This window comes from Hyaena hyaena, unplaced genomic scaffold (assembly GCF_003009895.1).
Source record: "Hyaena hyaena isolate Hyena2069 unplaced genomic scaffold, ASM300989v1 scaffold_164, whole genome shotgun sequence".
NCBI lineage: Eukaryota > Metazoa > Chordata > Mammalia > Carnivora > Hyaenidae > Hyaena > Hyaena hyaena.
This window is the reverse complement of record NW_024080796.1, coordinates 2814241-2958419: the sequence shown is the minus strand read 5'-3', so window position 1 is coordinate 2958419 and position 144179 is coordinate 2814241. Positions and strand designations below refer to the sequence as shown.

Here is a 144179-nt window from a genome sequence, read left to right as displayed (position 1 = left end):
TACACTGTTTTGCCCACTCCCTATTTCAACATTCTTGAGAGGGAAGGTGATAAAGTGATTGCCTAGTAACACAAAGATAATGAATTTCACATGAAAAGAACTTTCTTGATAAAAAATTTTTGAAAGAATTTGTATTATCAAAAGGTAAGAGGATTAGATGGTATTGGCCTATCTTCTTACTGTAAATTGTTAAGAGTTAGAACATATTAACAGCTCTTTGTAGGCACTAGACAGCAACTAGAGCAGAGCTCAAACATTGAGAGGAAGAGAGAACACAAAGTCAACGCTATGTTCTCCCTGGCTCTCACTGAGAGCATCTTCCACGCCTCAGTTCAAGGAAATAGAGTCCAAGTAAAGAGCAGTGATTCTTGTTAACACGAAGATATAGGTCACTGTTTGGGGTTGTCAAGGCAGGTGACATTTGAGGGGAAGGTACTGGAGATGAAAACAGCAGAGTAAAAACTCTAAAAATCTGTGTTAAAATTTCCCTTATTGTCTTTGGCTGACCCCTAAGATACATACCGACAAAAGGAGACCAAAATTCTAAGAAGACCAGCAGAGAACACCACATGGCTCCGAGGAGACAGAAGTTGAAATTTGGGCTAAACAAGTATGTAGAGACCTTGGTGAACAATCTAGTCTTTGGGTTCCAAGCCCAGAAAATGTCACACCCTAGAAGTAGGTGCAAAACAAAATCCCTGCTGTAAAAAAGCCTTAAATCGAGTTTCCCAATGATCAGAATTAACAGCCAATAACTTAACTGTCTGAACAAAATTCAAGACTCTTTAGAGGAAAACATCATAGTGTAGAGTCTGACAATATATCATCCAAATGTGATTAAGGAGAAAAAAGCTAATAAAAGAGATTTGAAAATTAATGAGATCCAGAGATGACTCACATGCAGAAGTTAGTACATAACATAATTAATATGTAAAGAAAATAGGGGAAATGGACAAATTAGATTTTAAAATGAAATGTTTAAACACAGAATTAGAATTTTTAAAAAATGTAATGGGCATTCTAGAACTGCAACTTGTAATATCTGAAATATATCTGAAATGAAAAACTTCTTAGGTAAGTTTAACAGCAGGCTCTCCCAGAAGACAAGATTGGTGAATGCAAAGACAGTTCAATAGGATATATCAAAACTGAAGCACAGAGAGAAAAAAGATGGAAACAATAGAACATGCAGACCTTCTCTAAAAGTCTAACACCTGTAATTGAAGTTCCAAAAGGAGATACAAGAGAATGAGACAGAAGGAATACCTGAGAAATATTGGTAGAGCATTTGTCACATCTGATGAGAGATATCAACCTGCAAATTCTAGCTCACTAACTCTAACACAGGACAAATACAAACAAAATCATGTCTAAGCACTCTATAATCAATTGCTGAAGACCATATACCAAAAAAAAAAAAAAAAAAAAAAAATCTTAAAAGTAACTAGAAATTGAGGCATTGCACTTTGAAAGGCCCTATAAGACTGACTTTCCCCAACTTCTCCTATTTCCTTCCTGTCTCCTCATGTGCCATACAGGCCAGCATGTCCCTCTTCTTTCATGAGCAAATAATTCTGCTCATGAAAAATTATTTGTCCTTATAGTCCCCCAGTGTAAAAGATTTTGTCAGAGACAGACAGAAAGAGGACAAGAGCAAAAAAATACTTCTGGGCCAGACAGTTTCAATCCAGATTACTGCAGTTCCCACAAAAGCAAGCATCGCATCTACTTTATCCATGACAATTTATCTAGTGCCCAGGATAGTGTGTGTCATATGGGAGTGATTCACCCAAACTCTGAATTATGAATGAATGATGAAATATTGAAATCTAAATTTAACTGAAATATGGAAGCAAATTTTAGTATAAATCATGAATATATTATTAAATTTTATTTTAACATTAAAAGCATTGTTTAAACACTATATAAACACTATCAAGCAATATTTATAAATATTATAAATCAATTCTGAAAGGCTTGTTTGAGAAAGAAATCAAGATTCCTAATAAATTGCACCTGATATGAAATGTATTGCTTTAGTTACTTGCAGATATTATAAAAATCAGTTTTTAAAAACTCAGGTTTTTATAATTTATCCTTCTAGACAATCAAATTGCAAGCGAGCCAAGTTGTTTTCTTGATATCTTGTCATACACTGGAATTTGCTTTAAAATGTTCTTTTATCTTAAGCCAAATCACTCGGTGAGGCACATTCTTTAAAGTTAAAAAATGGGGAGGAGGGAGGTGGAATGCAAAACAATTTTAAATTGAAGTTCTACTCATGGCACTATAATATTTGATCTTTCCCTCAAACAGTAGAAGTTGAAAAAACATCATTAGAAAACATAATTTGGAAGCTTAATCTTGGAATAAAGTTGAACACAAGTGGCATAAATACCAGAGAAAAGAAGATATTTCACCATCTCATGCTAATAATATCTAGTAGCAGTAGTATAATCAGGGGTCTTTCTTCAAGTAATTCCTATTATATGCACTATATTTGGAACTACTATAGAGAATACATTGGTCCAAATTTCCGATTGTGAAGCCATAGTGTAATCTTTTAGAATCAGCCCAGAATTCCCTTTTATTTAAAGCTAAGATTGGGTGCCTCGGTGGCTCAGTCAGTTAAGTGTCCGACTTCGGCTCAGGTCATGATCTTACGAGTTCAAGCCCCATGTCAGGCTTTTTGCTGACAGCTCAGACCCTGAGGCCTGCTTCAGATTCTGTGTCTATCTCTCTGTTCCTCCCCAATTTGCACTCTGTCTTTCTCTCAAAAATAAATAAAGATTAGCAAAAAAAAATTTTAGATAAAAAAATAAAAAATAATAAAGCTAAGATGGCATCCCTCCCCCTAACCAACTATGTAGTCAATCAGTTTTTTTAAAAAGTTGAAAACTTTTACAGTAAAAGACTGTTATCTTATTATTATATTACTTCTCTGATAATTTATTTTAAACCAGATATTTGTTTTTAAAGACACTTAAGGTGCCTCTGTGTACCTTAAGTAGCACAGCAATATACACAGGAAATGAGTGGTATGAAAGTTTGACTTTCTCACAATTTCACCATTTTGATGCTCCCTCTGGGCCAAAGTATTATTTCTGGTATGTTGATTTATTTTGTTTATAAATCTCTTACTATGTGGTATGGTGTCCACAATGCCATACATGGTACCAAGGTAAATGAGACACATTTCTGCCCTCAGAGCTCAGAGTCTACTTGAGGAAAAGATAAATTATAATGTTTTTTTGGTTTTGATGTAGTGTCATGCTCTGATAGAGGCAATTATAGATAAAGTCCCTGACCCACACAGCAGGATGGGTGTGAGAGCGACCCAGAGCTTTATGGCAGACCATGCACACTGGGAGTTCATCCTGAAGGCTGAGCAAAAGCCAGCTCAGAGTGGATGTTTGGAGGATGAAAATAAAGCAACTATTTCGAGAAGAAGCAAGCAAAAAAAAAAAAAAAGTGCAGAATGAGAATGGCAGACCCGCCGTCACATTGTATGAGTTGGGAGGAAAGGATGGTATATATAGGCAAAGCTGGTTTGGCATAGAATTTTGTCATTGTCAGCTGTAAAGAGCTATCCCTGAAATGATATAGACTCATAAGCCTACACTGGCCAAGAAAACTGAAAGTCTAGTATAATATGATTATAGTGCAAATATTTTTAGGATTAACAAAATTTTCAGGTGCACTGGACATTTTTTCTAATCTATCTTCTTGAAAAAAGCTGGGATAGAGTTTTTGTCCTCAAATCATGCTACATCTCCCTTGCATCTAGTTATGCCTTATAACTACATCTCATCCCAGAGGAAAGGGATTCCAAGTACCTTACTCACTACAGTAAACTGAGATACAGAGATGAATGATCATAAGCGTATAGACGGAAGTATTTGGCATCAGTATTTCCCTACAGTCATTAGGATTATATCTCTTGCGAGCCAAGGAGACATCAACGTCCTCTGTAATTTTCCTAAGTGATCAAGGTAGAGCTCCATTTGGGTGTGGCTAATAACAGAAGACTACACAGCTCCCACAGACTCTCCCCATGTCCCAAACCACCTTATTTTAGGGACACATATGTATGCTTGAATTTAATGGAAAGCTGTTTTATTACTAAACATTGCAGAGAAGATCAACACTGCTTTCTTGAAATAGTAAGAAACACTACAGTCTATCAGTCATTTTTATTCATATCCCTTCGAAACTAATTTGACAATCAATTTACTCAATAATAAAAAAAAAAAAAAAAAAAAGAAAAGAAAAAAAAAAAAAAAAAGCCAGAATAAATAACTAACAGAAGGGCGCCGGATAAGAGTCGGAATAAGAAACATTTTATACTTTAAGATGATCAAGCTCAACTATTTCATGCTAGTCACCACTGCTGGGGGTTAGGATAGTTTATTTCCTTTCTCTGGAAGTTCCTCTACCATAATCACGAGCTTCAAGTAAAACCAGTTCTTAGTAACATTTTACATCTATAATTAACTTCATCTAACAGAAAAATGACAGTTACACTTTCAGAATTGGTCATGTCTCCTTTCTAGCTTGAAAAGTTGTTGTTTTAAACAAAATTAGGAAGGGGATAGGATAGATTTGAAGTCTAACATATTCGGCATTTTTATTCAAATGTTCTTGAAATTTTGAAGCTAGGTGTCATGAAGACCTATTTACATTCAAACGGTCATGGCTGTGCCTGGAAGGGTACTAGACAGTTGATTAGTGAAACTCAAAATATAAGATTAAATACCAGAAAGTATTTAATCAATATCCTTTGTTTATAAGTGAAAAAACGAAGACCAGAAAGTATATGTGACATTCCTAAAGGTGTCAAAATGTTGGATGATTCAATAATCTAATCTTTGAGGTAGTGCGCTCTGATAAACACACAATAGACAAGCACTAGTTTGCTAATAGTGGTGGTTAGAAGCAATATTTAGTAATGAGTTTACTCATTCATCATTTCCTTTTTAATTCTTCAGAAGGGTCCAAACACATACACAGGCAATTTACAAAGGAGATTAACAGACATAGAAAATAAGTCTTAAATTATATGAAGGCAATCATACCAAAAGTTTCTCACTGCTTTTGGAACCAATATCACCTAAATCAATTCTGTTCCTGTCATTCTTTCAGTGTTTATAGGAGTTACATTACATTGTAGTATCTTTTACTTTAGTGAATTAATTTTATATCTTCCCCCAGAGACTGAAAAGATTCCAGTGCCTTTCTTTCAGTATCTCACAGGACTCCATACAGGAGAGTAGAGGTATTAAATAATCAAAATAATGTGAAAAATATTGTATGTATGTATCTTTTTTTAAGAAAAACCATTGTTTTTAATATAAATATTTTTGCCATCAGAGCAAACATGTATCGCTACTATAATCCTATCTCAAACTTAATTTGGGAGTGAGGTACTTTTAGCAATAAGTATAATATATCTGGTTATTGCTAGCTGATTTGATTGAACTTATGTTAAGAAATATACAAAATCCTGTATGTGAGTGGTAGTAATGTCAGTATCAGACATCATTAGCGTGTTATAAATTTTCATAGAAAAGAAACTTCAGTTTCCATTGTAGGCAGTCAATTATCTTTCATGAGTCCTTATGAAGCCAATAAAACCTATGACTCCACTCCTGAGAATTCACATAACAAGATTCAGTTTAATCAATCCAAAAAAAAATTAACTTTGATAACCAAGGAAACATAAAAACCAGTCTTTTCAAATAGACAGATGAATACATGAATTTATAATTTTACTTAGCAATTCAAAATGAAAGGTCAGATCATGTTCCTGGACCAGAAAGAGGAAAGACAATTGTTAGACAGTAATTTAATAAGTGAATGAATGGGCAACTCATCTCGCGGTCATGGAAACTGACTTCTCTGTGACTGTACTGAAAACAGATTCATTTGAAGAAGGAAAAGTTCTCATTTTATTCATACAGCCGGGCTCTCATACAAGAAAAAAATTGAGACATAAACAAGTTTTGCTGCTAACATTTTCAATATTTGCTATAAAGAAAATGATACCTGTGATGTCTAGCAATGGTGAACATTTGGTTAAATACCATATAGTCTGGTTATTTATCAAAGTGGCAAATAGGCCTACATTCAATTACACAGCATTTTAAAACAAAGAACGCAAGCTATGTTTCTGAATCTGCTGATATGAGAAGCAAATTTGTATGACAATGTGTTTATCTATAAAACAAAGCCTTCTGATTATATGTACAAAGACAAAAGGTGAGAGGTAGATTTGAACAGGCAGTAAGAAAAAGCGTAGAAAAAGCAGTAATCTTCCCAAATTTTAATGGCATCTAAACACTTTAATATTTTAAAATATTTAATTCTATATTAAAATATATAATGTTTTAAAATATGGCTCCTTAGATATATAAGTATAAATATCACTTTATATAAGTACATATATTACTTATAAATATAATTTAATTATCAATTAATTTTATACGACATAAAATTATAAATAAATTTACATAAATAATATATTTTTAATAAATAAATAATACACACACATATATTTACTGGTAATAAAGGTAGAAACTGATAAGTGCCATAGCTAAGCATGAAATTCTGAAGAATAAGAAGGAGGAGGAGGAGGAGGGGACTGAGAAAGAGAAAGAGAAGAGGAAGTTTAAGCTTATTTAAGTTATGAAATATGGGAAAGATAAGTAGAAAGCATGATTATACATCTATTTTAAGCTATTTAAGAGCTGATAGGAACAAAGTTCCTCCAAAAACAGCAGTGATCAAAACCTCTGTGCTGCCCATGAAAGATTTCTACTTCTGCTCATGAGGAAGTAACGACTACCCAACTGATGTTCCCAAGGTAAGCAATTGTAAAATAGGATAAAATACATGGGGAATCTCTTTTCAGATAATGGACAATAGGCATAAGGCTGTGATCCCTCAGAGAGGAAAATCAATGAGATGAACTTAGGAATGAGCAAGACTTTGAGACTGGGAGTACTTTCCTGACTGATCTACATGGAAGGGAGACTTCATGAAGACCCCATGGGTCTCAATAAGCTGGTAACACCTAATCAGGCTTTGATGTTGCCAAATTGGCTGAAATTTGTGGGGCAGTCTACCAGCGAGAAGAGAGCTCCAGAAAAAAGGAAAGAAAGAAAGAAATCTTCTAATGACTCCTTTTAAGATTTTAGCCAAATACTAATATGCACATGCATAAGACAATGATAAGTGAGGTCTTCCAGAAAAGAGCTGCTAGGAACTTATAAGATGAATGGATTCTAGAGCTATACAGGGAGACATAGAAATTCTGACCAGCCAGAATGGAGAAATCTCATCAAATACACATAAGGCTAAAGTAATGGCCCCTCTAGAAGCACCCTTAAAATGTTTAAAAACAAACCAAAGATTGGTGAATCTGAGGAGAGAGTAACCGAAATCTGAAAAAATAGATACAAAAAGAATTTAAAAAATAGAGCCTCAGTGACCTGGGAGATATCAGCAAAGAGTCTAATAGACGTATAATTCAAATCCCAGAAAGAGAAGAGAGCGTGGGGGGCGAAAAACATATTTGGAAACACAGAGGGTGAAAAATTCCCCAATTTGATGAAGAACAGTAACAGAGAGATCCAAAAATCTCAATAAACTCTGAACAGAATAAAGACTACGAAAACCCCAGCTAGGTGCATTACTGACAAATTGTTGAGAGCAAAGAATAAAGAGAAAATAAATAAAACAGCCAGAGAAAAATATTAGATACAGGAAAACAATTATATGAATCATAAAGACTTCTTATCCAAAAAATTGAAGACCAAAAGACAATAGAGTGACATTTTTTGAAGTATTAAAAGATGAGAAAAATGGTAGCAGGAGGCAATCCTGTATTGTAAATCCAGTGAATACATTTCATCTACTAAAGAAGGTAGTATTAATAGAGAAGAATTAAGAGAATTTGCTGACAGCGAAACAATAAATCCTAAAGGAAAATTTTCTCAATGCATGGTATTAACAGTGAATACAAACTTGAATATGGAGGGAAAATGAAGAGTCCCAAAAGTGGTAAATATGAGTATAAATATAAAAGACTATATTTGTCTTCTTTTAATTTTTTAGTTTTACAAAGACAAACGACTATTTAAAGCAATGATAAATATCAATTGTGGGGATTATAATGTATGTATATATAACACAATAGTAAAGTGGTAAGTTCACTTTTAAAAAGTTCTTCCATTTTTTGTAAAGGGTTTAAATATCGTTTCTAAGGGCTACATTCTGAAGACTTTGAATCAAACACTAAAATATAATGATACAAATATATAGATATAAACAAAGAGATATCTAAACAACCAATGGAGGAGTTAAGATGAAATAAAAAATGATTAATCTAAAATAAGACAAGACAGGAAGATCTGAGGATAAAAAAAAAAAAAAAAAAAAAAAAAACACAGACAGGGACACCTGCAGGGCTCAGTCAGTTAAACATCTGACTTTGGCTCAGCTCATGATCTCACAGTTCATAAGTTCAAGGTCCGCGTCGGGCTCTGTGCTGACAGCTCAGAGCTTAGAGCCTGTCTTCAGATTCTGTGTCTCCCTCTCTCTGTCCCTCCCCTGGTCTCTCTCTCTCTCTCTCTCTCTCTCTCTCTCAAAAATAAATAAAACATTAAAAACTTTTTAAACATACAAATGACAAAAATTTTAAAAATACAAAATGGTATTAAATCCAACCATATCAAGAATTATGTTATATGTAATGGTCTAAACTCTTCAACTGAAAAAGGAGAAGTTGTCAGACTGAACCAAAAGCAAGCTTCAACTAAATGTTATCTCTAAGAAACATACTTTAAATATAAAGACACTGACAGGCTGAAAACAAATAGATGGGAACAAGACACACTGCAAAGAGTCAGCATGAGAAGTCTGGAGTGGCTACACTAATAGCAGATGAACTAGACAAAGTTATTGGGGCGCCTGGATGGCTCACTTGGTTAAGCATCCAACTTCTGATTTCAGCTCGGGTCATGATCTCATGTTTTGTGGGTTCAAGCCCCGCATCAGACTCTCTGCTATCTGTGCAGGGCCTGCTTCAGATCCTCTGTCCCCTTCTCTCTCTACCCCTCCCCTGCTCACATGTTGCCTCTCTCTCCCTCAGAAACAAATAAAAAAACTATTTTTCAGAAAAAGTTATTTAATAATGATAAAAGACCAATTCAACAGAAATCATAATAATTTATAATATATAAATTTATAAAAATAATTTATAAATAAATTTATAATGTATGTGTGCCTAATATAACAGCACTTTGAAGTACACGAAGCACAATACATTGACAGAATTAAAGAAAGAGAAGTCTCCAGAAATAGTTCGATGCCAACCCTTCTCTTTCAGCGATGGATAAAACAATTAATTATATAAAACCAAGTAGTAAAGAAAAAGAAAAAAGACTTAAACACCATAACCAATTTGACCTAATTTACACTTATCGCTATATACAACTGAACCTTATATATGTATATACTCTTCAAGTGCATATGAAATATTTACCAAGATGAACCATATGTTTTACGATAGAATAAATTTAAATACATTTTACAGACTGATAGTTTATGGAGTACTTCTTTAAACACAACAGAATTTGGGGCGCCTGGATGGCTCAGTCAGTTAAGCATTCGACTTCAGCTCAGGTCACGACCTCACTGTTTGTGGGTTCGAGCCCTGCATTGGACTCTGTGCTGACAGCTCAGAGCCTGGAGCCTGCTTCGGATTCTTGTCTCCCTCTCTCTCTGTGCCTCCCCCACTCAGCCTCTGTCTCTCTCAGTCTCTCTCAAAAATAAGCAAACACTAAAAAAATTTTTTAATAAAATAAACACAACAGAATTAAATTAGAATTCCATAAAAATAAGATCTCTCAATATCCTTTGAGCTTAAATTACTTACCTGGGAGGTAGGAGAAAAGACATAAAAAGCTGAAATCAATAAAGTAAAAATCAAGCACGCAACATAAAAATTAAAGCCAAATTGTTTCTTTGGAAAGAACCATAAAATTGGAAAATTCCTACCGAGGGAGTATCATGGTAGGGGAAGGGAGAAGAAAAGTAAAGGGGGGTGGGGTCGGGAGAGATTGAGAGAGAGAGAGAAAGGAGGAGGAGCAACAGCAAGAGCAGGATCAGGATGGGGGGCGGGGCAGAGACCACAATTTACCAAAATTACAAATGAGAGAGAAAATAGCTACAGATGCCACAGATATTAACAGGATAATAAGGGCTGCCTGAGTGGCTCAGTAGGCTAAGCTTCAGACCCTTTATCTTGGCTCAGGCAGTGATCTTGTGAGATGAAGTCCAGCATCAGGCTCCACACTAAGAGTGGCACTTGTTTGGGATTCTCTCTCTCTCTCTCTCTCTCTCTGCCCCTCCCTTGCTTGCTCACTCTCTCTCTCTCAGAAAAATGAATGAATGAATGAATGAATAATAAGGGCACATCATGGATAACTTTATGCCAATAAATTCAGCAACTTAGATCAAATGCTTGAAGGACATTTTGTCCTTCAAGATTGCTTGAAGGACAAAGCTTAATTAAAATTAAGAAAATATGAAATGGAAAATCTGAGTAGACTTATTCTTACTAAGGTAACCGTAATAACAAAAAAAAAAAATCCATGAGGAAAACACCACACTTAGATGATTTCCCTAGTGAATTATATTAAATATTTAAGAAAGAAATAATACCAGTTTTACAGATGCCCTTAAGCAAAAGGGAAGAGGATGGAATACCGCCCAGACTGTCTGGGCCAGCATAATTCTGATACCAAAAACCTGACAAAGCTTTTACAAAGAAGAGAAAACTGTAGACCGATATGCGTCATTACATACACACAAAAATCCTTAACAAATTTAGGATATTGAATTTGGCGACATATAAAAAGAATAAAATGTAATGGCCAAATGGTGTTTATCCTAGGAATGCAAGTTGGCTTAACATTTGAAAATCACTGTAAGTCAGCACAATGAGAGGTTTAAGGAAAAGTCATATGCTTATCTCATCTGATACAGAAAGCATTTGACAAAATTACATGTCAGTCATGATAAAAGTTCACAGCAAATAGGAATAGAATGGAATTTCCTTGCTCTGATAAGGGTATTTATAAAAGAGAGACAGAGAGAGAGCAAACCCTACAGCTTGCTTAATGGTACAACACCGAATTTTTTTTCCTTAACATAAGGAACAAGGCAGGGATATCAGTTTTCATCATTGCTATTTAATAGTATACAGAAGATTTTACACAGTGCAACAAAACAAGAAAACACCAACTACATAAAAATTAGGAAAGTAAAATATTTGAAGATAACATGATTGTTTAAGGGGAAATATTTGAGATCATTCATGAAGCAACTACTAAGAGAATTTGGTAAGTTCTCCATACAAAGCCAATATGCAAAATCAATTTATTTCTATACACTTGCACCTTACAATTAAAAATAAAATTTAAAAATTCTGTTCACAATAACATCAAAATAAAATACTTAGAGATAAATTTAGCAAAATATCTAAAGACCTGTATACTGAAAATATACAAAGACCCAGGTAGATAAAAGTTATATTAAATTCATGGATTGAAACACTCAATATTATTCATGTATTAATAATTCTCCCTATATTGACATATATATTAGAAAACAGTCTAATTATAATTCCAGCAGAATTTCACTAAAATTAACAAGCTATTTCTAAAATGGAAATGGAAATGTGAAGAGCCTACATGAGTCAAAGGAGTTTGACCAAATCATTAGAAAACACTAACATATTGCAAAACTCACTATTGAGCTACAGTAATTAACATGTGTGGTGCTGGCATTAGTAGGATTGGCAAGTAGATTGATCAAACAGAAGAGAAGGCTTAGAAATAAACAAACTTACACAGTCAATTGACTTGAAAGGTGATGTAACTATTCAGTAAGCAAATAAACATCTTTTCAATGAAAGCACAGAAACAACTGACGATCCATGTGGAAAAGAATTCATCTCGACGTTTATATGAAAAATCAACACAAAATGGACATATGGAAATGCTAAACTTACATACTAAAATATGAAATCTAAATCTATAAAAAAAATTGGGGAAAATATATATTTGCAACCTAGGACAAAGCAAACACTGCTTAGACAGAATGCAGAAAGCAATAAAAGAAGCATTAGATTTCTATTCATCAAGACAGGCTTGGAAAATCAATTAGCCAGCCACCAACTCAGAGAACACATTCACAGTACATGTATCTGACAAAGGTGTATATCCAGAATATATAAAAAATGACTACAACTCAATGTGGAAGAGGGGATAAGCTAAATGGGTAAGGGGCATTAAGGAATCTACTCTTGAAATCATTGTTGCACTATATGCTAACTAATTTGGATGCAAATTTTTAAAAAAATGAATTTAAAAAAGTGAACTTAGACTTTTAAAAAAGGACAATCTCATTTGAAAATGAGGAGGAAACTGGGACACTTCACTAAGAAAGAGATAAGAATGACATAGAAGCACAAGAAAAAAACTCAACACATTAACCAAGGAAATGCGAAATAAACCTCGAAGAGTTTGACAATGACCAAAATTTAAAAGACTGACAACATAATGATATGAAACAAATGGAATTGTCATAAGTATTGGTGGGAAGATAAAATTGTATAAAATAGTACACTTTTGGGAAAGTCTTGGCAGTTTCTTTCATTTCCCATTATTTACCCTGTAAACTAGCAATAGAAAGAAAGAAAGAAAGAAAGAAAGAAAGAAAGAAAGAAAGAAAGTAAGGAAGGAAGGAAGGAAGGAAGGAAGGAAGGAAGGAAGGAAGGAAGGAAGGAAGTAAGAAAGAAAGAAAGAAAGAAAGAAAGAAAGAAAGAAAGAAAGAAAGAAAGAAAGAAAGAAAGAAAGAAAGGAAAGGGGAGGGGAGGAGAGGGAAGGGGAGAGAAGGGGAGAGATGGGAAGGAAAGAAACAAAATGGATATCCACAAACTTATACACAAATGCTTATATCAGTTTGACTTCTAGGTAAATATTAGAAATAATCCAAGTGCTCAACAAGAGAACAGATGGACAAATTACGGTGTATTCATACAATGGAATATTACTCAGCAATAAAATGGAATAAACTACTTACAATGCAACAAAATGAGTAAGTCTCAGACATTGCGCTAGGTATACAAATTGGGACACAAGAAAGTATCGACTATGTGATTCTATTTGTAAGAAAGTTAGCCTAGGCAAACTCATCTATGGTGGGAAACAAATCAGAATCGTGATTGCCTGGGGCGCCTGGGTGGCTTAGTTGGTTAAGCGTCCGACTTTCGCTTAGGTCATGATCTCGCGGTTCGTGGGTTCGAGCCCCGCGTCGGGCTCTGTGCTGACTGCCGGCTCAGAGCCTGGAGCCTGTTTCAGTCTGTGACTCCCTCTCTCTCTGACCCTCCCCTGCTCACGCTGTCTCTCTCTCTCTCTCCTAGAAATAAATAAAACATTAAAAAAAAAAAGTATATTTAAAAAAAAAAAAGAATCGTGATTGCCTGACGTAGCGAAGGTACAGGAAAGGTCCTCAGGGAACACTGGGAAATGAAAATACTCATTATCTTCATTGGTGTGTTGGTTGTACAGATGAATGCATTCTGCAAACTCAAATTGTACACTTAATATCTGAACTTTCACTCAATGTAAAACTTACCTTTACAACAACTAAAGCCACACTATAATCAGTTTGATATTTTATGGTAGAAAGAACCTTGCCCTGTGATCTAGAAAAGCTAAAAATGAGTCCAAACTCTACCTAGCAACCTTAGAAGATTATTTTAACTTCTCAGTGCTTCAGGTACCTATTTTAAACAATAAGACATCAATATCTCCACTTTATTTGGTCAATATTTAAGAACCTACTACATATCAGCAGTCCGATAAGTGATTCTACTACTTCATAGGCTTACTATAAAGTTCAAACAAGAATATGAAAGCAATTTATAAATGATAAGAAAATATACAAATGTTATGATTTGTTATCGGGTCAGGTAATGGAAACCACCTAACAGAAAAGAAAAAAAAAAAAAAAGGAAAAACAGACATATTTAGGGCTTCAAATTGGAGACGCATCCTGTATATAGAAGAAACTAATTTCTTTTTTAACATGAGAAAATATGAGAGACCCTAGATGAGAAGGAATATTTTAAAAGGAAAACTACACACAGCCCTTTCGGTTTATGATCACAGAAAGGACTCTTATTTGTGCAATTAAAGCTGGTTCCCAAGGGAAATAGCAAACCTAAAATCAAGAGCTTAAAGATCAAGAATTTAAGTCCTTGAAGTAGAACAGTTGACCCAGAATGAATCAGAAGGAAATGTTCTAAACAGAAAATGGAGGTAAAATGAGGATTATAATAGATCGGTTCAATTCTCACTCATTTTAACTTCCATATGTACAATACATTAAAATATGACATTCTTTAAACAGGAATAGTCACTGATTTAAAAAATTGTTTGAAGTTAGGTAATAAATGATTTAAATCTATAGCTCATAGAAGATAAAGAGTCCATTACTTTGAAAGCAGAAGTAGCTATTTCCATTTAGCTCTGAACTGTAATTGGAATATCAACTTGGGAAACTAAGATGCCAGAAACAAGCCCCACACCATGCTTAAGGTGTCTTAATAAATTCACCCAAACTTGGCTCTGTGGGATCGAAACTAAGTTTGTGAAATACTTTCATCACTCAAGTTAATTTAGTAAATTTTATTTTAATGAAGAGTCTTTTCCTTTTTAATCCCAATGTTGAGAAATATATTGAATACTTTTGATATCATAAAAGGCAGTGGAGGACAGAATCTATTTCAGAATGGAGAGTGGAATTATGGAGGTACTGCTCCCCTCCCTGGCCTCTGCTTGCTTTCTTCATACAGTAAATAGTGCTAAATTAGATGCATGTGATAAACCCTACAAAAAGGTACATCATTTATACTTATATACATTTAACTTATGTTTCAATCTTGTTTTCCAAAAGGGTGGCAGTGCCGGTCGCGAGATAGCCTATGAATTTGGGAAACCAAGAATCATTGAATAAAGATCCCGACAAAAGGATCAGCCAACGTATTAAGTTAAAATAAATTATTAGAGGGTACCCAAAGTAAATGGGACAATATCTCAAAGAATGTCTTACAGGGCAAGGTGTTTTGGAGAATTCCATATTGGCAAGGTAACACAGCTCCCAAAAAAAAAGACTGACAAAAAGAATTTTAATATGCCTTTACACATTTTCAGAATAAGGACAAGGCGTAGCTATGTGTTCAGCCAATAAGGAAATGCAAGTATAGGTTCTCCCTTCAAGACAAAACAAAACAAAGCTGCAAACATACTGATGGCACGGAGAGCTTCCTGGCACCCGTGGAAATTCTTGAGAGATATTGTCTTGCCTTATGGGCTAATTAAGATCCATTCAAATAGGGGATCAACCATTATTAGGTTTGTTACATGTTTTTCAGAACTAGTCCATCGGTGCATGGATAAAAGTAGGGAGTGTATGGAATCATCAGTGATGGTGCTAGTAAGTAGATTAAAGAAAATTTAGACTTCTATAACCTTAATATTAATAATCTATTTACGGATGGTCTACAACTCATATACATTTCACGTGCTTTATTTTCTTTCCTACTCACACTAGTCATCAAGGAATATTTTTATACCTTTATTTAAAGAAAAGAAATAGGCATTTAGGCTTTCAGTAACTTACCCAGAATGATAATGTAAGGCCACAGGTCTAAACGTCTAAACCAAACTGACTCCATGACAGGCTTTAAGTTTCCCCTCTGAACTAGAAGGCCTGAGTTTTTGCTTCCCTGAAACTATCAGGTAGTTACACTTTGCCCAAGGCAGGAGTAACCACCCTTGCATCACCCTATCTTGAAATTCCAGCGACCACCCTCCACATTGTTAAGGGAGAGGCCTGGAGATAGAAACTAGAGATAGGACCCTGTTACCTAATGTTAAAGTTAACCTGTTAGTCGCCGAACAAGACCCCAGGCTCGCTCTGTGATTGGTTGAATCTAAAGGTACTCTAAATGTTGTAATTGGATCCCGCCAAAAGTAACGAATACTCTAGACAATGTGTATGGTCAAACCCGCTGTCATTGATGTTGAATTATTATGATTGGATCACTGTTCCCATGTCACAACTTCTGTAACTCCCCCGTCTCAAATCCCATAAAAACCCTACTCTGCCCTTGTTCGAGGCTCTCAGCACAGACCCATATGCTGGTGAAGTCTGTGAGCCTGAGCCTAAGCCCGTAATAAAGCCCTTTGCCTTTGCATGCGTGACTCGGTCTCCCTGGTGGTCTCTGGTCGGTGAGGATACTGCGATCTGGGTATAACAATATAACTTCTAAAGGCAGAGGCAAGATTTGACTTTAAGTCATCTAAACTTTGACTCACGGTTTGTTGTGCTTTTTACTACATCCACAACTGAATTCATTTTTTTTAACCTATAGTGTTTTTGATTTACCCCTTTCCCACGTCATAAACAATGTGGGATTTTTTGCATGTAGCCAGATAATTAACAGCCTCTTCTACTTGCTTGTAAACATTGATTCATATGTATATTGCCTTATCTTTCTAATCAAGACAGTCTCAGCCTAAGGTTAAAAAAGAGTCCTAAAACCCCCAAAAGCTGGTTACTATGGAGATCAGATGACTGAATACATTCTAGACTAATAGGTATACCAACATAAAGAGGCTTTCCAAATGCTAAGTTGAAACAAGAAAAGTTTTAGTCTGTTGCCATTCTTTTTTTTAAAATGTTTATTTATTTTTGAGAAGGAGAGAGAGAAAGAGAGAGACACAGAGACAGAACGTGAATGGGGGAAGAACAGAGAGAGATAGAGACACAGAATCTGAAGCAGGCTCCAGGCTCTGAGCTGTCAGCACAGAGCCAGACGTGGGACTCAAACTCACTGAGAGATCATGACCCGAGCTGAAGTCAGATACTTAACTAACTGAGCCTCCCAAGCACCCCTAGTCTGTTGCCATTCTGAATGACTGGCACAAGTGAGAATAAGTGGAAATTCAATGTTTTGAATAATGAGATTTAGCTGGGTCAGTATCTCAGAGCTGGATGTGAAATAGGGCCTCAAGGAGTTTGCAGATACTTTGTTACTTTCCGTCTATATTGCGTTTATTAGACAATATCAAGATATTGGCATTACATTTGCTTAAACAGTGAGTAGTTATATTATAAGCTTAAACAGTGAGTAGTTACTCTACCTTTGTTTTCCTTTAAGTGGATTTTTTTTTTCAGTTCAACATCATGGACACTGAGTGTCAGATCATTTCTCAGAGGCAAATACCCCTGTCCTTGCTTAGATTAGAATGGTTTTTGGATCAACCTAATATGCTTTGGTCCTCAGCTGTCGTAGTTCCATTTTCGAAAAGGCAACCAACCCCCCCCCCCACCCAAAAATATAGGGAGGTATATACTGAACCAATCTCCTTCTAAAGAATTTTAGAAATAAGTGAAAACAGAAACTGTTTAAGGAAGACAAACATGGGCAAAAATTAATTCAGGGCTCTATCCCTTCCTTCCCCCCTCACATCTTTCCTCTTACTCAACTGAAATGTTTTGATATACTGGCTGTTTACATGCTTCCTAATCCTCCCTGCACAGAAAACAATCTAACTTGCTTTGGCATGCAAGTCTCTGTCATTTTTCCCAAAAATAATTAACAAGGGAAGAGGCATTTGGAACAGGAGGGCAAAAGGGGACATTTTTTGGACAGAGGGAAAAGGTTGTTGGTGCCCTTCAAATCATACAACATAAATACATAACAGGATGAGCCCAGTTCTGAACAGAAAGGAAAACTTCTACTTGTGATCTTAAACTTTGCAGCTTATGTTTGAATGTTAGACATCTAACTACTTGGCTGACATTTAAACATATGGCTAACACATGCCAAATTTGTTTAAAGTTGTGTCCAAAAGTTCAAATGGGGAAGACTATAAAAGTCCTTATTCATGTTTTCTTATTACATTCTCCCGAAGGTAAATGAGTGCCAGCAAGTCTGTGTGAGTGGCGGAGCAGGGGTGGGGAGGAGAGACTTGAAGGAAATTTACAGGAAGGGGAGACAATCCTTCTTTGTTTTCTCTCCTTTCTCAGCAAATGGGAAAACGAGGCAGAGCACTGAAAGTCTTGCAGCAAAGCAAGTCTTTGTGACCAGTAGAATATACGTTTTACATGAAAGCTAGAAAAAAAAGTCACAGTTTATCCAGAGAACTGTAAAACTACCACAGTTTTATGAATGGAGTAGTATAATAGCATGGATTTTAAAAAAACAAAGAAGCAAATATGTAGAAGCATGTCAAGGTTCATTTAAAGTTTTACAATTATATTTAGCCTATGTAGTAGCAAGTTTTCAGCAGTAGAAAAAATATTGGAAAATGAAAATACGTCATCTTAATCACATTATAGTTTGTGTTCTTACTGGCACCTAACACTTTTTTAAAAGGCATGTATCCATTATTTACAGCTCTCAGAATAATCCAAGAAAGTGAGTTTTGATGATCATCTCCATCTCACAGATAAAGAAGCAGATGCACTGAGAAGCTAAATATTTTGGTCAAGCCAGCAGTGCTAGAAAATGGTGGAGCCAGGAGTCAAACAAAGGCAATTTGGCTCCAGAATTCATACCCTTAGTCATAATATCATGTTGATGCTTTGGGCTGAAGAAGGCGTTACTCATCAAGTCTGCCACTATTCCTTTGAGAGTGTAGGAAACAAGGTTCATCCTTAGAAATCTAAGGATAATTTAAAACTTTTTCAATGTTTATTTATTTTTGGGGAGAGAGAGCAGGGGAAGGGCAGAGAGGGAGACAGAATCCAAAGCAGGTTCCAGGCTCTGAGCTGTCAACACAGAGCCAGGTGCAGGGCTCCAACTCACAGACCATGAGAACATGACCTGAGTCGAAGTCAGAGGCTCAACAGGCTGAGCCACCCAGGTTCCTCTAAGGATTATTTTAAATGTTTCTTATACCCATCTATCCATCTATCTCCACTCAGTTATTAGAGGTAAAAATACCTAAAAAAACAAGATGCCACATGTGATATGCTATAAAAGAGCTATAGTTTATCAGCAAAGGGAAGTAGGTAATTTCATGTGAGGTACAGAATGGGCTCTCCAGCATCATTACAGAAACACACAACAGTAGGTTGATGGTAAGCAAGCAGTGACTAATGAAAATGTGGTCCTCAGCTTTCTACCATTACCAGAAAAGGGCAAGCCCAGAAAGAAGTACTAACTAGTACTATAAACATTCGGCAACAAAAATTAGAGGAGATATGCTCTTAAAGTACACTAAAAAAGCATCTTCGGAATGACTTTTGTATTCATAAATAAGATTACATCAAAAGGGCAAGTACATTTATCGATGTGTTTTTCTTAAAAGGGACCTGAAATTGAATACAAACCTTTCCTCCAACTGACAAATCTACTTAGTTTGTGACCATAGCTGACATTCCTGTGCCAATACCTTTGTTCCTGTCATTCCCATATGACAATATTCTTGCCAAACCCATAAAATATTCCTCAAGGATTTTCCTTCAAGCCATTCCTTTCTCTTGAAGCCTTCTCTGAGCTTACCTCTTATCTTTGAAAATTGTGACACTGACTACTTATACTTCCCTGTGCTCTGTAGATTGTCTGTATTTTATGTGTTATCTTGTTATCTAAAGAAGAAATTTGTAGTGGTCCAATATTTTTACTTACTCGAACCCTGAAATTATAAGTTTATAAATAAGAGATACTCAGCATGCTTGAATCATTTTATATTTCTAAAATTACTATGCAATAGTTTAAAAGGTGAAAGAAAATATCAAGATTGATTCTAAATTCATAGCTAGAAACCCAGATGATGATGTTTGTTGCATCAAAGTCGATTAGAAGGATAATTTTACCAATCACAGGAACACATTGGTACCCTTGCCAAGATACATTTAAAATATTCTCTCTCACAATAGTCCAGACTCAAAGGGAATTCACATCACTCTATGTTACAATTTTTGAACTCAAATATTTACTTTTTAAATCAGCACAACAAGAAAGCTATATGACATTTAATTAACACAACCTATTAGCCACTTCTTTTTTAAAAAAATTTTTAATGTTTATTTTTGAGAAAGAGAGAGACAGAGTGTGAGCAGGGGAGGGGCAGACAAGAGGGGGAGACACAGAATCTGAAGCAGGCATCAGGCTCCAAGCTGTCAGCCCAGAATTCGACATGGGGCTCGAACTCACAAACCATAAGCTCATGACCTAATCCAAAGTTGGACGCTTAACTGACTGAGCCACCAAGACACCACAACTTATTAGCCATTTCTTTACTTATTTTGCAGGCAGCCTTAGGAGTCATGAAGCTGGCCAACAGAGGTTCTATGGAGACTTTCAAAGACTCTACCTCAAAGCATTGCATGTGGCCATCTTTACAGATTCTGAGCTTCCTAAGCAACATTCCTCTCCAAGGGGCAGAGTCACAAATATTCAGCTCATTCCATAAGCAGGAAGAATTTGTTAATTCTGCCAGAGCCTGTGAGTTTTAACACCTGCAGTCAAATTAGGTTTGGTTTACGTTCTACCATAAAGTAAAAATATTTGGGTAGCTTGCAAAATACATTAAGCCTAGGAAATATTATTTAGGCTACAAGGCTCTAACAGCTATTGCCTGAGGGGATAAAAATGAGAAATGGAGGTAGGGCAAAAGACAGGAGCCTAGTTAGATTAGTGGAAAACCTCGGTATGTAATACCTAAAGCCCAATCACCCAGTGCTTCTTAATCATATTAACAAACATAATGTGAAAAAGAAACTATGTAAGTGGCCTTTCTCTGAATATTTTAAATATTGCATTGTATAAGAACATTGCCTCCACTATACAATCGGGAATAATACATCCTAGAATTACGAGAGTAAACAAAATGATATGAGCGCCAGAATTATAGTAAATGCTTGAAAAAGTTAAAATGCCTTATAAGTCTTTCAATGAACACAACTTTTTAATAGGGGTCTAGAACTGACCTATTTTACTGTCTTCTACTCCGATGAAAGGTGTTGGTGTGGCAGCTTAGCACTTTCAGATGTGACTGGTTCAGATATTACTCATCAAATACTCATCAACATCAAGATAAAGCTGATATTTGGTTAATCATGGTTATGTTCTCAATATTTAACGCATATTAGTATATTTAACCCTCAGAACAAAGCAGAAGATATCCCCACTTTTAAGAGGGGGAAACTGAGGCATAGATGATAGAAGCATTCAGTGAACTTCTCTAGGTTACACAGATAGCAAGGCTAAGAATTGAAGCAATATAATTCCAAAACGTTTGTCCCCTTTAATTACTAAGCTATCCTACCTCTGGTACTTAGGGAGCTGTAGGTAATAATTATGGCAACATTTTACCTTTGACTTATAACTGAGGATAATGACGTAAAGGCATTTTTATTCATTCCCCTTTCTTAAAATGGCTGCAAATGTCAAGATACAGCAGCACTAAAATATAAACCTTAAAAACGATGTACCAAGTAAGTCTGAAAATAAAATAATGGAGTAACTCAAACTGGTCAGGGTTCTAATCCTACGGGGTTGGTTTTTTTGTGTTTTTTTCGGGGGGCCAAACTTACCAGTGTAGTCTTGGGAAAATGATTCTACCTTTTGTCGGAGGCCGCGCCGGCTCCGACAGGTCCAGGGGTCCCTGAAGGATGGACGGTGTCGGCGAAAGAGAGTGAGAGAGCCCCGAGATTCTTTCTGATCACCAGGCAGGCATCTCTGTCCTGTCGGTTTTGGTGTCTTTATTTAAAGGTTCAACAACCATATGAGGTCAGAGGAAAGGAATTTCTTACAATGAGAGGTCTTTTGTGATATCAACTGCAGAATTATCCCAGTCGTAGTGAATTTATGACCAAGGAAATAACAGGATGCTCTTCGTGAAAGACAGGATAACATATAGGTTACATTGTGTATAGATAAGCTAGGAGTCATTCTGTCTGGCTCTCAAGAGGATGAATGATTCTGAATTGGTTAATTTGTGGAAACTACCAAGGGGGCTCTATATGTATCAGTCTTTGCGTCTGGGTTTATGTTTTAGCTACTCTTCTCTATCCTCATCCCAGCTGCCAGTGTAAGGGAGGGTGTCTGTGGAATGTAGGCCCTGAGGAAGGGACTGCCATACATCACCAATTAGTAAGTTATGTTCGGTACTTGTCTGTACCTTAACTATAAATTAGGCTCTTCTGACATGGGACCGGGCTCAATAGTAACTCTTGTGTTCTTAACCCCCTATATTATCTAAGTCTTGGATCTGCAAGGCCCATGGGAAGAACCTTTTGACAATGATCCACAGAGCTCTTATCTAAAATCTCTTTTGTAAAGGCAGGAATATGCTTTTCCTATGAGGTATCTGTGTTCAGAATATGGGTCTCATATGGAATATTGTGAGGCCTGGTCAGTACCAGCAGGCTTATATCCAACATGAGCCAGTAGTAGCAGAAGGAGATACCAGTTTTCACGTCTCATGGCAGGAGCTGTGCAAACACAGCCATGTCCTTGCTGTGACTGCCATCCAGAGAGGCCGGTGCGGCTCCCGGCAACCTTTAGCTTTTGCTTCCTTAATAAGATGAGCACACAACAACTATGGTGGGCATTAAGCAAGCACCTGAGTCTATGCCCTTTACTCCTCCTGGAACGTGCAAAGTCTATAGATTAGTAATGCTGGTTCTTCCCCTCTTCCATGAGGACACCAAGGTGAAGCAATGGGAGAAGACAAAAGAAGCCTTAATTAAAAGAGCATCCCGATTACTGAGAAGCTGGCTTCCTTGCCTGTTTCGGGTGAAGTAGGAGAACTTATTGTTCAGCTTCCAATTTTATTTGGGCCTCGACTCTGGCTGCATGTTAGAAATTCCAAGGACTTTTGAGAAACATTGATGCTAGGAGCCCCAAGCCAGTCCAACTAATTTTTTAATATTTATTTATTTTTGAGAGAAAGAGACAGAGACAGGGCATGAACAGGGAAGGGGCGGAGAGAGACACACACACACATAATCTGAAGCAGATTCCAGGCTCTGAGCTGTCAGCACAGAGCCCAACACGGGGCTCAAACTCACTCACTGACTGTGAGATCATGACCTGAGCTGAAGTCAGATGCTTAACTGATTGAGCCACCCAGGTGCCCCCAAAGTCAGAGCAGGGCTGAGCATCATTAATTATTTTAAATGCCCCAGGTGATTGTGATTCAGAATCAAGCCCCACTTCCCCGTAGACTCTTCAGCTGGGCCCAGTGCAGTGCCTGTGGGTGTGGTCATATTGGTGGCCGCTACAGGTACAACAGCTCAAATCAGGGTCATTTAACAGACAGGGAAGCTTTGCAGAGAAAGTAATGCTAAGACGCACCTTCCCATAGGAAAGAATAGGTACAATTATATTAGAGCTAATAGGACTCAAAATGTCAGCTTTATTTATGGTCAATCGGGTGCTCATTTCTCTACTAAAGTGCAGTGTCCTTTGGCCAGACTGACTTTAACAACGTGAAAGGCTATTTATTCCCTAACCCCAAACAGAAGACATCAAAAGTACTCAGAGCCGATTTGATTTACTTATCCAATGGGAGGCTAAGAAGCTGCAATGGAGAAAGCAGAAACTTAGTTGGACCTTCCAGATAAAGTCCTTATCTTTCTTTTTCCTCGAGGGGACCAGAAAACAAGATAAGCCTTTGACTGAGTGATGCCATTTTCCTAGTTTTAAAGGAAAGTCCACTAGAAACTAGGAAAAAGGCATGACCCAATAAATGCACAGACTCTCATTATTATCCTCCACCTGAAGAGAACAGCAAGTCCTCTTATGAAGGATGCGAAGTACAGGTTAACACTCTCTCCTATTTCCCAAGTGTGATAGAATATTAAAATCTCCTCCTTTCTTGACCAAAACAGCAATATAGGGTCATGGAGTGTCATCAAGATTCCACAAATTTTGTTCTATCATAGCCAGTGGACCGTATAGCCAAGCATCTGGTCAACCAACAGTGTGAATGGCCCTCATGGCTGTCTTTCATGGTGCCGTGCCACGCAACGTTCAATGCCCTGAAATATTCTCTTAAAATTCATGGCATGGCCACTCAGTGGTTGCCCCAAATGCTTTGATATGGGTCAGAACAGAACGCTCACTCAAAGTTGTGCTGTCTATACAAAAAGTGAATTTTATTCTATTTCTCATTTCAAATTATGCTCGGCAACTTTATCCATTGTAACTCATTCAGGATTATACGTGATACCCAAACGACAACATAAATACAATCTCCAAATGATACCTTGTGAAAATTACTAATATATGGATCTTCCAAATATGAAGCTGCCAGAGAGAATTAAAGTTTTAGATGGAATGGCCTTCTCAGGAACTAAGACATTCAAGTTCAAAATCAATTTTCACTTCAGCTCAACCCAGAGGATATTCATTCAATCTAGGTTTCTTCAGCACCTGCTGCATCCTGTGCTGTCTCCCACTGGTGCCTCCTGAATTGTTATTTCAACTTTAAAACGTGTGTGGACCTCTTTGTGGTCCTACTATAAAAGATATAGACTGTCATATCCTGGTCTCATGTCCATAAAACTTGTAAAACAAATTTTTGTCCCTGTGGCCAAAATCCTAGGAACAAAATTATTCCATAACTCAAGACTACCTATACCTGTAAAAGTAAGGCAAAAGCTTGGTATTATCTTGGAAAGATGGATAGACAGGAAGTATAAGAGGTAAAGGAGAGAAATATATCTTGCCTTCAGGGATTAGGATGCCATTCACTTTCCGAACAGTAGTCTGAAGCTCGCAATCTGTGAGATGAAACTCAATTCCAAGAAATCTCCCACTGAGCTGTAAATTTTCATAATATGTTTCCCCATCCTGGGGGGAAAATGTCGATCATATGCGCTGCTTTATTGCTGTCAGAGCATGTGAGATACTCCAGTTTCTGTGAGCCTTCTTTTTGCCCCTTGATCCCACATATTTTAAAAAGTCTTAATTTCCATTTTCCCTTTGAGCTTTATGTACTCAGCACTCTAGACATGGAATTTGTGTAAATTATTTCTCATGTAACTACTGGTGCTTCTTACAAGTAAAGCTCCTCTGGTTTTTAACATGCAACTTCCCAAAGCAACATTTACTGTCTTTTCTTAGCAGACTTTTTATCTATTTTTACCTCCCAGGGAGACTGCAAGGTACTGCAGCCCTCTGGTATCTGCTACCTATGAATTCTGCTAGGCGGCAGTTTCCCCCATTGACCCCACATCCACACCAGCTGGAGAACTACTCTCCACCAATTTTTGAAATGAAGTCGCTGGTGATGCTTCCAATGCCCATGTCCTCAGAGGTGCAGTGAGGTTCAGTGCTTTCCCTCACCTTCTGAAGTTCCTTCCTTCCTTCCTTCCTTCCTTCCTTCCTTCCTTCCTTTCTTACATTTATTCGTTTTTGAGAGACAGAGACAGAGACAGAGTGAAAGTGGGGGAGGGGCAGAGAGAAAAGGAGACACAGAATCTGAAGCAGGCTCCAGGCTCTGAGCTGTCACCACAGAGCCCGACATGGGGCTCAAACCCATGAACCATGAGGTCGTGACCTGAGCTGAAGTTGTACACTTAACTGACTGAGCCACTCAGGCACCCCTGAAGTCTCTCTCTTTTTTTTTTAAATGTTTATTTTATTCTTGAGAGACAGAGAGAGCGTGGGCAGAGGAGAGGCAAAGAGAGAGAGGGGACAGAAGAGCCAAAGTGGGTTCTGTGTTGACAGCAGAGAGCCCAGCATGGGGCTTGAACCCACAAACTGTGAGATCATGACCTGAGCCAGAGTCAGACTGTCAACTGACTGAATCACCCAGGCACCCCCACCTTCTGAAGTTTCTAGATACATGAAAAACAAACAAACAAACAAACAAACAAATAAAAACGAATCTAAACAAATGAAAAAAGGGGCAATTATTAACTCCAGGAGAAATTAAAATTTTTACAAGAAAAAATGTAATCATAATACCCCAAGTGCCCCAGTGAACAATATGAGCATAGTTCTAATAATCTAAAACTAATACTGATTTAACCAAAATGTGTCAAAGAAATACATTGGGTTGATGGGGAAGTGAAAGTGAATTGGAGCGGCGTATACAATAAAGGACTAAATCGTCTTCCCATGTAGGAACCCATCACACAATATCCTAACTTGAAAGAAATCAAGAAATAGGCATTAAGCATACTGCTCAGAAATATGGAAGTTATTATTTTTTTAATTTTTTTTGAAAGACAGCAGTGGAAGGACAGAGGGGGAGGGACAGAGAGACTCTTTAGCAGGGTCCATGCTTAGCCTGAGGCTGGTCTGGATCTCACAACTGTGAGATCATGACCTGATCTGAAATCAAGAGTCAGATGCTTAACCAACTAAGCCCCCCAGGAGACCCAGAAATATGGAAGTAAATACTACTAGCAGTAGCTAAAAACGTTGAAAAACGTTTTTCTCTGGGAAGTAGGACTTAAGGACAGGAAGGTAGATCATGTGACTGCTGTGTGCTGGTGTGTGTGTTTACTATGAGCCCTTGGGCTAATTTCTGAATTTCTAAGCCATGTACAGGGACTAAAATAAAAATTAAAAACTTAATGTATAATAGTACACATACCAAACTGAAGGAGCCCATTTTTCCAATTTCTGTTTTTGTCAAGCCACATTACACTGGTTGCATAAATACATGGGAAGTGAAGCGCTGAGGGTTTGTTGGCTAAGACCACACCCACAAATAGCTAACATAGCATATATCATAATTCTACACAAAATAAGGACAGACAGATGACTTGGATTCCACCCCTCCCTCATTTTTTCATCTCTTCTATATGTAATTTCTATCTTTTTTCTTTTAGAATTCTTCCATTTTTTTAAATGTTTATTTATTTTTGAGAAGGGAGACAGAGCATGAGCAGGGGAGGGGCAGAGAGAGGGAAGCACAGAATCCAAAGTAACCTCAAGGCTCTGAACCGTCAGCACAGAGCTCACGTGGGCCAGAACCCAAGAACTTTGAGACTGTGACCTGAGCCAAAATTGGTCACAACCAACTTAACTGACTGAGCCACCCAAGGCACCCCTGTAGTTTCTATTTTTTAAAGAGTTTTTATTTTAATGTTTACTTATTTTTGAGAGAGAAAGAGACAGAGTGCGCCAGGGAGAGAGGAACAGAGATAGGGAGACTCAGAATGCGAAGCCGACTCTAGGCTCTGAGCTGTCAGCCCAGAGTGCAATGTGAGGCTCGGACTCACAAGATCATAACCTGAGCTGAAGTCAGATGCTCAACGAACTGAAGCACCCAAGTGCCCCTCTGATTTCTTTAAAAAAAAATTTTTAAATGTTTATTTATTTTTGAGAGAGAGAGACAGAGCATGAGCAGGGGAGGGGCAGAGAGAGAGGGAGACACAGAATCCAAAGCAGGCTCCAGACTCTGAGCTGTCAGCACAGAGCCCAATGCAAGGCTTGAACTCACGGACAGCGAGATCATGACCTGAGCTGAAGTCGGATGCTTAACCAACTGAGCCACCCAGGTGTCCCTGTAATTTCTAATTCTTAAGCAGAGGAAAACTCTATACACTTTTCCATTTCCATGACACAAAGAAATAAGAACTATCTGGAAAACTCTGTACACTTCGAGGAAGCTTTATCTGTTTGGGCTTCATAGTGACTTGAAGTTAAAATGTGTTGGTGAGGGCAAGCAAAAGAGATCAAGATGGGTAGGTGAACACTCCATGGAGGAAGATATTTTTGGATTTGAGCAAATGGAAATATGAAACATCATGTTGGAGACAGAGGCAGAAGGAGGAGTTCCCATATGCACATCCAACTGACAAACCCTGCTGAGCCTGATGAGGACTTTACACAAGCAAAAAAAAAAAAAAAAAAAAAATTATATATATATATATATATATATATATATATATATATATTAGACTTCTGTGTTCCAATTTAAAAGAGAGAAAGAGAAGACAATTTCCACCTCTGGATGCAGGAAATAGCATTACACCTGCTTCATAGACAACTTTGCTTTGTGGAAAACGGCAATGTCATTTGAGCCACTGCCTTTAGCTGCTGGCCTATTTCAGGCCCCATCAGTCTATGTGACTCCTATGACTTCTACTTAATGTGCAGAATTCTTGCTGAATTCTTGTATCTACCCTTTAAGATTTACTGATACTGACATGGTATTTTGATGTGCTCTGTAATTAAAACCTAGACCATGAGACTTGAAGAAAAATAACAGGATTGAAAAAATAAGACATAAGAAAAGTCTAACAGAATTCTATTTTTTGAATCTAAGTGGAGAGTTGAGAAATAAATGCATTGTGTATTTCAATATGTAAGAAATTATCCTAAGGGGATAGCAATCACAAATGTTTTCGTTTCATTGAATAAATACAAGAAACAATTGTAACTTGCTTCAGTTATAAATTGAATATGCAACTATTTGTTGCTTTCATTTTATCCTGAAATACTCAAACAATGACCAAGCCTCATAGTAAGCTTGCCAACATTATTTTCCAGCCTCCAATTATCTGGCCTGTTGAGGCTAGCTCTGGCCTGGTTTCCAGTGGTAACTTCTGCCTAGAGCATTGGCTTTTCTCTGTATTGCACTGCCTTTTGGTAGCTGGTCCCCTTCATGCTCTCCCTGTGAATATAAAATGCTAGCTATCTGAATATCTCCTAACAATATTAATACAATTCTGTACTTTATTCATATATACATATGGTATGCATATAATACTTTCAAATACAGTTCCTTAAATTAACTCTAAAAGTATTCAATGAAGTTGAAGATTTCTTTCAGTTTTTAGCACTGAAGTTATACATCACTGAGGATTTACAGTCCTAGTACTGTATTCCAAGATCAAACAGAATAAGTATTTCCTTTGTAAGGTTTTCCTGCCAAATTAATACGTGGTTATACTCACTTGTTTTCAATAATCAACAACACCCAAAGATTATTTTTCTTTATTTCTTAGTTATTTTATGATGTGAAATATTTCCATGATTCCAAGTTCAAAGCTCAGTGAGGTAACTCAAAGAATTCTTGCATTAACTCTACACTCACCTTCATTGTTTCCTTTTGCAAGGAAAGATTCCAAATAATTTACTCTTGTCTCTTTTCTTTTTTTTTAATTTTTTAATGTTTTATTTATTTCTGAGAGACAGAGAGAGGCAGCATGAGCAGGAGAGGGTCAGAGAGAGAGGGAGACACAGAATCCGAAGCAGGCTCCAGGCTCTGAGCTAGCTGTCAGCACAGAGCCCAGTGCGGGGCTCGAACCCACGAACTGTAAGATCATGACCTGACCCAAAGTCGGATGCTTAACCGACTGAGCCACCCAGGAGCCCCTCCTCTCTCTCTTTCTAATACAAAAGCTAGCATTCTACTATGCTCTTCCATACTTTGGTGGGGTTTTTTTTGTTGTTGTTGTTGTTTTTTGTTTGTTTGTTTTTACTTAACAATATGTTTTGGAGATGACTGTACTTTAATGCATAGAGATCCTTCCAATACCTTTATTCCTTTGGTGGGATTGCGCTACAGTTATACCCCCACTTGCCTGTGAGTCGTTTTGAATCTTTCAGTATTACAAATAAGGCCACAATGAATAATCTTATATATATGGCACTTTTTATTTTTGCAAATTTGTGTTTGATGGATTCCAAAAGTAAGATTCCTAAGTCAAAGGAGAAATTTTAGTGGCAATTTTACTAACTGTGGTCAAATTCTCCTCTATAAGAGCTGTTCTGTTTTGCCCTTCACTAGCAAAGTGTGAGAGTGCCTGTCTTCTGAGTCACACCAACACAATGGACCGTGAAACTGATGGTAAGAAACAGTATGCCACTGGGGTTCTCATCTGTATTCCTCTTATTATGAGAAAGATTGAGCAACACTTTTTCATAGTCATCATTCATCAGGGTCATTGTCATTCTTTTTTGAGAGCTGTCTGTATTTTTGTCCAGTTTTAAAAGTTAAAAACTTATTGGGGTGCCTGGGTGGCTTAGTCGGTTAAGCGTCCGACTTTCACTTAGGTCATGATCTCGCGGTTCGTGGGTTCGAGCCCCGCGTCGGGCTCTGTGCTGACTGCCAGCTCAGAGCCTGGAGCCTGTTTCAGAGTCTGTCACTCCCTCTCTCTCTGACCCTCCACTGCTCACGCTGTCTCTCTCTCTCCTAGAAATAAATAAAACATTAAAAAAATAAAAAGTTAAAAACTTATTGATATTTAGGAGGTTGTTACATATTAGGGTTATTAGTCCTTTTCTGTGGTAAAAATCACAACAGGCTGTTTCCAGTGTGTCCTTCTAGGATTTGCCATGAAGAAGTTTGGTTTTGTTTTAATATGATCAAATGTATCAACACGTATCGCTTTTGAATTTTGAGTCAGAATTAAGAAATTTCTCCCTATACCTTGTCGAGAAGAGAAATTCATATATGATTTCTTCTAGACGTGGTTCAGTTCCATTTGTATGGTGCTAATCTTTTTGGAATACTTCTTAGTTTGTAATATAGGATCTGGATGAAATTTTGCCATTTTCCAAATGGCTAACTAGTTGTTCCAAAACCTGTTATTTGAAAAGCTGTCTTTCCATCCATCATTTTGAGTTTCCAAATTTATCATATGCAGAATCACTATATTCATGGTCTATTTTTAAATGGCTTTATCCTATTTCATTAGTTTTCCTATTTATTCAATAATATCACACTCCCTTAATTATAGAGGCTTTATGTTTTAACATGTAATGGAACTATTATAAATACTAGAGTGGGTGTCTCCTGAGGGGATAGAGAAATGGAATTGTGTTTGGGAGCTGGTAAAGGAAAAAACAGTAAGTATCACAAGAAAAGCATTAAGTCTTGGAATGCCTACCATAATGAGCCTAAAACCGAGGAATATAATCAGTCTATTTGCCTAAAGGAAGAAGACAGTATTATTTAGTGCATTTTGGGAGGAAAGGCTGTGGTTGTCGCCAATAAACGCATAAAATAAGAAACACTGACTTTATTATTCACTTTCCACATAGGAGAATATTCTGACAGACTGATCAAATGTCCCATCCACCTTGCAGTAGGCACCGTTTTGGTAGATTATGGCCAGAGACCTCATTGGTAACTATTAGTAACCATATCCATTTATCTGGGTTGGGGCATGTACTTCACCCATCATAAATGCAATTCCCCTGTGGAGGCTGAATCATCAAATTATCAGAATTGGGTCATAGTAAGCATTTAGATCATATAAGTAACCCCTCTGTTCTGAAACCGTTCCTCCCGGTAACATCATCATTAGTTTGCCTATAGGAACATATACACTGATCAGAACAAGGAAATAACTGTTCTATCTGACTGCTTTTTTAGTGTAAATTAAGAACATTGATATTATAGTTAACTTTTTATAATACAGTGTCTGAACATACAAAGTTGAGGATGAGAACCTAGATCCTGGCAGACTCATCAAAATGGGATTGCTTTTTATGTTTGCTTATTTTTGAAAATTAGATATTTGGGTTTTTAAAAATGTTTCCGAGTCCCATTTCAATTCTTATGAGAAGTTTGAACTTGAATGATTAAAAATGGAATTTCCCAATAAATTTTCGTTGTTGAGGGAGTCTTCCAATAACAAAGGAATTTTATTACCTGGACTATTGTCTGAAGTGATTCTAAATTGGTGTAAGATAAGCAATCAAGTTGCGTGATGCATGAACATGCAAAACAAACCATGGCTTCCACCGCTACCTCACCAAATACCTTATAAAAACAAAGAATGGTATTTGATCAACTGCCTTCTTTCTTTTAATGCCTTCTCAGAGTTGATGTTTTAATCACACATTTAACCATTTATATTTTTAGTCCAGGCAGGAAAAATTTATATGGTTCTTTATCATTTGAGTTACTCACAAACTAAGAAGTCTCTGAGTTCAAATCATTTTTCCCTTTTCCAAGAGAGAACCTTCTAGACAATGTGTGACTTGCCCTCTCAAAGAGAGGGAGAACCAAAGGACATCTAAACCCTTGTTACCCAGAGAGTAGTGCATCAGCTCCCCACCCCAGGTCTACTGAATTAGAATCTCCATTTTAAGGGGCACCTGGGTGGCTCAGTTGGTTGAGCATCTGACTTTGGCTCAGGTCATGATCTCACGGTGTGTGGGTTCGAGCCCCGCATTGACTCTGTGCTGACAGCTCAGAGACTGGAGCCTGTTTCGGATTCTGTGTCTCCTTTCTCTCTGAGCCCTCCCCTGCTCACGTTGTCTCTCTCAGAAATAAATTTTTTAAAAAAAATTAAAAAATTTTAGAATCTCCATTTTAACAAAAGCCTGAGTGAATCACATGCATTTTAAAGTTTGAAAAGCATTGGTTTCCCCCAATCTGGACAATCATCAAAATCACAGTAGAGCACTTTTGAAAACATTTAGTGGTGGATCTTGCCCATGGAAATTCTGATCCTCTTAGTTTGGGGTGGGTCTAAATCTGTTTTTAAAACCCCCAAAACTTGGTCAAATTCAAGAACTGCTGTAGAAAATGTTTTCATCAGTAGTGCCCAGAGATTAATTCCAAGTGTAAATAGCTGTTTGGTCACATCCAGGAAATTGCTCTGCCCTAACGTGAGAGATGCCAGCACAGCTCTGAAGCACCTAACAATGTATCCTTGTGGGGTAAATATTTTGTCCTACAGAAAACATCTGCAGATATGAAGTGATTTATTCAAAATCACATTGTTAGTTCTTCTCAGACCACGGACTGAACATAAACATCTTACTCCAAAGTATGGGAATCCTTCCACTGTGCAAGAACTCTTCTTTCCTACATCTTTTACAACCATGGAGCCTAGATTAAAATTTTCACCTTACATTTAGTGGAGCCCTAATTGTGCTTGCCCTCTGGTGTCGGGACAAGAGTGTGAGGAGATGGGCAGAAGACCCCACGTCTACAAGTCTTGTGGTGGAAGAGGGTGCATTGGGCTAATAGAAACCCCAGTTACATCGTTTCTGTTTCCTAGTAAAGCTATAAAGTACACAATTTACTAAGCTCCAGACTCTAAATTTGAATATTATTTTCAAAATGTATGGGGAAATAAAATCTTATAACCTCACGCCCTGCCACAACTTCTATGTTGTGTTATAGCATATAGTGATGTTATAGCATCACTTCCAGATTTTGCATTACACGTTTTGACACATCAACAAGTTCTAAAGCTTGAGCTCCGAGACTTCCTCAGAATCTCTCCCCATCCACAGACTGTGGTGACCTGAGTCACTGGATTCACACCGGTGCAGGAAGACAGCAGCAGAGGCGGGGCAGGGGAAGTCTGGAGGCTCATGGAGAGAACTTCTTGTTTGCAGTCAAATCTTGGACTTAGAGCATGTCTTTCATCACAGGGACATCAGCCTAATTTCTGCAGAGACGTTCTCCCTCTTCAGTTCTACATGGCCTTCTGTTTTATTTTGATCTTTAAGGTAATTAGAGAGAGTGACATCAGCAGTGATTTTGATTAGCCTTCCATGTCTGCATTTCAAAAACTACGTCATTTTAACCAAAAAGGAGTTGTCTTGCTTCAATATTTCCCCACTCCTCAGGCAACCGTCCTACATATTTTTCAGGGGAAAACGAGTCAGGAGAGTGGTTTTGGAGCTGCTGGCAGAGAAACATGGGCTGGGCCTGACTTTCCACCCCAGCTCTCCCACTTCGTCCAGAACAACTCAGATCTATGTTTCATTTACGTTGCACGTCCACGTTCAAATTTAAAAAAACAGGTTTCTGTGATTTTAAACATCTTGGGGACGGGTTTGGCAATGGGGTTTTGATGTAGTGCATGCTAAGTAAGAGTAGGAGCTCAGAAGTGCAGAGAAAACGGGTGGCCTGGACGAGCAACAAATGCCAGAAATTTCCACGTTGCCATTGGTGACAGCCAAAATTAGAGGTTGTCGGCATCACTGCTTTTCCCAAGGGTGACATCTGCAGATGTATTTTCCCCATAGGTGTTTTTGCATTTTTAGGTGTTTATTTCTAGCTGTAGAGTGGAATCATTGGTTTCCTCCGAAAATGGTTTTTAGTCTCTGCACGCGTGAGAAAATGTATGGTAGGAGTCTTTCCAGGATCCCTAAAATCACCTCTCCTTCAGAGAAGTAAGACAGTCTGGGCTTTGTAGAAAACAAATGTTTGTTATAGATTCGAAGTGTCTGGAACTCTTTGATCCTAGTGAGAAGCAGAGTTCTGGGAACTCAACAAAATTTTAGCCATCTAACCAAACATTGTGTAAAAGATATAATATACCACGACCAAGTACCATTTATTCTATGTACATGTGCTGGTTCAATAGTCAACATTTAACCAATCTAATTCACATAACAACCACTAAAGAAGGAAAATCATATTATATCAATTAACACAGAAAAGGATTTGATATCATTTAACTTTCATCCATAATACAAACTCCCAGCACATCAGGAATAGAGGAAGGATTTTCTAATCTCAGAAAGAACATCTACAAATAACTTACAGCTAACATCATATTGAATAGTGAAAGAATTTCCTACAGCTTTCCCTGTAAGATCAGAAATTAAGGCTAGGCTCTCCATTCTCACCCCTTTTCTCTAACACAGACCAGGAAGTTTTGGCTACTGTAATAATATGGCAAGAAAGAGAAACAAAAGGCATACAAATTGGAAAGAAAAAAAGACTACATCATATTTGTAAATGATATCATGTATATATAGAAAATTCTAAGGAATCAATAAAACAAAGCCTTGTAGGACAGTTTAGTAGGGTGACAGGATCCAAGATTGGCACACAAAAATCAACTGTTTTTCTATATATTGACCAGGAACAAGTAGAAACTGGAATAAAGCATGCAATACCATTTATAGTTGCTCAAAAAAGTGAAATGGGCAGATATTAATGTAACAAAACATAGTGAATCTGTTTGGAAAAATTATAAAATGCTGAGGGAAAAAAACCCAAAGACTTATACACTTGGAGAGATTATACCATGATTATGGACTGCAAAATTCCACATAGCAAATATATCAATTCCCCCCAAATTTATTTATCTGCTTATCAAAATGCCTATCAAAATTTCAGACAGTTTCATGTTGACACAGACAAACTTATTCTAAATTTATATTTTAAAACGATTTTGAAAATTAAAACTAAAGTAGGGGAATCACTTTTCCTAATGTTCAGGCTTCCTACAGAGCTGAAATAATCAAGAGAGTATAATACTAACAGAAAGATATGAACAAAGATCACTGGAATAGAATAGAGAGAAATTAAAACTTACGTTCCCAGATAAACCTGTGCGCAAATGGCCATAGCAGCTGCGTTCATAATAACAAGACACTAGCAAGATTCTAGAAGTCATTCAACCGCTGAATGGTTAAACAAACTGATACATCCACACCATATTACTTAGAAATGAAGAGGAATGAACTATTGAAACATGCAATTTGAATAAATTTCCAGAGAATTATGCTGATTTAAAACGATCCAATTCCAAAAGGTTCATACTATTTGATTACATTTGTATAACATTCTTAAAGTGACAAGATTATAGAAATGAGGAACAGACCAGTGGCTGCCAGGGGTTAAGAAAGAGGGAGGAGGGAGGTTAATTTCAACAAACCTTTCAACAAAGGTTAATTAAAAATTTTGAAAAGAGGTCTTCTGATATTACCTCTGATGCTGAGAAAACTCAGTCAATTACCATACTATGCTTTTCTATCCCAGAATAAGAATTTTCTATGCCTACTCTTTGAGTACTTCTCTCCCACTCTTGACCTTTGCTGGAGACACTGTGATGCAGACTGTCAGCACTCGCCTACACTCCTTATGATTGTATCACTGGAGTGGAAATCCAACCAATTTTCAACTGGCCGAAGGCTTTCTCTGCAGGCTGGAACCCGCATAAACCTGACAACAAGTGCTGAGGGATCAGTTTCCCCTTTACACTAATCTCTGCAGCATCCCCTAACTGATAGCCCTTGGATGAGCAAACTATGAAGTGCCTTTTCTACAACAGCTCCCAGGGAGTTCCCCAGTAGAATCAAGATCCAGGAGGAAACAGTGGTAATTGGCTTGTCATGCATCCATTATTACGTGGCTGCTCCCTCCACCCCCCATTTCTCAAATTCCCACCCTCCAGCTGGTTTTTTTTTCTTGGAAATGCCACCTCCCAATCAAACTTCTTACATTGGAATCCCAAACAAGACACTCAACTTTACAATTCTGGCAGTGAATGTTGGTGGGCTTGGGATGGTCCCGTTTTCTCTCTGCTTCCTGCGCTTCACTTTTCTGTACTTACCTGGATCTTGAAAGCTTGAAAGTACCTGAGATCCGAGGTCTTATTCTTTTCCCACTCTACCTGCTTTCAATTATACCTATCCAAACATTCCTGGTTCTGGTACAATTATCACTCTTTATTAACTCCCTGAACTCAGCCAAGATAAAGGGCTTCACTGGGTCTTTTATTTCTTTCCTGGATAAACAGGGATAACAGTACTTGCCTTACTGCCATCACAGATTTGTCGTGAAGAAAAAATGTGAAAGTAACTGGGAAAGAATAAAGCATGATGAAATGTGAAGTCAAAACATTTGCACCTTAGTTTTCACAGGGAACATTCTCTCTGGAACCTCACTGCCTTAGTGGGACTGGCTATGGGAGCCGGGGAGTCTCCGAGTCATCCATTCACCTTCCCCTTCAGGGCTTTCTCCTCATTCCACCAGCACCGAATGGCATTTGTAAGCAATGGAGGTCTGGTTGTGTCCTACTTGGTTAGAAACATCAAGATTCCCAATTCCCTTTTTACAAATCCTGCTCCAATGTCATTTCACGTTCAGCCTAAGGCAGCAAAGGATCCCCCTTGCTACAAAAAGGACTTGTCTGTTCATTTTGTTGTCTTGTGTGAATCTCTAACAAAGCTATCTGAGTTTTATGAGTTTCCCCCTCCCCGCAGCCAAAACAGAGCTTTGCCGGTTTCCCTCTCTTTCAAATTCAAAGGGAAGATGTAGCCCCAGGCAGAGAATACTTAACAGATACTCATTTTCCATGTAGCTCTCCCCTGCTGTGGCTTAACGTAGAGATGATGAAGCTATAACGCTCATATAATCTGGGTTTTAAATAACTGTGACAAAGGTCTCTCTCAGGCTTCCTGGCTAATGTGGTACAGATCTCTTGAAATGAGAGAAAGCTTAAGCGTAAAGAAATGAGAAATGTGTGGGGGCTCAGGTTCTAAGAAGTCAGGCCTCCAAAGCCTTCTCCAGATTCCAAATTCTCTGCTTCTACATTCTCTTAGAGGCAGTAGCAGCTATAATACCAAAGAGGCTTTTACATTATACTTTTATTTTATAGCTGTGTGGCCTTCAACAAGAGATTTAACCTCATGAAACTTCCTCTGAAAAATGAGGCTAATAATGATACCGACCTTGTGGGCAAAATGGTTAGTTCCTCGCACGTAGTGGGCTTCCAGCAAACATTCAGTGCTGTTATCATTATCAACATCATGCTATTTCTTCAAAAGTAGTTTTGTGGTCATTTAGGATTTTCTGCTTAGAAGATGTATAGTTGTTTACTAATATCTTTCCTTTCTTTGAATGGCAGATATAATGGGGCCCCTGGGTGGTGCAGTTGGTTACACATTCGACTTTGGCTCAGGTCACGATATTATGGTTTGTGAGTTCAAGCCCCACATCGGGTTCTCTGCTGTAAATGTGGAGCCTGCTTGGGATCCTCTGCCCCACCCCTCAAAAATAAATAAACATTTTTTTAACATGGCAGATTATTCACTTGCTTCCAATGGCATAGTACTGGCTCACCTGAGAATCTATGACACTCCACAGAAAGATGAAATTTTCATAAATATCCTGAGAGTCACCAGCTCTTCCCCTATAATGTTTGGCATGAACAATCAAGACAGGAAAAGATATCTGCCTGTGTTTCATTAATATCATCTTCACTTTCTTAAGGTTCTTGTGTTCATTACCATCAGACGCTTCATAAAGCAGACATAGATAGTAAGTAAACTAATTACTTGAACAATTTTCAGAAAAGGTGGGCTTTTAAAGTATATAACTGACTTTATTTCTTTTTTTAGTGGTAGTTTTAGGTTTATGGGAAAATTGAGCAAAGAGTATAGAGTTCCCATATACTCGTGAACATTTAAAATCAATGAAATAATAAAACAATAGTTATGAGCCACCTACAAATAAGACTCCCTGTGGCTACAAAACGTACAATCTCTTATAAAAGGATTCCCTGGGCAAGTTTTTAGCAGAGTATTCCAGCCACAGGAAATAATATACAATGGCACCAAAGTGAAAGCAAGCATGATAGAGTCTCAAATTAAAGAGCAATTTTGCTTGAGAATAGGATGCAGAGATCATATAAATAAGAGGTGATGCTTTGAGAAGGGGCGAAGAGAGAACCCAAAAGATATTGAAAAAGAGTAAAGACTGGTGCCTGTGTTATACCCAGATCTCAGTATCCTCACGGACCAGAGACCACCAGGAAGACCGAGTCACGCATGCAAAGGCAAAGGGCTTTATTACGGGCTTGAGCTCGGGCTCCCAGGCCTCACCAATGCAGTGGATCCATGCTGAGAGCCTCGAACAAAGGCAGAGTAGGGTTTTTATGGGGTTTGTGACAGGGGAGTTACAGAAGTTGTGGCAGGGGAACAGTGATCCAATTATAATTATGCAATATCATTGACAGTGGGTTTAACCATACGCATTGTCTAGAGTATTTGTTACTTTTGGCGACACCCAATTACAACATTTAGAGTACTTTTAAATTCAACCAATTACAGAGTGAGCCTAGGGTCTTGTTCGGCGCCTAACGGGTTAACTTTAACATTAGGTAGCTAAGATTTATCTGTAGTTGCTGGCCTTTCTTGATTGGGCGTTGCCAAGGTAGTGTGGTGGAGTGAAGTGGGGGGCAGTTTCTTTGGCCTTGGGCAATGTGTAGTTGCCTGATAGTTTCAGGGAAACTGAAATTTAGGCCTTCTAGTTTAGAGGGGAAACTTAAAGCCTATTCTGGAGTCAGTCTGGTTTAGACTTGTGTCCTTACACCTGGGTAACTCAGTTGGTTAAGCGTCTGACTTCGGCTCAGGTCATGATCTCGCAGTTCATGGGTTTCACACACACACACACACACACACACACACACACGCACACGCACACTGCCCCCACCGTCAGGCTCTGTGCTGACAGCTCAGAGCCTGGAGCCTGCTTCAGATTCTGTGCCTCCCTCTCCTTTTGTCCCTCCTCTGCTCATGCTCTGTCTTTCTTTCTTTTTCTCTCTCTCTCAAAAATCAATAAACATAAAAATTTTTTAAGTAATCAAAACCCAGCAGATTTAGGAAAAGCTCTTTACTTTTGTACTTCTCTCTCTTTTCATTTTCTCAAACCAGTGAAATGAGATAATCAGGTCTCAACTGCCTAAAAAGAATTTAGATAGAGGACTTGCTCCAGGAAAAGAGCTATCACAGTAGATAACTACATTACAATGTGAAGCAGGTGTGAGAGACAGGGAGGAACATAGCAAGGGTCAAAGTCATTTATGTTCCATTGTTTCTGAATGACCCAAAAAACATCTGTTTACCAAATAGTTACTCTCCTTCATTTTCCTATGAATTGCAATCTTTCTCTTTGAAGTCCCAGACTTCTATGTCTTTCTCCTTAGTTCAGGATGAGTCCTTCTCTTTAGTTTAGGATGACGTGTGTGCCTCATGTTGCTTGACTGTCTTTAGAAGTTCATGTCTGTGTGGATTCCCCATACATATGAAATTAAATATACTTTTCTCCTGTTAATATGTCTCTTGTCAGATCGAATCTTAATTCTGCTAGAAGGACCACAAAGGGCATAAGTCCAGCAGAAGGACCTCAAAGGCCAGAGGAAATTCTTCCTCCCCAACATGTGCTAAGGTCCTTCTGAAAGCAATATGCTGGATGAATTAAGGAAAGTCAAGACTGGTGTCTGGAAACTAATGAATCTGTTGAATAATTAAAATGAGATCATTCAGATGAATGTCATTGGGACATTCAAGTAGAACTATCTAGTAGCATGTAAGATGTCAAAATTTGGAGCCCAGAAAAAGATATTAAAGCTGGAGATAAGATTTGGGGTCATTAGCTAATTGATGAGATTTCCTGGCGAGTATGCATGGAGAAGAAATGGGGGCCTAAGATCAAACCCTGAAGTATACCAGTATTTCTAGGAACAGGCAGAGGAAGTAGCTATAGTGGAAAGAGCCATGTAAGGGTGATGTCATGGAAGCCAATAGAGAAAAAAATTTTACGAAGGAGGAACTACTCAATGAGGCTCTATAAAACATGCTCCTGATGTATTTAGTTACCAGAAGGTCATTGACAACCTCAGCAAGGGGGAATTTACAATAGACTGAGGTGTGAAATGTAAGTCAGTCTTATTTATGTTGAATCCCTACTATCTAGCACTATGATTGGTTTTCCTCCCTATTCAGTATAATGATTGCTCAATGTATCTTTTCCTAGGTCACATAACAGACAATGAGCAAAGAATTGTTGTTTCTTGTCAACTGTGCTTCAAATTCAGTGATCCTCACTCTGATCTGACAGCTTATCTGACAGACTAACACAACCACACTCAGCCACACTCTCTACATTCTGTGCTCCTACTTGATTATTCTTGCCAATAGTTTACAGCAAAGTCTGGCTCTTTGCAAAGTAGCTTAAAATAAAATTTAAATACTTTAAAATTTTTAATTGTAAAAAACATAACATAAAACTTACCATCATAACCATGTTTAACTATATAGTTCCCTATTGCACTATTCCCTATTATACGATTAAGTGTCCTCACATTGTTGTGCGTTAGCTCTTCTGAACTTTCTCATCTTGCAAAACTCTACCCACTGAAGAGAAGCTATTTCTCCCTCCCTCCAGCTGCTGGCAACCACTATTAGACACTCTGTTTCTACAAATTCGGCTACCTTAGGTATCTCTTATATGTGGAATCATACAGTATTTGTCTTTCTGTGACTGGTTTATTGTCCTCAAGATTCATCCATGTTGTACAACATAAAATGGACCTGTGTTTAAAACATAGATATCATATGCTTTCACTCATATGTGGAGCTTGAGAAACTTAACAGAAGACCACAGGGGAAAAGGAAGGAGGAAAAATAGTCTCAAACAGAGAGCGAGGCAAACACATAAGAAACTCTTAAATACAGAGAACAAACTGAGGATTGACTGGGCCGTGGGAAGAGAGGAAAATGGGTGATGCGCATTATGGAGGGCACTTCTTGGGATGAGCACTGGATGTTGTATGTAAGCAATGAATCATGCGACTCTACTCCCAAAGCCAAGAGCACATTGTATGCACTGTATGTTAGCTAACCTGACAATAAATTATATTTTAAAAAAAACATGGTTTCAGTGTTTTTCTTGTAAGAGTTCTAAGAATCCAACAACACATACAAGTCATACAATTTTCAGTTAAGTAGGAATCATGAAGACTTTTCCATATATTTTGTGGATATCCTTAACATGGAAGAGACCATTCTTCGTATTAGAAATCATTCAGTGATAGGGAGCTGCTAATTTTGCAGACACTACTGCATATTTTCAACAAACCTCATCATTAAAAGCTACAACACTCTACTCTCTGTACTGTTCTGGGGATGCACTTATTGAAGTCTTAGAATTTGACAGTCAAGTTTAACACCGGTTTAGAACACTTATTTTTCTTAAAACCTCCCAACATTTCTCAAGTCACCTTTGTCTTTCTGGCTACTAGCCCTTCTATTCCTTGTATCATTAAACTGTAGTTACTTATTAATCACCCCTTAGAAGATGGCTGCTGTAACAATGTGCCCTTAGGGTAAGCTGTCTGGTTTGAGAAAATGAAAGGAGGGAGAAGTATAAAAGAAGAGGGTTAGAAACCATCCCCAAAGGCCAGAAACAAAGGAAAAAGCAGTCTGGCATCTCAGCTACTACCTCCTACATTACTAGATTTTACTATAATTAAGCTCTCAGCTTCCAACTTAGTATGGGTGTAATCTCCAGCAGCATTTCAGAGATAGAAAGCCTAAAACACATTTCCACATAGCTTTATTTGTAGCTTGGTCTACAGAAAATTTGGAAATGAAAATGAAAATTTGAAATGATGTCTAAGTTTCTACATAAAGAGGAGATGAGGCTAATCCAGCCCCTGTACTTAAATCTACACTTTCTGAATTCTGCTACATGTGGTATGTTCCGGTACGAACTGGGTTCATCTTAGTTGATATCGTTTTTCCTCTTGGCCCAGTACTAAAGTCTAGACTGCCAAGGGTAAACATGTTTAGTTATTTTGACTAGGGTTGTGCAAATAAGCACTAAATCTTGCCTCAAAACTTGAACCGATCCTCAACAGAACTTTTTAGGAAGTTCCAAAAGGTGTTGTTGCCTTAGGTTTTCCAACTGGAGTTTTCACTTTTTCCTCTGTTGTCTACCAGCCAATTCCAGTCCTAAAAAATATGTATGATTTAAGAAAGATTTATCAGCTCTCCATGCAGGATATAAGTGGGGGGGGGGGGGAGTCCATGATTGTTCTGTGTACAGAGGTACTGAAAAGGTAGGTATTCTTTCCACCATGGAACACAAGCAAGTTACAGACATATCATGATCTTATTGCTGAGATTAAATAAGATTTCCTTTTTGGGAAGACCTACACCTGCACATTGAGATTCACAGAAATTCCTTTCTATGGAAGACGCTAAGAGTTGAATTTTACTCTCCCATCTATTCAGATATACTGTTCACTCTTGGATGCCCCTTAATGTGCTGTTGAGCCCCGGGGTTAGGTTATGAAACATAGCCTGGGTTTTAAATAAACTACGTGATTCTCCCTGGGATGGATTTGACTCTCTCCACCCCCAGGTCATCCATAGTTTTGAGTTACATCCTCTCAGCCTCCAACTTATATGTGAGGCACGGCCATACAAAAATAGTAATTCTTGACACTTTCATAGAGAACACAATTACAAGATATGTTCTCATGAATTACCTTAACACAACAATCGGAGATAATCAGGTCTGGAAACAGAGCCACATTTCATAGATAAGGAAACTAAGGGTACAGTCATGATTTCAAGACCAAGAGGTGAGCAAAGCAGAGAAGAGATCCTAGTTTTTTTAACTGTCCATTGTGGTGTTCATTTTCTGGTTATCTGTGTAAGCACTAAGGGAAAAGCCACATTGTTCTCAATATTTCATCTTCCTTTCAGCTGTCTTTCTTTCAGCCCCTCATCCTTGCCTACCCCTTGTCCAGTCTGCTGTGGTTCTCTGGAAGTTACCTCTGTGTCGTAATAGCCCATTCACACTTACCCTTTGTAGCCACTTCCTACAGCCTTCTGAGGTTCTGGTTTTCCTGAGCTCCAGAAACCTCTCATTCTGTCAATACTCTGTTAGACTCTTGGATCCAAGTCACATGGAATTGATAGGAGATAAACAGTTCAGTACAGGTGGGGTGCCTGGGTGGTTCAGTCAGTTAAGTGTCCAACCTTGGCTCAGGTCAAGATCTCATGGTTCATGAGTTCGAGCCCAGCATCAGCTCTATGCTGTCAGTGAGGAGCCTGCTTCACCTGCTTCACCTGCTTCACATCCTCTGTCTCACTCTCTCTCTTCCCCTCCCCCCCCATAAATAACATTAAAATAAGTGGCTCAGTGCAGTGGTTCTCAACCAGGGTGATTTTGCCCCACAGGGGAGTTTTAGCAGTGTCTGGAGATATTTTTGTGCTACTGGCATCTAGCAGTAGAGGTCAAGTGCTGCTAAACATCCTAGAATACACAGGGACAGCCCCCAAGACAAAGAAGTACCTAGCCAAATGCTAAGAGTGCCCCAAATGTCAAGGTTGAAAAGTCTTGGCTTAGAGCAATAACTCATCCCATCCCACAATATCTATTTACAAATATTTACCCAAAGGAGGAGCCAATGTCTGGCTTTTTTATCACCATGTGATAGGAGAAAATAATAGGTTTCAGCAGAGGAGATGGGTTAGTGGAAGGGTATGGTGGTATCTTCAGTCATGTCAGGGAATGAATAACCTACTTGGATTGTGTTAACTGATAACTCTTGACACCATAAAGCCACATTCAGTTTGCAGGGTTGCTCCATGGTAACACAGTAGGAACTCGCCATGAGGGGAAAGTAGAAAAACCAATGACCTCAGAATTCTCTCTTTCAGAGATACCGGAGGTTTGTTATGAGTATGCCCCACAGTGGGCCTCCAGCTTCTGAAGATGAGCTCTTGGCAAATGAGTCCCCAGTAACCACCTAAGATGATTATGTGATGGGCACAGCCTTGAGCATTAAAAGACAAAAGATAGGTTAAATGTAGTATCCTATGTTGAGGAACACATTGCAGACTTGAGAACTTGAGTGTGAGATCCTCGGTCTGCCTTACTGGATCTATCAGAGCAGGTAGTCATGTAATTCCATTCAATCTGTACAGTAAGACATCTTTAAAAAATGCATTCTGGGACCTGTGCCATGTACATTTCTAACCAATAGTACAAAATTCCACTTCATCTCATGGACAGAGAACAATTTGCTCTCAGCTGCATCTTCCCTTCTTCCTTCTCTCACATCAAGTCTGTTCTTGGTTCCTCCTCTCGAGCCCCATGTGGAACTAGCTCAAAAGACAAAGATGTCCTTTGACCCCAGTGTGCCTCACCTTCATGTTTATGACATGTATTTTTAAAATTTTTTAATGTTTTATTTATTTCTGAGAGAGAGAGAGAGAGAGCAAGGGAGGGCCAGAGAGAGAGAGAGAGATACAAAATCTGAAGCAAGCTCCAGGCTCTGAGCTAGCTGTCAGCGCTGAGCCCAATGCGGGACTCGAACCCACGAACTGTGAGATCATGACCTGAACTGAAGCCGGACGCTTAACTGACTGAGCGACCCAGGTGCCCCGACATGTATTTACAATATCTGAATGAGTGATCATCGCTTAATTCTAACACATTCTTTAGGAAAGAACATTTTCCTTAAACATTTTACTTTCCAAGTCTAATTATCTCAATCTCAAGAAGTTTTCCCTTCCTGTTTAGCTAAATCCAGGGGCCACTCTTTGTTATCTAACTTTCTGGACCTCAGTTTTACCTTCGACACTTTTCTATGCTATGCGCTTGACCACTTTCCAGCTTCAGCAGCAGACACTCTATTTTTATCTTATTGTTTCTTTATGTTACCAGAACACTATATGTACTTATGTCACTTCTTTTCCTTCATGTGTACTATAGGATTGAAACTACATAAGGATATAAGTTCTAGTTGCCAGTACGCATGGAAAACTGCACTTATTTTGAACTTTCATACCAATTAGTGGTAACCCACTAGTTACAGGTTAATTCATCTATTGAGATAAATGGACTTGAACTCTACTAATGTTTCTCCTTTCCACAATCAACTTTGAGATAAACGACACACAGGGCTTGGGGTGAGGGGGTGACAAAGGGAGGTTCAGAGGGGTGTTTATAAGGAAAAGAGAGAAAGTAAGACATTATTTTGGGGTATTTACAGGTGATAGAAGTTCTTTTTTCTTAAATAAGATCCTATCTGTAACATTGGCTAATGTAGTACATAGAACATAGCACAATTTTTCCTTGTTCTTCCATTTCAAGATTCAAAGTACAAAGATCATGCTAAGAAAAGAGGGATTTGGGCGATATTAGTTTCAGTCCACTATTGGAGCCTCTTCCAATGACCCTTATTTTTCCTTCGGCAAGGACAAATTTTTGTTTTGCTTAGAAAATCTTTTGCTGTTGGCAGTGGTAGACATTTCAAAGAAAGATAGATTGAAGGAAATGGAATGAACCGTGTGATAGAGCCACTTTCTTGATTTTTCCCCCTCAAAGTAGAAGAATGGGGGGGTCATTTAGGATGAGAAAAATAAGATGTGTTTTGACCTCCCTGAAGCAAACACTATACTATTTTGCCTTCCCACAGAGCCTCGCTAAATTTCTAGAGCCAGTGAGTGTCAGGAAAGTATTATTACCTGAATATTTTTGTCCCAAGAGTCCAATAAAAATACTCAAATAAAGAATTCCATGTGAAAATATACATTTTACCTTTATAAGAAATTACTGCTTCAAGTTAAATGAATCCACCCAGTGAAAAGTATATATGGCTTTAAACCTGTCAGTGTGCTGCTCCCTAGTGAGCGTTTGTTAAAAAGACAGCTCTGCCTGAACCCTACCGCAGGCAACAACCGCGGGGTCTGCGGGGCCAGACAGGTGGTGGCGACGATGGCAATGTGCAGAGGGGATCAGGAAAGGCAAGACATCCACCAAAGACCCTGAGATAGAAATACCGAGACCAAAACTGGGTGTTAAGTGACAATTTATCAGAAGTATCACCACATTAATAGATTTTGCAGACTCAGCCAATCCCAGGCCTAAGCCACCACAAGCCCAGTGCTTACCTAGGCACTGTCTTTTGCAAACTTGGGACTAATGGGAAGAACTGAGAAGGAGTGAGCAAGAGATTGGTCTAACAGTTGGTGTAAAACCAACAAACAAAACAACCCTGAGGTTCATATATGCAGTCAGAACCCTATCTCGAAGAGCTGGCTACATACACAGAAATACGCCAACTACCCACATTACCTTCTCTTTGTAAGTGGCATCTTCTCACTTCCTTTTATTGTTTAAAATAACAATATTTTTTTTGAGAGAGTGCATGCAGATGAGCAGGGGAGGCGCAGAGGGAGAGGTAGGAAGAGAATTTTAAGCAGGCCCCACCTCAGCGCAGAGCCCAACGGGGGGCTCCGTCTCACAACTGTGATATCCTGACCTAAGCCAAAATGAAGAGTTGGTGGGTCAACTGACTGAGCCACTCTGGTGCTCCTTCTCACTTCCTTTTAGTCTTTAGAGTTACCCTACCTACACAAACAAATTATTGCAGGAAGGATGGGATTTGTGCCCTGTTGGGGAAGGGTTGTGTTTGGGCTCGTGCAGTCAGCAGGCCCAACATTGGCACGCTGTCAAACATGAGGTGTGGGTAAACTGAGCCACAGTTTACAACGGGTGAGGAGTTTGGTGGTTTCACTACCCCAGGAAATACTAAATCTTTTGTTTCTGCATTCTAAGGTAGCCTACTGTCCCCTACTTGTGTGTGGAATATAGGAGATTATGTCCTCAAAAAAAATAAAAAGGTAAAATACATTTTAGATGGCATCTTCTTACATAGCAACCCCATTCTCTTTTGATAGTATTATTATTTTATTTTTATTGTAAGAAACATATTAGCTATTATTTTTAATACCTACTGTCTTTTTAAAAATTTTTAAATGCTTATTTTTTTAGAGAGAGAAACAGAGCAGGGGAGGAGGAAAGAAAGAGGGAGACACAGAATCTGAAGCAGAATCTAGTCTCCGAGCTGTCAGCACAGAGTCCAACATGGGGCTTGAACCCGCGAGCCACAAGATCATGCCCTGAACCGAGGTCGGGCGTTTAACCAACGGAACCACCCACGTGCCCGTGTCTTTCTTTTTTAAGTTTTGGGGGGTTTGTTTGTTTGCTTGTTTGTTTTTGTTTTTGTTTGTGGCTAGAACTCACGGCCCCAAGATCAAAGATTGTGTGCCCTTCTGACTTAACCAGCTACGCACCCCTGTCATGTCTTTCTTTAATCCTAATAATAACTAACCCTGGATGCAAATTTAATTGCCCAAGAGAGTTGCCCATGATTGGGAACCGAGAATTAAAGGTTTTGTCTGACACTGTGCTCAAGTTGCTTTCTTTCTTTTTAGCAATCATTTCTTTTCAAGACATACCTAATTCTGTTGCTCTTTGGAAGGTAATTAGTGAAGTGGATGAATTAATCTAACCAAAGATAACCCTCCCTCTTCTCCTGAGTAACATGGGCACTTGTCACCATGGCTCTTTGAGATGATGTCTGGCTCAAGGAAGTCATTGAAAATTTCTAATCAACCATAAAGGAAAACTAAAACTATGACAAAATTGTAGACAAAATAATTCTGGACAGATAAAATCTTACAATTCCTCTCAAAATAAACCAATACAGTAAAACCTTTGACTGCGAGTAACTTATAGTATTGAGTGTTCTGCAAGATGAACAAACATTTCTAATAAATTTTAACTTGATAAATGAGCGACGTCCTGCAATATGAATAGTACATGACACCAAATGTCACATGATCACAACTAAGCCAATGGTTCTTCCCTCTCTCTCTCTCACTCACTGTGGGATTGTGGATGCTCAGGTGCTTGGTCTCAGGCCATGGTGTTTGGCAGAAATCAGTGATTTTTCAGAATGTTGGAAGGTGCCCACAACTGGCACTAGTGTATTTTTTTTTGTCACTTCAAACCACCTTTTGTAGCAGGATTCTCACACAGAGTCCTAACACCGAGGCTTTTCTTTCCAGGAAGCAACTTTTATTTGTGCCAGCACTGCTCTGTTGGGTTCATACCCAAAGAAATGAGCAGCTCACATCACATGGAATAGTTTTTTTTTTTAATACATTTTCTATTTCTTTGTCTCTCATATATGATAATACACATAAACATGCAGTCTGATTAAGTTGTCTCAGTTTACAAGGTCATGGAGGATGTAGGCACCTAGGCGAATATCTAGGTGACTTTGAAGTCCTCTCTCCTTTTTTTTTCTCTCTCTTTAGGGAGGGATCCCTACCACACTTTGGATGCTCCTTTGCTTTTCCATACAAGAGTAAGCTTAGGAATGTTTGCCTCCTTCTAGTTCTCATTGGATAGGTTCCTTGTTAAAGTTGCACAAAAAGAGAAAGATTCCATTGAGCCAATAGGCAGCAGTGATTCCGTTAGTGATAGTGGAAATCATCCTACACAATAACCCTCCGCTCTTGTCTCCCTCATACCAACCATGAAGATTTTCAAAGGTAAGTGAAGATTAATTTGTTTATTTTTCTTTATATTTTATAGTTTCTTTAATATTTTATATTATATTACAGTACTATGATCATTTTATATGAATATTTTGGGGTACTGGAACAAATATGAGTTTCCATTCTTTCTTAAGGAGAAATTTGCTTTGATATACAAGTGCTTTGGATTACATGCATGTTTCCAAAACGAATTATGCTCACAAACCAAGGTTTTACTGTATTTGTTTGGATGAGTAGAACTTTCCCTCTTCCTCCTCATATTAAACCCCTTGTACTAGGTAAATAGTTTCTGCCACAATTCACATCCATCTGGGACCTCAGAATGTGCCCTTATTTGAAACAGGGCAGTAAGGAGAAGTAATTAGTTAAGATGAGGTCATACTGGAGTAGAGTGAGCCCTAGATCCAGTGACTGGTGTCTCTATAAGAGAAAGGAAGAGATTCAGACACAGAAACATAGAGGAGACGCAAAGAACAGAGACTAGACTAATGCAGCTACAAGCCAAGGAAAACCAAGAATTGCCAGGAGCCACCAGAAGCTCGGAAGAAAAAAGAAAGTTTTCCTCCCCTAGGGCCTTCAGAGGGAGCACCCCCCTGCCGACGCCTTAACTTTGGACTTCTAGCCTCTGGAATGGGGAGAGAATAAACTCCGCTGTGTTAGCCAACCATTTTGTGGCACTTTGTTATGGAAGCCTTGAGAAACTAATATGCCCATTATCACTAACCGATTTATCCATGCAGTTGTTTCCTTAACTGAAAAAGCATAGAATCTGAGAGAATGAAATAGAAAATAGTGAAGCTTCAGTGGCTGCCAAAAGCATAGGAGTGAGCCATCCCAAGTGGTTGGTGGACAAATATGGCAATCCAATAACTGAAGAGAAGGCAGATAAGAAATACATTGTGGGGGCACCTGGGTGGTTCAGTAGGTTGAGTATCTGACATTGGTTCAGGTTTGTGAGTTCGAGTCCCACACTGGGTTTGCTACTGTCAGCGCAGAACCCACATCAGATCCTCTGTCCCCCTCATTCTGCCCCTCTCCTATTCATGCTCTCTCTTTCTCAAAAAATAAATTAAACATTTTTAAAAAATATGATATTAAAGTGACACTACCTGACATTCACTTTTTGTCTAAGGGTCCAGATTGATGATATCAGCCCTGCCAATGTCCTGAAAATCATTTAGGAAAATTAGCATGCTTATTTTATGTAAATAAAACCAATTTCCCCAATAAAAAATATAACCAACTTTGACTGTAATTTGCTAAACCAAAACATACATTTTTAGATAAATGAGTGAATTTTCAAAATAAATAAACTTCAAAAATTGATATTCACATGAAGGCCTTCCTAAAGTCAACAGCCAGTGTACGTTTATATTAATTCTAGCCAGAAAACTCTTTCAAAATGGTATTTATACAAACAGTGCTTTGCTTAAGGTTTCATAAAGCCCTTAGTGAATACTTGTCGAGGCTCTTTAGAAAAACAAAGTTGGAGTTAAAGTTGATTGCTTTCTCAGAATAAGCAAGCAGGAGTCTTGGACGGAGTGTGGAAATCCCTCTTAGCCCCATTCATTATTAAGAAAAAAACAAAAAGACTTCAAAGTTTAATAAAAGGAGCCTTGTGTCAAGAGTCAGGGGACTCCATGTGAATTATAGCCCAGGCTCTGATGTTGATGTACTGTATGACTTTAAGGCACATATGTCATCTTCTGATATCCCAAGTTCCCATTTACTTTTTGCTGTGTAATACTGGACAAGTTATAATGATTCTTTACCTTGGATTTCCCGCCTATTAAATAAGGATGACATATTCTCGCAGAATTACTGTGAAGATAAAAAGAGTTAATATGTCTAAAGCCCTGAGAACAATTCCTGGCATGGAGTACCTCGGTTAGTAACTGCAGTATTGCATGGCGTCTCTCCCTTCTAAACCTTAAGCTTCTTGAAGACAAGACTCATATCTTATTCCCCTTGGTATCTCTCAAAACACCTAGAAATGTATCTTGCATATACGAGGTGCTCAACAAGTATTTGCTGAACTGAATTTAAACTTCAAGGACAAAGACTATATATTGTCTAACTTGTTGGGGTTGTATTCATTAATTTTTAAAAATCCAGTTATCTGGGAAGAGAAGAGAGAGCATCTTTTTGGGAAAACATCTGTGAGCAAAGCATTCCAGTGAGAAAATTCTATCAGGTTGGAAAAATACTTTGACAAAGCTTCTCCTAGTGAGAGTAGAAGACTTTGGCTCCTTCGAAACACCAGTCTCCGCTCTCATGGAACAGTCTGGAATATACTCACTGTCGAGAAGAGCCTAGTTTCTCTCTTGATCCCTTTCTCTTCTTTCTACTTTCCCTTTCCCAGTCCCACACCTCAACCCAGCCTCTTTCCCATCCTGCTGGTGGTCTCCTTCTCCCAGGAGAACCAATAGTAAATTCTTTATTGCTTTGGCTTTATTGCTTTTAGCTCTGGAAACAGACTGTTTTCGAGCGGTAATTATATTTCATGTATAAATATGATTTCTAAGAGAAGAGCTAATAGCTTTTTTGTAATGCTATCTGTACTTCTGTAGCTGCTAAATTTATGTGTCAGCTAGAATCTTGAAGTAAACAAAACTTATAAATTGATTCCTTTGGAATGATGTAAGATCTTGCTAGACTCTACTACTGCTCAGATAAAAATAGCTGAACTCATCAGCTAAGCCAGCAGTGAAATTAAAACACAATTGAACATTCTGAGGAGTCCTGGAAAACTATGGCAGATTACAATAGAACCCAACACGTGAATGTTAGTCACTTTGTCAAGAAGTCGGGTTACAAGTTACTCAGCCTCCTACTCAGTCACAGGTTCATGTTTTTCTTCCTAAGTTAACTTGAAGTTAGTTTTCCCATAAAAACAAATCAGATGGTAAAGAGTCTTTACCCTTCATGGTGAAGAGGTCAAGTAATTGTAAAGAAGAATATAAATTACGGGTAGAACTACTAATCTCTCTATAGGGTCAGTTGATGGAAATGCTTCTCAAGAAGAGGTTAATGTCCAGCTGTAGTACTATGTCATGGTGATGATAGGATGGAATTGGATCCTATCTTCATACAGAGGGCCTCCTAAAGAAATCGATGTGCAATGGCCTTCTCAATGCTGAGAAGTATTAAATGTTTGTAGATTTCGGCACGCTTTGATGAAATACACTTTCTCTCAAGAGGTAGTATTATACAATGATAAACTGCCTAAGCTCTGAGGACAGAACTTCATGGGTTTATGTATTTTTAAGAAAACGGAGTTAGACAAGCTGCATCCATTTTTTTTTTCATTTGTGAAATGGACAGTAGCTAGGAACGTTAACTGAGTTAATACAACTGAAGGATCTAGCACACCGTAAAAGATCAATAGTGTTTGCCATTATATATTTCTGTTATTATTTAGAATGATTTTATTTAGAATAACTATTAGGATTATTCAATTGTAAATTACTATATTATTTAGATTTACTGTTTAGCTTAGCTCTTGCTACTTTAATTTTAGCTCAGGAACTACCAAACAGCTGCCATCAATTTTACGGTCCCGAAGAAACATTCTGACAACCTTCTCTCCATGACAACCCTATCCAGGAAAATTCTAATTAGCCCAGAAAGGAGGGAAAATCTCTTTGAAAAAAAATTAAAGGACCAAAGAAGAATAAAAACAATTATCGTCTGAAAAGAAACCTAATACAGTAGTCACCCCTCACCTGTGAGTTCGCTTTCCATGGTTTCAATTACCTGCAGTCAATCATGGTTGGGAAGCAGATGGTCCTCCTTCTGATGGTCAAGAGTAGCCTAAAGCTGCTCACAATGCCCGTATCACTCACCGCACTTCACGTCATCATGTAGGCATTGTATCATTTCATGTCATCACAAGAAGGTATTTGGAGAGAGAGAAGGCCCCCATTCATATAATTCATACTCATATTGTTGTTAATTTCCTACGGTGCCTGATTTATAAGTGAAAGTTTATCGTGGCTCCGCATGTCTAGGAAAAAACATAGTATATATAAGATTCAGGCATCCACAGGGGGTCTTACAACGTAACCCCTGCAGATAAGGTTGGGGGCAGCTGCACAGAACATGGCCTTTCAAAGTGCCTTGTTACTACTTCTGAGGTAGGAACTGAGGTCCCTAGGAATCCTTTGCAGTCCTTGGGGGCTCGTCTATTCTTGGCAGCACAATGAATTCCAGCAGGTTTCCTCTCCTCCTCTGAGCTGTGACTTCTCTTTTCATCTACTGGGATGCCCTTTTCCCAAGACCTGTTGCAGAGGGGATCACAATTCTTTCTGATCTTTTCTTCTTTGTGCTATCTCCCCAAATTAACAAACAACCCATTTTCATCCAACGATTTTATTACCAACTACCATACAGTAAAAGAATGGTGCTAAAAATTTTTTTAACAAAAAATAAAAGTGGAAGCTACGGAGTTCCCAAAGTTCTTATGGAACTCTGGGATTTTGACTCTGAATGCCTTTCTTGGGTGAAGCACAGACCCCACTCTCCTCAATGCGTCTGTAAGTCTTAAAGGTGAGATTTACCACAATATCCCCTATTACTACATTTCACCAAATTCTTTTCTTTTAGAAAATTCTTCCAAATAGAGATAAAGACATAATTAAGGTGGGTTAATTAGGCTCTTCTCAAGTGAGTGACTTGTATGTCAGATAAATTCCAACCGTACATCTGTCCTTTGGGGCCATCTCCATGCGCCTCTACTTCTGTACATGAAACGTAGCACTGGGTGATGCCCATTTATTTCATGACTCACTTTCCATCCTTTATTCCAATGGTTCTCAAATTTTAGTGTGCATCAAAATAGCTTGAGAGCTTGATAAAAGAGAGATTACTGGTCCATGCTCTCAGAGCTTCTTAGTCGCTGTCTGGGATAGAGCCCAAAAAGCTGCATTTCCCACCAGCTTCTGGGTGATGCCGACCCTGCTGGAAGCCCTCTAAGACCTGTTGACTTAGGGTCCTCCCATCCCGGTTTTCCTCTTTGGTCAAATGGGGAGAACCTTTCTGTAGAGTGAAGTCAGGGTCAGAGAAATGAAATAAAGAGAAAGGCAGGGGAATGTGGGGAGAAACCTAAACAATTGTTCGGCTCTGGGGTCCATCAGGGTCGGCAGCCAGCTTCAACACTGTTTCCCAGCTATATATTACGTTGGGTTTATGCCACCCGCAACAAAAAAAGACACAGCCAATATAATCTCAGCTCAGTGTGTTGTTATAAAAATGTCCACTCAAGTTTTCCCATCCCTCCTGTAGATAATCAAAGAAGTAATTTCTCCATGTCCCTTAATCAGCTTTGTCAACAACAAGTATCTGTCACCGACCTGACAACAACTACGTGTTTATTCATCGGGATCTGATGGTGGCTGAAGCAGATGGAAATTCCCCCAGGTAGATATAGGCACAGAAAGCAAAGTTGAGCATTTGTTTGGCAAGTCTAGAATCATTAATCCATTTATTTAATAAATATTTGTTAAATCCCAACTATGGGCTCCTCATTAGGCCAAAAGCTAGAATGAAACAGTGAAAAAGACTCCTTTCGTGCCTGTTACCCCTTAAACTGGGGCAACAGAAATTAAGTCAGTTATAACGGAGTTAGATCATGGCTCTATGGGCATTGCACAGGACTGGGGCTCTGGAGTGAACACACGGGGCAGCGAGGGCATCAGTCATGTGCTCTGTGAACCATCACTCTGAGTCACGTTTAGGGTGATGGCATGATGTGGTGGACATGGATAGATTTTAGTGTGTCAGGGGACAGGCTATGGGCTGTGGACAAACTTGGGTTTGAGGCACAGATCCACTACCTTCTATTCTAGTTAGTGACATTGAGCAATTACCATCTAAGCCTCAGTGTCTCTTATTTATAAATTGGGCTTTCGATATTACACATCTTAGTAAGATTGCGGTAAGAAGTTCACTCCAGCACCAAATGTATAATAAATATTCTTTCAAAGTTTGTTAAATAATACACCCCCAAATTATACAATTTCAGTAAAAACAGTAAAGGAAGTGCCCATCGGATGCTGGAGGGCTTCTTACAGAGGAAATGTGAAACCTGAAGTGCTAAGGACCCAGATGACATTAAAATTAAATAAAGGAGGAATTTCTGAGTGATCGGTAGTTTCAGATCTAAAATTCTAAGGGGCATCTTTAGCAATCAAAATGACGCCATAAAATCTATTGAAAATTACAAGAAATGACATGATATCTGTTTTTGAAACGGAAAAAATAATGCCTATTAAAAAAGTTGCAAGAGACAATAAGTCCTTCGTGGTCTTTGTTAATGGAAGATGGGAAAAATGTCCTGCAAGATTATTCATGAGAGCACATCACCTGTTAGTGGAAGGAAGGAAAATAAAGAGATAAAACTTCAGGTCCTCTTGACCAAGGACTAACTCCACCACTTTTTAGCTGTGGGTGATTAAATTCTGGGCTCAGGACTTGTGATAAATTCTGTCACCATAACATCTACAAACACAGGTGTGTGGAGAACCAGTAGAAAACTGCATGTAAAGTGCCTACAGTAATGTTTTGCACCTAAAAGGCACTCAGCAGACAGGAGCCATGGAAATTGGTGAGAGAGAGAGGAGCACTTTTATGCCCTATCCACAAGTCAAGCAACACTCTCTCTACTGCTGGCTGGAATCTTCCCATTGCATTACATTTTCATCTTCTGCAGAATATGAGGAAATGCTGTTATCAGTAAAATCAAATGGATCGCTGGACCTTAGGTCACGATTCCGAGGCAGAAAGCCTTACGGTGGGCATAATTGTGAGCTTACACAGAATTTCAGTCACTGTAGATGGCCATACTGTCCCTGGTCTGGTCCCAGCCCAGGAGTTCCTAAGTAGCTGTTTGGAAGCCCTTACTCTGTCCCAGCAGGAAAGGATAGCTTCCTAAAGTATGGTTTTCAAATTCTGTGTACTTGCATCCTTGCTGCTGTGAATGGCCTCTGGCAGGAACAAGCAAGTGGTCTGTCAAGTTGAGGCCCTCTTGAAATCTACTCAAATTATTCAGTCTGAAAAAAATCTGTTTTGTCTGTCTGGGGATAAAATTATAAACCTATAGGAAGTCCTTCTCCCGTCCGGTTTCATGAAAAGAGATGATGACCTCGGAATTTCACGGACCATTCATTGCAGTTTTTTTAATATTGTATTTTTAAAAAGAGATGCTCTTAAGAGTAAACAAACACTGATCCAACTGAAATGTATTGACGTTGATGAATGGAATTATGGTATTTGTATGTTGTACACACTTCCATGTGTTTTAGGTAAGTACCCATCATCAGAGAGATCTTTCTAAATTAAAAGAAATCCTGCAATTAAATTAAATTACATTTTTAAAAGTTCTGACAGTTTGTGGTGAATTGTTAGAGCCTTAAAGTATAAGGTGGTGAATTTGTAGAAACACATAGAGCTTTAGGACAAAGAACATGATGAGAATCTTTGTCCACTGGAGTCCAGTTCAGGAAACTAGAAAGCATATTAATCATTTAACAGATAGATGTAGTGTAAAGTAATTATCATCAATTAAAGAATTGCCTAAATAAATGTTAAAGGGTGGAAAATGCAAAAAGGGACCTTGAGGGGATTAATACAGAGAGAGCTTCCAGAAGCAGGAAGCACCACAGGGAAGGCACAGTGGAGGGAAGAACTTGGGGGTGGGGAAAGAGCCCTTGGAGCCTACTAGACCGCTGCAGAGAAGGCATTGCTTGGCTGGTGCAGACAGCTCTGCAGAAATAAGGGGAGCTTTGAAGAAACTGGAAAACAAAATGGAACAGTCATGGCTGCCAAGAGAGAGCAGCTGCTGCTGGGTGTGCTGTTGACAGAAAGGGGAACAGAAACATGTCCCCCCACTTCTACCTCACAGCATGCACCCCCACTTCTACCTCCTCCAGGCAGCCCAAACTATATTTGCTAGCCCTGTGTCACAAGGCTGAAGATGGAAAGCTGGGTTCGGAATAGAGACTAGCTTCATAAATCGGCACCGTATCTTCTTAGCAACCACTTCAAGTAAACAGAGGCATTCACAAACCACAGCTGATGCTTCAACTGGCACCTGAGGGTTGCAAATAACGAACAGGGCTGTTGTGTCTCGAGCAGGGAAGCCCCCGTCTCCATCACATTGGTCTTTCCAGCCATCCATGCGCACGTCTCATTCATTTATTCATGTGTGTATTTATTAACCAAGAAATAGTGACATCCTTCCATTTCCAGGTGTTTCTCTAGGTGTTGGGATGGTTGTCACAGTGAATAAGACCGACAAATCCCCTCTCCTTGCGGAGGTGACATTCTAATGGTGGAGACAGACTGCAAACACATACCAATGGCCAGTCGTGCTGGGCCCTTGGGGGAAAGGGGTATTCGATCCACTTCCTTTTCTAAAATGTGGTGAGCACACAGAAAATTCTAGAAAAACAACTGATTGCTCCATTTCATCTGGATTGACATTTTACATTAACTTTCTATTTTTCATAAGCCATCATTCCAACTGTCAGTGGCTCGTAGTAAGCATTCTGGCTGACAGCGCCTGGGTGGCTTAGTCGGTTGAGCGTCTGACTTGGGCTCAGGTCATGATCTCACGACTCTAGGTTTGAGCCTCGCATCGGGCTCTGTGCTGACAGCTCAGAGACTGGAGCCTGCTTCAGATTCTGTGTCTCCTCTCTCTCTGACCTTCCCCTGCTTACGCTGTCTCTCAAAAATAAATAAAACATTAAAAATTTTTAAAAGAAGCATTCAGGCTGGCACCATCGCCCTGATGAAACAAGACCTAAGACTTGGGCTTCGTGGGAAGAACCAAAGACAGACACATCAGCTTAAGCCCAGCACACTGAGGCGGGTAGGCAGCAGGACACTCTCTTGGAGGATGCTTTTGCAACCCAGACGTACTCTGTGTTGTCTGAAATGATCTCCTCAAAGAGATTTAGGAAAGAGCTATGGGCACAGATTATACGGGAGAATTAAAACCCAGAGAAGATGGGTGAGCAACTTGGCCTTTTCTTTAAAGCTTCAGCGGCGAATCACCAGTTTGTAGCTTAATGTAGCTTAATGTTTGTAGCTTAATGTATCTCGTTGCCTAGATAAAAATACAGCAATATGGTCGTTCCAGCTCTGCTGTATTTTTACTTTGGGCAAAATAAATATCACAGATGCTTGGACTCTAATTTGTTTTGCTTCTTCGAAGCACTATGACTATTAAATTATGGAGGATATTAATCCAATCTCTGTGAGTGTGCATGTGTGTTGTTACAGTAACTTGTGTTAGAGTGACTGAGACTCCCGCATGCATTTACTGATCCTTAATTAATTTAAACTCTATAACACATCAGGTTATATATACTATTTAAAATGCTATAAACATAATCTTTATTTCCTGAGGGATTAAAAAAGCTCTTTTCACCGTATTCCTTCTCATAGCTAACGTTACAACCCATATTCTGACTCCTGAGAATTCTCAGTGTCCAGGAGCCACCGCTTGAAGATGTCCTTTGACACGAGCACTCTGTCCCTGGTGCTGCACAATCTCTGGTCCCACTCAGCTTCCTGTACCAGGTTCCACCATCTACTGGCCTCTGGAGGCATTGGAGTTTTGCAGACTCTATGTGCTACTGAATAGCTCAGAAAAGATATTAAACGTATTTAAGAACCAAAAGGCATGGGTAATAAAGCGACGTCCTCTAGGTCTCATGCAATGCCAGGTACTAACCCATTGGCTTATGACTGTGTAGAGAAAAGTCTAAGGTGCAGGAGTGTGGGGGGCATGCAGGGGGCTCGGGACAGTAATTATGTGCCTATGTTATGGAAACATCAATACCTGAACAACCCATAGAATCATATTACCTGAATATCGGATGTAGGTGTGCATTCTTCAGATGAATGATTCATGAGACTCCTTCATGAGTTTAAAATGACCTTGAGGGGCGCCTGGGTGGCTCAGTCGGTTAAGCTTCCGACTTCAGCTCAGGTCATGATCTCACGATTGGTGAGTTTGAGCCCTGTGTGGGGCTCTGTGTTGGCAGCTCAGAGCCTGGAGTCTGCTTCACATTCTGGGCCTCCCTCTCTGTCTCTCCCTTGCTCACGCTCTGTCTCTCTGTCTCTCTCAAAAATAAATAACCATTAAAGTTTAAAAAAATAAATAAATAAAGTAACATTGAGAGAAGGAAAGACATAGAAAGGAAAGAAGACATGGAGGGTAAAAGAGAAGATAAGAGGCCTTCAGGTCATAGAACTTGAGGGTAGGAGAAAGTGTGTGTGTGTGTGTGTGTGTGTGTGTGTTTCTACCAAAAAACCTACAGAAAGCCTATAGAGCTTAGAAAGAATATAGTTTCGAAGGGCCTGAGCATGGGGTGTAGAAGTTGAGAGATATATAAAACATCTAAGATCTGTTTTAAAATAATTAAGAAGGGCCGTCTGGGTGGTTCGGTTGGTTTGGGCATTCTATCTCTCCCTCTCTCTTTGTGTCTCCCTCACTTGTGCACTCTCTCTCTCTGTCTCTCTGTCTCAAATAAATAAATAAAGAGGTAAATAAATAAGTAAACATTAAAAAAAAATGATTAAGAAAAGTAATGATTCTTTGGTCCCAAACGCCAGAATAATGGAAGAACTAAGGTGCCAGGAACCTCCATCTGATCCCTTATCCCACTTACCTGTCTGTCTTCTTTCACTGAACTGAGAGCTTCTTCTGTCTTTGTATTTCCCAAATTGAAGACAGTGCCGGGTTCAAAATGCTCCTCCCAGCCTCTTCCAACTTCAAACTGATTTAGGTGAGCTCCCTTTGTTTTAGTCTATTTGTCTCATCTGGAAGCTCCCTGAGGGAATAGACTATGTCTTATTTAACTGAACGCTGTGCATAGTGCCTGACTCAGAGTAATATATTTGTTGAGTAGCTAAGTAGATGAACATCAATCCGTAAGCTATCTTGGCACATAGTTGTGGGGAAAAATCTGTAATGTTAAGCATTTCTTTGCTCAAAGTATGCTGCTCACTTATGAGATAATGGGGCAGACATTGGTGATTGGCTACACGAAAGGCATTCCCAACCCCTTCATCCTCATGGTCTTTGTAAAGCAGCTGGAAATCTTTACGGCCTCCTTTTCTTACAGGTAACCATGTGATCGTTCTGATCTGTAAGGAGAAGTCTGCTGGAGTGGAGACAGGAATCAGTGTTGTAATTTCTGGCTATTTTTGGCTCTTCTCTCTTCTTCGTCCTATCTTGAACATGGATGTGATGGCTGGTGCTGAGACAGCCATCTTGCAGTTATGGAAAAAAGGACCAGAAAATCCAGAGACAATGGCTTGAAAATGAAAAAAATAATAGGCTTAGAAATTTACTTCTCCATTTCTCTGGAATAGATATTGAAGTCCCTAATTAAGCTCCTTCTCACTGGAGACAAGGTTGCTCAACTGGGTATGATTTCCCTCCCTTTTCTATTTCCCCAGTGGCTTTTGCATCTGTTTGATCAGCAAAGAGTAGTAGGTTTAGTCCTGCCCAAATCTACAATCTCTCCGTATTTTCACAAGACTGTCTTAGTGGAAAGTGCTTTAATACCTTGTTACAATGTTACCAAACCAATTACGGTGATGGAAAGATTAATCATTAATATTTATCTTTGAAAAACTAATGAATATTGGTGATCTGCATGTTCTTGCCATGCAGCTGCAGCAGATTGAAAACCCCTAGATATGAAACAAAATAAGCCAACAACTCTAAGTACTTCTAAACGTGATTGTTGAATAATAAGTTATAATCATTGAAAGGAGGCTTAGAGATTCTATCACCCATCTTACGTCTTTGTTTTACAAATGAAGAGATTGAAAAACCTAAATCTGAAGCTGTCTTAACATAGGTTGTCATGTCCCCATCAGCTCTATTTATATAAACAGAAAGAGACAAAGATCTCTTTCACTGTTTTACCCATCTAGTGCCCAACACAATACCTTGTTTGCACATAGGAGATGCTCAATTAGTGTTTACTGACCAAAAAAACTGATTCGACACATTCAATTGAGTTTTGTCTCATTCATTAGGCCATAATAAGCTAGCCCTCACTGGGTCTTCTGTGCCTTGATCATTCCTATCTGCCCACCTTCTCTCTGACGATAGTCCTATTTATGCCACCTCAGCTTCTAGCTCCTCTAGGGAGCCACCCACACTGTCTCCAGTCGTCATGGCTCTCAGTCTTGATGAAAGAGCTTAAAAAACAATCAGCCTGTTTTATACAATTTGGGATTTAATTATATAATCTCTTTTATTGATTCCTGTTTTCCTGAATAACTTTGTCCCTGCCACTATCATTTATACTCCCAGAAGGTAGCAACAATATGTTGTACTTTTATGTACCAAAGTGCATATCATGTTCCAGAATGCGTAGAGGTCCTCAGCCTGTCCTTGATTTATTAATTGGAAGAAACAAAAACTATCTCCATGTTCCTTTGTAAGCTTGTACTCTACAGAATAGATATGAAATAATTTTTGTGCCATGAAACCAACATCATCAAAACAAATATGGGAAGGCAATTTTATTAAGAATCAGAAAAGCACACACTGGCACTAATAAAATAAAACATTTTAGCATCAAAGGGAATCAAACTGTTCAAGGGTACATGCCTTTATGCCCCATATCTCCCAGAACAGATTGAAATATTTCAGAAATACACACACACAGCCTCAAGAAAACAGTACAGACAGAGGGCAAGAACAACCAATACATGAAAGACTTTAGTAAATCTTCAGAAGATAGAACACAGATGGGAGTTTATTGATGGACTATAGTAAAAGAAGTCATGACCTGGAATATTCCATGAGGGACCTGTGTTAGAGTATGAGGGGTGCCACCATCTGCCAACCAGAATATCAGAGAGACTCTGGGCTCAGGGGGAAGGATTGATTGGGAACCTGGAAACAGACAGATTTACTGAAAATATAAACAGAGAAGAGATCACCAGTGAAATTCTGCTGTCTCTATCTCTCTCATTACTGACATTTGCAAGGCCTCTGGGGAGCCAAGACTTCCAGTGTGATGCTGACACTCACAGTCAAGCCCCCTCACTCTGACTTTGGGAGAAACCACACCTGACAGCCACCCTCACATCTTCTCATTGTAAAGTTGAGCCTGCCATTGCACAAGCTCTGCCTCTGTAAACAGAACTCCCTCTCAGAATTTCCACTCAGTGGAGCAGCTATCTGAAAGCCAATATTGGAAACCAGTATAACAAGGAATGTGCTTTTACCAGATCCTTCATTCTTAAATATGAAGAAACAAATCAAAGGCAACCAGATATGCGAGAAAGTACAGCAGCATAAAGAAAAATAAAAAGATCATCAACAACAGCAACAACAAAGTAACCACAGGGAAAAAAAGAGAACTCCCATATACAAAAAGTTTTGACATCCAGGAACAGGATGTAAAGAAAAAGGACAAAGCAGAGTCTGGTAAAGAGGCTGAAAATAGGATAGAAAAAAACAATAAAACTAAAGGAAAAATAAAGGACGAAAATATAAAGAAATGTAATCAGAACAAAAAGGAGAAATACAATATGACAGAAAACATAAGAGAAATAGAGAAACATCTTTTTTTAATGTTTTAAATGTTTTTTTTATTTATTTCTGAGAAAGAGAGACAGCATGAGTAAGGGAGGGTCAGAGAGAGAGGGAGACACAGAATCTGAAACAGGCTCCAGGCTTTGCGCTAGCTGTAAGCACATAGCCCGAACCCATGAACCGTGAGATCGTGACCTGAGTCAAAACTGGATGCTTAACCAACTGAGCCACCCAGGTACCCCAAGAAACCATCTTTTGACTTAGAATCTCAGAGAGAGAGAACAGAGAAAATGGGGGAAAGAATATTATCAAAGAAGCAACAGGCAAAAAAAAAAAAAAAAAAAATCTCCCAAATTGGGAAAGACATTTTCAGCAGAGAAGGATTTCCTGATTCCTGAGTAGAGGGAGTGAAAAATCATTGTAAAGTTTAGAGCAACAACAACAACAACAAAATAATCGTAACCATTTCCAGGAAGGAAAACACGAATTTGGTCTAGAAAAGAGTATGTCTGGAACAACATAGCTATCCTGCAAGCTTGGAAAGCAGCCAGTCCAGATGGGCCCCGTAGGCTCTGGTAGGGAAGTCTCCTCCGAAGAGTTGGAAGACTTGGTGCAATAAACAAAATCATCATGAAGCTGGAGCTGGCTAAACGATGAGAGTATGACATAGTATATCATTTTTTGCCAAAAAATTTTGGAAAAACAAGAGAGAAATAAACAAGTAAACAAAATAAAAACTTCATAAGACCTTAAATAGCTGATGAGGTGTAAGGGAAGAGATTCTTTTTGACCTTTATGCTGGGAAGACCTTCCACTGAGCAGCCCAGAGAGGTAGACACTAAATGAATAGAGAAGAGGTGTTTACTAAGCATACTACTTGGCCCTACTTTGGGGGGGAAATTATATAGTCACAATAATGTAACTGTTGTTGATTAGTTTTGTTTTTAGAATCAATTTATAGGAAAACTATAGAAGATTCAGGTAGGGCTACTGAACAGAATATTAATATTTAAAATCCTGAGAATGTAAAAGAAAAGTTGTGGCTGACAGAGTGGGAAATGAGGGAAGAAATTTGGAGAGAGGGGTGAAACCCTAAAAGTCTCATCCTAAATAAGCCAAGATGCAAGAAAATGACTAAAGCTGGTAGAAGAAAGAATGCCACTGAACTGTATCAATGAAATTATAGTAGTGATGAATAGGAAATCTAAAAATATGGGGCGCCTGGGTGGCTTAGTCGGTTAAGCGTCCAACTTTCACTTAGGTCATTATCTCACGGTTCGAGGGTTCGAGCCCCGCGTCGGGCTCTGTGCTGACTGTCGGCTCAGAGCCTGGAGCCAATTTCGGAGTCTGTATCTCCCTCTCTCTCTGACCCTCCCCTGCTCACGCTGTCTCTCTCTCTCTCCTAGAAATAAATAAAAAATATTAAAAAAAAAAATAGAAATAAAAATAATAAGTATTGAATAGAAGAAATGAGAATGGAGAAGGAAAGTAACCAATGATAAGAGTTAATGTGTCATCTTTTATAACAAGAATTTTATAAATATTATTTAAATAAAGATACAAGCCTATAATTTTAAGTTATACTGGGAACTATGAAGTGATAAAAATAGAAGCAGATTAAGAGTTGCCTCTAAGTGGGCGCCTGGGTGGCTTAGTCGGTTAAGTGTCCGACTTTCACTTAGGTGATGATCTCGCGGTTCGTGGGTTCGAGCCCCGCGTCGGGCTCTGTGCTGACTGCCAGCTCAGAGCCTCGAGCCTGTTTCAGAGTCTGTGCCTCCCTCTCTCTCTGACCCTCCCCTGTTCACTCTGTCTCTCTCTCTCTCCTAGAAATAAATAAAAATATATATAAAAAAAAAAGAGTTGCCTCTAAGAAGTAGAGAACATGAAGGGTATGATGGGCATTTTGCTATTTATAATAAGCTCTTCCCTTTTATTAAATATGTATTTTACACTGATTTTAACACTAATTTTATGATAAGATAATGTGTTAAGAACCGTCCCTCAGGGTCAACCACTTCTGAACCTCATCCTAACCTTATTCTCACCCCAAATCTCCTATCTGTCCAACCTGTGCGTTTAGCCTGTCTTACTCCATTTTGAACCTTGGAGGCGCATATGGCTGATGTGTCAAAAACAATCCTCAAATCAGTCAAATGAAAATATCATGAGTGACCCACCACTTCATCCTCTGTGCCTTAAGTTTTCCTTCTGTAAAATGAGGCATACAGTGAATCGTTTAAAGTCTGCTCCTGTTTTGTCTTAAGAATATTTGTGCGCATGTGTTTCTTTATGTGTTTGTTTCTGTTAGCACTAGACCATGAAGCTAAATATCCACCAGTTGGTAGTCTAAGTCCAGTTCTATAAAGAGTCTGCATTTTTTTCTTTTTAATTCTCCTAGTCTTTTTGGTAGAAATTACAAAGCATGAAGAACTAAGAGAAATATTTTGAGGAAAAGCTCAAAGTCCATAAATAGCATTCAGAGACAGGCTTTACTCCCCCCAAAGTCCACTATCCCTAATTCTGTCCATTAGCATAGAATCACATTGCCACAGATCCTAACAGCCTGAGTGTTAACATATTTTCAAAATAATGATCACAAAACCATATTTCTCTGGTTTGGTCCTCCACTCTCACTGTGGGAAATTCAGTCTGCTGCTCACTACCCCAAACCCTCCAGTTATTTCTGAGATTCCCAGCAGGTGCCTAATCAACCATGCCTTCTAGCACATAGCCTTCATGTCCATACAGTCAGTGTCCTAGCAGAGAATCAGAATGAGTAGGGCATAAACATCAATACATCTTTATAAAGAAATTGTGAGAAATTGATGTATGTGGTTGTGGGGGCTGGCTAGGCAAGCCTGAAATCTTCCGTGCAGCCTAGACACTGATGTCTAGGCCACAGGCCACACTTTTCTCGAGGGAAATGTCAGTTCTCCTCTCAGGGCTTTACAACCGATTGGGTCAGGCTCCCCCAGATTAGCAAGGATAATCTCCTTTATAAATCGATTGATTGAAGATGTTAATCACACCTACAAAATTTCTTCCTAGCATATTAGTTACTGTTTGACTGAATAACTAGGCACTATAGCCTTGTCAAGCTGATACTTAAAACCGACCTTCACAATTTCTTTGCCATTTTCTTCTTCTCTTGCTCTCTGGGGCCAGGCTGACTCCCAGAGATGCAGATGTTGCTGGTGTTGCTCTCGGGCAGTGTCCCTAGAACACCCTCTCCAAACCACCAAAGCTGTAACCATGCTCGTGCTCCCTTGACCTTTCAATGCTCCTCCCAGATTTCAGCGACACAGTCTCAGATTACAGCGTAGCATCTCTTCTTGGCTCTCAGAACACTGGAAAATCTAAGTAGGAAGAACCCAGGACATACTCTTGTACAAACATACCATCAGTCACTAGCTCTTTTCTTTGGACTAAACGTATACACCTTGGCTTTCTCTAACTTGCTCTTAGGATGGATAAATAAAGGTCTAACTACTTCTTGGCGTGGTCTTCTGGACACATTTGTCTGATTCCTTCTGCCTCCCTCCATTCTGGCTTCAACGATCTTTGCTCCAGTCCTTGAACTGGCCAAGCTCACTCCTCCTTGGGCCTTTGTATGTGCTCTATCCTCGGCCTGGTATATTTCTCCCCATCCTCATTAACTCATCAGCGAGATAATGAGACTTTTCCTCTAGATCTCACTTCAGTTCTCATTTCTTCAAGGATGTGTGTCCCAACATGCTTACCTGGTTACTTCCTCATTATATATACTTAGAGTTTTAAGTACCACAGATAATTATAAACCTAACCACAGTTGAAAGTTTACTTCTCTGTATGTCAGCTTTTTAAATTGTATTTCTCCTCAACTAGAGTGTAAGTGCCACAAAAGCAAGGATCATGCCTGTTCTTGTTCATTATGTCTGCAGCGCATATTCTTCCCGTCCAAGAGCACCTGGCACAAGCTGGTACTCAAAAAGTTTGGTAAATGAATAAATAATTCGCTTTTGTGTTCCTTTCAAGACCTAACACGGTAATAATTTCCACAGAGCCATATCAAAGGCAATTAGCGCTGCCATAACAAAGTACCAGAAACTGGGTGACTTAAAACAACAGAAATTCATTCTCTCACAGTTCTGAAGCCTAATGTCTGAAATGAAGGTGCCGACTGGTCCATGCTCTCCCCAAAGCCTCCAGGAAAGGGTCTTTCCTTGCCTCATCCAGCGTCTGATTGAAGTTGGAAACACCAAGAAACCAGGTATTTCTTGGCTTATGGCAGCCTGCCTTCAATCTCTGCCTTCATCTTCACAGGGCCATCTTCCTTGTGTGTCAGTGTCTGCATCTTAAATTCCCTTTTCTTAGAAGGACAATGGTCATATTGAATTATAGTCCCACACTACTCCAGTATTATCTCATATCGATTACATCTACAAAGAACTTATTTACAGGTAAGGTCACACTCACAGGTACTGGGAATTAGGACCTTTACATGTCTTTTGAAGGGAATACAGTTCATTCTATAACACACAGAGGTTTTTAAAAAGCTGATACTGAAAGTGTTAAATATATGTAAAATTTTCCAAACTTCAAGCAGAAATGTCATCACATAATTGAGTATGTTTTACCTGAGGCCATATATTTCTTATTCCCAGAATACCTCCAAACTATTTTAAGTTCACTTATTATTTGTTTTAAGAGAGAAGGGAAGAGAGGGAGTGAGAGAGCATGAATAGAGGGGGGACAGAGTGAGAAGGAGAGAGAGAATCCTAAGCAGATTCCATGTTCATCACAGAGCCTGATGCAGGGCCTCAACCAACAAACCATGAGATCTTGATCTGAGCCGTAATCAAGAGTACGATGCTTAGCTGACTGAGCCACCCAAGCACACATCCCCCCTTCCAAACTGCTTTTTGCATTTCCATGGAACTGAGCATTTATACTTGAATGTTCAGTGTAGTTCAAGTCCTTTTTCATCCTGTGCAAATAGCAGGTGTTATGAAAAGAACTTTTCAACTTGTGTTCAAAGACCAGAATTTTAATCATAGTTCTACTATTTTAACCTTGCTAAGACTTACTCTCCTGTAGTGTAAAATGCTGTTAACAACGCACATATTGCATTGTTATTCTCACGACTAAAAGGGGGTAGTAAATCATCAGACACTTAGAACATGTTAAACAAATATCTATTTTTTTCTTCCACCTGTATGACAATTTTTCTACTGTCTCATCTGAGACCACACACACATACATACACATGTGTACTACAGATACACTACATATTCATGTACTTACATAGTATCTGTCTGTAAATCTGTGTATATATATATATATATATATATATACTTCATCTGTCCATGTTTGCTATGAAGAACATGGGAAAATCCATAATGAGAGCTAAAGCGTTAAACCAGGCATTAGTTATCTCCCAGGTCTCTGGACCTTATGTGTACAATGAGACTGTCCCACTTCAAAAGGCAGGTCTATAGGAGCACATAATTAAAAATGAGAATAATTCAGCATCAAGACAATTGGCTGTATCAGGCGCTTAAGTGTGAAACAAAATTGGCTACCACGATATTTTTCTAGGTATTCAAGAATACTAATAAAAATGTTGAGGGGCGCCTGGGTTGCTCAGTCAGTTAAGCACCCGACTTAGGCTCAGGTCATGATCTCACGGTTCGTGGGTTCGAGCCCCACGTCAGGCTCTGTGCTGATAGCTCAGAGCCTGGAGCCTGCTTCAGATTCTGTGTCTCCCTCTCTCTCTGCCCCTCCCCTGCTCACGCTGTCTCTCTCTCTCAGAAATTAAAAAAAAAAATTAAAAATAAAATAAAATAAAATTCCTTTTAGGGGCGCCTGGGTTGCTCAGTCAGTTGAGCATCTGACTCCTGATTTTGGCTCAGGTCATGGCCAAAGGGTCGTGGGATCAAACCCCACATCGGGCTCCACATTGGGCTTGGAGCCTGCTTGGGATTCTCTCTCTCTCCCTCTGGCCCTCTCCCATGCTCGTGCTCTCTTTCTCTCTCTCTAAAAACATTTTTTAAAATATTTGAGCAATAGATACATAAAGGACAAAACCAGAAACTTTGTGAATTAATTCCACAATTATCCCAATGCCCTTCTCTCTACCTCTACACAGAGTGTTATATAATAGAGCTAAAAACAAAAGCTAATATGCTCTAAAACCTTGTGGTCTCTAATAGAAAACAAAACATTCATTTAGTCTATGGGGATTCCTAAAAACAGAAATCAATAGAATTCTGCTAAGCCAGTGAAGGACACGTGAGGAAGGTGCTGTTGATATGTCTTTAACTAAAAGTGTTCATGAAGTTTCTTGATTTTTAAGAAGAGAGAGAAGTTTCTTGATTTTTAAGTTTCAGCTGAGCTTACAATGCTGAACCTACAAACATCTAGGTCAGCATAAGATTTTGCCGGTTTTGCCAAGTGAGCTCTCATGAGTATGAAGTCAACATGAAGGAGGGCGCCTTTAGGCTATGACAGCAATACTAGGGCCAGAGTCTTTTACTTCATTACTTATTCGTTAACTCAGCAAATGTCTCTTGAGTGCTTACTGTCTGCCTGACTCCATGCAGACACTGAGAAGACAGCCAAGAATAATACTTTAAGGTCACTCTTTTCATGGAGTTTACATTCTAAGTTCTGGAAAAACAGACACTATGGCTGCCCTCTGAAGGATAAGTTGGGGGACAGGGGAGAACCGAAGGGTTATTTGAAGTTGGCTGTAATAATTGGTCCAGAAGACAATAGAAGTGGAGAGCAATGGACAGCGTCACCTAAATTATTACTCTTCCTAACTTTAATACTCATCCCCCCCAATAGACACAACATCTACCAGTACTGTCATGTAGCAGATGCTCCCTTTAGTGTGGGTTCATATCAAATTGTGTCCCTGTGCTAAGCTATAATCTCTCACATCTTGAAAGCAAGAGATTCATGATAATGATAACAATGAGAATAGCAATTATACTGTGATCATTGAGTGTTTACTATGAGCTTGGTATTATATTCTTATCTCATAAAATCTTGAAAAAACACCCCCATGAAACAGATGCTATTTTTTCCACTTTACAAGTGAGAAAATACATTTGGAAAAGCAAGTTGTTAATATCTGTGGCTCCAGAGTTTGTCTTGGGTCTCATCCCTAATAAGCCTCCAAAAATCTCTACCAGAGGGTCTATCGAATTGATATAACCAAAGCATATTATTTGCTTCTTTTTCCTGTTCTGATTATTATCTTCCTTGCCTGCATCTCACAAACTTCTACCGTGACATTATTCAGACCAATAAATAAACAAACAAATAAATAAGCCTCTCAAGTTGAGAGGATTTGGAAAATAACAAGATGTATATGTATTTTTTCTTTTGGCAAATGTTAGATTATTTTCAAAAACTAATTTATTCCATTCAAGGTCAGCACTTTATTTGGTCCAACATTTTGTAAACAGACATAATACCTTTCAAGAAATAGAAGGGAAGTCCTTCAAATGAAAATAAAAACAAAAACAAAAAAAACACTAAATAGCAACACGAAAGCATATGAAAATATAAAGCTTACTGGTAACAGTATATATAGAGACAAATAAAGAATATTGTAATTCTGTAATGGTCATATGTTAATCACTTTCATTTTGGTATAGAAGTTAAAAGACAAAAATAGAAAGAAACTATAACTATAAAAATATGATTAGGGAAACACAAGACAAAAAGATGTAATTTGTGACATCAAAAACATAGAAAAGGGGAGTAAAAGTGTAGAGTAGTTGTATGCCATTGAAGTTTAAGTTATCAGCATAAAATGGATTAATATCAGTATAAGATGCTTTATGAAAATCCCATGGCAACTGGGAAAAAACTACTTATATAAGATACCCAAAAGAAAATGAGAAAGGAGTCAAAGCATGTCACTAAATAAAATCAATGATATACAAAAGAAACTAGCAGAAGAGGAAGACAGGGGCAACAAAACTGTAAGACAGACAGAAAACACTTAACAAAAGAGCAATAGTAAGTCCTTCCTTATCAGTAATGAAAATGGATTAAATTCTCCAGTCAAAAGACATAGAGTGGTTGAATGGATAAAAAAAATCTTTAAGTATCGCATGTTTACGGTTTGGAAGACTTAATATTTTAAAATGTGCATACTACTCAAACCAATCTACAAAGTCAATGCACTCTTTATCAAAATCTCAATAGTGTTTTGACAGAAATATAAAAAATAATCCCCAAATTCATCTAGAATGACAAAGGTCCTTGAATAGCCAAAATGATCTTGAAAAAGGTCAAAGATGGAGACCCAAGTCTTCCTGATTTAAAACATATTACAAAGCCACAGTAATCAAAACAGTGTGGTATTGGCATACCCACAGACATGTAGATCAATGGAACAGTGTAGAAGTAAACCCATAGAGCCAAATGATCAACAAAAGTGCCATGCTATACGATGGAGGAGTCTCTTCAACAAATGGTGATAAGAAAACTGTATATCCACATGCAAAAGTATGAAATTGAATCCTAGATTTAACCGTCCATAAAAATCAACTAAAAAATGAGTATCAAGACTTAAAGACCTAAGACCATAAAATGCCTAGAAGAAAACATAGAGAACACCTTTCATAACATTGGTCTTGGTAATGATTTCATGGATATAACACCTAAAGCACAGGCAACAAAAACAAAAATAGACAAGTGAGACCACATCAAGCTAAAATGCTTATGCACAGCAAAGGAAACAGTCAACAAAATGAAAAGGAAACCTATTGAATGGGAGAAAATATTGCAAACCATATATCTGATAAGAGATTAATGCCCAAAATATATAACGAACTCTTACAATTCAATCCAAAAAGAAAAGAAAGGAAAAAGAAATCCCAAATAACTTGATTAATAAATAGACAAAGGAGTTGAATAGACTCCTTTCTCCAAAGGAGACATAACAAATGGCCAACGGGTACATGAAAAGATACTCAACATCACTAAACATGAGGGAAATGCAAATCAGAACCACAAATGAGACATTATTTCATACCTGTTAGTATAACCATTATAAAAAATAAACAAACAAAAAAACACCCCATAAAATCAGTGGGGTTTACAAGGATGTGGAGAAATTGGAAGCCTTGTGCACTTTTGGTGGGAAGGTAAAATGGTCAAACTCTTATGGAAAACAGTGTCGAGGCCACTCAAAAAATAAAAAACAGACCTATCACATGACCCAAAATATTTGAATTAGCATCTCAAAGAGATATTTGCACACCCTTCCATGTTTACTGAAGCATTATACACAATAGCTAGGAGGCGGAAACAAGCTAAATGTCTCTTGATAGATAAATGAATATAGAAAACGTCAAATATACCTATAATGAAATATTATTCAGCCATGAAAAATAAGGGAATATTGCTATATGCTAAAACATGGATGAAATTTGAGGATATTATGCTAAGTTAAATAAGTTATTCACAGAAAGACAAAATCAAATGTGGTTGCCCAGGGGCTAGTTGGGGGGGGCTGGTTACTGGGAAGCTGCTACTTAATAGCTATAGGGTTTCAGTCGTACAAGGTGAGCCATTTCTAGGGATCTGCTGTACAACATTGTACTTGTAGTTAACAATATTGTACTCCAAAATTTAAGAGGGCAAATTTTATATGTGGTTTTTACCACAATAAAAATTATTCCAAGATAATTTTTATGGGGTTCACATGCAGGATGAGAGTAAAAGGAGCCAGACAAGCTGATTCTAAATTATACATGAAAAAATAGATATGCACTAATACCCAGAAAATATATGAAAAAGAATTATAATAAGCAATGAAAGTTTTCTCCTATCTTATACTCTGAAGTGGGTAGCTATTTAAAAATAGACAAATCAACATAAAATAACAGAAATAGAACCACTGTGATAAATGCAGGATTTCAGTAAGTTAATGGGAACATAGATTGTTAAATAAAGAAATCTCACGGATACATGGCTATTTACCTGGGAAAAATACTTTCTGCAATAATAACTTTCAGATGAATCTAAGAGTTAAAGTAAAACATGAAAGAAAAAGTGAGGAGAAACTATAAAATATTTTTTTCAAATTTGGAATGGGAAAAACCTAAGTAAAACAAAAATACACAGAAGTCATTAATGTTAGGGGCTCCTGGGTAACTCAGTCAGTTAAGTGTCCAAGTCTTGATTTCTGCTCAGGTCATGATCTCAAGGTTCATGAGATCGAGCTTCATGTTAGGCTTTGTGCTGACAAAGTGAAGCCTACTTGGAGTTCTCTCTCTCCCTTTCTCTCTGCCCTTCCCCCTCTTGCACGCATGTGGGCACTCTCTCCCTCTCTTTCTCTAAAAATATAAGTAAATGAGTAAATAAATAAATAAATAAATAAATAAAATGTCTACATAATAAAAAATAATTACAGGAAAATAAAAAAACTAAGAAACCAAATAAGAAATCTTTTTACTACAGATAAAAGATAAATATTTCCATTCAGATAGATTGATAGGAAAATAGGGATCAATATCTTATAATTCGGTACAAAGATCATTTTATTGGAAAACAGGCAAAGCACTTAAGATAATTTATAAAGATGTAAAAGTGATTTTTTTTTAATTTATTTAAAAATTTTTTAATGCTTATTTACTTTCGAGAGAGAGAGAGAGACAGAGCATGAACAGGGAAGGGGCAGAGAGAGAGAGGGAGACACAGAATCCAAAGAAGGCTCTAGACTCTGAGCTGTCAGCACAGAGCCTGACATGGGGCTCGAACTCATGAACTGTGAGATCATTACCTGAGCCGAAGTCCGATGCTTAAATGACTGAGCCACCCAGACACCCCAGAAGTGATTTTTAAACATGAAAACTTGCTCAACCTCAGGCAAAATAAAAATTTAATAGTACTCTGTGTAGACAAGAGTGTTAGGAAAAGCATATATAATTGTGTGTATTGTATTAGCGATTACAAGTTATTTGGAGACTAATTTGGCAATCTCTTTCCTTCAGGAGTCATCCATTCTACTACTAAGAATTTATCCTGGAGATAAATCTGTTCAAAAGTGTCATACGTGTGCAGACAATTAACAAAAGACATAAAAGTCTAACCATATCCAAAGTGTCCATCAGTATGAGACTGGATAAGTGAATTAGAATTCAATCATATAAATGGAACCTACGAGGCAGACAAAAATGAACAGACATGAAGCAATCCCCAAGATAAGACAGGTGAAAGAGCAAGGTAAAGAGTAGTGAATACGGTATGCTATCAGCATGCAAAGAAAATGATGTATACACATAAGATTGTCTCTGGAAGTATTTACGACAAACTAACAACAGGGATTGACTGAGAACGGGAGGCAGACGGAAGGCATTGGGTGCAAATAAAACTTAGCCCATTCGCGTGTATACGCCTTTAATGTTTATCTTAGGCATGAATAAACATGCACTTGATGCACATGAATAACCAAGTAGTCCAAAGTAAATGGAATTGGCCAATGAGTGGGAACAGACTCAGCACTAGCTCAATGGATTTAAGTTTTCCAATGCAAATGGTCTTCAAGTTCATGAAGTGTTCATTCACCACAGCAGGTGGCAGTGTTAATACATGCAAAGAGCTGGAAATGGCGCCTTGGGACGTCTGGCCAGAAAGAGAATGGTTTGTTCGTGTTTGAAATATGCTTAGATTTATTCCTTGGTTTTCAGAATTTTGTGCCACAAGGGACCTTGGCAATTATTTAATCCAATATCCTTGCTTTATTCTCAAACACTGGGACCGAGAAGATGTTCAGCAGATCCTGTGCAACGGAGCCAGACAGAACCCAAGCCTCCCAATTGTTTTACCATAAGGACATGGTGGGACTGAGGCTCACAATCCGTTTATGATTCTTGTTTTAAATTTCAGTTTTCATCAGTCTGGCTCTGCTGTTGAAAAAAAGAAAGTCAGGTAACTCACTTTGACTTGCAGACACACGAGTTTTGTGGTCTGTAAAAATAAGCCTTTCCCTCCGGCCTTTTATAAAACGTATCTTTTTAAGAGACAATTCAGCGTCATATTTGCTTTGTTCTCATAATATTAGTCGTCGTGTTGTTCAGTCTCGCGCGATTGGTTTTCCTCTTGTGCCAAGTATTAGTCATATTGATTAGTCCTGTCTCTGTGTGTTTTCTCTTCACTTCTTTAGTTGTTGAGAAAATACTCTGCCTCCTTTTCTCAGTTTATAGGGATCCTTGTTTCGCTCACGGTGCAAAGAAGAAAGTCAGAGGTCAACTGCATGGTCTCAATTGTTTAGTAACAACTGTGTATATTTGCCCACCGTGGGGTACTCCAGAAGAGCATTTCCTCCTTACGTACTGTGTTCTGTTCTGACGGTATCGCTCCTGAGCTCTAGAATGGGGGTTGCTGCCTAGGTCACCAGCACCGTCAACCCCAACTTCTACCCATTGATGGGAACAAATAGAAAAGGGGTGAAGGGTAAGTGAGGCTCATGGCCTCCACCTGCTGAGACAAAGCTCTCTCCCACTCTGGTCCCCTCTACTCTAGTCAGGGGAGGCAGATGAAGACAGGAAGTGACCCTGACAACGGACAGAGGGTGGCCTGGTGAGACAACGGCAAGAGGTCCACCCCAGGGGTAATGGTGCCTATTTGGCCAGATATTTCTTGGGACTATCTCGGTCTAACCCTTACCTTCCCAATTCTCTGACATTCTGTGTGATTTAAGATGCATTCATCTTAATTTAGGTCTGAAGTCATGAGGCATGTCTATTTTATCAGCGTAAGAGTCAGAACACATGAATGGTAGCCCCTGTTCTCACATATGTTATATACGTTTTTAAGGACAAGTGGACCCAGCAAAATCAGTCACCTGGATGGTAACAAGAATTCTCTAATTCCTAACATGTACAACATAGGCTTGGACGGCAGCGGCGTTTTCAAAGTGGCACAAATGTGAGAATCCCCTGGAGCCCTTCTTGGAAATAAAAGATGTTGCGATCTCACCCTTGGAGACGTTTCTTCAGAAAATCTAGAATGGGGCCCAAATTTTGTGTTTTTAACAAGAACTTCTCAATGGTTTTCATTATCAAGAACGTGTCAGAATAGTTCAGAAAATCTTGCAACCCGTTAAATGCTATGATAGTTTCCTCCTGCCATTGTTCTCCTTTGTCTCTTGGGTTCTTCTCTTTGACCTTGTCCTTCCTCCACCTTTGCGGGTTTTACACAGACACAGGCTGATTTCCCAACTCCAGCTAACAATCGCTGTCCGACGAATGGTTTCTGTTCTTTGATACTGTGCCCTGCTGGAGAGGTACCATTTGCCCCTTCACGTCCACTCTCCACCCTTCTCCACCTTGACCCCTGTTGTTGAAATGAACTTTAGACAATGTCAGTGGGCTCCTTTGTCCTCTGACTTCCAACCGGGTTTATCCAATGGGAGACATCAGCAGGGGAGCAGGGAATGGGAGAAGAATAACATTGGGTTATTTTTCAGCCTCACCCCCACTCCCTCCTGATGACTCACAGGATCCCTGTAAGGTGGCCGTGACCTTCCACAGTCCCCTCAGAGGCCTTTCTTAGAGAGAAGACCTACTGGGATTTCTTCAGGCTGCCAGTTGGAAATGTTGTAACTCTAACGCTGCAGCCAGCCCCAAGTTACTATCTTGCCTTTTGTAGATACTCCGTAACCCTCCCCAAGCCTTCTTACCTTACTCTTTTTCTTCTTTTTTTTAAAAGAAGCTCTATGCCCAATATGGGGCTTGAACTAAAGAACTCAAGCTCAAGAGTCACATGTTCTACGCACTGAGCCAGCCAGGTCCTTTCCAAGCCTTTTAATTTTTTTTTTAATTTTTATTTATTTTTGAGAGAGAGAGAGAGAGAGAGAGAGAGACAGCATGTGAGCAGGGGAGGGACAGAGAGAGAGGGAGACACAGAATCTGAAGCAGGCTCCAGGCTCCAAGCAGTCAGCACAGAGCCCGATACAAGTCTTGAACTCATGAACTGCGAGATCATGAAGGAGCTGAAGTCTGATGACTGAGCCACTTAGGTGCTCCCCCAATCCCAAGCCTTAAATAGTCGCTTTGTTAAAATTTCCTCAGGTACGCTGAGTATGGCATTTCTGCTGCCAGGACTTTGACGGGGACCATAATTTACCTTTATTCTCTTTCATATGTGCTATTTATATGAGAAGGGCTTTCTTGTTTCTTATTAGGAATAATAGACATGGTAGACATAGAATTAGAAATGAAAAGAACAGAATTCTAGAATTTCAATGGCTTTCAATTATATCTGATCTAGCTTACCACTTAAATGCTATACTTCATAAAATAGATCTGCTTCATCCTGCTCATTACAACTTTTCAAATATTTACTGGCAATTATCATTTTCTCATCTAACCTAAATATTATCAGTTCCTTCAACAATTCTTCATGTAGCATGGTTTCTAGGTCCTTCTCCAGCCTGGCCATTGAATATGTTCCTCTGGCTGCATTCTTAAAATGTTTAGAGAAACATTTGCAAAGAAAGTCAAATGTGGATGAAATCTCGCTGAGCTGGAGAAGAACCCAGACCTCCCTACCTGAAAAGCACAGACCAAGGTTCTGACCATCAACTGGAGTTTCCAGCTTGAAAACAGGTGCATGAGTGGAGGCAGGACTTCCTGCTGGAGGGGAAGCACACACATATCATCACTACACTTCTTGCATGTCACACACAGTTCTACTCTTGATTTATACTTTACTTTTTCTTCTGTACTTTTCTTTCTTTAAAAAATTTTGAACATTTATTTATTTTTAAGAGACAGAGTGTGAGTGGGAGAGTAGCAGAGAGAGAGACGCACACACACACAGAGTCCACAGCAGGCTCCAGGCTCTGAGCTGTCAGCACAGAGCCCAACATAGAGCTCAAACTCACGAACCATGAGACCATGACCTTAGCTGAATGTCCAACTGACTGAGCCTCTCAGGCCCCCCTCGTTTCTACTAACGATGAACAGAAATGGAATTCTAGTCAGCCCAAGAATGAAAATGAAAAAGAAGAGTGCTTTAAAATTCCCATGGTCTGGAAATTCGCAGTCTCCTTACCCCCTACCAATCCAGAGCCCTCCCTTGGGCTTCTAATTTTCAGGTCAGAGATAACTAGGTCATTTGTGCAGCACAAGAAATTTTCTTGAGTGCTGAGCTCCTCTGACCCTTAGACTCAGATTCTGCAGACCTCAAAGTCGGGGAGTACCGTGAACCTTAGATTGCCTAATTCAGGAAAATCAGAGGATCCAAGGAGAAAGATCTTTGTCCAAAATTACAGAGTAATTTACTGGTCAAGCCAGGATTAGAACCCAGATCTCTTTCCTCTCTGTAATGCTGCCTTTCTTTTCAGTTAATTTTCCCCATTCTTTTACCGCAGATTACAAAACTGAAATGAAGAAACCAATACTGCTAGTACCCAAGACATCCAAGTCAGACGGGGCAGCAATTGAATTGCACAACTGCCTTGAAAGCACTGGGGAAAGATAGCTATGTGCACATTACATTTGACACACCTCAGGGATGAAGCAAACCATCATTTTATTTAGAGGGTTCAACTACCTGTCCCATATGCGTTTGAATTCTGTAGATACAAATATTTTCAATCAACTGAGCCAAGATACTAAAAAGAAAGTTCACGTTAACAGATTCCTGAGTTTAAATCTCCAAATTTAGACACAGAAAATGTATGATTTACAAGCGGAATCAGAGCTTGACTCTTATTCCTGTGTTCTTTCACATGCACTGTGCTTATTTCCTGTATGACTGTGCACTCCTTTCTGAACCGGCTCTCCGAATAGGGGTTCAGATATTTGCATATAGCATTTAATACAACTTCATCATAAGATTCAAGGTAAGTATCTCCTTTATTAAATGAGAAAAGGAAGGGGCTGACATCAATATTATCCTAAAAACTACTACTAGTTACAGGTACTGCCTGGCTAAACTAAATGTGAAGGACTTGACAGATAAAGTGTAGAGAACTATCAATGAATTCTAACCCGCTAATAGGAAAAGGTGGTAAAATTTGAAATGCCCTAACAAAAGTCTATTTGCGTCCACTATTCTGAGCTGAACTATAAGGCAAGAGAGAGTCTGACGCTAAGAGAAACTCTTCATAGCAATTTAGGGGAAATGACTGGGTAAGCTGAAGAAACCACTTCCGACAGCTGAATTTTAAGACTCTGGAAGATCAATAGGGCAAAAGTAATCAAAATTAAAGCAGATGCTGTTGGAGAGTGCCAGAACCTCGAGTGCATCAGATGATCCCAAACTGAGCAAGCTCATGCAATTCCAGGTGGCTGAACGCCTCCCAGGGGCAAATCACCGTGATATCTGCAGGAGAGGGAAGAAGAACTTGTGAGTCGGCCTCACCACCACCCTCCCCCCCCTCCCCCAACCCTCCAGAGGCTCTTCTGCTCAGAAAGACATCCTTTGGGCAGAGACACCTCACTCCTCTCTCCTATTTGTTGTCTCAGCAACCAGGAAGTTATCTAGAATGGCCCTGCAGCCCAGGAAGGATCAAACCAATTGCTTAGTTAATCCCTTACAGGGTTCTGATGCCCCCAGAACAGACCCCACTAAGTAGGCATCTTCATCGGTTTCATTCTGCACCTCTTTGAAGAGATGACCCCAGGCTTTTGGCTGGAGCTAGCCTGAGGGGGTGCACACCACTGATCAAATGGGGTGTCCCCAAAGCACAACTACTATGGAAGAAACACAAGTGGAATTCTAGTGAGGCCAAGGGTTAAAATGGGAAATAGAAGCACTTTACTTCCCCATGATCTGGAAATCCACTGCCTTCTTACCCCTTACCAATTCAGATGCACTCCTTGGGCTTCTCTGACTCACTCTTTCATTCCTTTATATTTTGAAATGCCTCCTACGTCCAATCGCATACTGAGAAATAATCTCAAGACACCTATTAATCCAATTTTTGCTTCGGGCAATAAAATATTATTATCCCTGAATTACAGAGAAGCTGACTGGAACCAAAAAGGATTAAATACCTATTTTTAAAAAATCAGAGTTACAAGGATAGGGCTAGAACCAAGCCAAAGATCTCAGTGTAAAGCTCTTTGCAGTATTCCAAATATGTTGGCAGAGTTAAACGTAAGCCCAGAGCAAACCGACTGGTCTCCTATACATCTGGCCAAACTACAGAAGAAGCTGATTTAAAAGAATAGCAAAGTGAGCTCTGTAAAGTAGCTAGAAAATGAATTTGGCATCCCATGGGTGGCATTTGACAGCAAAAAGCAAATACACTGAGAATTGCCTGGTAAGGACACTGATTGCTGATTATATCATTTGTCAAAAGAATATCAGATGAGTTTAAAACACGTTCACACAAAAACCTGCCCAATTGTGTTTATAGCAGTATTATTCATAATTGTGAAAACTTGGAGGCAACAAGATGTCTTTTGATAAAAGAAGCAAACTCTGATACAGCCGTACAATGAGATATAATTCAGCGGAAAAAAGAAATGAGCTGTCATGACACATAGGACATGGAGGACCCTTAAATGAATAAACATCGCTAAGTGAAAGAAATCAGTCTGGAAAATCTATATACTGTGTGATTCTAACAATACGACAATCTGGAAAAGGCAACACCCTTGAGAATGAAAAGATCTGTGGTTGTCAGTGGTTTGTGGAAGGTGGGAGAAGGGGGAACAGATGAAGCTCAGGGGATTTTCAGGGCATGTATTCTGTATGTACCTGTAATGACGAGTACACAACATTATGTGTGCCAAAACCCATCGAACTGTACAACACAAAGAGCAAACTCTAATATAAGCTATGGATGTGAGTTAATAATAATGTTATCAATACTTGTTCATCAACCAACGTGCCACACTCATGCAAGATGCTAATTATAGGAAACCATGCGCACGGGGAGAAAGGCGGCAGAGGGGGCATGTAGGAGCTCCATACTTTCTACTTAAGTTTTCTGTAAGCCTAAAACTGCTCTAACAAACAAAGTTTAATACTTTTAAAAGGAATATCCACTAATTTGCATTCACTAGCCAACAAATCAAATGATTGTAGTCAACTAGAAATATCGTACTGGATACACTCAGCGTGCGGGCCCTGTTCTGGGTGCTAGAGGATGTGTAAGAAGAGGAAGTTGGTTACAGAGTGGTTGGCCAGGCCTCACCCTTGTTTCCAGAACTTCACTGTGGGGCCTCAGATTGTCCCTTAATTGCTCTCTGTCTCAGGCTTCTCTTCCAAAGAAATTATGAAGTTGGGATAGACTAACCCTGAGAATCTTTTTACCGTGGAAGTCTACAACTCACCATTATATGTTCTCAAGAGTTGTCTAATAGAACAAGAGGGTTTAGTAACTCTGGCCCTTACCTTGATTCCTCTTGGAGTTTTTGCTCCTGAGCACACATCACATGTACTTACTAAGGAAGTAAAACTAAACCCCACATTTCTGTGTCTTCAAGGATCTGCTGCCTTAGGTATTTCTTTTAACTTTTCACAGCCTTTTGAGGCCTAAAGTATGTATAGTGGTGAAATTCCTAGTGAAAGTCCACATCTTTGGGTGGCTCACCTGTTCCTAGCCCCTCCATGCCTGGAATGTCATCTCCAAACCTGGGGGGGGGGGAGAAAAATTAAAAATTAGCTGACCATAGAGTGAAAAGATCTTGGAATGAGTCATATATAGAGCTTCCTGACAAAAAGGGAAGAGATTTAAGTTTTTGTCTTTGTGAAACACCTTTTATTTGCATTGACCCAGAACAAAGGCAAAGTCACTCAGGCTGTTTTCAGACAGTGTGTCCCCTTGGAGAGAGGTTTTCCTGTAAAAATTTAGCCTAAGACAACTGAGAGCCAAAGAGAACCATTATGGGGGCAATTTAGTCAAGCTCCACTTTTAAAAATAGAAATTAGAATGAAAACACAGTATGAAATGCATTAAAATGATTAACTCATCCATTTGGTCAGTTATCCAAAAACATTTATCAAGCATTTACTCTTTGTCAGGCATCCTATTGAGCATAGGGAATTAAGGAAAAAAATAAATAAATTTTCTCTGAGAGATTTCAATCTCCAAGAACAGATGGAAATAAACAAATGTAATGTAAAATAATACAAGTTATTATCGCTGAATGTACGAAATGCAAGCACGGAAATAATGATCACACTGTTGAATAAGAGAGTCAGTAGTGGTGTCAAAAAAGGAAATTAACAAATGAGTGTATGTTAAGGAATAAATAGGGTTTGGGACCAAAAGAGAAAGAGAAAAGCAAAGAACTGAAGACATAACATTTGTAGCCATAAAAATAAACTTAATAAACTCTGTGTTCTGGAAACGGTCAGTGTTTTACTATTCTACATTAAATCACAGGGTGTACTGGTAAAGAGGAGTAGTCGAGAAGAGTCTGGAAGGTCAAGTCGAAGTTTGCTGTGATAGGCCCCATTTGCCATGCTAAATGTCACCACAGACCCGGTTGCTGAGGGAGAAAGGATTTCAGGGCTAAAGACACAGTTCAGCAAAGATTGTGGTAAAGAGGAAAATAGAGGAGAGTGTGGAAGTCTGTGTAAGTCTGTTTAATTTTGTGAGCATTAGGTTCTCAAAACCAAAGCAGTCTTTTTTTTTTTTTAATGTTTTATTTATTTCTAGGAGAGAGAGAGAGAGAGAGACAGCGTGAGCAGGGGAGGGTCAGAGAGAGAGGGAGACACAGACTCTGAAACAGTCTCCAGGCTCTGAGCTGGCAGTCAGCACAGAGCCCGACGCGGGGCTCGAACCCACGAACCGTGAGATCATGACCTAAGCGAAAGTCGGACGCTTAACCGACTAAGCCACCCAGGCGCCCCAAAACCAAAGCAGTCTTATGGGGGAAAAAATAGAAAATCTTCCTTTTAATTTGGTCTTACCCTTTCACACCTTTCTTGGGAGGTTTGCTTTTGAATTGACGAGTTTGCCTCTGCTTGAACTTGGGGGGCCCTTTGCGTGGGGTAGTGGGACCCTGGCTTGAAGCTGGTGGAGCCAAAGTGCTGTTGTCACTCATTCTTATGTCCTTGGGTATCTGATGGTTCTCTTTCAAGCTCCTTAGACAGTGAGAGGAAAAAAGAAACCTTTTAGTGTATAGGGACATTGCTTCTTAAACCCTCATTGGACACACCAGAAAAACAGGATTTTGTGGGATGTAGACTGACAATTAATAGATTTAAAACCCCCAAAATCTAAATCAATCTATTGTTTCAATAAATTGTCACTAGCTTTCTCTGTGTCACTAGTTTTCTAATTTATTATGATATATACTTCTCTGTAATCACCAGTTCCACCATCTGTAAAGAGAGGGAAATGAGCTAAAAGCTAACTACAGTCTTTACAGCATGGATAGGTTCTTTAAACTTTACATATTTTTCCACCCAACTGCAAAATAACCTGACTCCGAATATTTATTGGCTCACATTTTATGGGCTTCTTTCTTTATAATCCTGATTTTTGTCTAATCTTCATGTGTTCAGGATACTTCTCTGCTTAGTTCTGGGGGATAACGCCTTAGCAATGTGGACAGGGCAGCTCTGCACCAGGGATATGAACACCCACATAGCGTTCAATCCATTCCTGTACGCGCGCACACACACACACACACAGGGACATCCATGGAGGGTGATTAAGTAGTAAATTTGTGCTTTAACTGCATATCCAGACATGAGGTTCTTAAGCCACACATATCTCAGAAATGCTCTACATTTTCTCCTATCTGAATCATGGACTTATCCAGCGTGACTTTCACAGACTGATTTTAGCTACAGAAATGTACATTGTCATTCTTCAAGTACAAATAGAGAGCGGCTAACAAGCTAAATTTTTAAAATACGTGTGCTAAGCTAAAGGGTGACATTTTTTCTTTTTCCTTTTGCGTCACAAAGCTGATAACACTTATCTTAGGAAGCAAGATTCTGGAAAGTGCCGAAGAACTTCGAAGTAGCCTTAATCTCCTACCCTGAGCCAAACCCTCCCATACTCTCAACTTGGAAGATTTATATAATCTGTAAATTATAGATTTATGCTAATATTATTAGCTTCAACTCTCCCTGACGATCTTTAGTCCACGCTAACCATCTTTCTCTTTTTCTGCCACACTGAACATCTCTCAAATCTTATATTGTGCGACTTTGAGTTCATCGACTTTTCATGATTACTTTCAAATCAGGTTAAATTCCTATCCTTGCCGAAAGATATTTTTTCCTTATCTTCTTTTCCCAACTTACTAGTTTTAGTTTCTCCCGCTGGTTCACAAGTTCTTCAATGGAAGCAGGTTGACTAATCTGTGAGTGGGTCCCAGGGATGGTGAACCTGGGTAGGGCTCCGGATCACTTGCTTATGCCATGAGTTTTATCTCAGTTCCCCACTGGAATGTGTCCCGTACAGTTGTTTTTTAAGTTTTCATTCACGTGTGTGGCCTCAGAACCTACAATAGTGCCTGAAGCTTAGCAGATGTGTCATATATATTTGTTGAATGGGTGAATAAAGAAGTGAAGAAATAGAACTAATATTTTGGACACTGGGTTGTAAGATCCTGACCCCGTGACTTCTCCATCAAACCATAGAAAAGGCATCGTTGGCCTTCATCTCACAAAGCTCTCAGTGGCTTTAGGAAATGGGCTGCCAGCTCCTTTGCTCACTGAATCCAGTTCTTGTGCTATGGACCCTCTTCTGCCCTGGTAAACAGGCAAGGTTTGTGCCTCATCCAAAAGTGGTGGAGACCGCGGAAATAGCTAGTAGGCAGCCAAGAGCCGCATTATTCTCAGAGTTTACCACCAGTAACTGACACATCCCCACTCTGACAAAGTCATAGTGGAAACTAGAGAATTTCTCCCAGATCAAGGGTTTTTGACTTCTCAATTCTTTCAAAATAATAAGACACAACAAATTTTCCTTTCTCTCATCTGGAGAGTTTACTAGGATTAAGATGACCAGCTTTAGCAAATAAAAATACTGGACACCCAATTAAATTTGAACTTCAGATAAATAACAAATCGGTTTTTTTTAAAGTATAAGTATATCCCAGATATTGCATGGTATATATTTATACTAAGAGAACTATTCTTTGTTTATCTGAAAATTCTAATTTTACTGGACATATTCTGTTTTAATGAGCAAGTCTAATTAGGATCCCACTAAGTTAGATTCAGAGTCTATAATATGAGGGCCTAAGGTAAACTGATCTGTCAAATTATACTTTGAGGGCCATGTAATGTAAAGAGAATGTGCTTGGGATGCCCGGGAGGCACAGTCGGTTAAGCGTCCAACTCTTGATCTTGGCTCAGGCTATGATCTCACAGTTCGCGGGTTTGAGTCCCACATTAGGCTCTGTGCTGATGATGTAGAGCCAGGCAGTTTGGCATTCTGTCTTTCCTCCTCTCTGCCCCTCCCCTGCTTGTGTGCTCTCTCTCTCTCTCCCTTAAAAATGAATTAACTAAAAAAGAGAGAGAATGTGCTTTAGAATCAAATAGACATAATTTCAAATTCCTGTCTCACAAAACTGTCTATGTGACCTTGGATAAATTGCATAACTTCTCTGGCCCTCATTCCACCTATAAAACCAGTCAAATATGACTTCTTTTTAGAGTTATGGGGACAATTAAAAGGCATAATATAAATGAGAAATCAGAAAAAAAGAGTATAATGGACCTTCTATAAGTGGAAGCCAGGCAAACAAATCTACGATGATGACACGAGTTCATCTGCACTCTTATACCTGTTCTCCTGGGCCAACTGCTGAAAAGCTCTTGTCATGCACCAGAGAGGTGACCATCATTCAGCACTTGCTGGGTAATCCTCTGCATCCCTCAAAAACCCTGACTACTCATTTATGCCTGGCCTTGAAATTCTGTCTTAAACCTTCCTTGGATTCCTTTGACATCCCTAACAGCAGTCCCGAAGAATGTAAAAATCACACTTGATTTCCATCTTTCCTTGATTATACTTCCCCTTTTTTTTCTTGAAAGTTTCTTTTGCATGTTTGCATATATAATTTTGAAGTGACACCTCTGGGTTTGGACAGAGTTCCTGTCTAGTCTAGATGTGATGCATTATGTAAAAGAATTCTCTTCAGAAAGTTACATAACTTAATCCCTGGATCTTCATGACCTTCAGGGCTTGCACTATGGAAAAGAAGCTTGTGTTTAGTGTGCCTTTCACGTACAACATTTCATATTTGAGTACAAAGGACAGTCAACTAACCCGTAGAGTGTTTCTGTCGTAGAGGTGCCCTCTGGTTCTCCCTGTTCAACCTTTGAGAGGAGCAGAAGAAATATGACTTTCTCCTGCCGTGGAAGTTAGCGTTGTCTGCCACAGATTGCACCAAAGGCTAAACTTATCTTGGCGGTGCTTTCCTACAAAGTAAAAAGGTATCTCCCAAGCTAAATAATCCTGCATCTAGAGTCAGATTTGATTTTACCTATAAAAGGATTTTTGCCTCCCATAAGCGTCAAGTAATTCATTCCTTTGTGACGCAGAATGGCTTTCTATTTTTACAGTAATGTTAGCCCTTCCTCTTTTGAAGATGTTGAAGTGTGGTTCTGCAGGAAGCAGGGGATGCAGCAGAGTAATATGTGAAGGCGTAGTCGGTAGGAAATCAGGGTTGGTGTCAAAGCAGCGGAGCTCAGCTGTAGATGACCTACAGAGGATGGTCATTTACAACTTCCAGCTAAGGAAGAGCAGTTCCAGAAGGTCAGGATCTCGGATGCTGCTAATATCGCCCCAGACTTCCAGTGCCTCCTTCTCAGCAAACACACAGGCCAACAGACAATCCTATTGTTGAGGGGCTATAGGAGAGGGGTTGGGAGGAAGAAAGGTGCAGGAAGGCTCTCTCTGCACTGATGGGGTTGAGCCCATAAGTGTCACCAGGGTTCTGCTGAAGCAGAGAGAATCAAATAACTTGGAGAGCCAAGGAAGACTCAAATCAAAGTCAGGAAAAGATAAAAACAAAATTTCGACAAGTACCTTCCTTCAGATTGGAACAAACAAACACTTTAACCTCAGAGGGAGAAGGCTGAGCCACCCACACTGCACCGGGTCATGCCTGTGCTGGCTCTTGGCTCTCTTCCTTCCTATCCTTACACTCTCATGTCCCCTCTCTTGTGCCTCGGTCTTTTTCAAGCACATCCCAGGAGTAAAGAACTGTTTGCTCTGTGGTCATTTCGTGCCCCAAATCCTTCCTTTCCCAGAAAACTGTTTGCCATGGAACCACAAAAAAAAAAAAAAAAAAAAAAAGAAGGGTCAGTGTGGAGTTCTTTCCAAACGAATTTAGTAATCAAGTTTTGCAATGACCTTGAAATGATCAAGTCTTACTTATTAGCTTGTTACACATTATAAGGCAGTTTGAGTGTATTTCTTTCATGTTTTCTCCAAGTTTCATTCCCGGCCCCAGTCCAGGCCCACAGGTTCAGTGTGTCCTCTTCTTCCATTTCTTGATTTTAGAGCCAGATCAACCCCTACCCCCAAAGCCCTTCAATTATAACCTGCGTAAACACCGCAAGTTGAGAAATACTCACGGGGCCGAATGTTGCTCTCGTAAAGAGTCCAGTTGTCGTCTTCGCAGCGGATGAATGAAGGGTCTTTGCGTCCCAATTTATCTCCCTGTAATACCCACACGCTTCTTAATCCCACTGTTAGGAGCTTAGAGAACCAACCCAGGTGCAAAGAAGTTGGAAGAACAAGAGGTGAGGCTGGGACAGGTTTAGGAGTTTTCTGACGATTGAATACTCTCACAAAACTTACCTGGGCACTCTCCTGTCAATAAATAGGCATTGAGTCCACAAACACACACACACAGTGTTGATATCCAAGGGTATATTTCCAGCTTGTGATTCAATATCTCTTGTCTTCCTCCATTCCCACTGTTAGTCCTTCAGTCTTTCAATTACATTGAACCACTAATATTAATTTGTACCTCTCTTTATACAGATCTTAGCCCCTATGCTAGAATCATTAAGCTCTTTTGACACATTTATCATAAATAAAGTGACTGATTCAAGACTGCCTATAAAGTTGGTAGAGAAGCCAGGAGCAAGGCTCAAATCTGAGAATACCTTACATATTTCAGCCATCTGTCTACTATAGTACATACAGCAAAGCAGATGTAGACCAAGAGACCTGTGTTGCTCGTTCTCTAATACCTTGCCAGTGGATTGTAACATGCCTTCCCTAAATTGTCACTTGTTAGAGAATCGCACTCCATAAGATGATAAAGAAAGAAGGTCAATTTATCCTTCCCACGCAGGGAAAGATTCTGAACCAGGGGCCCCAAGCAGATTATATGGGCAGCTAAACAGCTCATGGGGTTTTCTGATAAGCTTTCCTTTGGTCTTTACCAAACATAGAGGAGTTTTGAAGCAGCAGATGCTTCGCAGAGCTAGCAGAGTGTCTGGTGTCTGGATGAGGCTTTCCACTCCCATCGCTGTGTCTCCATTACCACTGAGATCTTCCTCTGCTCTTACACACCAGGCACATGGATACTGAGATTCTTATCTGTCAAACCCTCACCCATTCTGTTTCTGTGTTGAAGGACGCGATTCATACAGGCGGTGAAAAGAGCAATGAGCTGAATATTCTCGAGTGTTGCTACTCAAAGTGTAACGGCATTCCCACCACCCGAGCGTTTGTTAGAAATGCAAGACTTCAGGCCCTGCTCCAGACTTACTGACCCAGAAGCTGCCTTTTAACGAGGTATCAGAGCTTGCATATTAATGTCCAAAAAGTACTATGGTAACCCCATATGCAGACCTGGCTTTACCACGTCTCTGTTTTGTGACTAGATTGCCACCTCTTCAGGTCTCAGTTTCCTCATGTGTCATATGCCGTAATGTGCCGAGGTTCTCAGTTTCTTCCACCCCAACATACTTGACAAAGATAAGCCACATTGATCAGTAGCAGGATTTGTAACCAGTGACTCTCAATGTTGGAAGGAGGGAGAGGGTTGTGCCATGACTACTCTTGCTCCCAGGGAGACCCAGAAGAATGGAGAGTGAAGAGTGAAATGCGTGGGGCAAGGCAAAGTCTATAGTTTGAAAAAACTCTCCTAAATTGATTCTAATATAGCTTTCAAGGGTTTAGGATTAGAAAAATCTTAAATTTCTTTAAAGATTTAAAAACTTCTATTGTATCCAGTTCTGGACAAAGATGGGGTAGATATACTTCTTTCCATTCCTCTTGCTAAAATTCTTGTGTATTACATGTGGAACAAATATAACAATATTTTAAATGGTCAAGAGAAGATAGATCAAGTAGGCAACTTGGGACTCAGGGAACAATCTGGCAGTGAATTCCTTGAGTTCCCTTTGTGCCTCGTATATCTTGAACTAGATGTAAGAGAAGCAGCAACCCAGAACACAAACAGGAGCAGAATATATATATTCTATTCTCAGAAAGCCTACTCTCTCTAGACAAATAACCAGGAAAGATGTAATCTAGTAAGGCAGAAAATGAGTAGAAAAAAATTACTCAATGCCATGGAAACAAGTCCAACATCAACAAATCCAGTATCACGGGGAGGAAAAAAGGCCAACATCAACCCCATCAGCACAAGCAGAGCAAAGAGACTTCCATCCTGGCCCAGCTATAATTAAGTAAGCCTACCCCACCCCTACCTGGGTAGTATCAGAGAAGACCACACGAGGATCTTAAACTTTCATCTCCCACCAGTGATAATGAGGTACCCTCTTCCTTCCTACCAGAGTGGTATCAGAGGAGGCCAGATGAGGAATCTTAATTTTCATCACTATTCAGCAATAGCAAGGTATCTAAAGGAGAGCAAAATGAAAATTTTACAACTGAAAAATACAATAACCAGCATAAAAAATTCAATGGATGGGCTTGACAACAGAAAAAAAAAAAAAAAGAGTGTAAAAAACTCCATGGATGGGCTTGACAACAGAAAGAAAAAAAAAAAAAAGACCTGGAAAACTAAAAAATCTAATATTCACGTCATCGGAGTTCCGGGAGAGGTGAAAAGGATGAGGCTAAAAAAGTATTTGAAGAAATGATGACTAAAAATTTCCTAAATATGGTGAAAGACATGAGTCTATGGAATCAAGAAGCTAGGAAACCCCCATGAGATAAAAACTGTCACCTCTGTCCAGAAATTTATCCTTCAGGAATGAAAGGAAATAAAGACATCATAATAAAGAAAGACTAAGGCAATCTTTCCCCAGAAGACCTACCCTAAAATAAATGATAAAGGAAGTTCTTAAAACAGAAAATACACAATATGAAAGAGAGAGGAAGAGAGAGAGAGGAAGGAAGGGAGGGAGGGAGGAAGGAAGAGAGAGAGAGAGAAAGACCTCTGAACATCTAGAAAAAAGAACAAAAAGAGATCGTATGGGATACATGCAAGGGGAGTGTGGAAGACAGGACCCTCAACCACACTCAGCAAGGTCTTGTGCAGAATGAAACAGTGTTCAAGACTTTGTGAAGTTCTAAAGATCTGGTCATTTCGTATCTTTAGGAAATGTATCCATTATTCCCTGTTCCAAGTGGCTCCTCTTGCTAACTATTCCTCCTGGCTTAGATGATTTGAGTAGCCTGGCCTATCAGCAGTAAATACTCACTGCCTCTGTCAGACAGAACAATTCTACCAGATCACTTCATTGGTCATTGGCTAGCTTAGTCATGGCGTGCTTTTGATTAGTTGCTTTTCTCTGATCTTGTCATTCAGGTAATGGAGTCACGTGGCTCTAAACAAGCTGATTGATGACCGAGAAATTTCTCTAGACAAACTTTGATCGTGCTAGACCCTCTAAGATTTCTAAGACATAAGAGAGAAGGCCAACATGCTTTTCCCATGCCGGGAAAAGAAAAGGAATTATCATTGATAGATGTAATGAAATAGATAAATATTAAGCACCTTTTGCTAAGTGAAAGAACCCAGAGTTGAAAGGCTCTAAACTGATTTCATTAATGACATTCAGAAAAGACAAAACTATAAGGTTGAAGAACAAATCTGTGGCTGCCAGGGAGGGACAATGCAAGGGATTTTAGAGGGCGATGAAATTATTTGGTATCTTGATTGTAGTGGTGGATTTATAAATTTATGCATTTGTCAAAATACACAGAAGTCCACACCACAGAAAATGAGTTTTACTATATGCAAATTTAAAACAAGTATCATAAAATACCTTTTGTGAAAAAGTTATGTTTCACAGCTCTATAATCCTCGGTTCTTGATCTTTTCTGACAGATGGTAAAGTATTATTAATCATATACAGAAAAAGAGTTAAAGGGCACGTACTAAGTAATTAGAGAGTGATTAAAATTTTAGCTGTCCTATAAGCTCCTTACACAAGTGCTAATCTCTAATCCTTCTTTAGTGTTTCTTAAAATACCTTTGAGTAAGAAGACACATATCAAAGACACATTCCTTCCGAATTTAGATTCTCCTAGACTGAGAGTCCCTTTCTGATCAATACACAGTGGACCCCAGAAAGAAACACCCTAAATGTGAAGGAGGAAGGTATAAGGCTGACCCCACCTTCTCTTAATATCCTATCATATTTATGCATTTTCCAGATCAACACTGCACATCTTGAAAAACTAACTTATTAAATAAAACTACAATACTCTTTTTCAGAAAATGGAGAAGAGGGAACAGTTATCAACTCCTTTCATGAAGCCAGTTCGACCTTCATAAAATTTTTTAACACTAAAACCAAAGATAGTAAAAAGGAAAAATATTGACCAAACTCACTCATGAATTTAGATGTAAAAATCCTTAACAAAATATTAACAAATCAAATACAGAAGTACATAAAAATAGTACACCATGGTCAAGTGGGATTTATCCCATGTATGCAAGACTATTTAAAACCCAACTAACATAATGTACTATATCAACAGACTAAAGAAGAAAAATCATATGATCATATCAATTGACACAGAAAACTTATTTGGCAAAACCTAGTGCCTATTTATGACAGCTCTTAGCAAACTAGAAATAGGAACTCACATAGAGCATCTACCAAAAAAAACCAAAAAACAAAAAAAAAACCTACAGTTAACCTCATACTTAATTGTGAAAGGCCAAATGCTTTTTCTCTAAGATCAGGAACAAGTCAAGAATGTCTGCTCTCATCACTCTTTTTCAACATGATACTGAAAGTTCTGGCCAATGCAATCAAGCATAAGAAAAATGGAAAGCATACAATTTGGAAATAAAGAAATAAAACTTTCTATTTACAGATGGCATGACTGTCTACATAAAAAATCCTAAGGAATCTGCATTTTAAAACTATCCTATAATTCTTTAATGTTTTATTTATTTCTGAGAGAGAGAGAGAGAGAAACAGCTTGAGCAGAGGAGGGTCAGAGAGAGAGGGAGACACAGAATCTGAAACAGGCTCCAGGCTCTGAGCTGGCAGTCAGCACAGAGCTCAACATGGGGCTCGAACCCACAAACCACGAGATCATGACCTGAGCCGAAGTCGGACGCTTAACTGACTGAGCCACCCAGGCGCCCCATAAACTATCCTATAATTAATAAGTGAGTTCAGCAAGTTTGAAGCATACTAGATTATTACAGAAAAAATCAGGTGCATTTACATATAGCAATGAACAAATGGAAACTGAAACTTAAAAAGTAGTATCATTTGTAATTGCTCTAAAGACAATGAAATACTTAGGTGTAAATCTAAGAAAGGATGCACAATTTTGTATAATTAGAAACTATAAAATAGAATTAAGGAAAAAAACCAAAGCAGACCTAAATAGTTGAAAAAAACATAACACACTTATGGATTAGAAGACTCAACATAGTAAAGATGTCAACTCTCACTAAATTGGTCTCTATTTCTTGCAATTCTTGTCAAACTTTTAACAAGGTTTTCTGAAGATATAGATAAGTTTATTCCAAAATGCATAGCCAAAACAAGTTTGAAAAAGAAGGAAGTAGGGTGGGAAGGAATCAATCTCCCTAATGTTAAGGCTTACTGAATAGCTAGAGTAGTCAAGACAGTATGGTACTGACAGGGTGATAGACACAGAACCTCAGTGAAATAAAGTAAAGAACCCCAGTGTAGACCCACACAAACATGCCCAATTAATTCTTGGCAAAGGTGCAAAAGCAGTTAAATGGAGAAGGGTTAGCCTGTCCAACAAATGGTCCTGGAGAATGAATAGCTAACGCATGGGCAAATGGTGCCGAGCATGGACACTTTGTCCGTGGACATCCATGAAGAAACAAAAAAAGTGAACCTTAATCTAAACCTCCCAACTTATGCACCTAAACTTCCACACCCAACCTGTACACCTTGTCTAAAAACTAGCTCAAAATGTATCACAGACTTAAATGAAGATGCAGATGAAAAAATAGGAGAAAATCTTCAGGGCCTTGGACTAAGCAAAGAGGTCTTAGAGTTGGCAGCAAAAGTGCTTAGGAAAAACTGATAGATATGGCATCATCAAAATTTAAAACTTTTGCGCTGTGAAAAATTCTGAGAGGAGGATAAAAAGGCAAATTACATGCTGGGAGAAAATATTTGCAAATTACATACCCAACAAAGGATTTGCATCTAGAATACACAAAGAACTCTCAAAGTTCAATATCCAAAAGGCAAGCATTCCCATTAGAAAATGGTCAAAGAATACAAATAAACATTTCGGTGAAGAGAGTAGACTGATGGCAATGAGCACATAAAAAGATGTTCACAATAATCCCTCATAAGGTAAATGCAAATTAAAACCGGTGAGGAGGGGACCTGGGTGGCTCAGTCGGTTACATATCCAGCATCTGACTTCAGCTCAGCTGGTGATCTCACAGTTTGTGAGTTCGAGTCCCACATCAGGCTCTATGCTGACAGTTGCTTCAAATTCTGTCTCTCTCTCTGCCACCCAAAAATAAATAAATAAATAAATAAATAAATAAATAAATAAATAAATGAATGAATGAATGAATGAAAAGCCCACAATGAGGACATGAGTCAGGTATGGATATCTGGGAGAAGAGGATTCTTGCAGAGAAAGTAACTCCTGAAATAGGAACCTGCTTCTCAAGTAAGGATTAGCAAGAGAGCAGGGGTCTGGAATGGAGAGAATAAAACAGTAGGGACAAGAGTCTGGAGTTGTGCAAGGGGCGGGACCCTGAGTGCATTAGTTATCTAATAACATACAAATCACTTCAAAATCTGGCAGCTCAAGGCGATCAACATTTGTTATTTCCCACGGTTTCTGAGGGTCTGCCCAGGCCTAGTGTAGGTGGGTGGTTCCTGCTCAGTCTTTCATGAGGTGGGAGGCCAGCTTTCGGAAGGGACTGCAGTCACCTTGCAGTCACCTGGAGCTGGCGGATTCACTTCCAACATAGCTCCCACGCGTGGCCGTTAGCAGAAATACTCGCTTCTCACCGCGTGCCTCCTATGTCGCTTCAGGGTCCTTATGACACGCACCTCGCTTCCCACAGGACAGGTGATCTAAGAGATCGAGAGAAGCCACAGTGTCTTGTATAAGATCGCCTGGGAGCTGACATAGCGTCACTTCGTATTGGACACAGGGACCATCGTGATAGGGTGTGATCACAGCCGAGGGCAGGATCAACCGCGCCGTCTTGGAGGGTGGTTGCCACGATGCGAAAACCTGCAGTCCATGGTAAATGCCTCACTTTTAGTGCAAATGGCCAAAATGTCCCTAGAAGTTTCAGATGGAAGGAATGATCTGGTCATAAGTATGCTTCATACGCTGACCACGTGGAGAAGAATAAAGCCTACAAGGAAGCCGTTGTAAAAGTGCACTGCAGGCTGGTGATGGGCTTCTAGCAGAGGAGGAGATGAGAAGTCGTCAGCAGCCTATATATTGAAAGCAGAGCTTTCATAAAACAGGATTTTCCTATGCGTGGCCAACTTCTCTTTTTACACTCTCTCAGGATGATCTCATCCTGAGGGTCTGTCCGGAGTTTAAACCACTGTTCCTCAAACTTCACAATTTACCTGCAGAGTTTTTTTAAACCAGATTCCTGACTCCAACCCTAGACATTCTGATGATAGGTCTGGAGCTGGCCTAAGAGTTTGCATTTCTAATAAATTCCTGGGTGATACCCATCTGCTGGGTGATACCCATCTGCTGATCCACAGGCCACACTTTGGGTCACCCGGTTTAAACTACTAACCCTAGCCTGATGAAGTATAAATCATTAGTTTAGAGATGAAATCCGGACTTATATATATCTTTCTGTCTGTCAAAAAATCACCTCCTAGAAACGGCACAGGTTTTTCAAACTCAGCACTCAGTATGTCCAAGTTCAGGTCATAATCTCCCCCAATACATTTGTTCTTTCTTTTGTATTTTCTATCTCAGTCGATGGTACCCCCAATGACACTGTTGCAAGAAACCCATAAGTCCTCCCTCCTCCTCTCCTTCATCCTTCATGCCCCTCCAATCACGAGGTCATGGCAATTTCAACTGAGCTTGCATCTGACCACCTCTGTCCATTCCTTCTGTGACCACCCTAGTTCAGACCCAGACAGTCTCTAAACTGGTTTTGTTCCCGTCCAATCCATCAACACAGCTACCAGAGTAAACTGCAGAAACACAAACACAAAAGTCTCTTTTACTTTCAACGGCTCTCTTATCACTGACAGGATCAAGGCCAAGTTCCTTAGTTGCATAGCGTAAGAGGTCTACTGTGATGTGGACCCTGAGCCTGCCCTGCCCCAGACACATTTCTTATTCTTATATAATGTTCACTTTGAAGTCCAGCAACCTTGAGCTTCTTCTTTATAATTCCCTGGACATACCACACCATTTTAGGCTGACCATGCCTCTTGGTCTCCCTTTCTTCAAATGCCTTGTCCTCCACTTCCAACACTCCCGAATGTACCAATGTATACTACCCTTTGAGATTTACCGTTGTAGTCATTTCCTCCAAGAAGCCTTCCTTGATGTCCTTACTGACTTCTCTCATACTACCGCATGTATATTTCTTTTCCTAAGCATTCATAAAAATTTTAAGTTATTTCTGTCTTCCTGATTACATTGCTAGTAACATGAGGTCTAGGATTGTGCCTTAGGACTGCATTTATCTCTGCCCCCGTGCACAGGTCCTGGGATATAGCGGGGAATCCTTAAGGGCTTGTTGAATTCAGAAATGAGCCTTTATGTCAAGGCTATGAACCCCTGCAGAATGTAGTTCAGTATGTCATATATATATATATATATATATGGAAGAAACAGAAAAGTCGGTCTCGGGACTCCCGCGGACAGATGACCATACTCATATTTGTTTTCATTCTTCGCCAAGGCAACACTCTCACCAGAGAAAAGAGATGGAGTGGAGGTGTGCAATGTAGGCATTTCTATCTAATTTAGACATATACATATCTACTTAAGAACTTTACTCAATTTCTTGCATGAGTCAGTCAAGTATTATGTGAGCCACCCCAAGTATTATAAGATACATAAGACACAGGCCTTTCCTCACACATTTTATATTTGGGTGGAGAGATAAGTCTAATGCTCAGAAAATAATCACTTAACACAAAGCAGTGCTTACTAAAAGACTAAATTATAATTATACAAATAGTGCACACTCTAGGAAAAAATAACACACTCATCCTGGATCAGTGCTGGAAAGCTTCGAAGAAGGAGTTAATATATAAGACATATGTATTTGAGATATATGTATGCTGGTTGTGAGCACTTAGATGAAAATGACTCTCTCCCACTCATTCAAATACGTGTTCTGCAATAATAAGGATCAAAATGTAAAGCAGAGGGATGCCTGGGTGGCTTAGTCCATTAAGTGCCCAGCTCTTGATTTCAGCTCTGGTCAGGATCCCAGGGTCGTGAGATCGAGTCCCATGTCGGGCTCCACACTGGGCTTGGAGTCTGCGTAGGATTCTCTCTAAAAATGAAAAAAGTAAAGTTGAAACGATGATGGGGATGATTTTTCTTAGCTTCCACCATTTGTTGAGTATTGAGCACCTAGTCTGAGGTAGGAACCTTACTGGACGCTTCCTCACACTTTATTTCCAACCCTTCCAGCAGTGCTGAAGATTGATAGCATTTCTCTTTTACAGATGAGAAACTGAGGCCCAAAGAAATGAAACTGTGGCCCACGGATACACTGATGGGAAGACACAGAGCCGGGACATCTGTCTAAACTGCGGCTCCCCCTACGCGACCCCCAACCTGCTGTTGGTGCCTCATGGACACATCTGAGAATGGACAGCTTTCAGGGTAGAAAGTCTCCCCTGAGAGTTTATCGTCTCAACTTGTAGCCTCAGAGAAATATGTCTGTGCAAAAAGGGGAAGTTTTAATAGTCTGCAGTCCTTTGTTACTTTTTTAGGCTCATGGCAAAGGCACCGCCCCTGGGAAGATCTGCCTAGAATTTACCTTTCAGGCGGCGCTTATAACAACAGAGAAAAGCTGGAAAATACCTCAAAGTTTCCATCATTTTTCTAGAAATTGTTATGCAGTCTTCCCAGTTCTGTTGATTTCATTAGGCGGCACAGCGCTAAGGTCCTTGGACTGAGAGCATCCTTCTTGCCTTGACAGGCCTTGTCTTACATCTGAGGAAGCTTAGACATGGAGAAAGCAGTTTCGGTGCATAGAACGCCTTCGTCAACGTGGGCTAGAAGCAGAGTGCCTCCCATTGTAGACCTCTTCGAAGAGTCTCTTCATCTCTTTCCTCATCTGAGAAATACAGGTGAACAATGAACTATGATGGAAGAAAAATGCAAAATGGGAATTTGGGATAGATCCCTGCCCTGACTGTGATGCCAGAAGATATTTTAGGAGAACATGGCAAGTGTCCTCCAAGTTACTGAGCCTGGGGGGCTCAGTCAGTCGAGATTTCACCTCTTGATTTCGGCTCAGGTCATGATTCCAGGGTCGCGGAATCTAGCCCCTCCTCGGGCTCCACACTGAGCATGGAGCCTGCTTAAGATTCTCTCTCTCTCTCTCTCTCTCTCTCTCTCCCCCCACCGCCTGTCTCCCCTGCTCTCTAGCTCTCTCTTTCTCTCTCAAATTAAAAAGAGAGGGAGAGAGAGGCCTTTAAGTTGGCAATTCTTAATCCTTTTGAGGTCATGGACTCTTTTGAGAATTTGATGAAAATTATGAATGCTCTCTCCTCCCCCCAATAAATACATACACACTGCACACATGCAAACTGATTTTACAGACACTTTTTAGGGGCGTCTATACCTTCTAATGCCCATACCTACAGCAGCGCACTAAGAAAGTTATGGAGTCACATTGGGCTTGGCAGGAAAAAAAAAATGTCCTGTTTGACGTCTTCCCTAATAGCATGAGAAATGGGTAGTGGCATGTAGACTATGAGTCTATCACTCCCAGTTTTTAAATCTTTTTTGTTCTAAGTAATTTATTCTACCTATGTTATTTTTTAATTGTCTGTCTCCCCAAGAACATAATTTCCACAAGAGAGCAGAGATTTTTGTCTGTTGTCTACTGCTGTTTCCATGGTGCCTTGAATAGTCACTGCAGAGAAAAGGTGCTCCACAAATGCTATTAAAAGAAGAAATGTGTCCCCTCTTGAGAGTACTAAGCTACAAAATCTCTTCCCTGCAGACCAATACTTGCTTTGATTTATGATGCAGTCAGATATTTTGTTTCAAGGGCTATCTTCTATCTACATCGTTTTGAAATTTACACACTAAGTCTGTATTTGGTTTTTGGTACTTTTGCTAATTTTAATCTTACCCCATTGTCCTTTTTCTATTTTTTGATGAATCTCTTTTCTCCCAGCAAATGACAACCATCTCGATTGTTTCAGTTCCAGGGACTAAAGAGAAGACATGTTTGGTGGCATCCATTTACAAATTAAAGGGAGCAAAATGCAGTACGCTTATGTGACAGCAAAATAGATGTCTATTTCTTCAGATATGTTGGCTTGATCAGTCAGCTCTAAACATACTGAAACGATATAAACAGTGAATATTGAAATGTGTATAAATAAGCATTTTCTATTGGCAGCAGCTATGGAAGGGTATAGAATAAATGTGGCTTGAATGCTTAAAAAGTGTCCCTTTAAATGGTTTCAATATGGTCTCTGCAACTCATTCCCACTGAAAATACTTCACAAACCATTTCCTTAAATATGATACAAAGTCAATTTTAGTACTTGTTAAATTATCACAAATTCTGAGGTAGAAGACAATGAGCTAATGAAGTTTTATGCTATTTTGTAAGCTTCCCTCCTAGGCTTAATCAAAAGCAGTGCTTTACTTTTTTTCAATTTAAAAAAATTAGCAAAAACAAGTGACATTTGATTGTGCTGAGGTACAAAGCTACATTTTGAAATTATAGCAACAAAACCCCCCAAATCTGTTTGAGGACAATTTTTTTTTTTTAGGTTTAGGGCCAAGCCTGTGCAGTTAACATTCATAATTCCTTCGCACTCTACATTCACTGCCAGCAAACGTTCAAGACATCTGGCTGATGAGAAAGCTGGCAGGGACCATATAGGAATAGACGTCAGTGATATGAAGTGAAGCTGATACGGACTTATGGTTACTGGTTTCAGGCTACTTGCTTCAATAAGCTGATGCACTGAAATGACTTGATTTTTAGACACATCCACTCAATTGTCCACAGCGCTCAAGGCTATGGCCTCGATGCCCTTGCATGCACACTCATGCATATCCATGTTCACACTCACACGGGCAGTCATGCTCTCACATGTCCCATTAATTGACAAGAACACTGTTCAGTTGACTGATCAAGAGATATGCAGTGCAAAGGAGCAGAATTTGAGACAGCCCAGGGTTTCCTCTTCTAGTAGGTTTAAAACATTTTTTTCCCTCACTAACTTCCTTCCTGTTCTAACTGCCAGTACTCAGAAGTCAGAGTAAGAGACAGAGGCACCCCAGAGAGCTGTGAGCCACTGAATGTAAGTTGAAATACCTCGGATCGGGGAGGCTTGAGGTGGGCGCAGGGAAATGGAGGAAATCTCTCAACTAACCTACGACCCTCTCCGGTTTAAGTTTTTTTTTTTTTTAGAAGGGCAATTCCTCTTTAAAACAAACTTTATGATAAGAAAGTACTGAAGAGGCTGTTGGAACAGCTCTGCAGAGAAGGGGAAGTCAGAGCAGGGAATCTTAGCAATGACTCAGGGGAGAGAGCCCCGTGAGGGAGGGGAGGGTGTGCCCTGCAGCCCAGGGGATGAAATCCTGTGTGTCTGGGGAAAGGACTATGCATGTAACTAGTGGGGAGTGTCCGGAGGGGTTCTTTACAAAGTAGGACTGGGCATCAAGCCGAGTTCAGAAGCAAAAAGACTGGACCCAAACTGGTGTGGAACATGCTGGTAGATGATGGCTTGCTGCTGGGGTGGAGATGTGCGGTTTCCTGTTTTTAAGTAGACTTAAAGAGACTGATTGCAAAGAAAAAAAGATAAAGACTCAAAGCTGTCAAACATGCAACTCTTTGCCACTAAAGAACTTTTCTGGTGATATGAGAGAAATGCATAATGAAAGTCTCTCTTGGAGTACAGTGGGATTTAATAATCGAGGGGGAAGTATGGTAGAACATATTGTTATTTACTTATCGGTCATAGAGAGACGGATTTCTACCACTAACAGAAGCCGTTTATTAAATGCCTCAAGTCAGATGGGCAGAAAGATAGTGGCTATTGTTGCTAAAAAATAGCTCTTTACATCTGAGAGAACTGAAAGCAGACATGGAAAGCGTCAGATAATTTATTAAGAGATAGGTTCTGGGGCCCCTGGGTGGCTCAGTCAGTTAAGTGTCTGACTCTTGATTTGAAATCGGGTCACAGTCTCACAGTTTGTGGGATTGAGCCCCATGGCAGGCTCCATGCTGCATGTGTGGAGCCTGCTTGGAATTCTCTCTCTCCCCCTCCCTCTCTCATGCATGTGTGTACATGCTCTCTCTGTCTCTCTGTCTCTCTCTCCCCCTCCTCCTTCTCTCTCTCTCAAAATAAATAAATAAGCATTTAAAAAAATAGAGATAGGTTCTACAAAAATCCAATTCGATCTGTTAAGATACCTGATCTGGGAGCCTTCAAAATGTCAAGAACTGAATTTGGCGACCATTAGAAAGAAGCATGACCTGAAATTCTTTCTTCCCTTTAGAGGACGCTCCAGCCAGCATGTTTAATAAGCCTAGTCTGTAATTAACCTCTAGACCTAGGGTACCTTGCATCCCTGGTCTGATAAATCCTGGGCTGTTCTTCCCTTCAAGGTTGGGCAAGGCAGGCCCCTCTCACAGACAGGTCCCATAGTCACCCCTTCACGTGGAGCCCAAGAGCCCTGAAATCAGGGTTAGCGTGCTGGGTCCCCACGGCAGGAACGAGCAAGCAAGGGAAATCAAGAGGCCTGTGTTGGCCAGGACATTCGGTCCCAGGTAGACGTCATTGATCTTTGCTGTTGCTTTGTTTTGTTAAGGTTACGAAAAACTATCCCTCCCAAATCCAAATATGACCCAAGCACAGTAGTAAGACTATCTTTCTCTTTTGTGAGATTCATAGAATTCTGAGAGGAGAATTCATTTCCCGTCTATGCTACACAGACCCAGTACGTGTGGGAGAACCATGGTACAGCTGCACAAAAACTGACTGGCGTGTTCCAGGGGCTGGAATTTCGGAATTCCTGGTTTGGGAGAGCATGAATTTGTCCCCAGGGAGGTATGCTGTGAGCAACATCGAGGTTCTATTTTCAGTGGAAGCTCAGTACAGCAAAGTCATCCTGCCAGAACAATCGGCCTGGGGGGCACAAGGTATTACAGTGCAACCAGCAGACAGAGAGAAGTCCTAGGGAGTAAAGCCTAGGCAGATGAGCAGAGAAAGAGCCAGCATCTGTTAAGTGAGTACTATGTGTCAAGGCTGGTGGTAGAAACTCAGGTCTGAATCCTGAGAGGACTCAGAGGGCACAGTAAGGCTCAGAAGTGTTAAATTATCTGACTAAAGTCACACACTGGTGCCAAAAAAAAAAAAAAATGAACCAACAACTACAGTGCCTTAGAAGGACATTTTACGAAATGTCACGTGGGGGACATGTTCTTTAATCTTGCATTCTGGGCATCCTTGTTCATAGATCAGCGTTATGTTGTCCAGGAGCCCAGGTTAAAGTCCGGGGCTCTGATGTTGCTCCGGAAACTTCAGCGTTTATCCACTCAGTAAGCACTTAACTGAATCACTCTGTACTGGAATTTCGGCCTTCCTGGTTTGGGAGAGCATGAACCTGTCCTAGGGAGACACTCTGGTTTCCATAGCCGAGGCTGGTAAAACTTCACTGGAGCTTTCTCTCCTTTTTTAATGCTTCTTTATTTCTGAGACAGAGAGAGAGACAGAGCGTGAGCAGGGGAGGGGACAGAGAGAGGGAGACACAATCGGAAACAGGCTCCAGGCTCCAAGCTCTCAGCACAGAGCCCAACGCGGGACTTGAACTCAAAAACCATGAGACCGTGACCTGAGTCAAAGTCGGACGGTTAACTGACTGAGCCAGTCAGGCACCCCTCACTGAAGCTTTCTTAAAGGGACTGATCTTGTCAGCACAGGTGATGATAGATAACGTCTTATTTTCATGCCTAATTTTTTTAAATGTTTTATTTATTTCTAAGAGAGAGAGAGAGAGAGAGAGACAGCGTGAGCAGGGGAGGGTCAGAGAGAGAGGGAGTCACAGACTGAAACAGGCTCCAGGCTCTGAGCTGGCAGTCAGCACAGAGCCCGACGCGGGGCCCAACCCACGAACCGCGAGATCACGACCTAAGCGAAAGTCGGACGCTTAACCGACTAAGCCACCCAGGCGCCCCTTCGTGCCTAATTTAAAACTTCTGTGACTGTATTGAGTTATGGCAGCATTGTATTTTGCTTAATAATGGCTTAATGCAGTTTTTGTTGAGGATTATTTAAAATAAATATTTGCAGGATTGCCTGGGTGGCTTACCTGGTTAAGCGGCTGACTTCAGCTCAGATCATGATTTCACAGTTCACGAGTTCAAAACCTATGTCAGGCTCTCTGGTGTCAGCACAGAACCCACTTCAGATCCTCTGTCCATCCCCTTCCCTCTACCCCCCCCAACATGTGCACACACACTCTCTCTCTCAAAAATAAGTAAACATTAAAAATAATTAAAAATAAAATAAACATTTTTTGCATATTTTATATGCAAATATTATATGCATATATTATATTTTGCATAAAATATGCAAAAATACTGAGCATAGTAACTTCACAGTGTAGACACCAGAAAACTTGAATGGATCCACTGAGGTCTCTCTCCTTCCAATATGAATCTGGGTTAGAATTCATATACTGTGAATACCCAGGGAAGAAATTATGTATCGGTTCTCCCAGCAAGGGAAATGTTAAAGAATTCTGCATCTAGTAACATGTACCCTCCTCTGGACTGATTTTAGTCTTTACTATACCTAGTAAGATTATCCTCTCGGGCACTGAGTTGATTCCCCTCATCCAGCCTTGCTCTCCCGGATGCTCTTCACGGAGCTAAGACGGTAGAGGGCAGCCCTGAGGAGGCTGGGAAGCACCAACCCCTCCATGCTGCTATGGAGTACGGAGAAACCATGGAAGACTCCAGAACCAAGACAGCTTGTGGTGTCCTGAGGGTTAAACTCGGACTCCCCAGATAAGCCCAATCACCAGGCAGGCAGCAGAGCAGACCCAAATCCTTGTCTGGCTCTGACATGTGGACAGTCCTTCTGGGACGGCCCAACCATCCATGACCACCAGCTCCAGAGCTGTAGCCCCGGTTTGAGGAAAGTGGGATGTGTCCTGGTCAGGAGGGAGGGGAGAGTACAGGGCGACGGAGAATGCTGATGCTCGCGTAGGTACTTCTCTGCTGGAAATCCCCCAGTCCTGGTACTTCCCTCCCTCATCGCCACCTCATCTATGTCATATTCTCGGCCTGTGCGTCTAGATGCGTGAGTGCTCTGGCAACTTTGGAACAGAAGTTAAATGTCCGCAGCCAAAGGAAATTCTCTCTATTGGCTGGGCCTGTGCCTCTTATCATTTCTCATCATTCTGAGAGTGAACTCTGGCTTCAATTAGGAAAGGGAGCAATAAATAGAATCTAAAATTAAATTGTCCATGAGGGAGTTTTCTAAAGAAATAGAATAACGACCATCCCATTTTCAGGTTGATTCAGTTAATAAACAATCCTTGTGATCCCCAGGACTTCTTGTCTCTTCCGTACGCCTAAAAGAAACAAAATCTATTTTTAAGAAGGAAGGAGTGGACATTGTCACCACTGCAGATCCAAGGGAAGGCATTTGGAGCCTAGGCAGTCGGTGACCTTGCTTTGCTGAAGGTGCTCACCAAAACAGACGGCATCGCAGGGCAGGGAGCAGAGGCCGAGCATGGGCTGTTTATAAAGCATCTACCACTGGCCAGGACAGCTGGGAACTTTTCACATCTTTGCTCCAACTCTGCAACCCAGTAAAGAAAGATTATTATTCCCACACTACTGGTGGAAAATCTTGGGCTCAGGGAGGCTGATAGTGTGCTTATGCCCTGCAGTAATTCAGTGCAGAACCACGTTTTGTTTTTACTTTACTTTTATTAATGTTTACTTGTTTTTGAGAGAGGGAGAGAGAGAGAGAACACAAGTGGGGGAGGGACAGAGAGACAGGAAGATACAGAACCCAAAGCAGACTCCAGGCTCTGAGCTGTCAGCACAGAGCCCAACTCAATCGAGGCTCAAACTCACAGAGCGCAAGATCCATGACCTGAGCCGGAGTCAGATGCTCAACCGACTGAACCACCCAGGCGCCCCCTAGAACCACATTTTGAATCTCTGATCCATCAGACTCAAAGTGCATATTCGAGTAGGCATTGAAGATCACCTTTCTTTGACATAAGGAGGTGATTTGTTTTATCTAAAGTCGACTTCCACCTTTTCTGGCCCTCAGCTTATTTAGAACTGCATTAGTGAGCCACACAAATGTACTCTATCCTGAGGGGAGTGCAAATTCTCAAGCCTATTTCAGTTGCCGTGTCTTGGAAATTTCACTGACTTTGCAAGCAAAACCACCAATTTGGTGCCGTGGCATATTCGAACCATGAGGAAGCACCCTAATTTAATGTGACATTTTAATTGAGCCTGAGAGGATTAAGTTCCTATCCCAGCACACTTCTTGCTTACACTGCTTTGCTCAGTAGCAAGCATAGGGGTGTGAGGGTTTCACTGTGAAAATTCATCTGTGGAAGCATCAGTGAAACAGAAAACAAAGATAATGAGTTGTAGGCGCACACACACACGCAAAACCAATATGCGCTTCAGGGCCTCACGGAGTCCACAATAACCTCGTTTACCATGTAATTATTCGTTGTGCATTTCACTTTTACTGTTTGAAAAAGCCAAAATCCAACAACAGACAAACAGCAACAGCAACAACAACAAAAAACCCAGCTCTGCTCTTTGTGGAACAGTGGGTGAGCTGCAGAGGAAGGTGAGAAAAGGCCGGCCAGAATGTTCTACACAGATGGACTGGGTTCTCCCCCACCCCACCTCCACTTCCTCTTTTCTCATTTCACAGGCTTCTGTAAATTAAGGAGCATTGGAGTACTAGGTATTAGGAAGGGGCTTCAGAGACCCTTCTAATGCAGTGATTTCGTTCTGCAGAGGACAGAACTGGAGCTCAGGGAGGTTCAAATGACCTGTGCCAGGTGACATGGGCACAGTTGCACGGAAACCCACTTTATATGACACTTCCCTGCCTTGCTAAAGCCTGCAGAGTTTCGCAAAGAAGCATTTACCGCTGCCTCTGCACCCTGAGGATAGGTTCCCGAGATGACTAATGGGTTCTATAATTCATCTTTACTTCTGAATAAAGATGGCTGAAGCAACAGAGCATTGCGCCTGGAAGCCAGACAACCTGGGTTCAGGTAGTAATTCAGCCCCTTACACAGTATGTCGTCTTGGGCAAGTTGCTTACCTGAGCTTTACTTGCCTGAAGAGAATGATGATAACACCCGCCCTCAAGGCTGTCATGAGGACTGATGAGATAATCCTCAGGAAAGCACTTAGCCTTATATAAGATAACTATTATAATTATTACCATCAATAAGAGAACCGGTTTTTCTTTTTTTTTTTTAATGTTTATTTATTTATTTTGAGAGCACAAGTTGGGGAGAGGCAGAGAGAGAGAGAGGGAGACACAGAATCCGAAGCAGGCTCCAGGCTCTGAGCTGTCAGCACAGAGCCCAATGCGAAGCTTGAACCCACAGACCATGAGATCATGGCCTGAGCTGAAGTTGGACGCTTAACCAACCAAGCTACCCAGGCGTCCTGAAAACCAATTGTTCTTTAGATAATACTTGAAGGTAGTCTATGAAATGCCTAGTCTCACTTTAGCAAGCACCATAAAATGGGGAGATGAAAAGAGAAAACAGATATCTGTGGTTAAATATATGCACACATATAATTTGGGAAATCATTATCAAACTATATAAGCCATTGTGGCTGCGGATTTGGCAGAATCCGAAGTTCCGCAGAGATGAATTGTGAAATGAAAAATGCAGTTCCTTTTGGGAATTCATGCAAATCTGAAATAGTAAAACAGAGATAGGGAAGTCTCTTGTGTACACAGGTGAAATAACGTAGCTGAATAAATGACTGAAGCTTAGCTGACACATGACCACAGGGCCAGAGAAATCTACACATGGAGACGTTAGGAAAGAAATGCACCTAGAGATGGTCTGCTCCAGCCCCCCAAGCCCCAAAATCCACATGTGATAAAGACCTGGTTCAAAGAAGAGATAATTATCCAAAATCAAGTCGATTGAACAGAACTCTTCCCCTAAAGAGCTGTGCCCTTGGCACCTTTGCTCATCTGCCAGGCTTTGTGTCACTCCCTCAGATACAGACGTTACCCGGTATCTCCTTCTGCTTCTACATAAGCCAACCATCGGGGTTTAATAGACATGATTCTCAGCTGAAAGCTAGGTAGGGTCAGTGATCCAGCCAGGCCTCAGAGACAAGCAAGCTTCCATTTGAACACTCAACTCTCTGCTTCATGTTTCCAAGAAGTCACAGTGTCAAGGTCATGTTTCTAATCTTGGACTCCAGTAAAGTCTATGAGCCCCTGGATGGCAAGCATGATCTCATAGGTATATTCCTTTTTCCTTTCATGAGGATTGTGACTTTCATCAGATTTTTGAAGAGACCTGTAGTTTCCGAAAAGATTAAGAACCATCAACCAAACCACTGTGGTTGTCCACCCCCAACCCTCTCTCCACTTTGGAGAGTAACTTAAGCTCCAGTATAGGTGTGCAAAAGCACTGGGTCTTAGAAATAGTAGGTGCTCACAAAATATTATGCTTTAAAGAAATTTTTTAATAAAAATTGCTTTCCAGTTCTTTATTTCCTGTATTATTATATTTTCATCTTTTCCTACTCAGCTTTCCAGATTGAACGGGTTTGGGGTCATCTGGCTTCCTATTTCTTTTTCGTATGCTATATAATTAAATCAAATTATTTTGACGTGGTCCTGACTTTTCTCCTCTTTACTGCAGCAATTTTATACAATAACCTCATGCTATCCTCTGCTCTTATATGTCTTTTAAACAAATTTGTTTCATTTTATGAAGCAATTATTGTATATCTGTTTGCAATGAATCAAGCATATTTAGAATTGACATAAGTCTCAGGTTTACTAATAAGAATATCAAGACCTAGATGACAGATAAATTGACTTGCCAATGATCACACAGAGGTTGTCAAACTCTGTCCTAGATCAGGTCTTTGTCTTTTTCTCTCCCTTTCTGTCTCTCTCTCATTCTCCTTTCAAAATTGAGATTTCGGTGTGCAAAACAGCAGTTCCCTGCAGGTTATGGAAATCATCTTGAGCTAGTTAGTGGGTAGGTGTGATGTTATTTTCTGATCGTCAGACTTCAAGGAGATGACTTGTTAGAATCAAGCGATATATTCCAGAAAGGCCTTTCCAAGAGGGCTAAGATGTCCTCATCTGTAGGTAGGCTTCCTGATGACCTGTCCACAGGTTTGTTATGTGACTTCCATTCTGGGTATCTAGTCAGGCTCCTGGGTGTCACCAGAGGAGAACCTGTCTCTTCTGATTAGTCTTATCTGGGTTGCTCTTCATCTGATTGCCTAATGATTGTCCTCAAACTACCTACAGCCTACAAGCTCCACCCACTGCATCCTTCATTATTTTTCTAACCCATTCATCATCCACGTTCCGTGAGTGTTGTTTGGAATACGAGTTGAGTTGGTCACGATGTTTATTGTGCTGTGAGAGGCTCAGCTTTGAGTGGTGCTGAATCCTCAGCTGAAGCAAGAGTTGCCATAGGAACAAGCCTGCACGTTTCCTTCCTGCACAGGAAGTGGACGTGGGCATTGCAATGCCGTTTGCAGACTTGATCCAGCTCAGGGTGTTTGGCTTGCTATTTTGCTAGCAGAGGATCGATGACCCAAGAGATAGTGTTTCTGTTTCTTCTCTTGTTTTTCCTTCTTTTTCTCTTAAAATGGTTTTTGTTTGGCTTCACTTCCAAATTACTTTCATTTCTGATGCCAGTGATGGAGTCATCGAAACTCAGAACCGGAACTGATTTTGGCCAGAGGTAGCTTCATCCCCTGGGGGACTTTACAGAGGTTTGCAGAGTGACTCAAGATGAGCTATGCTAGATATTGTCTCACAGTTGTGCCACTTAGGAACAAGGTAGCCTTTAACGTGGCAGGTAAGAGACTTACTCTTGGGGGAGGGCTGAAGGGAATCAGGAAATTATCTCCTTGCACACATACCTCCCGTGTTTCCCCAAATAGCTCCGTTGCTGCCAGCCGCAGGCCTGAAATTCTTCCAGTAAATAAAGAGGCTTCTTCCTCTTTGTTAGGACACTGCAGTTCCAGCTATGGGAATTTGAGCATTTCTCTTAATCTCTGAGTCTCCATTTTTTCCATGATTAAACAAGGGGTTGTAATATATCCCCTCTAAGGTTCCTTTCAACTCTAAAAATCCCTGACTATACATGCCCTAAAATGGGTAATTTTTTAAAAATCTATTATTCAGTCACTACCAAGTAAGTGTATATACCAAGTAAGTGTGAATAATTTAATTAGAATCGCCCTTCAGGGCACATGGGTGGCTCAGTCATTTGGGCATCTGACTCTTGATTTCGACTCAGGTCATGATCTCATGGTTCCATGAGGTTTGGCCCAATCTGCACTGACGGTGCAGAGCCTGCTTGGGATTCTCTCTCTCCCTCTCTCTCTGCCCATCTCTCTCTCTCTCTCTCTTAAATGTTTATTATGATTGAGACAGAGAGAAACACAGCATGAGTGGGGGAGGGGCAGAGAGAGAGGGAGACACAGAATGCAAAACAGGCTCCAGGCTCTGAGCTGTCAGCCCAGAGCCCAATGTATGCCGTGAGATCATGACCTGAGCCGAAGCCGGACACTCAACCGACTGAGCCACCTAGACCCCCCACCCCCGCCACCTCTCTTAATTAATTTAATGTAATTAATTAAGAAAAAGAATCCCCCCTCAATATTTTAACACACAGCAAGTAAAGGTAGATTTTAATGTGATCATGGAAGAAGACAGACTCCAGAGTATGCCCAGGTGAGGCCTTAGAGCATAAAGTCACAGGAAATCAGGGTAGGGGAGGGAGATAGCAAAAGGGAAGGGGATCCAGAAAGGCGAGATCAATGGAAGGTAAAAGTAAAGACATACTGATCCTTACCATTTTGTCTAGAAGAATTTAAAGAGCCTTTTGTTATTTATATCATTTCAAAAGAACAGAAGATCTGTAGCTATAGATCCAAACAAATCAAACAATGGATCTTTATAAAATGCCTCCACTATTCAATCATTATGGGAGATTCAAGAAAAACACAGACCTTGGTATCTGCCCTCAAGGAGTTATTAGCAGTGTTGGATGGGAACCATTCCTACACCTCGGGCAGGTGTCCTAGGGGTCTACACTGTTGCATGACTTACCTTTGAAGTATTGCAGGAGTTCAGATAAAGATTCAATTAATGGGAAGAAGCCAACCATTTGTTTGGCTCCCTGTGTTTTGTAACCATCGTAACTGAGACTGTACAATGTTAAGAGCCTTGATGCTAGAGGGGTGGCTGGATTTAATGAACTGTGGTTATTTCTATCGAACTCTTGAACTAGGGCTCTCTGCTCATTATTTGGGACTGCCTGGGTTATGCTGCTTCACTTATACATTATTCACAAATGAGCTATTTCTTTCTTGTCAGTTTTATTTGGTGAACAGGAGACATTTGTCACAGTACAGAGAAATTCAGGAAGGTCAGAGAAAAGACCAAATGCATTATATTCTTGTTCATACAAGTATGAGACTAAATTAGGAAAAAAAATATCCTGGAAAATCCCTGATGATTACAAAAGTCCATTAGGGCAAGGATGGTGCTACCAGCAGCCTCACACACATTTTCCATATCCACGGACTTTTGGCTAATGGACTATCATCTGCTCTCTCTCTCTCTCTCTCTCTCTCTGAAATAGATCAAAATGACTGAAAAGGACCCAGAAGCACACCTGGAGGAGGAGGATGTTGATGAGCTGGACAACAAGCTCAATTACAAGCCTCCACCTCAGAAGTCGCTGAAAGAGCTCCAGGAGATGGACAAAGATGATGAAAGCCTAATCAAGTACAAGAAAACACTCCTGGGGGACGGCCCTGTGGTGGCAGGTGTGTGTGTGCCGGGGGATGGGGGTGGGTGGAAGGTCCCCAATCAGGCATACATGTCAGCCCCTCAGGAGCCGATGCAAAAGAAAGAACACCAAGTGTTTCCAAGACTCAGTGAGTGAGGCACAACCTATATACGCTGCGTAATGTGACGGGCAGTAGGATTAAGTCTTTTTTGGAGATAAAGTGCGAGTCAGCATTGAAACAGGCACACATTACACAGAAGGAAGATTTAGAAAGGACTCCAGACTACCACTCAGATAGCATTCTCTTCATTCTCTCGCAGTTTCTCTCCTTCTTCTCTTTCTCTTCGTCACGCCGTATCTAACCGTTCATCTCTTCCACATACACTACAGCAGAATTAGATTTGGATGGCCACTGCCCATCTAGCAGAGGAACCTACCCACAGCCACTTGGGAAATGTTTGCTGTTGATAACTAAGATGGACCTACAAGAGCTTGAAGCAGAAATGGTCCTCCTCTAGTTTCTGAAGCCATTGAGACCAACATGGTGAACCTGCTGCTTTGATTTCTATTTTCACTCCACGTTAGAGATATCACTTTTCTTTTTATCTCCCCTCTCTCCTACTGGAAATGAACACATATTGCACACACATTTTCTCTTCCCCATGCTTACATTCTTTTTTGAATCCTGCAGACCCAACAGCCCCCAATGTCAAGGTCACCCGGCTTAGCCTGGTTTGTGACAGTGCCCCGGGACCAATCACCATGGACCTCACTGGTAAGTGGACGCATCTGTTCTGTTCAAGGGGGCCTAGCGATATCACTGGGAAAACAGTCTCTGTCCTGTCTGCCAGCAAAAGGAAATGTCAGGAACGTGAATCCCAGACACACATATCTGGTACCCATTCACAAATCATTGCTCTCAGAGTACACGGTTTTCACCATGCTTAATGAAAAGCCCAATCTCTGTCTCTATTTAATTGAAGAGAGAGCAGTCATCAGTATTTGATATATTTACTTGTATCATAATTACTTCAGAATTCTATCTCTATGCAGTAACAGAGGAATTACTATTCATTTAACAAGTCTGATGATGCAAATATTAAGAAGCAAGCTGTGTGCTTCTGAAAAGTAATATTTATACAATCTAAACATCAGAGAAAATATTGATCTTACATCAACTAGAGACTCTACTTGAAGGCAAGAAGCAATCTAAAATCTTTTATTTATTTTTCTAATTTTTAATGGTTATTTTTGAGAGAGAGAGAGAGAGAGAGAAAGCATAAGCAGAGGAGGGGCAGAAAGAGAGGGAGACACAGAATCCGAAGCAGGCTTCAGGCTCTGAGTGTAACATAGGGCTCAAACTCACGAATCGTGAGATCATGACCTGAGCTGAAGTCAGATGGTTAACCGACTGAGCCCTCCAGGCGCATCTAAAATCTTTTAAATAGTGCTGGATATTCTACTGTTAAATGCATACTATTTTAGCCTAAAGGCCTGATTCTTGTATAAGCCACTTCCCCACTAAAGACGCACCAATTAAGATATTATTTCTTTTCCCTTTATTGTGACAAGGGTCAAGTCCTTTCCTGACACTTAACTCTTGAGGAGATAAAGAGAGGCTGAGAAGCCAGTTATTATGGGGGGCATCCCAGAGGAGAGAGGGAAAAGCCAGGAGGTTGAGGGTATCCACGGTAGATCTTCAGTGAAAAAAAAATTACCAGATTCAAAAGGTGGACTTATGAGACAGAGCAAAGCATGACTCTAGAACAGTAGGCTTAGCGGCCAGGTGGCTCCCTTCTCATGGGACACATCCACTCTTTGCCTTATATGGGCTTATTTGTCTGAGGGAGGAAATCAGAGGCTGAGAAGACACACTTCCCCTTCAACCGAAATCATTACAGCAGACACACATTCAGCTACCCCCACATTCTAGCATCTCTCTGGGAGAATTTCTCTCTCTCTCTCTCTTTCTTTCTCACCAGGACTCAGGCCTCTTCCTGTGTGAAATTGGGTAACATTACCAGGTACAACTGTCAGTTTGTGAGATGAGGCCTGAATTAGCTCTGAGGAAATCTAAGGGCCTGATGATATTGCAGGGAAAACTCAGTTTCTTTCACTTTCCTAGCATTGGGATATCTAAGTTTGGTTTTCTGTCACAAAGAAGCTATTGAGGTGAATCCCAGTCTACAGGCACACACACACACACACACACACACATTCACCTCTGATGTCAGATGACACAGAATCACACTTGGAGAAGAACAGAGAGTGATCACCTCTATAACCAAAGTACAAGAATTAGAGTCAGATCCTGGTTTTATGGGTCCTGAAATTTTTATTTCTTAAGGGACCCCCCCCTTAAGGAAAATAAAATGAAATTACACATGCAAATGCAAAATTAAGTACAGAAGTGAATATATATTTAGAATGATAAAAGGGAAACCAAGACAAGTAAACTTTTTAAAGCTAGAAAATTCCATAAACATCACCAAATTACAAAAACAAACAGGTGGTACTATTATATACTATTTGTCTTATATATATTTATTTGAGGGGTAGGGGCATATTCTTTAATCATCTTTTTGTTTGGTCACGTATGTGATATCATTTTCAATAGAGAAAATAGCAAGATAATTCAGACGTTCCTCTAGGATTAAGATGACTGATTAAAACTTGTTTTTCTTATTGACAATTAGAAAAGGCATTGCCACACACACCTCATCACTGTTAATACCTTGTATATTTTAGGGTTGTCATCAAACTTGGGAGGCAGGAAGTACTATCACGTTTCTTTTATACCTAAGATTTTAGCTTTTCGTGTGTGTGTGTGTGTGTGTGTGTGTGTGTGTGTGTGTGTAGCAACTAATCTCAAATATTCTTTAAATTGAGGGCCATGAGGACTGTGTTGCTCTGATGAACCCAGCAAAGAGCTCTGGAGTTTGAATTTCATTCGTCTCCTTGTGTTTCTCCTTCTGAGGAGAATAAACTCTTTCTAAATCTACTTCTACAGGGGATCTTGAAGCTCTCAAAAAAGAAACTTTTGTGCTAAAGGAGGGTGTTGAATACAGAGTCAAAATTAACTTCAGGGTAAGTATCTTGCCCTGAATGTTTTTATAAAGCCCAGCTTCTTCCTGTAGTCAGAGAAAGAAAAAAACTAGTGTCTCGCATTAACATGCTGTTTAGTTTTTGTTTATTTCCTTCCCCTCCACCACCTTGTGTGTCTAGATTGTCCTCTCCCCAACTCTGAGCTCTACCTGCTGAGGCCCACCCTTGCCTCATGCCTTTTCCCAACCAGGGCCCTCGCCTTGAACTCTCCATTCATCACTTAACCAACAGGACTGTCCTGTGAACCCTTAATGCTCCCATCCATGAAGCACATCATATTTTGTATTGTACCATTTGTGGCATGTCTTCCCTGTACAGTCCAAGCGCCCTGAGAAAGGGAGAGATTATATATCTCTTGTTTCCAATTTTTACCCCAAACTTTGTAATTGATATTTAGTGAATACTTATTGAGAAATCGATAAATCAATGAATCAGTTAACAGTAAAACATGGAACAGATAGAGCCCCGGCTCTAATTGCTCAATGATTGCATAAATCCAGGAGTATGGACCTTGGTAAATCACTGGAAATTACAATTATAGTTGTGGAGCAAGCAAATAAGTAACAGCAAAACTAAACGCGAGATAAATTGACATGTAATGAATGGACACATACCTTACTGAACAGCCTAAAGCAAGAAGAAAAATAATCTTGACTGAAAACGAATAAGTCAGAGATGTACTGTTTGCTCTCAACTGCTTATATTTACCTTGGTTGCCCCTTCTCAGCCATATCCTTCAGGGGCCTTCAGGGCCACCAAGGAAGACCCCACCTGCCCTCTGGGTTTGCACACTGGGCTCTTCTTTCCCCTCGGTGCAGTGTTGATTCAGGAACTGGGAACAATCACTCTGTACCATGTATAATTATGCCTCAAAATAATTTCATTCTGAAAATACTTGTTGATGCCACCTCTCTAATGCACACTGAACCATGGTCCACTTGTTTGTTTCCTGTAGTATATTCATTATCAAAGCACCTGAGGGGCGCCTGGGTGGCTTAGTCGGTTGGGCATCCGACTTTCGCTTAGGTCATGATCTCGCGGTTCGTGGGTTCGAGCCCCGCGTCGGGCTCTGTGCTGACTGTCAGCTCAGAGCCTGGAGCCTATTTCGGAGTCTGTGACTCCCTCTCTCTCTGACCCTCCCCTGCTCACGCTGTCTCTCTCTCTCTCTCCTAGAAATAAATAAAAATATTTTTTAAAAAAAAAAAGCACCTGAGAATTTGATATTGTATCTAAATATGCCTAGAATTATATCTAAGGCATTGCATCCAAATATGCTTAGAGTGGGTTACACATCGGTAGAATTTTTAATCGTTAATGCTACTGCCTTAATTTGTCAGTTTAGTCAGCCCATTTGTACCAAATGAAAGAAAGCGGGTAAATTTTGATGGGAGTAAGATGAGAAGGAAAGGTCTGGAGCATGGGCCTCTGCTGTCGTGGGAAGGCTAAAGAGGATGTAGTGGTCAAGGTTACACATTAAGGTGACGGAGGAGGAGGGCATAGAAAGGGGTTTTCAAGGCCCACCCACTGCAGACACTTAGCATCGTCTCAAGCAAGAGAAAACCACTCTCTGTGTGCAACCCACACAGTGTTAACCAGCCTGTGGCCTGTCCCAACGTGGAGCTCCAGTTAGAAGAAATGCCAGCTCAAAACTGGAAGTAATTGAGAAGCATTTTAAATCTTTACTAACATCTGCTGAAAAGCACCCAAGAAAGTTTGCATTTAGAACACCAGCAACACATCCTAAAAGTTTTCTTGCATTATTTCTCTTTTAATGGTGCTCAGGGCTCTTTTCTTTCTTCCCCCCAAACTGTGGGCTCTCTCCAAAACTTGGCCGGGAGGGGGGGCATGGTTCTTCTAGTTTCTCTCCCTTTTCCTTCTGCTCCCAAGGACATGTAGTATCTCTGACTTTCACAGACTTCTGGTCACCAAGGCTTTTTCATCCTGGGGTGAAGAGGAACAGCGGGAAGGGTGTGCAGACAGAGGAAGAGAGTTCTATGAATATTCATATTTTTCTCTTACCCGTCTCAGACATATTTATATTAAATGAACCCTCTATGGAGCAGTGGAAAAACAGGAGGCTCTGTTCTGAAGTCCTTACTGATGAGTAGCAGCTACTATTTCTGTTTTTCAGCTTTTTGCCACCAGACCACATCTCCTGTGAAGCCCAAAGGACTAGCTTAGAGACTTCTAGAAAAATGCATTCACGTTTTTCTATTTGTATGAGCCACATCTGGCAGAGAAATCAGAAAGTTTGGGTGTCACTTTGTCACGATGCTTCAATGGAGCTGTATTCATTCTGTATGCTTTTGATAGATTGTGTGACAGATTTTACTGAATGACCATCTAAAACCTAAGCTGGGAGGGTTCACTGCTGAGCTACCTCATTGCCAATGACACAAAACATAGCACTGATAAATTGGTTTAATTATTCTGTCCAAAACAGAAAGGCAGCCATAATTACTGTTGGGAGAAATTATTTGAAGACGCTTTCATTCTTCATCCCGGTGAACAATTAACCAAGCCCTCCAGCTAATGACGCAATGTCCACTTTATTTGTTTGTGTAAACATGAGCAGTGCATAAAATTAATGGACAACGCACTTCAGTCCTAGGCAAAATGAATCATGGAAAAACAAAGTGCTTGGACTGTATATATTTTTATCCTGCTTTAGTGAACTTTCTTTGAAAGGCTTGGGAAAGTGGTGACATCTCAGACAACATGTGAAAGTAATAGGCATCCAGAATGCTTGCCAAACACGAGTGGATTTGACCCATTATTTATATGTGGGGAGGATGTTTCTGTGAGGCCCGTCTCTCCATCTTTAGACTCCAGTGACATTACAGGCACAACCGTCTTGAACCCTAATTTTCCATTACAGCTTTTCTCTTGGTTGTTTGTTTTTCATGCTAGGTGGATCGTTTCTGAGGTTAGGGTTTTCAGGTGTTCACATAATATTTTCCATTGGTACCTTTGTAGCCTTTCCTAAGACAAAGACAGTCTTCTGGCCATTAGTATCAGGGAGGGGGTGGGGGAGAGCTCAAGACCATTCTTAGGACCTTTGGAGGAAGGAGAAATGTAATGAAGAACCTTGAGACAGTGTTTTAATTAAGCACCCCCCAAACCAAACAGCACAGCATTCAATGATTAAAACCAGATTGGCAATGTTGAGTCTTGTGATCTCCGCTCCAATCTCTGCCTCACCACCATGTGAAATGATAATAGTAACACTTATTCTGAACTAAATCTCAACCTTCTTTCATCCTCAGAGAAGACTCTGCTGGTAGGATAAGCATGAAAGATGAGGGGAAAATGAAAGACCTATTTTAATCTGAATTGCTTGGATCCTTCCCACCTACAGGTGAATAGGGATATTGTGTCAGGACTGAAATACGTTCAGCATACCTACCGGACTGGGGTGAAAGGTAAGGGACCCACACATTACACTGTCTCAAACTCTGCTCCCCACTGATACCTAATCTTCTGCTTATTAGCAATCTTAATCATAGACTCATGTACGAATCTGATTAAAAGCTGTGGGCCCTCCCCCTAGGAAAAAGCACATATCCCTCCGACCTAGACATCAATAATGAGGCCTACATCCAGAGATCCAGTTTCAACTGGGTCAGCCACTAACCTTCAGCATTCAGCTTCTGGAACTTAAGCTTATTACTCATAAAGGGGAAGAGTAACCAAGATAAGTTTGAATCAAAATGGAGTATATTAAAATACTTTCAAAAGTGGGGGGAAAAGAAAGGAGTTCACAGGTATATGCCTAGTGTTAGAGAAATCCAAGACCAGAAAGATCTATCCAATGATATGTGTGTCTTTTGGGAATGGGATATGGAAGTAACATGTGAGCAGGTGTGGGGTGGAAGTGGGGGGCAGGGAGCAGCACTAAATTTTTAAAATAAAGAAATAGAATTCTCTCTAGAGTTGAGAAAAGCTATGACCGAAACATAACGTAACACTACTCGATCCGCAGCTGCTCTTGACAAATTGTACCTAAACTGTACATGCCCTGGGGAACCGCCTCCAGTTTCCTTCCATTACTACGGACAGGGAGAAATGACACTTGGAAAGATGATAGAAGTATTCTTACAGCTCCTTCTTCCCTTGGGGGCTCTCTCCTTCCAGAGGTGGGAGACAGTACTGCACAGATCAGTTCCATCAAATTAATGAACAAAGGATTTGGAGAGAAACTGTCTGATAAATTTGCAGGGCATAGACAACCACTCAATGACTCAAATTCCACAGAAGGTTATTGACCTGGAAGGTCTTAAGGTCTTTCCAATGCCAAGTCTCATGAAAAAGTAGGTCAGTTTCCTATTTTCCTTGGGTATGGAGACAACATCATCTCATTCAAGCAAGAGGATGATGATGTATCCATAGGTGTCCCTCCAAACTTCTTCACATTTAAAAGCTAACTGCACATTGCCTGCCTGTCTGCCTACCTACCTGTAGTTATACTTTCTAAAGCTCCACTTTCCTTAATATACATCCCAGTATTCACCTATTTAGAACTTTGGTTGACTATTTTCAACATTTGTGAAGACTTCAGCCAGTCTTGGGAACTGTGGCTCTTGGCTTTGCGCACTGTGAGCTGTGCTCTGAATTTTCCAGTTTGTTGTGTTTGTTTTCTCTCTGTCAGACTCTTACCCCAACGAACTTTCCTTTCTTCCTAGTGGATAAAGCAACATTTATGGTTGGCAGCTACGGGCCTCGGCCAGAGGAGTATGAGTTCCTGACTCCGATTGAGGAGGCTCCCAAGGGCATGCTGGCCCGAGGCACTTACCACAACAAGTCCTTCTTCACCGACGACGACAAGCATGACCACCTTACCTGGGAGTGGAACCTGTCCATTAAGAAGGAATGGACAGAATGAGTGCATCTACTCTTCCCTTCCTCACCTTGCCATCCAGAAGTACCCTCTCAGTCGTATTCATCACCCTGTCCCTCCTCCCTGTTCACAGCTAGGTCCTTTCCCCAAAGAGCCCCCACATTCTGTTATCAATGCTTCTTATCCCGCAATGTCTCTCTAAGTGGTCCCTGGCACAAGATGCTTAACACCCAGACGTTAATCCCGCCCACTCCTTCCAATCCCCATCATGGCCAGATCTTCAAAATTCTTTGTCTGAATACATAGTCATTTAATATGTCCTTCTATTTTTCCCATTTGAGCAACTAGAGGCCAGGAAATAGGCAAACTATCACTAACAGTCCTCTGCCTTGGGTTCCAGGAGCTCATTCCCATCCCTGGATTATTCTGTGGTTGCTGCTGGCTCAATGAAGGTCCCTAATCACGTTCCCTGCCAGTTGGGGTTCTTCTTTTCTGGGAGACACTGTAAACAATACAAGAGTAAATAAAACAGTTGTATGATCTGACTGAGACCCTCATTTCCCTGCTTTCTTTCTTTGAGCAAATATGATAACTACATTGTTCACATTTGTGAGTTTCTTCAGAGTGTGTGTGTGCCAGACACAGTAGAGAAGGTATTTACATCACTAAAAACATTTAGTCTCCCTGTTCTAGTACAATGAGTGATGAAAGATGAATATTCAGAATATGAATTGTAGAAATCCTGAGCTATTTTATTTTATAGTAGTATCATACCAGGCTCTTCTGGGCCTGAGACCTATATATCCCACTGCCGATGGGAATCCTATCTTGGATTTGCGAGGGCCTCTGTGGGCCAAATCAGCCACTGCTGCTCTCCAGCTTATGACCTCTCAATATGATCCCAATTGCCTAGAGAATAGGATACTACACTTCTCGCATAATGCCCCCTACGATCTGGCCTAAATTCAATTACTAATAATTTTCTCACACATTACATTTGCACCTCCATGTTTGGGCTCTTTACATGAAACTCTCTTTCCACCTCTGCTGCCTGCAAAAATTCTATTTACAGAGGACTCTCCTTAGGCATCCCTTACAGGGAGGAAACCTTCACTGAACCCCGTCATTGTCCTAAATGTCCGTAAGTCTGTATTTTCATAGTATCCTATGAGTTTTTAAACTTTTAATCACCTCCTATTTTATATTTAAATGATCTGTATATTTGTTCATCTTTCATACTAACAATCTGGGAAAGACTGGATCGGATCACACTTATCTTTGTATACCTAGTACGTAGACCAATACCTGCAGAGAATATTTCCTTTTCATTTAATCTAAACGAACAGACTTGACTTCCTTCTGGCTGGTTCTGTTCTGAGATTCTGCCACTGAGCTTGGTCTTTAATCTCCGAAGTTGAAGCTGCCCAGAGAACCAGGTGCAACGTTCCCAGAACACTAGCAACACTACGGCCAGTTAACCGGAGTGGGCTGCTGTGAATTGGCCTCCCCAGACACGAAGTCCGGGGCGTAGAGCAAGAGCAGAAAGAGGATGGAAGCTGACCAAACCAGATTCCTGCTTCTATTATTTCTTTTCATGGGCCAAACATCTCCAGACGTTGCTGCCGAAGTCCAGGAATCCTCGGGTAAAAGAAAAAAAGAGTTGCGTGACCCTAGGGCGAAAGTATTGTGAAGGGAAGGGAAGGGAGTATGGTAGCGAGCTGGGTATTTTTCCTCCAGATGTGGAACATTTTCTAGGAAATGCTGGGTAAAGCTTTGTGTTGCATAGTGGAGAAAAGAGAAGTGTAGCAGTATTCTTCAGAGAGAGACTGCGAGGTGAAGTCACCCTCTATATAAAACAGTAAAGCCGTAGAATGACGTCAGCACCCCTAGAGACTGTGATCTCCTTGGCTTTAGTGTGGAGAGAAAAGTATAGATATCCTCAGCATTTAGAACTGCTTCTTCTGCACTCGATACCCAAAACCTTCTGCTTCTCTCTCTCTCTGTGTCTAGATGGTTCTGGTGCTTCCCGGGAAGCTGTGTGGCTCACAGATGTCCCAGCTACCATGGAATTCGTTGCTGCTGCTGAGGTGGCTGTCATAGGTTTCTTCCAGGTTTGTCCAGATACCCCATTTCTGTTCCGCCAAAGAACCAGAAACATTCTACCTCAGAGCAGACATGAGAGTCGCCTGCTGACCAGATGACACTGCACTAGAAGTCAAGGGGCACAGAGGTCACTTTCAGCTTATCAAGACATTTCAAGACATTCCCAGTCTCTGAATTATGTCTTTCTCATACTTGCTTCAAGACTTCTGAGTCATGGGGTGCCTGGGTGACTCAGTCAGCTGAGCATCCAACTTTCAGTTTCCACTCAGGTCATGATCCCAGGGTCATGGGATCAAGCCCCTCATTGGGCTCATCTCTGAGCATGGAACCTGTTTGGGGTTCTCTCTATCCCTCTTCCCCTCCCAACCCTCTATCTTTCTCAAAAAGAAAAAAAGAGCTCTGGTTCTTCTCATCGATAAATGCTTTCAGTCTTAGGTCAGTGTCTGGATTGCTGAAGCAGGGGCCAGAGTAAACCCAACTTCTATCATTCAGGCAACACATTAGTCCATAGTTAATCTCTTTCTAACAAATAGGCAGTCTCTCATTCTTCTTTCTCTTCGCTTGTTCTGAAATGTTGAAAAAGGATGACGTTTTGAATATTGAAGATATTAGCCTCCACCTTCCAGATTGGCCACCTGGCTAATGAAAGCAGCCATAAATGAAAGGGCACCATGCTGGCACTTTTATCTTTCTTTGAAGGTAACATCTGGTTATTCTCCCAGCCCAAGCCCTTACTCTTATTGCAGGCCTTCTTATCTATTTCCACTAATTAGTTACAACTCACCCTCACTCTGTCAGTTCTGTGTACACAGCTGGAAATAGCTGCCATGAGATGCATGTGGGGAAGGAAGACAGGGGAGCACATTTGTCAGTGACGAGAGACCTGAGCTGTAGAGAGAAACAGCCACCCTCAGAAAGGCACGGACAGGCAAGAAAGTGGGAATAGAGGAATTTGCAATAACTTCAACGGCCACCAGATGCCGTCCGTCATTTGAGCCATGAGTAATTGCACTCTAAGGAGAATTAAAAAAGGGCAAGCCTAGATTAGCAATTGTTCGTAGCCTCGAATGAACTCCACACACCCTTTCCAATGAGCAAGATACCAACTCCCTCTGCTTGACCCCAGGCACAAGGCTAGTCAGCTTCTTTCTTTTTGCACATCTCCTCCAGCCCAGGAAGATGCCCGAAAAGAATATGCCCCTTCCTGTTTATTGCACGGAGCTGCTCTGCGCCAAGGTCCTGTGCCAGCAGGGAACATGATGCCAGCTCCCTATAGAAGGATTGGATCTTTCCCTGCTCTTGGCTGCAGGCCTGAGCACTGGGGTTGGAACAACACATGAACAGTATCTTCACGGACGATACCTTAAGCTCAGGGCAGGGAAGGAGGATTGCTCTTCCACATCCAGCACACACTTTTGTTAATAAAACCCTCTAAGTTCCATTTTGACTTCCTTTATTATTCTTTTTTTTCCCTTTCAGGACCTTTGACAGTACCTCTTTATTTCTGCATTCCTTCTTTCCTCCACAAAGTGTTCCCAAGACATTTGCCTTCTCGGGTAGATCAATGACAGTATAGCCAAACGCCACAGACATCTATGATTTTGAGGCGAATAAACTGCAAGTTGTATGGTAAGGCCAGACAGGAGTTTCAGGCTTCACTACAGTTTGGGCGTTACCTATTAGCCCGCCCAGCCTGGAAAATTCAACAATATCACTGCAAACTTAGAGGTCCGTGTTGCTTCACTTGACACTAAACCAAGTCCGTTGTTTTTTTATACGGCTCTGCACATTTCTGTTCCCTACTCTATTTCTATGTGTCTCCTCTCCAAAATAATCCCTGTGAGTTTCCTTTTTTTCCCCTCTTGTTTTCAGGATTTAGAAATCCCAGCAGTGACCATATTCCATAGTATGGTGCAAACATACCAAGCCGTGTCATTTGGAATCAGCTCTGATTCTGAGGTTCTGGCCCACTACAACATCACTGGGAACACCATCTCCCTCTTTCGCCTGGTAAGTTGGATGGGCTGCTCGAGCCTTCCTTCAGTGTTTCCTTACGTTGTGGATTCACAAACTGTGAGACTAGAAAGGGCTCTATGGCTTTAACACTAATGATGGTGCCAGGGACCATTGAGTCAGGGACAATGATGACGAAGACGGTGGCTCAACTCAACCTTCCCAAACAGGTGCTGTCATGAGTTAGAAAGAGGACTGGACTGAGAGTCAAGAGGTAGGATTGTAGTGCCACTTTGTCACTGACCAGCCATGAGACACAGGCAAGTCACTTAATAGTTTTTAGTTTCAATTCCTTCATCTATAAAATATAAAGAGTTTGACCATATCATCTCCAAGGTCATTGTGAGCCCTAAAATTGTATATTTTTATATTGTTGGGAGTTCACTTACATTTACCAAACATTCATTAAATAGCCACCTTGTTTTCTGCAAGATACAGATAATAAAAACAGGTTAAATATGTCCCCTGCTCAATAGAGTTTAAAACATGGTAAAGAATGTAAACATAATTTACAAGTACCTACAATGCAAAGAATATCACTATGGATAAAGTTTTATAATGGTTAAAAGGATAAATGCAATTCAGGAACTCTGACCCAAATAATGGGTGGGGGGTGGTGCCTGGGTGGCACAGTTGGTTAAGTGTCCAACTTCAGCTCAGGTCATGATCTCGCGGTTCACAAGTTCAAGCCTCATGTTGAACTCTGTGCTGACAGCTCAGAGCCTGGAGCCTGCTTTGGATTCCCTGTCTCCCTCTCTCTCTGTCCCTTCTCTGTGCTCTCTCTCTCTCTCTCTCTCTCTCAGAAACAACAAATAAACATTAAAAATAAAGGGTAGATAAAATTTGGACAAAGTAGAAAAGAATTCATGTCCAAGGTGGGGAAAAAAATTAAACTTAAGAAATAATGATCAAGCCACTTTGACCCGATCTCAGGATACAAGCTTGGAGAAAACAAATGTAAGACAGAGAAGTTTGATTGAAACCATATTATGGAAAAACTTGAATACCAGTTTAGTGGGTTTGCACTTAACTAGGTTGGCACTGGAAAGCCCTTAAAGCCTTGAGATCAGGAGAGTGACATGAACAGAAATGTGTTTCAGCAAGATGATTTTGGCAGTGACGGCTAGGATGGATTGTTCAGCAAAAACACGAGAGTTAACGAGAGGACTTTTTTAAAAATTTTTTTACATTTATTTATTTTTGAGAGACAAAGACAAGTGTGGGGGCGGCGGGTGCAGAGAGAGAGGAAGACACAGAATCAGAAGCAGGCTCCAGGCTCCAAGCTGTCAGCACAGACCCCAACACGGGGCTCGAGCTCACAAACCGAGATCATGACCTAAGCCAAAGTCAGATGCTTCATCGACTGAGCCACCCAGATGCCCCGAGAGGACTTTTGCTAGGCTGACAAAATCAATCATGTACTAAGGGTCTGCCGTGGAGAGATGGTAATAGAAAGTGAAGAAAAGGCAGTTCCTGCTGATGATTAAATATAAAAACTGTGGAAAGGAGGCAAAGTTGAAAGCCAGGGTATATAGAAGTACTGGGGGCATACACAAAAATAGGGATTTCTGACCCTTCAGTTAGTTGTTGAGTTTGTAGTGTTGGTGGAATATCGAGATAAAGATGTCCCGGATCCACTGGAAATGAAAATTGGAACAAAACCTAAAGCTTTCAAGATTTCTGCACAAATGTCTTTCCCCCTCATGCCTCCATCCTCTATATTTCACTTCTCATCCACACCTCTTTTAAATGTGTTTTATATTCAGTGTCTCCAATTTTCTTCAAGCTCTTAAATACACTGCTCTCTTACTTATGCCTTGCACTCCCTTAAAACTTCTTTTACTGAGGTCAGCATTGCTTCCATATTTCCAAACCCGATGAACATTCTTTAGGTTTTATTTAAGTAAGATGTTATTTAAGTAAACATCTGCCATGTTTGACGCTGTTGACTGTCTCTTTAACATTCTTTCTTTCCTTAACTTCTAGGAGCCTACTTCTTAGGTCCTCTTCTTAGTCTCCTTGAGATCTTCTCTGCCTCCATCTACACTGCTTCCTGACCCAGTGCTTGTCTCAGTCCGGTTTATAGAATCCCTATTCTGTAGAAGCAGAGACTATTTTGTCCATTACTTCAACCACAGAGTCTAAAACAGTGTCTGTCATGTAGCAGGTGCTCATTAAGGGTTTGTTGAAGGAAGGAAGGAAGGAAGGAAAGAAGGAAGGAAGGAAGGAAGGAAGGAAGGAAGGAAGGAAGGAAGGAAGGAGCGAAGGAAGGAAGGAAGGAGCGAAGGAAGGAAGGAAGGAGCGAAGGAAGGAAGGAAGGAATGTGTTTTCCTTAGGTAATACAATTCTTATTGTTTGACTGTTATGTGTCTGTTGAGTATTTGAAATGCTTTATCTCTGCCTGGACCTCTGTCATGATTCAAATGCTTGTTCTATATAAGTATTTGGATATACTCATAAGCACTACCATCTCAACATCTTCAAAACTGAATTTATCATCTGCATCTACTAAATTATATTCTTTCCTCTAAAACACTTTATTGAATTCTTATGTTCATTTAGTCTATTTTTGCCTGTTAGACCTCCAGTCATATTGAATTTATATTCCTCTTCACTTTTTCTACTCTGTTTCTCATTTAGGCTCTTAGAATCTTTGACATAAACAATTTCAAAAGCTTCTTAGTCTCCCTTTGCTACTTCATATCCGATTTCTAGACTGGTATCACCATGCTGTATTTAAAATGGAAACTGGACCATGGCACTCTCTTCTTAAAGTCTCTTCACTATTGGGGCACCTGAGTGGCTCAGTCCGTTAAGCATCAGACTTCGGCTCAGGGCATGATCCCACGGTTTGTGGGTTCGAGCCCCGCATCGGGCTCTGTGCTGACAGCTAGCTCAGAGCCTGGAGCCTGTTTTGGATTCTGTGTGTCTCTCTCTCTGACCCTCCCCTGCTCATGCTGTCTCTCTCTCTCTCTCTCTCTCTCTCTCTCAGAAATAAATACAAAATTAAAAAAAAAACACCTCTTCACTATTCCCCATTTCTTGCAAGATAGAACAGCCAACGTATTTAATGTTACATATAGTCTTTTATGACCTGGCCACTATCTGCTTCTCTAGCGCCTTTTCCAACATGTTGCCACCGTAGGCTTTACCCTCTCACTTCCCAAGTATACACAGTTTGATGATACAATTCCATGATTTCACTCACACGGGCTGTTCCTCTGCCTAAAATGCCACCACCCTCAATGCCCCCTTTCACCTAGCCTCCCCCAGCTAACTCCTCAGATCCCAATGAGCGAGTTCAGACATTGTATCCTACACAAAGCCTCCACGAACCTTCAAATTGGCCTGCCTATTCCTCTATACTTCGATATCTCTATTTCCATTTATTGCTTTATAGTGCACGTCATATCTTTGTGTCTGTCTCACCTACGACTCCATTAGACCACGAGGTCTCCCTCCATTCAAGGGTAGGAACAGCAAGTTTGTTAGCATTTATATTCCAATATGCCTCTGGTCACCAAGCCCCTCAGAAGTACTTGAGAAACTGCCTCACCTCCAAAAGCACATCTGAGGGGCGCCTGGGTGGCTTAGTCGGTTAAGCGTCCGACTTTCGCTCAGGTCGTGATCTCGCGGTTCGTGGGTTCGAGCCCCGCGTCGGGCTCTGTGCTGACTGCCAGCTCGGAGCCTGGAGCCTGTTTCAGTCTGTGACTNCTCGGAGCCTGGAGCCTGTTTCAGTCTGTGACTCCCTCTCTCTCTGACCGTCCCCTGCTCACGCTGTCTCTCTCTCTCTCCTAGAAATAAATAAAACATTAAAAAATTAAAAAAAAAAAAAAAGCACATCTGAGTTCCCTCACCAATTCTTTCCCCACTTGGACAGTAGTTGCACATTTGCATTTCACCGTTGTGAAATAGGATTCAGTGAAGCTCTTCCAATAGAAAGCTTTTGGTAAGAAAGATGGACGGTTGGGCTAATGCTTTTTGTGTGACTGTGGAACCACGGGTAGCAACCCTTCAATAGACAAATTCTAAAGAGCTACAACTCCACAGTACTTCTTTCCCTGTTCGTTATTTTAAGTGTCATAAAGAATGGATTTAAAAGTCTTGGTACTAAAAAAAAAAAAAAAAAAAAATCAAATAAATAAATAAATAAATGTCTTAGTACCACCAAGAAACACATGTGGGGAAGAAAAACAAGCGCTGTTGCTTCCAAGGTCTCGACAGGTTTTACAACCTCTAATGGGCACATTAGCTCTGCTTACAATCTATTCTTTGTAAAGCCCTGTTGATGACTTCCCAGAGCTGTTCACGCTCCTTTCGCATCTGCTTTTTGTTTACCACTAGAGGCAGCCCTACTCTGAATGAACTCTGGGAACCCTGTGGAGGAGATTATTGCTGTGCCTTACTAAAAACAAACACACCAGTTCCGCCCCATTCCGTTGGCAGGTCTGGGAGAGGTTCAGCTTGTGCAGCCCCAACTTTTAGATAAACAAATTTTTCTCAGTTTAGACTTTCAAAAATTTGGTCCATATTTTAATAGGATTTTTATTCAGGAGTTTGGGATGATTTTTTTTTTTTTTTTTTTTTTGGAAAAAGAGAACATCAAGACTATTCATTTTTAAACTAGGAAATGGGAACCTGTTGCAAATGTCTTGGTACCTATCTTCATCTTAAATGTATCATTCATGCGGTTTGTTTTTGTTTGTTTTTAGTGCCTGGTTTATGATAGACACTATGCTACGTGTTTTTTGGTGTTCTAACTTTTAATTGTCACAAGAATCTGACGAAATCATTATTATCATCCCTGAATTACCAACAAGGAAGCTAAAGTTCCATGAGATCAATTTCAGTTCTCAAAAGTCTATAGAGTAGGGGCGTCTGGGTGGCTCACTCGGTTAAGTGTGGACTTTGGATCAAATCATGATCTCACGGTTCCTGAGTTCGAGCCCATGTCAGGCTCTGTGCTGACAGCTCACAGCCTGGAGCCTGTTTCAGAATTCTGTGTCTCCCTCCCTCTCTGCTCCTTCCCTGACTGTGCGCCATCTCTCTCTGTCTCTCAAAAATAAATAAACGTTAAAAAAATTTTTCAGTCGTTAAAAAGAAAAAACTCCATAGAGTAAACAGACATCTGATTCATACCCAGCATAGCTGTCTCCAAATCATGCCATTTCTATGATACAATAGTGACTTTCCAAAGTCCTTAACCCTGACAAAAAAAAAAACTTTGTTTTTACGCCTAGATTCTATCTACTCTAATGCCCCTCATTCTAAAGCCTACTGATTTCAGCCACTTCCTCCTAAACCATTTCTCTACCGCCACCCCTGCCTTGGCACTACTTAAACCCTTGGATTATTTCTCCAGGTTTACTCGAGGTGTTATATGTTTTGGCAAAGAAGTCTCAGAAATTAGACATAGAGAGTTTTCAATTGGAACAACATATTTAGAGGCAAACGGGAATAATGACAGGTAAAAAACATGAAGACCGTAATGAGTCGACAGGACTGGATGCTTTGAAATGTCTGAGCAATAAGAAGCCAGCAACTGTTATATTCACGGAACACATCACTCTCCAAAAATAGTGCAGGCCAACTATGTAACTGCGATCAGGAAGGATTTAAGCAAGTGAAACAATACTAAGTTGTTTCTGTTCGGTGTGTACAACAGCTTGTCTTTGTGAGTGTGAGTGTAGGGAGACCCTCCGCACTCTCCCTGTGCTCTCATTGTTGCCCCAGTGGAGGTATAATCCTGGGTTGAATAAACCATGAGCCTGTTCTAAAATGGAATTTCAGGTATTATTTGAATGTTTATCCTGCTTTGGGTTTTCTCAGTCACCTCTATTTTAGGAAATATAATTAGCCTAACTTTGACCCAATAGGATAGTAATGGAAACACAGTAAAAGCATTCTTTCATTCCTTATAGGGTTATGCACCGGATACTTATTATAGGAAATGCACCGTGGGGCGCTGGGTGGCTTAGGGGGTTAAGCTTCTGACTCTTGAATTTGGATCAGGTCATGATCTCACAGTTCATGGGGTCCAGTTCCACGTTCGGTTCCATGCTGACAGTGCGGAGCCTATTGGGGATTCTCTCTCTCTGCCCTTCAAACAAAGAGAATCAAAAGGAACTAGTGTATAAAAATAAACTAATAGATTCAGGAAGTAAGTTATGTCAAACTATTAAGTATTTTCTTTTCTAAAGTATATATTTATGAAATATATGGCAAGCTAAACAGTTTATAAAAACAAGCCCAGGGACATGAGGGTTTTTGTTTAAGGGTTTTGTTTAAGAAACGATTTCTCAGTGCTATTCAAGATATTTAATACTATAACTGTGGTGTAAGACAAGTTTAATATACTTTATGAAATGCTGGGTTGTTAGTTAAAGAAATACATAGGAATTCAAAAGAATATTGCTGAAGTACTACCGAACAGAAAAAAGACCTGATTAACCTGTTGGTATGATATTAGTGTCTAAAACATAACATAATCCACTTCAAATATTCTCGGGGAGTCTCAAAATTATATTTGAAGGTAGCCACTCTTCTGGTTTACAGTTTATGTTTTTCTTCTGGTGCCGCTTTCTTGGGGGAGAAAATAGTTTGATATCTCAAGTAAAATTCTTTCCAAAAACTGGAAAAGAAATATATTAAAAAATGTTTCCCCAATTCTTGGTTTCAGGATCAGATTTTCTGACCAGTGCCTTATGCAAATAACTCCCTTTACAGAGAGAGATTTCCTGTTCAAATATTGTTTCCAGGAGCCCTACGCATGAACGTTCCAGAGTTTATTAATTTAAGAAAGAGTGAACCAGTCGGCCATGTTTCATTAAAAGAAGCACTACAATTTGGAGAGACTTGAGGAGAGTGGTTTTTATTAAAAACTCTTTGCTACTTCGAGAATGTTATCACCACTTAACATCCTCTGCCTCCAATAGGCCGCATTCCTTAAATCCAGAAACACCTGGAGTAACTGGCACTTCCTGTTCTCCCTGTTCTGGGAAATGGGAAGGTCTGCCCAGAAAAGAGCCCGAGAGGGTGGGGCTCCCTGGCCGCAGCACAGCTCTGTGAGGTGAGGCGCAGCCGCTGGAGTTCCTAGACAAATAATCAGGAAGTATTTCCACATATGAAATATTAAAAGGGTCCTGATTGTGATTGTGATGATGATGATTTTCATGTTTGCAATTAGCAGAGCCCTAAGTATGAAGGAGACATGCCAGCTGGCAAAGCAGGCTTTAAGCAGCCTTACAGATTCTGTGGACTCATTTTCTTTCTCTCCTCACTCTTAGTGCCCAGGGAAGGAAGATGGGAGAGGCTGGGCCAGGTGTCCCCCTAGGAAGACGTCTCCTCTTGCTTTTTAAAAAATTTTTTTTAATATTTATTTTTGAGAGATAGAGAGAGACAGAGTGCGAGTAGGGAAGGGGCAGAGAGAGGGAGACACAGAATCCAAAGAAGGCTCCAGGCTCTGAGCTGTCAGCACAGACCGTGATGCAGGGCTGGAACCCCCCCAACTGTGAGATGATGACCTGAGCTGAAGTTAGGCATTAAACCAACTGAGCCACCCAGGCGACCCCCCCCCCTCTTGCTTTTATATTTATATTTTATATTTATATATTTCCCAAACCTTCCACTCAGGAGTCTGTGAATATTAAAACAATTAAATATACAAAGAGAGAGTTCATATTTTTTCATTTATTTTTATTTATTTTGAGAGAGATAGAGCATGAGGAGGGGGAGGGCCAGAGAGGGAGAGAGAGAGGGAGGGAGAGAGAGAGAGAGAGAGCAGGCTGTGCACCAGCAACAGTGAAGAGCCCGAGTGCTCAAACTTATAAACCATGAGGTCATGACCTGAGCCAAAACCAAGAGTCAGAGGCGTAACCGCTGAGCCACCCAGGTGCCCCGGGACTTCACATTTTAAAACAACCTATAGTGTCCAAGGCCGGCTCCAGGCCAGTGCAGCTCCCAGCACTATACTGTTGACGAATATTTTTTTCAAAATTCTTGTTTTGAAATACATGTTTTTGTACCTCGACATTTATTTATTTTTTAAATTTGAGTTGTGCAAAACAGTCATAAAATAATTAAATCACTATCTGAGTGAATGTCAGTATTCCTGTGCCTCAGTGCCTAACATGCAACAGGCACTCAACAAATGTATTACAGGAGATATATCCAGAATTCATAATATTAACCATAATATGCCTTGGACTTCTTAAAGGTGCATATCGCTTTTAACTAACCAATGGGAGACCACCTGAACAAAACAAGAGAAAAACTGGCAACGGGAGGCATCGTGGGAATGACATAATGAGCAATCTTGGATTCCTACTGTCTAATTTACCTAAATGAATTCCTTCCTGCATAAATTAAAACAACACTTACCTCTGACTATGCTGGATAGCCTCAAAGAAAGTAGCTTGGGGGTAAAGATAGTTCTGATCCAGAGCAAGAGCAGGTTGGGTAGGACCTATATGAGATAGCAGATACAAGAGAAAGAGGTTGAAACGTCCAAAGGTTGGTAGCTCAAAGATCTCAAAAGTGATTCGAACTATTTTAGGAAACAGAACTGTTCAGAAGCTAGCATTTGTCTGTAGGCATTGTTGCTATGTGTGATGGAAGCATTATCTTGTGTCTTTATGGCATGAGTAGACTGGGGGAGGGGAATGAAAAACTCTGGGAATAAAGATTGACAGTATCAAGTCCTATCTTTTAATATACCTGAATACGGTGGAAAGGTAGCTCTAAAATGCAAATCTGAGGCAACAGACTAGGTAACGAGATAATTCCTTTCACCAAAAATAATTTATTTTAAAATCCAGGCAAAGGGTAAGGGAGCAAGGGGCTTTGGAGAACTAGCAAGAGAGAGAGAAAGATCTAGACTAAGATCCAGAAGATGAAAACCCAAAAGGAAAACCTGTATTGGGACTGCTTTTTGTCTGGGGGGATTTTCCTGTCAGTTCTTAAAGAAGCAGTCAAGAGGCTGAGAAGTTTGCTTTTTTGTGACACTCAAGGAACCTGAAAAGTAAATGTTGAAATCCAGGGCCCGGAAGAGGAAGCAGGAGGTAGATTTAGTAAAACAGCTTTTGCCCCACTTTGAACCCTAAAGAACAGTACCAAGAACAACAAATCATCTCAGTCCCAGAAATTATACTAGGACGATCATATATGAAATTATATATGAATATAAATGGATATATATATATCCATGTACACATACATAGATATACACACACATATACCTTTACACATGTGTAATTACACATATGTATCAAATATATAATCTACCCTCAGCCATGCCATAGTATAATAGCTGAAACTCAAAGAAAAAGAGAATAATTTTAAATCAGAGAAAAGAGATTACCCTCAAAGCAATGTCAAAAAGGTAATACCAAGTTTCACAGGTAAGTTCTCAGTAGAAAGAGTGGAATGCTACATATAAAGAAATATATCTTGCAAAAACAGAAGGTAATTGTCAACATAGCCTTCTACCTCCAGCAAAAATTGGCTTCAAAAATAAAGCTGAAATATCCTTATTTTCAGCAACAAAGCTGAGAGATTATGTCACCCAAGAGATCTTCCTCATACTAAAAGGTGTTCTCTAGACCAAGAGCAAAACATCCCAGAGAGAAGCTCAAAAGTGCAGGAAGAAATGAAGAGAAGCCGAAATATAAACACGTGCATAAATGTAAATGTATATTGACTATATAACAATAATAATAACATCTTGTGAGATTTAAAATTAAAATATACAATATAATCATCTGTTAAGCCTTGAGTGTGGGGCCCACGAATGGAGTTGAATGGAGGAAAACTGTATTAAGTGGTTCTAATCTCTACATTGTCCAAGAAGAGACATAATTGCCAGTTAAAATTAGATTCTGATAACTAAAGAATGCATGTTGTCTAATGCACGCTAGTAATCCTCAAGAGAATGATCATGGAACATGTAACGTCGAAGCCAATCAAGGAAAGGAAGGAATAATATAAAATGCTCACTCAATTCAAAGTAGTCCAGAAGTGAAAGTGGGATTTGGAACAGGCAGAAACAATGGGAAATGCATATGGAATTGAATCTATTAGTAATTACATTATATAAAAATTCGAAGACAAAGTTTAGCAGACTGGATTAAAAGATAAAACTCTGAGCTTTTTACAAAGTTTTATTAGTAATTACATTATATAAAAATTCAAAGACAAAGTTTAGCAGACTGGATTAAAAGATAAAACTCTGAGCTTTTTACAAAGGACATATTTTAAAATATAGAGACTCATGTAAAATATAAAGATAGATTAAAAGGAAAAGGATAGAGCTATACCATTCAAATACTTCCTAAAGAAAGCCTAAATAAGCATATTAATGTTAGAAAAAGTAGTCTTCTAGGCAACAAAAATACCTAGAAATAAATAAAGAATAGTGCTTTATAATGATACATATTTCAATTTGCCCAGATTTAACAGTTCTAAATCTGTATTCATCTAATACATGGCCTAAGAATATATAAGCAGAAACTGACAGAATTGTAAGAAAAAATGGTTAAATTCATAATTATCGTGGGAGATTTTAATACGTTTTTTTCCCTAAAGTTAATTTATCTGGGGGCAGGGGAGGGACAAAGAGAGAGGAGAAGAGAAAGGATATTAAGTAGGCTCCAAACCAGCAGCTCAGAGCCTGACATAGGGCTGGAACTCAGGATCTGTGAGGTCATTACCTGAGCCTAAACCAATTGTCAGTCACGTCATGGACTGAGCCACCCAGGCACCCCAGAGATTTTCATATTACTCTCTTGATAAGATAAATTCGTTAAGCAATTCATTAAGAATATAGAAAATTTGAACTATAAAATTAACCACGTGAGCCATTAATCTATACAGAATACTATATTAAAAGACTGCAGATTATACATAATATTAAGGGCATATATAAAAGTTGACAAATGCTATAATAAAATGTAGAAATTAAGCTAGAAATCGATAACAAGATTAGATTAAGAAATACAGTTCTAAAGAGCCAATAGGTTAGAGAAGAAATAACAGAAATTGGAAAACATTTGGACTGAGTGATAATGAAATCTACATATAAAATTTATGGATGCATTTATAGTCCTGTAAGGGGGACATGTGTAGATTTTAATATATATTTTGGAGAAGGATGATGATAAAAATCAAGGATCAAAGCATCCATTTTAAAGTGAGAGAAATAAGTTCCAGGTAGATTTTCGATCTATTGTGAAAGATAAAATAGTAATGGGTTTCTAGGAGATAAGAGAATTTCTTCATGACTTTGGTGCAGTCAAAGATTTTTAAGCAAAACAGAACAGAAACACACACTAGCTACCAAGGAAAAGATTGATAACCTCAACTACATTGAAATTACCTTCCGTTCATGAGCAATAACCCACAAAAGGGAAGGTCCCAGTGAAGGATGATATGCAATATAGAAGCAATAAAGGACTCATATGACAAAGTGTATAAAAGCGTCTTCAAACCAGTGAAAAAAGACAACTCAATAGAACAATAGGCAAATGATTTGAATAGACATTTCATAAAAGAGGACATACAAAGGGTTACCCAGGGAAATGCAATTAAAACCACAATAAGACACTACCACACGTTCGCCAGAATGAATAAAATTATAAAGGCTGATAATGCCAAGTGTTTGGACCAATGGGAGCTTTCAAACAGTACAGGTGCAAGCATAAATTATTATCTATTTTAGAAAGTAATTTAAATTATTAAATTTTATAATTTTTAAGCATGGGAAGGGAAGAGAGAGAAAAAGAAAAAGAACCCCAAGCAAGCTCTGTGCTGTCAGCACAGAGCCCAGCATGGGGCTGGATCTATAACCATGAGATCATGATTGAGCCAACATCAAGAGTTGGATGATTGAGCCAACATCAAGAGTTGGATGCTTAACCAACTGAGCCACCCAAATGCCCCAATGGCTTGGCAGTTTTTGTTAGCTGAAAATACACACACTGTCTAATGAGAAATCCCAATCCAAGGGATATGGTCAGCAGATATGTACCATGAACAAGAGTGTTCATTGCAGCATGATTTTAATAATTAGAACCTGGAAATAATCTAAATATCTGTCGGTAGTAAAATGAGTAAATTTTGCATATTTATACAAATGAATATTATATGCCAAGGAAAATGAACAAATTTCAGCTACATGTGATGACATGAATATGTATATACAAAATGTTAAGCAAAGAAATGAGGTATGTGTATACAAAATATACTGTTTGTTTCCATTTGCATAAGTTTTAAAAAAGAAAACCAAACCATAGGATTAAAAGGTGCATCTTTAAGAGCACCTAAATCTATAAAGGAAAGGATGAAAACGGCCACCATAAAAGTCAGATAATGGTCACCTTTGGCAAAAAAAAAAAAAAAAAAAAAAAAAAAANAAAAAAAAAAAAAAAAAAAAAAAAAAAGCACAAATTATGGATCAGAAGGAAAGACAAGGCGTCAGGAGTTCTGGCAATATTCTACTTCTTTACCCAAGTGTTGGTTCCACAGTTCCACAGCTGTTTGCTCTGTGATAATTTTTTTAAAAACTGAGTTTTACGTTTTATGTTTCATGCTTTTCTCTGTATGTACATATTATTTCACATTAAAAGGGTACATACGATACTCTGATTATGTAAACAGATCCCCTTGACTTCAGGCTCTTAGAGTTTCATCTATTTAGCTCGGTTTCAAGGCCCTTTGGAAGTCTGCCCCAGCCGACCCCACTCACCCTGTCCCTCTCCTACTCACGCTTAACGGTAACTACTGTTATAGTTATGGCAAACTAACTACAGCTTCCAGAACATAGGACCTCTCATCTTCGTGTCTATTGCAAATACTGTTTTTTAAATTAAAACTCTCTCCCCATCCTCATTCATCTAATCAAGTTTTAGCTATTTTTCAAGACGTACTTCTTCCTGGATGCTTCTCTGCTCTTCCTTTGGGTGACCTGTGTGGACACATGATTCCCCTGTGATAACATTTCTGTATCCCACAGGACAGTGTGTTCTTTGAAAGTGGAGAATATTTCTTATTTCCCTGTATGTCTTTTGAGCTTTAGGGCCTGACATGTGGTAGATAGCCAATGATTTATCAATGAATAAAAACAGAACAGTGATAATTTTTATCTTTTTTGTGTTACCCAGGTGGATAACGAACGATTGGATTTAGAGAGCAAAGACGTTGAAAGCATTGATGCCTCCAAATTAAGCCGCTTCATTGAGATCAACAGCCTCCACTTGGTGACAGAGTACAACCCTGTGGTAAACAATAGCCCTTGGTTCCAGACCCTTCGGTCCCTAGTCAGGGAGGGTACTTGCCTCCATACAGAGATCCTTCCCTCCAGGAGTTCCAATCCTTGAGCCAATAATAACAGTATCTAATATTAAGGGAACACTTCGCTGTTTATGTTGCAAACTTTACTCCAACTCTTTACGTTTGATAGACTGGTCCCTCTTCAACAAAGAAAGAAACAGAGTTAGAAACCTTAAACACTCATCAGACGACGAGTAAGGAAGAGAGCCAGGATGTAGAGTCAAGTGACGGAGTCAAAAACTTCTGAGTTTTGCTGCCCGAGAGTGTCCACTAAAAACAACTCATCCAAGCCACACTCTAGACCACGCTTTTCAAACAAAATTGTAATCTATGCTGAAGGCCCGCTTTTTTCCAAAGGCATCAGTGACTAATCCTCTTGCAAAATACAATGAAAGTAAATTAATAGACAAATGAAATATTAAAAAATAAAGCCCACGGATCACAAATTTGGATGTTAGAGCAATGCAGAATTTCTACGAAAGTTTTTAAAACCTTCTCCTGCCTCCTTGTCGACCTGTAACTGACAGTTCTTGGTCTGGCATCCCCTGCGCATCCTAGACCCTCACAGTAACGTGGCTTTCTTTGTAGGTTTATCTTCTTTTGGTATTGCATGTTGCATACCGCCTGGGTGAAGGCTTTGGTCCACCCATTCTGATCATCTGGTCACCTAACAGTCTACAGTATACACAATGAATTACCTTCCATGTCCTGTCTTTCCTTTTCCCTGATATAGAAGTGATAAAGTATTGATTTCCATTGACCTCATCAGTTCTGAAATGCTGTGCATTCTCTAATATCAGTACTTTAGAGCACGTCGTGGTTTTTGGAACTCACAAAGCCAATTCACGCCCATTTTCTCACTTAATTTCACATTGAGTTTTTGAGGCTGAAGAGAGATAATTACTATGCCCATTTTATCAAGGTGCACAGTTAAGATCCAAGTGACCTACTCAAGGTCACATAGTAATAGGAAAGGTGGAACTGAAGGTAGAAATTTTCACTCCTGATGCACTAGCTTAGATTGTCTACTCCCATTTCACAGGAAAGAAAAGAGAGTTCAGAAAAGGGAAGTAAGTTCATCAAGGCCATATGACTAGCAATTTGAGCTTCAGAAACAGCCCTCTGGGCTTGTCCCTGCTTTTCTTCATGATCAGTCTGACAGAATCCTGTGGTTTTTCCATTGCCCCATACAGCCTTCAGTAGGAAACATCTCTTTTCCTGTTGACTAAATTCCTGTCCATCTTTCACACCTCCTTTGTCTTCATAGAGTGGTGACTCCATTTCCACTTTTGCTAGGATTTCAAACACACGCACCTCAGGGGTGTTGGCAGAAATAACTTAAAAAAAGCAGTTTTCTCCTAGGCCATCATCATTCTCATGATTATAGTTGTAAAGGTCAGGAGTGCCTGTGGGAAAAGAAAAGCTGATCTGATAGTCCCTAGGTTTATGGCCTCGGGGTCCTGGAGTTCTGCGGGCTAACTGAGCAAGGACTGGCCTTCCTGAGTTCTGCCTGGTTCATCTCTCATCTTACAAAATAATGACATATTATTTTAATTCCACATTAGTAGTGAGAGAAAATCACACCAAGAAGAAATCAGGTAAGAATTCCTTTAGGAAAGCAAGTTTAACTCTTGTTGTGACTTCCACATTTCCCAAAGGTGATATTTTTCTCATTTGGTGACCTGCCTCCACTACTATAGCTATTTCTCATCTGCTGCTGATGCAGAGGTTTGCACCAGTAACAAGGGGGAGACAGAAACTCACAACCATGTATTAAGCCAGCAGGATACTTTTAATGCACACACTCGATACTTAGCTTCAGGGTGGAAAATCAGACTGTCTGTTAAGATTAAGTTAATCACTTCTGATATGCGCGACCCCTTCTGTTAAGACAGCTGCACCTTTTGACTCCTTAGCTTTGATTTCTTGACTTCTCCCAGGTTATCCCCACCTCTGCTCTAGCAGGATACATGCATGCTTTACGTTTAAGTATCAGGGTCCAGTGAAACAAGAGACTATTATTTAATATCCAATCTCCCAAATTTAAAGCCTAAGAACTGGCTTTAAACTCCAGGTAGAGGGGCACCTGGGTGGCTCAGTTGGTTGGGCGACCTTCAGGTGTTGGGATTAAGCCCTGCATCGGCTTCCACCCTAAGTGTGGACCCTGCTTAAGATTCTCTCTCTCTCTCTCTCTCTCTGTCTCTCTCTCTCTGTCTCTCTCTCTCTCCCCCTTTGCCCTTTCCGCTACTCTCTCTCTAAAATATAAACAAACAAACAAACAAATTCCAGGGAGAAAGTTTTAGGAAAGAGCTCAATGAACCCTCCTTGCCTACATGTTGGCCACTACTACTGGCGAATCTCCACAGAGTAGTGTGTAGCTTCCAGAAGATTCCTACATAGCTGTCTCCCCTTCTCAGCATCCTGGGACTCTGCCTGATCGTTCATTCATCCACCATACTCTCTTCCTGTACACTTGCTGGTTTGATAGCAATGCTTTCTGTAGTTAGGAGGGGGAGGTGAAAAGGGATGGGGTTTGTCTAAAACAGAGACTCCTGGAGCACTGTTTCAGGAAAAGAAAGAAAGTGAAGTGGGGCACCTGGATGGCTCAGTTGGTTGTGTCTGGCCTCAGCTCAGGTCATGATCTCACAGTTTGTGAATTCAAGTCCCGCATCGGGGTCTGTGCTGACAGCCTGGAGCCTGGAGCCTGGAGCTGCTTCGGATTCTGTGTCTCCCTCTCTCTGTCCCTCCCTCCACTCACGCTCTGTATCTCTCTCTCTCTCTCAATAGTTAATAAACATTTAAAAGGAAAAGAAAAAAAGTGAAGGGAGCCAGTGCTATAGTTTCATGCTGTCTCTTCTCCTCACTCTGGCTCATGGCTGTCCTGCTTCCCTCCATCACAGACAATTTCATGGGAAATCACCATCTCTAATCAGCAAAAAAAAAGGGCCAATGCTTCTGGCCTCCTGAAGAGCTTATCTTATTTCTAAGGTTTCAGGCAAATGGCCTTCATTTGAGTCGGTTTAGATAGGGTTTTGCAATTAGCTATGTATAAGGCAGGACATCCGGATGGTTAAGAGCATGGACTCTGGGGCGCCTGAGTGGCTCGGTTGGTTGAGCTTCTGACTCTTGATTTTGGCTTAGGTCATGATCCCGGAGTCGTAGGATAGAGCCCTGTGTCGGGCTCCACACTGAGCATGGAGCCTCCTTAAGCTTCTCTCTCTCCCCCACTGCCCTTCTCCTCTGCTCTCACTCTCTCTCTCTAAAAAAATAAAAAATAAAGAGCATGGACTCTGGAGCCAGACTGCCTGGTATGAATCCCAGTCTACCATTTATGTAACTTTGGGAGAGTTTATGCCTTCATTCCCTCACCTATAAGACTGAAACCTTGGGGGCGCCTGGGTGGCTTAGTCGGTTAAGCGTCCGACTTTCCCTTAGATCATGATCTCGCGGTTCGTGGGTTCGAGCCCTGCGTCGGGCTCTGTGCTGACTGCCGGCTCAGAGCCTGGAGCCTGTTTCAGAGTCTGTGACTCCCTCTCTCTCTGACCCTCCCCTGCTCACGCTGTCTCTCTCTCTCTCTCCTAGAAATAAATAAAACATTAAAAAATATTAAAAAAAAAAACTGCAACCTTGAGGGTTAAATTAGTTATCATATGTAAAGACCTGGAAACAGTGCCTAGCACGTAACAAGCATTCAAAAGTGTATCTGAGTGCTCTTGCGACACGGAAAGGGACTGAGAAAAAGTAACTGATATGTTACAAGACAGATTTGTTGTCTACTGGTATATAACAGATTACTCCAAAATTTATCAGCTTAAAACAGTAAAATTTTATTATCTCACAGAGTTCTTGTGGATTAACAGTTTGGGGGTGGGGGGTCTGGGCTAGGTGCTTCTGATCCGGGGGTTCTTGTGAGGTTGCAGTCACTGGTCAGAGAGGTAGTCAGTCATCTGAGGGTTGAAGTAGGGCTACAGCATCTGCTTCACATGACTGGCAAGCCAGTGCCGGCTGTCAGCAGGAGGCCTTCGTTTTGTGCTGTGTGAATCTCTTCATAAAGTGGACTTGAATGTCCAACACTGAGACTGGCTTTCCCCAGAGAGAGTGACAGAAGAGAGAAGAAGGCAGGAGCCACTATGTCTTTTATGACTTCACCTTGAAAGTCACGCTCCATCATTTCTGAGTATCCCACTGGTTGCTTGGCTCAACCTTACTCATAATGGGCAATAGGGATCTATACGGTTTTATGACAGCCAGAAGGGAGACTTATGGAAGGCCAAACTGAAGGCTAGTTCTCATTTATATTTCAGCCTACTTATTTACTGGGTTGCCACTTAGGTATTTTTTTATCCTTGTCTCTTTCATTTAACTATAATACCCTTCAATTTACCAGACTGCGATTGGCCTATTTAATAGCATGATCCAGATTCACCTTTTACTGATGATGAACAAAGCCTCCCCGCAGTATGAGGAAAGCATGCACCGATACCAAAACGCTGCCAAGCTCTTCCAGGGGAAGGTAAGTCTGGAATGGCAGATACCCTTTTGAATACTCAGTTCCACGACACTAGAGAAAGGGAGATGGGTTCAGGGAGACTAGATAAATAAGGAAAGTGAGTACGCTTAAGAGATCATGAAATAAGAACTTGGACATAACAAATCACACTACTCTTTTTTAAAATTAAAGATGTTGCCATTGCTCTATTAGGTATTTACCCAAAGGATACAAAAATATGGATGCAAAAGGGTACATGCACCCCAATGTTTATAGCAGCATTATCAACAATAGCCAGCCTATGGAGAAAGCCCCAATGTCCATCAACTGATCAATGGATAAAGGAGATATGAGATACACATAACATATATAATGGAATAATACTCAGTCATCGAAAAGAATGAAATCTTATCATTTGCAATGATGTGGTTAGAGCTAGAATGTATTATGCTAAGCAAAATAAGTCCGTCAGAAAAAGGCAAATACCATATGATGTCACTCATATATGGAATTTAAGAAATAAAACAAAGAACATATGGGAAGTGAGGGGTATAAAAGAGAAGAGAGGGAAACAAACCACAAGAGACTCTTGATGACAGAGAACAAACTATGGGTTGCCAGAGTGAGGTGACGGCACTTGTGATGAGCACTGGGTGTTGTATGTAAGTGGTGATTCATTGAATTCGACTCCTGAAAAATAAAAAATAAATTTGAAAAGGCTGATGAATGAGTTTCCTAAAAATAAAAAAAAAATTAAAACTTAAAAAAAGGTACAAATATTTTCAATATGAATAAAATGAAATGAAGCAATAAACATAAACTTTTTTGCTTGAAAATTCCAAATGTTAAATTAAGTTAAGTTAATTAAAGTTAAAGATGTATTTCATACTATTAAAGACCTTTATAATCTTATCTTCCCTTGGTGGTGAGTCTATTTTTTTTTTTTTTTCTGTATTGAAAAGCGAAGAAAAAATAGAGACCTAAAGATGCTGAAAATAAAAATCACCCTCGGGGCGCCTGAGTGGCTCAGTCGGATAAGCGTCCGACTTCGGCTCAGGTCATGATCTCATGGTTCGTGGGTTCGAGCCCCGCATCGGGCTCTGTGCTGACAGCTAGCTCAGAGCCTGGAGCCTGCTTCACATTCTGTGTCTCCCTCTCTCTCTGACGCTCCCTTGCTCACACTGTCTCTCTCTCTCTCTCTCTCTCTCTCAGAAATAAATAAAAGATTAAAAAAAATTTTTTTTTTTTTAAATCACCCATTAGTCACTATTTAATTATTCTTTTCCATTGCCTCTTAAAGTTTTAAACTCAGGACTTATTTCTCATATAAAGCACCTATCATACCTGGGGCCTACTAGATGTCTAATAAATGTTTATTTCTGTCCCTTCTCTACTTTGCATCGTTCTGTTTGGTATCACTGAAATGGTAAAACTTAACCCAGTTCAAGGCTAGTGCATTAAACTAGAGACATTTTCAATGCTGACAACTGTCTGGTAGGAACATAAACTGACTCTGGTAGTTGTTTCCCTAACACTGGAAGTTTTGAGTGTTTCTAAATGTAGACGATCCTCTAACAAGAATATTATAAAGATTTCTCCTTTGGATACAAGGTTTGATTTAATAATATAAAATAGTTGACGTTTATCAAGCAGTTATCATATGCTTAACCGACTGAGCCCCCCCCGGTGCCCATAGGCAGTTACCATATGTAAAAGCTAAACTGGAAATACTAGATGGATCCTCTCACTTCATCTCCCCCAACGGAAGCCTATTTTGCCAGTGAGAACACGGAGTCTCAGAAAGGCTGAGCACCGTGCCAAAGTCACACAGCTAGAAAGTACCAGAAACAAAACTTAAAATGTGTTATCTGCCTTTAACCATGAGGCTTCTTTAGCTAAAGTTGCTTCCAATTCTGTGTTCTTAAAATTTTGTGCACCTGATCAAAAGGGTAAAATACCAAAGCAGTGAAAAACAGGAAGAAATCCATTCAGTTGGATGACACAGAACATAAGTTCAATGAGTGTAAGCTGCAACAATTATGAGAAGTCTCTTTCTCCTCCGGACCTCAGATAGATGTTTCCCTTCAAACCTCTCCAACTGCAGATTCTTTTCATTCTGGTGGACAGTGGTGTGAAGGCCAACGGGAAAGTGATCTCATTTTTCAAACTAAGGGAGTCTCAACTGCCCGCTTTGGCAATTTACCGGACTGTAGATGAGGAGTGGGATACGCTGCCCAGAGCAGAAGTTTCAGTGGAGAACGTGCAGACCTTCTGTGATGGATTTCTAGAAGGGAAACGGCTGGTAAGTGGGAGACTTCAGGTAGAGCAAGTTGAATTTTCCGCTTTATGTCCTCTTATCTCCTGGTGCATAAAACTTCTTGAGGCTCTACTGGATTTGACTAAGGGCAAAAGTATATGAGGATATGGTGGACAGGATCAGAGGCTTGTTAGGATAGAATCGTGAGAAGAGAACTACACGTGCATCTTTGGAAATGTCTTGCACATTCAAAGGAGCTGAAAATGGGGTTTTACCCTTCTGTAAAACATAACATTCCTATAGATAAGAGCTCATGAGATGAAAATTAAAGGTGAATTAAGGAGTTCTTAAATAGCTCCGTTTGCTGATTTTTTAAAACCAAGAGCCCCGGGGCGCCTGGGTGGCTCAGTCGGTTAAGCGTCCGCCTTCGGCTCAGGTCATGATCTTACAGCTCCTGGGTTCAAACCCGCGTCGGGCTCTGTGCTGACAGCTAGCTCAGAGCCTGGAGCCTGTTTCAGATTCTGTGTCTCCTTCTCTCTCTGACCCTCCCCTGCTCAAACTGTCTCTCTCTCAGAAATAATTTTTTTTTCAAAACCATAAAAAAAAAACCCAAGAGACCCAAATCTAAATAACAATGTCATGATGTTTTTCAGAGAGAAAATCGTGAATCAGAAGAAAAGACTCCAAAGGTGGAACTCTGATCTCTCCCTGATACTTGCACGTACTACTAAGAACTTACACAATATAAAAAAAGGGCAACTCAAACTTCAGAGACACTCACCAATAGGATCAACAGGCCTTACACACAACACACACACACACACACACACACACGTCCATTTTGTTCCTTAAAATCTCATTTCCTTTCCTTTCCTTATCCTTTCTTTTAAGTTGTGCACACTCTCTGAGTACCCATCCAATCTTCTTCTATGCATTCATACTGTGTAGTCCCATACACAGCAACACACACCACTGAATGGAGCCTTTAAGAGGAATATTGCGATATCTCTTTGATGGGGAGGCATTCCCGGAGGGAGGATGGTCTGATTTGTCCTTTAATATTGAATCTGTACCCTGCACAGGATGTACATGCAACATAGTTTCCGCTCTCTAGCTGTTACTTAAGGGTTGAAACTCTACCTTCTTCATGAGCACATGACCCTCTCTAACTCCCAACCCAGAACAAAAAGAAAGTTTAAGTACCTTTTGCAGAATTGCCTTTTTGCCAGTCAAACGAGGTTTTCAAGTCTCTAAACTCAGCAGAAACAGACTAGGTAAAAACTCTATGCTTGTTTAGCGTTCCTAACTCTCCATGTGAATCAACAACCGCACAATAAATAAAAAGCAGTAACGTTATAGGAAAAGACTGGCATCTCTTTGCAGGCCAAACCTTTTGTAAATACCCAGCTGCCCAATTAAGCAGTAGGTACCTCACCCTTCGGGGCCCACTGTTTAGTGTCAGGCCCTGAGCCACTAATGTGTTATTGTTAACTCGGTGGGTGGGATGGAGGGTGGGTAGAGCCCATCCTGAATGAGGATTGGTATCAATGTAGCAAAAGAGCTAGGAATCAGCTTGGGGAATAGGTCAGGGAGGGGCATTTGGCTCTGGGGCGGGTTGGGGCTGACTAGGCGTGGATTATCGCAGGTAAAGTGTGCAATCCGGCCCTTGTGAGACAGAGGGGGAGTCTGGCTGAGTGTCTCTGGCCTGCAGGCTGTTACTGTCAACACACAGATGCTGCATTGTTCCCAGAAGGCCCTTGGCTCGGAAGGAAAGGGCCTAAGTGCTGAAGAGCTGAAAAACCACAGTGTACACCTTAAGGATTGGTCCAAGTGAGGAACAGGGAATGAAAGACTTCGTTGTTCCTTTCTGTGGGGAAAACTCCACAGCCTCTGAGCAGGGAGTGGACAGCTGGCAAGGACACTAT

At 40.1% G+C, this 144179-nt stretch overlaps 3 protein-coding genes across 5 annotated transcripts; 2 read left to right on the top strand and 1 right to left on the bottom strand.

The window, feature by feature from the left end:
* Positions 1-78395: 78395 nt before the first annotated feature.
* PDE6H (phosphodiesterase 6H) lies at positions 78396-87354 on the bottom strand. The gene is made up of 4 exons (XM_039239971.1): positions 87292-87354; positions 82431-82604; positions 81106-81146; positions 78396-78884 (listed from the first exon to the last, which is right to left on the bottom strand). Exons 2-4 carry the CDS (start codon positions 82562-82564, stop codon positions 78808-78810), a joined length of 252 nt encoding a protein of 83 aa, XP_039095902.1. The 5' UTR covers positions 82565-82604; positions 87292-87354; the 3' UTR covers positions 78396-78807.
* An 11946-nt stretch (positions 87355-99300) lies between these two features.
* Positions 99301-118614, top strand: ARHGDIB (Rho GDP dissociation inhibitor beta). 2 transcript variants are annotated; one of them, XM_039239966.1, is made up of 6 exons: positions 99301-99401; positions 109978-110164; positions 110819-110902; positions 113138-113214; positions 116591-116654; positions 117915-118614. In XM_039239966.1, exons 2-6 carry the CDS (start codon positions 109984-109986, stop codon positions 118112-118114), a joined length of 606 nt encoding a protein of 201 aa, XP_039095897.1. In that variant the 5' UTR covers positions 99301-99401; positions 109978-109983; the 3' UTR covers positions 118115-118614. The 2 variants fall into 2 exon arrangements, with proteins under 2 accessions (XP_039095897.1, XP_039095898.1); XM_039239967.1 differs by lacking the exon at positions 99301-99401 and adding an exon at positions 108165-108183.
* A 1004-nt stretch (positions 118615-119618) lies between these two features.
* Positions 119619-142961, top strand: ERP27 (endoplasmic reticulum protein 27). Of its 2 annotated transcripts, XM_039239920.1 has the most exons (7): positions 119619-119712; positions 120080-120180; positions 122045-122182; positions 135340-135456; positions 139896-140021; positions 142102-142299; positions 142908-142961. In XM_039239920.1, the coding sequence occupies exons 1-7, from the start codon at positions 119619-119621 to the stop codon at positions 142953-142955; spliced, it is 822 nt and encodes a 273-aa protein (XP_039095851.1). In that variant the 3' UTR covers positions 142956-142961. The 2 variants fall into 2 exon arrangements, with proteins under 2 accessions (XP_039095851.1, XP_039095852.1); XM_039239921.1 differs by lacking the exons at positions 119619-119712; positions 120080-120180; positions 122045-122182 and adding an exon at positions 129385-129414.
* Positions 142962-144179: the final 1218 nt, after the last annotated feature.

Bases quoted from the DNA above. Each gene is read 5' to 3' on its own strand.
- PDE6H (XM_039239971.1), bottom strand. From the start codon at position 82,564: ATGAGTGACAACAGCACTTTGGCTCCACCAGCTTCAAGCCAGGGTCCC. The intron at 81,147-82,430 runs GTAAGACCAAAT...CCCCCCCCCCAG, and splicing joins CCCAAGAAAGGTGTGAAAGG to GTTTGGAGATGACATTCCAG. The intron at 78,885-81,105 runs GTGAGCCACCCA...CCTCTCCTGCAG, and splicing joins CATGGAGGGGCTAGGAACAG to ATATCACGGTGATTTGCCCC.
- ARHGDIB (XM_039239966.1), top strand. From the start codon at position 109,984: ATGACTGAAAAGGACCCAGAAGCACACCTGGAGGAGGAGGATGTTGAT. The intron at 110,903-113,137 runs GTAAGTGGACGC...CTACTTCTACAG, and splicing joins AATCACCATGGACCTCACTG to GGGATCTTGAAGCTCTCAAA. The intron at 116,655-117,914 runs GTAAGGGACCCA...CTTTCTTCCTAG, and splicing joins CTACCGGACTGGGGTGAAAG to TGGATAAAGCAACATTTATG.
- ERP27 (XM_039239920.1), top strand. From the start codon at position 119,619: ATGGAAGCTGACCAAACCAGATTCCTGCTTCTATTATTTCTTTTCATG. The intron at 122,183-135,339 runs GTAAGTTGGATG...TGTGTTACCCAG, and splicing joins CCATCTCCCTCTTTCGCCTG to GTGGATAACGAACGATTGGA. The intron at 140,022-142,101 runs GTAAGTCTGGAA...CTCCAACTGCAG, and splicing joins CCAAGCTCTTCCAGGGGAAG to ATTCTTTTCATTCTGGTGGA.